The 143,175-nt window shown below is 45.3% G+C and overlaps 6 protein-coding genes across 22 annotated transcripts; 2 read left to right on the plus strand and 4 right to left on the minus strand.

The window, feature by feature from the left end:
- Positions 1 to 7,222: 7,222 nt before the first annotated feature.
- Positions 7,223 to 11,876, minus strand: LOC8036153 (nardilysin). The gene has a single exon (XM_029966404.3). It carries the CDS (start codon positions 11,261 to 11,263, stop codon positions 7,760 to 7,762), a length of 3,504 nt encoding a protein of 1,167 aa, XP_029822264.2. The 5' UTR covers positions 11,264 to 11,876; the 3' UTR covers positions 7,223 to 7,759.
- A 6,019-nt stretch (positions 11,877 to 17,895) lies between these two features.
- On the plus strand, positions 17,896 to 25,450 carry LOC115318160. 9 transcript variants are annotated; one of them, XM_042287351.1, is made up of 6 exons: positions 17,896 to 18,129; positions 19,046 to 19,241; positions 20,324 to 20,537; positions 21,326 to 21,395; positions 21,688 to 21,873; positions 25,318 to 25,450. In XM_042287351.1, the coding sequence occupies exons 2-6, from the start codon at positions 19,196 to 19,198 to the stop codon at positions 25,387 to 25,389; spliced, it is 588 nt and encodes a 195-aa protein (XP_042143285.1). In that variant the 5' UTR covers positions 17,896 to 18,129; positions 19,046 to 19,195; the 3' UTR covers positions 25,390 to 25,450. The 9 variants fall into 9 exon arrangements, 4 of the variants coding, with proteins under 4 accessions (XP_042143285.1, XP_042143284.1, XP_042143287.1 ...); XR_006076851.1 differs by lacking the exons at positions 17,896 to 18,129; positions 21,326 to 21,395 and adding exons at positions 18,140 to 18,582; positions 22,523 to 22,697; XM_042287350.1 differs by lacking the exon at positions 17,896 to 18,129 and adding an exon at positions 18,140 to 18,582.
- A 3,533-nt stretch (positions 25,451 to 28,983) lies between these two features.
- LOC115321922 lies at positions 28,984 to 38,735 on the minus strand. 6 transcript variants are annotated; one of them, XM_042287357.1, is made up of 6 exons: positions 38,519 to 38,735; positions 37,407 to 37,602; positions 36,111 to 36,237; positions 35,253 to 35,322; positions 34,775 to 34,960; positions 28,984 to 29,118 (listed from the first exon to the last, which is right to left on the minus strand). In XM_042287357.1, the coding sequence occupies exons 2-6, from the start codon at positions 37,450 to 37,452 to the stop codon at positions 29,005 to 29,007; spliced, it is 543 nt and encodes a 180-aa protein (XP_042143291.1). In that variant the 5' UTR covers positions 37,453 to 37,602; positions 38,519 to 38,735; the 3' UTR covers positions 28,984 to 29,004. The 6 variants fall into 6 exon arrangements, 4 of the variants coding, with proteins under 4 accessions (XP_042143291.1, XP_042143288.1, XP_042143290.1 ...); XM_042287354.1 differs by having other exon boundaries at positions 36,111 to 36,324; XM_042287356.1 differs by lacking the exon at positions 38,519 to 38,735 and adding an exon at positions 38,213 to 38,508 and having other exon boundaries at positions 36,111 to 36,324.
- A 648-nt stretch (positions 38,736 to 39,383) lies between these two features.
- LOC8036154 (protein IMPACT) lies at positions 39,384 to 53,786 on the plus strand. 3 transcript variants are annotated; one of them, XM_040499770.2, is made up of 11 exons: positions 39,384 to 39,687; positions 42,275 to 42,338; positions 44,762 to 44,884; positions 45,002 to 45,054; positions 45,817 to 45,879; positions 47,423 to 47,553; positions 48,143 to 48,246; positions 48,481 to 48,554; positions 48,638 to 48,731; positions 52,345 to 52,661; positions 52,697 to 53,786. In XM_040499770.2, exons 2-10 carry the CDS (start codon positions 42,297 to 42,299, stop codon positions 52,540 to 52,542), a joined length of 882 nt encoding a protein of 293 aa, XP_040355704.1. In that variant the 5' UTR covers positions 39,384 to 39,687; positions 42,275 to 42,296; the 3' UTR covers positions 52,543 to 52,661; positions 52,697 to 53,786. The 3 variants fall into 3 exon arrangements, with proteins under 3 accessions (XP_040355704.1, XP_040063132.1, XP_040063133.1); XM_040207198.3 differs by having other exon boundaries at positions 39,384 to 39,553; XM_040207199.1 differs by having other exon boundaries at positions 39,560 to 39,716.
- Positions 53,787 to 58,832: 5,046 nt separating this feature from the next.
- LOC8036156 (NAD-dependent protein deacylase sirtuin-5, mitochondrial) lies at positions 58,833 to 84,973 on the minus strand. 2 transcript variants are annotated; one of them, XM_040207203.3, is made up of 9 exons: positions 84,832 to 84,973; positions 84,067 to 84,301; positions 78,415 to 78,513; positions 73,760 to 73,886; positions 73,588 to 73,675; positions 73,092 to 73,145; positions 69,905 to 70,022; positions 69,272 to 69,387; positions 58,833 to 65,888 (listed from the first exon to the last, which is right to left on the minus strand). In XM_040207203.3, the coding sequence occupies exons 2-9, from the start codon at positions 84,298 to 84,300 to the stop codon at positions 65,834 to 65,836; spliced, it is 891 nt and encodes a 296-aa protein (XP_040063137.1). In that variant the 5' UTR covers position 84,301; positions 84,832 to 84,973; the 3' UTR covers positions 58,833 to 65,833. The 2 variants fall into 2 exon arrangements, with proteins under 2 accessions (XP_040063137.1, XP_040063136.1); XM_040207202.3 differs by lacking the exon at positions 84,832 to 84,973 and adding an exon at positions 84,517 to 84,795.
- Positions 84,974 to 95,537: 10,564 nt separating this feature from the next.
- On the minus strand, positions 95,538 to 111,986 carry LOC120837676 (glutamate receptor ionotropic, kainate 5-like). The gene is made up of 8 exons (XM_040207201.1): positions 111,942 to 111,986; positions 111,757 to 111,857; positions 107,493 to 107,583; positions 106,140 to 106,301; positions 100,666 to 100,819; positions 99,585 to 99,802; positions 98,562 to 98,845; positions 95,538 to 95,763 (listed from the first exon to the last, which is right to left on the minus strand). The coding sequence occupies exons 1-8, from the start codon at positions 111,984 to 111,986 to the stop codon at positions 95,538 to 95,540; spliced, it is 1,281 nt and encodes a 426-aa protein (XP_040063135.1).
- Positions 111,987 to 143,175: the final 31,189 nt, after the last annotated feature.

Raw genomic sequence — 143,175 nt, forward strand, 5'->3', positions numbered from 1 at the left:
TTCGCCAAATTTAGTCACGTGAGGAGCAAAGCATCCAGTTCGTGCGGGAAAGCCGGCGCGACGGCCACGCGCCGAGGCTGAATGCGCAACTCTGCTACCGTAGGTAGCTATACAGGAACTCTAACAAGGAATAAGCGCGCGCCCGCGGGGTACACGCTGCCAAAAGCTTTTTTTTTTTCTTTTTTTTTTGCGTTGTGCAAACAATTGTTGCGCTTTTGGCGAGTGCCAGAATTTTTTTTGCAGTGAACACGTTTAGTTTGTTTCAAAACAGCACTCGATTGTTTTTATTAAGACGTAAAGGTACATATACACACAATACAAAAATATTTACACGTATACAGGAGCGTGAATAAATGAACACAAGTCAAACATAAAAAGTGAGAACAAAAAACGACGTAAAGGTATACATATATACACAATAGAAAAATATTTACACGTACACGAGCATGAATTAATTAACAGGTGCCAAACATAAAAACGTGAGAAAAAGAAAAAAAAACGCCAAGCTAAATATGTTCAAAAGTACAAGGATTCAATCTGTAATTTAACATTAATAAAATATATTTCAACAAATGAATAAAGGCACCTACAATCAGGAGTTATAGTGGCAATTGTAAATTAACAAAACGATATCTAGTAAAATATACAAGCACAGAGGAAAAAGAATCTTGACAAGTTGGGGGCAAATAGATAGACTAAATGATGATTGTTAGATGTAAGCAAATACTGTATTTCAAAAGGTCACAGAGACCAAATGCCACAGGTCGAAGTAAACAAAAGTATTTAGGATATAATACAAACATGTTAAAAAAGTCACTGAATTAAAAGCAAAAAAAAAAAAAAAATTATGACAACTTATCTGCCTTTTATGTGGCAGACAACTTCAGGACTCATGGCTGAGAGAGGCCTCTGTTTAGAAAACTGAGATGCCACAGAAGGCAAGGTTGGCAGTACATATTAACAAAAGTATTGAAACACTCATCGCTGCAAAATGGTGAGGAGCAGAGCAGCTGCTCTTGAAGAGTAGGCACCAGTGCTTTCAGTACACCCTTCGAGTGCAGAACTCGTTCAACCTTGCTAAGGAACAGCACTTCAAGACGATCGACAAATGCTGCACAAGTAGCTGCTGGCCTGCAAACATCAATCTAGCTGTGCAGCTGTGGAATCTGGTTTCATAAACATAACCAAATAGCTGTTGTCAGTGAGAGGCTCCTCCAGGCAACGGATTAGTGGGGAGCAGGCAGCGCAGTCAGTTCTTTTTAGGAACCACGCAATTGTGTTTCCTGCCACATAGCAGTGGATGTTAGCCTCGACAACTGTAGTAAATGACGGCCACCTGTGAAAATAAAAAGGAGTGCAGGGCCTACGTGAACCTGCGGAAAAGACGAGGTCTCACATGACGAGATAGTAAGGCGAGGACCGGCGGAGCCCAAGGGCGGGAACGCCCAGAAGAGAAGACACGTCAGGCGGGGTCGAGGTCCCAACACGTACTGATTTATATAAGGTAAACAAACACGGGGATCAAGCGCCATAGAGACGCGACCGTGACAACAAGGGCGCAATGGTGGACAGTGGCGCCATCTAAGTAGTGTATATAGAACTTGCGAAAATTTTAAATACAACAACATCCCGGACTGTCAGAGCCCCAACGCTCAAACTACCATTGTTATCCGAATCAGTCGGCTCATCACTCAGTGGGGCAACAGTGCTAGGAAGAATGGGCACCGGCAAGCTCTTCAACTCCGTCAGGATGGCTGCTCGGCCAGCCTCGCAGTTTGACCGTGTGGAGAGCTTGAAGAGCTTGCCCACCAGAATGTGCTTCAGTCCTGTGACGAATTGAAACGCCTTCGGTGTTTCATTGCAGCCATGCTGTTGCCTCACTGTTGCAAACAAGTTTTCAGTGGGGTCCTGATTAAGCCTTCTTGTCAGGAGCAACTCAGTGTCACAGTTCAGGTGAACATCTGAACATCTTCTTAAAACAAAAGTATGGCAGATACTGTTACCTGCCATCCCTTTATTGAGGGAAGCTGCTTTGGAGCAGTGATGAATTTCCACTGCGAAATCCATGAAAGGCAAGACTTCAAGAACTCATGATGCTCAGATGTTGCCGTTAAAGCATATCTGAGTTTGCGGCTGTCGTCCCGACAAACAACAATGCTGTTCAGGGAGTCGAACAGCTGGTCCATCCTTTTAATGAATTCCGCAGTAAAAAGTTAAAAACGGAGTCAGGAGCACGGATGTTCAGTGCAGCGAAGGTGAAAACAGCAGCTGCAACCGAGTTACTCAGGACTTGAGCTGCCAGTTTTACCTTCACGTTGTCAAACGGCGTCTGGTTAACATGGCGATCAGTGAGTTTCGGAGCCATGGGCGTACCAACCGGGGGGGGGGGGGGGGGGGGGGGGGGGGGCAAGCCCTTGCCCCCCCCCCCCCCCCCCCCCCCCCCCCGAAACAGCCGCCGCTGGGCGCGGCGAACACTGGCCGGCGGCGCTCGAGGGATACCAAGGGCACCGCCCCCCGGCTCGGGGGGAGGGAAGTCTGGTTTGCCGCCCCCCCCCCCCCCCCCCCCCCCCCCACACTCAAAAACAAGTTGGTACGCCACTGTTCGGAGCCGATTTCAATTTCAGACGGTGGGAGCTTGAATGAACTTCATGAATGTATGACCACTTCACAATTTCGCTGCCAATTTTGAGGTTTCCTTTCCTTAATTCCGAGTGCACTTGAGCAAATGTGGTGTGTCAAACATGAAGTCGACGTTCTCATCCCCACCATGAAAAAAGGATGATCAGGTGTCACTCCAAGCTGGGTAGCCATTGTGCGGTTGCTCCCACCCTGGTCACAGATCACAGTCTTAAACAGAGCTCCACCAGACCCCAGGTCCTCAATTATGTTAATAATCTTTTCTGGATCTTCAGGGTTCAGCGTTTTGGATACAAGGATGAATAAAAGGGATTGTATCCACTGTTTCGACACACCAGACAGAACCACAACCACAACCTCAGAACCACAACCTGTGATCTCAGATGATCTCTTCGTTCCATTGTCTGCATAGCCATGAACCAAGTCTCACTTTACGTCGTAGTACAAGTTGTGTTTGAGCGACATCTCGCCAAACAGCATCGTGCACACACGGTCCTTTAAAGGCCAGTCCTTCATGTTGTTCCTGACCGTGTCGAGAACTGAGTATGAGACCTGGTTCGATGGCTATGCCGGATAGCCAGGTCTGAACAGATCTCTTAGATGGCAAACTCAATCATTTGGCCAGGTACTTGTAAGCCTCGGGGCTGTGAAAGTAGAGGTTTAAAGCAAAAGGCTTAAAACTGTCTGGCCACCTTCTCCCAAACTTGCTCAGTAGCTGGAGGTAGAGCTGTACCCGGAAGATCTCAAGGGCTTCTTTTCGTAGGTACTTCGAAGCATTTCTCACCAACTCGGCTCTTGAAAGCTGCTTGAGTCGGTCTTGCCTCTCATTGGCCCTGCAGAGCATTTGCCGAAACAGGGAGTTCGACAAGCGAAGTCGCGTAATTACTCTCTGGGTACGTGGGGTGTACTCCCTGCGCACAGGCTCCGAGATTTCCTTGGAGCTTTGTCTGGGGATTGAAGCCCTATGAGAAATACTTAATTAATAAATGAATCCAAATAATTTTTTAACTTCTATAGTACCTTGCTGAGCAGCAGTGGAGGTTGAGGGCCATGGCGGGGACGATCGTGAACCTGCAAGGTCCCATTTGTTAAATAAATGCAAAATGCTTTGAAAACCTTACTTTTAATTTGTTGACATACCTGAATTAAGCGGACTGGATGTGGCAAGCCCTGGAGCCGAGACTTCTGGATCTGTTAAATGAATAACATCATCAAGCCATGCATTTAGGAACTTGAATTATATTTCTGCAATAAAAGAAGGCATGTTACCCTGCTGAACAGTAGTTGGCATGAATACCCTTGGCGACAACACTTCGGCAAATGACACTGCTCCTTAGGGGCGTTGAAACCACAGTGAAGTCAAAGTTCGCTGTTATTCCGATCGACAGCTGCACGGGAACAACCTTGACTACCACTTAGTCAAATACTGTAAACGACTTAATTTTTGCGGGCTCAAATTTTCGCGAATCGGGACAAAGCTGAAAATTTGAAATTATTCGCGGGTTCTAATTATCGCGAATCGAGTGTAGCTCCCGTAGCGTTCAGATATTGCCCCAATTTTTCGCGGGACGTACTTTTCGCGAATTTTAGGCTATTCGCGAAAATTGGGTCCTCGCAAAAATTTAGTCGTTTACAGTATAGACCCACATTTTTTGTTTTTTCAGCGCAGATTTTTTTTTTTTTTTACTTTCAAAATAAATTTATTTAAAAAAATATATATAATAATAAAAGCGAAGACACTTGAGATTGTTTACGTGCCGGAATGCGAAGGAGTCCCGCGGGTGAAATGTTTTCGAGTGATGTTTCTACACGTATTCAAGTTGTTTCTTCCGGTATTGCGTTCGCTGTGTATGTATTCGGTGCACACGGCGCTCCGGCGGTGACATCCCCCACTGCGCAGGCGCCCGTGACGAAGCATCTCCGTCGCTGTGCTTTTCTTTGTGTTTTATTTCTGAGGCGCGCCCGCTTTGACCTTGAGCGGCGCGTGCTTGATGGCGTATTTTTATGGCCATCTTTCAGGCAGAACGCCGACGCCTTTTCCCGTAATGGAACATATAAAACTTTCGCCTTAAAAAAAAAAAAAAGAAAACAGATTTGGTGCAAAGAGGTGAAGCTCGACACGCGTGCGCAGGTGAGAGGCGGCAAGGACGCATGCGGCAGACGTGATAATTAAGTGAACTCATCAGGAGTACAAGACCCTGGTTCTGTCTTATCACTTCTCACAACTTTTAGCTCCTCACATCGCAGACATCGTCTAGAAATTGAGACGATGTCGGCGATCAATTCGCCAGCGCATCAACCAACCAGCGCAGTTGAGGAGCACTCTCAATACTTCGTTTCATCTTAATTTAAATTGCAGCCTATGTTACGAGCGAACGGGATCAACCAGCGTCAAAGCGCGACATCATGGCATTCGTCCATCTTCCTGTAAGTAGTCATTTATCGACTAAACGGATCAAGTGCAGCGAATGTTCCGTGACTTGCTTTTTTAGCTTGTGTTTTTGGTGGTATGTGTTCGAGCATTCGACTGTACTCTGACCTAAGGTAAAACAAACTATACAGTGAGTAGAGACGCTCTGAAATAGATATTTGTACACTTTTCCTTTCCTCCTGCTTCTCTCAATATTAGAGTCGACCAAGAATACGATTTTTTTTTTTTTGCCTATCTCGGCGCAGGTGTGGCACAATTCTTAGCAAAAATGGCACCTTGGCGCAGCACTTATATTACTGCCATATAGCTGTGGCTTAATTGCCAAAAAAAAAAAAAAAATCACGAACGGTAACTTGTTTTGCTGAGGTGGTTTCTCCGCCACACTCTGGTGCACTGTGGAGAAGCGGAAGATCAAGACGTTCGAACGTGGAGAATCACAGAAATTTCCCGCGGAAGTCTTGCTATTCCAAAATATTCTGATAGGCAAGTTGGTCGCACTTACTGAGTGGCTCTAGGCTGAACTGGTGGAACATTATAAAACATCAATAGTGCAAAGGATGAGGGCGAGTGGAAAAAAAGACTAACAAAAGTCACTTGAGTGTAATGCCGAGGAAAGAACAAGGGTAGGGTATTATGAAAAGAAAGCAAGATAAATTACCCAAGCGCCATGCTGCGAGTGTAGTTACACGCGCCTGGCGTCCATAGCATTAACTGTTAACGCAAAAAGAAAAAAATGGCACTTTGCAAGGCATTTGTCAAGACCTCATTTTGATTATTTACTTCGAATAATTTATACCGACAAATCGCGCGCGCGCATGCAGCGCGTGCGCCTACTTTCCCAGTATTATCCCTGATGCTTGGGTAATTTGGCAAAAGGTATTAAAGAAAGTGCATTAATAAACAATTTCAAAGGAAAACATATAAATTAAATGGTTACAAAGAAAGAAGGAGCCTTGAAAATAATAGTCTGTAAACAAATATAGAAAAATGTGCTTCGGGGAATAGGAAACCAATAAAATATAATAAAAAAAACTTAAGAAATAAGATTTTTTTTTCTTTCGTTAAAGCATTTTTGTTTTTATCAAGTAATTTTTCTGAAGCTCCTTCTTTTTCTATAATCTTCCAATTATCACCCGGAAATCAATTCTAGCCACCTCCTTTCTTTTCTCGTTCAACCTTCGTAACCTTGTCTTTTGTTTACGAGCCAGCACGAGCTTCTTGCATCTTCCTGCCTTCCATAACACAGGCACCTCAAGTATGCACAGCCACAGCGGGAAGGCACTGAGCGCATGCTGTAGGCATTCCTAGCATTTCATCCTACGTGTACTGTTTGCTTTTTAAAAGGATTCTTGCTAACCAAAGGTATTGATGCAAAAATACATCCATTGCCATATATGTTTTCCTAGCGCCGGCCAAGTCAATGTTCCTTTTTTTTTTTTTTTATTATATAATCCAAGGAATTATCCACTCCTATCACTTTTCGGTTCTCTTATTTTTCCTGCTATTTTCTTTCCCGCCGTCATAATAAAACTGTTGCTAATTTGAAGAGCTGCAAGTGTCTGCCTTCTGTCCGCTAAACTGCTTTATATTTGTCCGCCTGGAAATTTTTAAAGCTAATTTCGTACTGCTCACGGGCACTCGGGCGGTTATTTCCCTATCTCATTAGCCTTCCAGCAATGCCTGCTCGATGCTCTGGTTGGAAGTCAAGCGGGCTACAATTGTTGTCATTTTTAAACAAACTTGAGTATTTTATATTAAAGAGAGTCGGAGGCAACATAACTGCTTCAATTGACGTCTGGAGGTGCTTAAATGGGCGAACATGATAGGTAACTGCATAACTTGTCATTTGCAATTGCTTATAAAACCCACAAGAAAATACATCAATCCCAAATGGTTGATGTATTTGCTTGTAGGTTTTATAAGCAAATTAAGCAGCCATTCCAGATGACAAGTTATGCAGGCACTTGTCACCTCCCAGTGACATATTAAACAGTAGATTATCCGCAAATTCGAGCACAGTAAGTTCAGACTTCGATAACTGAGCTTTCTACTAATTTGTAGTCTTGCACACAACACTTAGGTGTGAAATTTCCCAACTATCCAGAAAATTTAGTGCTACTGACAATGATTGTGCACTCTGTAACCACAAAGCACTTCCAAGCTATAAACTTTATTTGACTTATGTGAAAAAATATAAAAAAATTGTCCTATTAAAAAGTACAAATAACCCTATATTTCAAAACACCAATATAGAGCACACATTTAAACTGAGAAAAAGCAAACATACAAGCACTCCTTGGTCGATTGTAATCTGCTACACCATCTGTTTGTGGTTAGAAACATAGTTCAAACTTCCCTGCCGACAAAATCAATGAGTCAGACAATGCCTATAGATCTGAAATGCTACCGTTTCTTTTACAATACAATAGGCACACTTTGTAAGTACAAACAAATCACAGTGTAGGTAGAAACTAAGAAGAAATGTATAAACCCATTAATTAAAGCAAGTTATCACTCACTCAAGAGGCACCTTATTTCATTCATGCTATTCAAATACCAAACAGGAGCAAAAGTAGACCCTGTAGCTTTTCTGAAAAGCAGCACAAACAATTCATTGACAAAGTTCATTGAGAAAAACTAATATAGACCACAGTCAGACATATTTCACTGGTGCAGCTCCAGACAAAGGCACTACGAGTCTACTCTTACAAATGGGTACACGGGTAGTTGTCGCTTGAACAATGTCACATCCCCAATGAATGTTGAATCCTCAATTTTCACGGCAGATTCCAGAAACTGCAGCAAGTATGTGATGTCCTCGCTGCTGCTGTCATCGTTGCCATTTTGCTCAGGAGACTGCTTCGGTTGCTTCCAGGGATGGACATGATGCATCTGCTCAATGCACCGCTCGAAAGAAAGTGCTCGATTGACTGAGCTGTCCTCGACATCCACAGTGGTTGAAGATGACGCTTCCAAGGAGAGTGATCCAAAAGGCTTGGACTCTGCAATTGCAGCTTCACCATAGCCGACAATCTGGATGGAAAGCTTCCGTCGTAGAGGTTCTGTGCGGTGGTCAAGTGGAAGCAGAATCTTGCAAAAATTCTTGAATTCTTCCAGTGACAGGTTCTTGAGAAACTCAATTTCCCGGTGCAGTCGATCAAAGAGATAGTCAAAGGATGCTATCTCCTGCCAGTGTCGGTCCGACTCTTCTTGGAGGTAAAGGTCCGAGCAGTTCTTTTGCTTCACAAGTGATGAAACTTGAGTAGAAAACTCCTCCTGGGTTAACTCGGTCATCTTTTTGGCAAACATACCCAGGAATGCCTCGATCTGCTGGTCCACATAGGTGCAGGTGAATTTCTCAGCCGAACAAGACACACTGACAGTAAATCCGACAATGCCGTTGGTGTTTCTGTTGGAGCAGTTCACGTCGTAGCCCAACTGGGACTTTGTTCGCAGCGTGTCAAAGCATGGCTCCTCCATGAAGTTGATCATGAGCTCAACAAGCACGTGCTGACTCACATCACCTGGCCCCAGCTGGTAGTAGTTGACAATGACAGAATTGGGGTCTTCCAGATTAAACGAGGCTACCCTGCAGTAGTAGTTGCCATGTGGGATTTTCATCACCCTTGCCTCAGGGATCATGCAGGAAGGCAGTGGCTTGCAGTCAAGTTTGTTCACCACGAGCTCTGCCAGAGAAATAGCTTCTGATGAAGTCATGTTGCCATGAACCAGCCCTTCAACAAAGAGGTGGTTTTTGAACAGTTTCACAAAGGACAACAATGATGAGACTGTCACATCCTTGATGATGGTGCGCTTCTCTATGTGGGACCAGTGGCACTGGTGCAAAATAGAAAAACGTGTGTCTGTAGAGAGACGCGATGGCTTCATGAAGTCATTGTAGTACCGCTTGTGTAAGTGCTTCTTGAGGTTGTCAAATAGCTCCTGCTTAACCTCAAAGTTGGCCAAATGATGCAAGATGACATCAAAAAGAACAGGAAGTTTCTCATTGAAACCTATGACACGTATGGTTAGGCCATTTTCATGGACAGAGATGGAGAAGTCAAGGGAAGCACACACAGCTGCATTTGTCTCCTCACTCATGTTTTGAAGCAGGATGTCTCCCAGAAGATCCATGAGAACAGCATTCTCTGGTGACATGTACATGACAGGAGAGATAAGCTGAAAGTAGATACACGCTTTAGGAACATTAAACTTGGTATCCTTTTTGTACCACAACCGGTAGCATCCAGTTTCATGCACTTGGACAGGTAGTTCAGACTGATAATCAGATTCCTCTTTCAGGCTGAAGTCAGTAGCAATGTATTTGTTCGGCTGGGGCACGTCGAAGTAGGGATCCGGCGTCAAGTTAGCCCATGCGGATATCCATTCCTGCGGAATGTCTTGCACACAATATTGTGTTTCTAGGTACGGCTCTTTCAGGGTGCAGATTCCTTGCTTCTGGTACCGGCAAGAGATAATCATGATGTTTGCCTTCTGAGGAACCAGCATATCCAAGCAGCTCTGAATTATTGCTGGGTCATATTCGAAAAGACAGGTCTCGCCAAGAAGGTAATGCTGAGGAGGGTACAGCTGCATGTTTGAACAGAGCCTTTCGACATAGTCCAAGGGGCTCTCTTCTTCGCACCAGCGAAAGTTGTTGTCCGAGACAGTACGAATTTCATCAAAAATGCTCGCGATTGGACCCTTTCGCTGAACCATGGCAAGAAAGCCAAATACAGCAGTCAACACCTCACCGATATGCTTTAGACCGTCCTCTGTGAGAGAAATGGTAACATTAAACAGCGAGCAAGTAGAGTTATGATGGAAACCAGTTCCTTCATTGCCAGCAACCAAGCTGAGAGCCCACGACTTCTCTCGCAAGTATGCCAGGATGCTTCCAGCACCTTCATGGCCCACAACATAAGAAATGTACTCAAGAGGCTTGGTCTTGTACTCGTGGAGTAAGGATGGCAATGCCCAAGTAACTGACAGGTTGTTCACCTTCTTCACTGGCTGCACCTTGTACAGTTTTGTGAACTGTTCCAATGGGAAAGGCTCACGAGGCAGGAAACCTGTCAACTCACTCTTGGCTGTCCTTTTGGGGATAGCAGAGAAGATCTTGCTAACCATCTGCTCCAGATCATCCAAAGAATGCTTTGACTGAACAGCCAGTGTCATAAGCTCAGGGCTGTAGTTTTCTTCAAAGAAACTTCTTAGTGCAGCATGAGCGTCAACATTATCGGTCAGAGGAACCTCCTTCAGAGACTTGGTGTTCCCCCACATAAATTTCCGCATTGGGTGTGCTTCATGAGCAATGCTTCCCAGGAGCTGCTGGTGACGGCAGGAGTCTGATGGTAGCACCAGTTGGAATTCATTGTCGATGGCTTGAAGTTCTCTTTCCATGCTCTCCTCCTTGATAAGCGGTGCAACAAAGAAGTTAGCAAAAATGTCGAGGGCCCGGCCAAGATGTTTTTGATGAACTTCCATCTTGTAGACAGTTTTCTCGCACTCAGTATATGCATTGTCACTTCCGCCATACTTGTTAAGGAAGGCATCGAAGTAGTTTTCTCGTGGGTACTTCTCGCTGCCCATGAACACCATGTGTTCGAGAAAGTGTGCAAGACCTTGCAGATGCTTCGGCTCATGGAAGCTCCCGACTCCAACGCAGAGAGCGGCTGCTGCCATCTTTTCCTTCTTAGTATTGAGGGGCTTGCTTTCCGATTGAGAAGGATGGCCCGATTCCGTGTCGCTGTTACCTTCCATCTCCGAGTCGGGACCACTGGCGTCTTCATCGTCGCTAGCGCTCTCGTCGGAAGAACCTTCGTCGGAAAGTGGCAAGAGAGAATCTGGAGAACATGAACGCCCTGCCGACACGTCCGGCCCATGGCTCTTATTATCATGACTGACGTCTTCGTATTTTCTCTCTGTGATGTAATTCGCAATAGAGGACGCGATGCTGATCTTTGGTGGCAGCGGTAAACAGCTTACCGCGCAGCCATTATCCTTAGGAGCTTCCTCGACCACTGATAGCTGCTCGTGGCTTACTCTTTGAGATGAGTTGGGTGAAGACGAAGAATGGTGGGAGGACGGTGCCCTCACCTTGTGGTCCGAGATTAGAAGAGCCGTGAGACCGTTGGCCAGGGTGATCACCCGGTACGACCTCGTGTCATTCGGTGAGGTGATGATGTTCTCCATAGCTGCGGACTTCTTGCACAGCTGTTCGTTCAAGAGATTCGCTGTGGAGACGTGTCGACCACCTTGACTCTACTTCAGGGACGTCGGCTCCGTGCAAATTAGAGGGCTATCCAGCGCACACGGAGTCCGAGGGGTAGCAAGCCTTGCTACACGGCTGATAGCACGCATGCACAATCAAAAGGGCGTGCGTGGCGACTTGCATCACAAATACCACTGACGTCGCGCGAAAGTTCAGCAAGGGAAGGCATACCAGGCGCACGGCAGGATCCCTTCAGAATTTCTTACTCAGAAGAATCTCCGACATGTTGGCGCCTTTTTTTTTTTTTTTTCGTACAAAGAAGAAACTATTTCCGAACGACGACCGGCTTTCAACCGCGCCAGCCGGTACTGCCGTACTGCTCCCCGGCTATTCCAAGCAAAACCAGCAAAAATGCATTCCACCATTAAACTTTGCTACTCCGCCATAAAGGTAGTGCGCTAATTAATTCGCTATATTTTTTGTAAATGATTGATTACGAAAGGTGTGTTCTAAATTTTCAACGAAGTAGGAAATTTTACCCAAATAAGATCCGAGCTACTCCGGCGGGTCGTGTCACGTGATAACACAGATAGAGCCGATAGAGCGACGCTGGCGACGCTGGAAGCGCTGGAAGTGCTGGAAGTGGGTTGGTTTTCGAACGCAAAGGCCTGGAGTGAGATCGAGTAAATTTTGAAACACGTCCAAGCGTATTTAATTCACAATGTTTATAATGCACCATGATAAAACTGCGACGTTGCTGGAGTCTCTTTAAAAACGTTAATTTCAAGATAAAAAAAAAAATTATGGCCGCCAGCACAGAGCGTTGTAAAAGGAGGAGGAAAACGCGCATTTCGAAACTTGGAAACGGCAGCATCCAGCCATAGAGTTATGCATCCAGCTAGCCAAAGCAGCCACTACCGTGACTACCGTAGAGATCAGATAGAGCACTATATAGCTCCTTCGGAGCAGAGTAGCGCAATCTAGAACGCCGTCTCTCGGCGACTAGCGGCGAACGCCCGGAGGTTCCAACTGCGGTCAGAAATGCATGGAGAACGTGAGAAAATCGTTGTTCCTTCAGTTTTGTGGGGATGTACGGAATGGCAATCATTTTTGACATAATAATGAAACATTTTAGAATAATTTGCGATAAGTTTTGTGCCATGCAAGGACGTAACTTTTTTTAAAAAATTGCCTGAGCGGCATCATGCAGCAGACGACACGGCGACGTCACACCATTCACGTGACCCACTCCGGCCAACCCGAAAAGCCCATCTCCGCTGCGAGCAAACATCGTCTGCTTCAAACGCCATTGCCCTGGAAATTGCCTTCTCAAAATTTGCACACGCATCCGATATTATTCAAACTTTGATAAAGTGTTCAGCGCTTTACTAACTTCACGACAGGCTAGTTTTGAAAAGTGTGAACTCGCCGTTATTTTTTTAATCAGCCGTGTTATGTCGATCTCCATGTATTCTCCCATAGGGCGGGCCCAACGAGGTAGAGGGGCTTAGAGTGATAAACCGGAAGTTCGGAAGTGGCACCCCCCCGGTTGCCGCCATATTTTACGCAAATGTGACCACTCGTCACGTGACCTCCCAAGAGCCGTGACGTCACAGGTAAGATGGCAGCGCCCAGAGCTGGCGGATGCGAGTTTGTTCGGTGCGCGGTAGCCGTGATGTGCAGCTGCTTTCCGACGACTTCGGGCTTCTTCGTGCTCGCTGACGCAGGTATAATGTGAAAATATGAAGGAATGCGACTTTATACCGTTTTTGCGCAAGATCGCTCTGGATCATCTGGATATTAACGCCTGTGAGACAGCATCAGCTCTGCATCGCCGTACCGGTGCTCGGATTGCGGGATGTGTCCGAGGACCGATAGAACTTTGAGTGCTTTTAACATGAAATTTTTGCATTCTCTTAGCTTTGTTTGAACGTTGAAATATCTGAGAATCTACGCGAAATGTATACGTCGCGTTAGGGCCTAAGGGAAGTTGTTTCAGCCCTCCGTCACCGAACAACCATAGCAACTTTTAGCGAGGAAGCTCCTGCGATTTTAACCTTTTGTGCTAATCCACGATTGTACATTCGATCGCTTTTCTTCCTTTTTTTTTTTTGTGTGTGTGTGTGAGTGCGAAGTGCAGCCTTATTTTCAGCTACGAGGATGGCGTTTTATTGAGTATGGGGAAGAATAAATCGTTGCAGGCACCTGCTTCAAAGCTATTCGACTTGCTATAAGAACAACTGTTTTGGTGCATGCATAGATTAACTGCGCATTTTTTCTGTTTTGTAGGATTTATTGCAGCTATACTCTTTTCCATCAAGAGTGCGTTGTATTAGTCGGTCAATTATTTAATTGTTCTAATTACCTGGATAAGATGATTCATATTTGTGTTCATCCCTTGCCTGGAGAGCAGTCTTGTTGAAAAATGTTGACTACCATTCCTTTCGGTCTCTTCAATACATCACCGTAACTTGGAAAAGGCCAACTGCCACAGCCCCCTCGAGCAAATCAGAGACACGGAGCGAAGGTGTGTGATAAATCTGTGCAGACGAGCACTCTGGTGATATGTTGTCATGTGTCTCTCTCCAATGTGTGTACTGACTCACCGAGACCGTAGCCTTTGCCGTCTGCCAAATTCTGATAAAACAAATTACAGTAGCTACTACTGTAATTACCCTAGGCTTTCATACTTTAGGCATTTGTTCGACAAGAATGTTATGTCTGCCATCCCTGTGAATTCGGCTCAGCACCTATTGGACTCGAATGCTGCATTAGTGTTCGACGTGAACTGGGGCCCATTTGTGTGCTTTACGCCGAAAAAAATGGTGACAGTTGTGTTGCTTGATGGGGTTCTGCAAAGGGTCTATTGTGTCATACGTATAGGAAGCGTCCTGCTATATAACAATGCATCAACACATACTATTAAACTATATGCTCAGAGCGGTCTTTGTTTTTCCAATTAACAAGTTACAGCAGTGTGCTTTAATGTTATTATCATGTGTGTAGTTTTAAGTATCCTCTCTGGAATGCCTACAAAGGCCCCTGGAGGGAATAAATTATTAAATAACATTTTCACATCACTGGAGTTGGTTTTCGGATGCACCACATGTTCAGGAAAGGTTGAACGAGTGCAGCCCCATGCTACAAGTCTGCCAGTCTGGTATGTCCCATTAATTAATATTGAAGGGTCAGAGATGCGAGTGTCCTCGTAAGGTCCAGAGCGTGCAGTGAACACAATTCTCGGTGTGTAGACTCTCAAGGCATGAAGGCAAGCGGAAATATGTTTACCTGGTTAGTGTATCAAATATGTTTATTTCCACTTGATTACAAAATTATTGATTCTTAGTAAATGGTTCCATAACGAGTTCTTTCTGCGACAGTCTCGTGTCAGGCGTTCAGTCGTAGTACCTGTGGACCTTGTTGTCGGATGACGCTCCTGGCACGTCGGAGTTCAGTTTGGTCGAGTGGCAACTTTGGCCGACTGATGCTGTCTTGTAATCATACGTCATGTGCACTGAAGCTGCAGGGCTGGCTTCTAATCCGAAAATTTTCCTGGTAGTTTTCGGCATCAATGTAGCAAGTTCGGGCATGTATTGCTTACGTGGCTGTGCCTTTTGCTGTACCGTTGACTTGAAAGCTGGCAACAATTTTTGTTTGCTATCCAAGTCTGGTGATGCTTGCAGTTCACTTTTGAGAGCAACCAACCATTCTATTCCTTCAAGTCACTCAGGGGCATTCTCCCTCAAAGTTGGAAATTGTGTGCTTCGTGGAGTGGACACAGAAAATTGGTGTCAGCAAATTTTTAGGTACTGTCCTTGGACGACAACCGACACCAAATCCACTGTCACTGCATCGCCGCTCACCTGCTTTGTCGTGCTTACCTCTTGTTGAGGTGATGGACATGAGGAGCTTTGGGGTAATCAGGGATTCAGAATCTTCGATTCAGCACCTTCGGCATCAGGGACAAAGGTCGCCGAAGGTAATCCTTAATCTCCCGTGGTCGCTCCTCGAGACGTAATCGAGGGTCGTTTGGCACGAACCCTCGCCAACCAATTCATTGGTACGGGCTGCTTTGGTAGACATGGTAGGCTTAATGCAGTGGTAGCAAAGTGGTTTTCGGTCGCACCCTCGCATCACCTACGTTTTCCTCGGTGTACATTGTTGAGCACAGTCCTACACACAATGTCGGGAATGCTTCAGCGTTAGAGTGTCTCATTGAATTGGCATTGAATACTAAGGGGCAGCCGGTGGCGGTCGTCGTGCCATTGTGGCGTAAGTTGCCCTTGGTTTGTCAGATGCCGCTTCGCTCGCAAAAGTCTCGGTTGAAATACCTGTCAAACTTGTTCCGAAACAATCTCGGCAATCAAAATAAAAGCCGGGCAACTGATGGCAGGAAGTAGCTTCCTGATCTCCTCCCAGACAACGTCGTGGGTGATGTCGTGGATGCCTGGGAGGCTGGCGTCGAAGTAGTAGCTGGACAACTCGAGTGTCGAGACGCCGGGAAGTTGTTCATAGTGGCAGGCTCGGGCATGCAGTGCACATTCCATGTTGGAAGCCTCAGTGATATGAACACTTCGACTGTTGTTGCGCAAAAGATCCTCCACGAGTGCGGTGGCGCTCTCATTGGGGCAGTGTCCTGGACAGAATCAAGAATGCGGCTCTCTTTCGTTGATGTTGGCTGACGGATGCGCGCTTCAGCTTGATCTTGCAAACTTCCCATGACGTTAAGGAAAATCCATGGTTCTCAGACCAGTGCCGGCAGTTTCCTTCACGAGAAGTATAGGTTCTGCAGGAGCTGGTTGTCTGTCCCCCCAATGTGGCGGGCGACACTGTCATGTTGTTCAATCCAGTCCTTGACGTCTTCATACAGCTTGCGTGAAAAAGCGTCGGAGTGCGATTTGCGACGGGCATGCAAACAATGGTGGGAGGGGACACGGTCTGCTGCTACAGGTTTGTCATTGTTGGCTTAGTCAGCTTCGGATTTTCTGACACGAGACCGAATTCCGGTGGTTTTTCCTGGTAGCAGCAACTGGCTCGGATTTCAGGTGCTTCGTGGTGTATTTCCGAGGTTACTCCTTGTGGTACTCAATCGTCTTGCAGTTGTTCTGCCAGGCTTGGGTCAGGACTTTGCCTACGGCTCGATAGGGGTATAAGACGCAGAATAGTCCGCCAGCCGTGTCCCATTATCGGGTAACTCGGCTGAAGAGCCGCCGGGTTCACACAGAGTGAAGGGCTACGGGTAAAGTGCCCAGTACCTCCACCTGAACATACGATTACAGCTGAGCATGACCTGCAGTGTCCCAGAATAGTGAATATTGATAGAAGATAGGACTGGAACAAGGATCCGCGACAGTATAACAAAACTAGCAGAAGAGAATCTATCCTGACCACTGAAGAAGCTGCATTGCTTAAGTGGCATTCTGTCCGAATAAATCCTCTCCTTCGGGGTTTGGCGACTGCCGTGGACAAACTGAACTGAAATGGATGTGGGACCACTTTTCTGGTAATGAGCCACTGCAGACTGTTGCCACAAAGCGGCGTGAGCTGGGTACGTAACAGGCTCGGTGAAATGTCCGGACAGCTTGCAATTCGCGTAACGAGTGTGGATGAAACGTTTGTGTTGACGAAACGTGCGACAGACCAGCGGGATCAATACCAACTGCAACACCTGTGCTCCGTGAAAGTGCACGTCTACGCCGGAACAATTTCGGAAGCAGCACAGCATCACCTAAAGCATGGCACAGGAACTACCAGCTTGAAGGCAGCTCTTCGGTGCGCCGCACACCTGTGCTCCGTGAAAGTGCACTTCTACGCCGGAACAATTTGTAAGCAGCACAGCATCATTCAGCACGGCACGGGAACTACCAGCTTCAAGGCAGCCTTCCGGTGCGCCGCACAACCGAAGTGAGCCCTCGGTCATTTGATCGAAGCTGCACCGCGATTGCACACCGCCAAGCACGACTCAGGCAATTTCCGTCGCTAAACTGCGCATCCAAATATATTGCACACGCTTCACTGCAAACCTCGAAGATTCCGATGGTCAACGAGAGCACAGAAACGTCGCCTTAAATTTTATCCTAGCGGTATCCGAATCAATCCGAGGTTTCAGCAACGTAGGTCAGATTGTCTCTTCCGTGGCAATATCCCGGTCGGTCACCAGCGAAATGCACACCGTTTCTCCGTATTTTCACGTTATACCCACGTCAAACACCACGCTGAACTCTGAACTCGCTTTCGACCGGCCTCATATGACGGCTTCCGCGTCTGAAATCAACTCGCCGAGACGAACGACAACCAACAAAGCATCCGACAAGCTCCGGCCCAGCTGGGGCCAGCCGCTGCATGGGCGCTGCCATCTTTCCTGTGACGTCACGTATTTGGTTTGGTCATGTGACGTGTGGTCAAATTTGCGTACGTTGGCAACGAGCGATTCGGAGGAGAAATAATGGCAGGTCACGTGACCCGACGTCACCGGAAGTGACGTCACAAATATAACGTCACGTGACAAAGAAATTTTGTTTTGCTTGTTTTTGTTTGTTTTGTTTTCTCTGACGTCACGGTTTTTAGCGAGGAAACTTTTTTTTATTTTTACTTTGTTGACGTATTAGTTTTTTTTTATTTTGTTTATTTTCTTGCTTTTTGCAACCGCGGGACCGCGTTTCTGCGCTTCAGATTGCGTTTTTCCGACTCCTTTGTTTGATATCGTGTCGTATCGTCGTATTTATGTAGTTATTAGGAACGGCAAGGCCTACGTTGTTGCGTCCTTTACCCGCTTTACCTGAATATCGTGACCGAATCGAGTGTCGTCGATTTGAATCGTGTCTTGCGAACCATCGTCGAACAAAAGGTGAGTGATTTGCGTTTTCCTGTGATGTGATTTCGATGTGTTCGTTCCACGTGTCCGAGCTGCTTCTTCGTTTCAAATACATTTGGCGCCGGTGCCTATTGTTTGAGCCTGTGCTCACGATGAAAACACGCATCGCAGAAACCTGAAAGCCCGCCAAAAGAGCTCTAAAAACCGCATCCCAGACCTGCCGGCAGACTTCCGAGCTAAGCCTGATTAAACAAAAACGTTTGATCCGGCGGAATAATGTGTTTGATATTACATCCCATGTCAACAAGGAACTGCGCTGTCTGTCTTCGCCCCCAACAGGTTTTATTCTTCCGGGTTTTTCAAATCTTTACCAACCCGCGTCCGATCGTAATACCCCGATCACAACAAATAGTTGATCGTGCTCCGATGGCTCCAAACATCAGCCGGCAAGGAAGTTACGTTTTTCGCTTCTATATTTTGACCCAAGTAAACTCATGTTCTCAAACTATGTCATTCTGTCACCACCTCCAGTTGCACATTCTGGCGCACTTGCAGCCTCGTGCACCCTTGCGAGGTTTCCTGCTATCGTACCCTGGATATCATGGATTTCTCGCCGTACGCGAGTGCTCACGGAGGCGTGCTATACACTCTGTATCATAAGTTGTGTGCAGCAGAGGCGCAGGCCCGAGCACATGACAGTAAAAAGCGCCTTTTTTGCACGAGTACCCGCGCAAAAGGACATTCTGCAGAGCTGTGCCCTCGCACCCGTGCCTTTGCTGCACACAACTTACGAGGCAGTATAATAACCGAGCCGTTTTTGTTTCTTTTGCACATTACTGTGAAAGAAGTGTCATTGCTGTTTTCTTCTCAAAGAAAACTCAGAGACGTTAGACAAAAGCAAACAGATAGGAGACTGCACATTCATATGTTTTTCCCCCTTGTGCTACAGGTGATGGCTGGTCGTGGTTCATCAGCGTTTGTTTTGAAACTGATGGGTACCACAAGGCATGAAGGAGGTGACTTGCAGCAGCAAGGCACTGCAAGCCTTCGCAGCAACTGGCTAGCCAGTGCTGCTCTGTTCTGAACTGCACTGCGTGTCATGCGGAGGTTTTGTGCAAGCTCTCTGGGCGGCGACGCTAGCCACGGTAAGTGCATTCTATGCAGCTTCCTTTTAGGGATATATGTGGCTCGCAGGCCATGTCGTGCCAGCGAAATATGTGCCACCCGAGTGACAGCAGTGCTAGTGGCAAGGCTGCGCTGACAGTAAGTAATCAACACTGCACTGTGTTTTCATTCAATAACTAGTGACAAGGAACCAAATACTCCCGAGAGAGTCTCGGTTGTGCTTTGATAAACTCCAGCTCGCTTATGAACAGGTGGATGGCACAGATGGCTTTTCCTGGTGGACTTGGTGTCCGTGTTAACATTGCAACCAGACTTTCTTTCAGTTTCTGGCGTTTTTTCGTTGCGGGTGACCAGCATTGCAGTAGAAAAAGATGCAAAATAGTATAATGTTTGCATTCGTTACCTAAATTAATGGCAAGAACAACTGACATACATTTCCACCGACTGCATTTCTCGGAGGAATAGCCTGGACTAAAAAGCTCGCTACACTATGTCGTTCCCTCTTCGCCTGTACAACTCTGCGTCTTCCCTCGATCGTCTTATGTGGCTGCTTCTGTGTCTGCCTAGGCACTCGGTTGAAATGGGGAAAGCTGTCTGCGTTGCACATAACCGCCATTAGAGCCAGCGTGGGCGTAGCTGGGGTAGCCCCCACTATGGCTTCTCCAGCTCGACACAAGTAACATTCCTACCGCTGTTGTGTTAGCAGAAAACAGACCTGCTTAAAACGTACAGTGCACATAGCACACAATGGAGAGGTTGCTCGCCAATCATTTTCTTGGAAGTGTGAGTTGAGCCCTTTCGAGGCAGTTTGCTTCCGCACCGTGCACTATAATCCGCCCGAGAAGAGAAAACAAGATGAATAACCAGTAGGATTTCTTTGTTCCAAGGCTTCTTGATGCAGAAAAAGACTAGGGAGCTAGTATTGTTGCTTTTTTGCTACCCCGTGCGAGACTCAAACCCGACATGCAAGGAAGTGGAAAGGCCTCTTCCTTTCTGCTTTCTTGTGCCTTGGGTTTTAGCTGTGTTCAGAATTCACAGCTCGCCTGCATGCCTACTCTTTTGTTCACTGTGTTACTGAAGTTTTCTGTCGTTGCTGTCCCAGATTGGCTTCGTGGATGCACAGAAATACTCAAGGCGCTTGACGTCTGTGGCTCATCTGTATTGTTTTTCCCGGTACCACGGCATGAAGGAGCTGGCCTCCCTCCCTTCCATCAGCTGCGAGATACTACAAGCACTGGGCTACAGCTGCAGCTAGCCCATGGGTACCGTTCTGCGTCCTGTACTGCATCTAGTTCGAAAGGCCATGTGAAAGGCAGGTGTGGTCTTTATGGGCTCTGTCACTATGTGCATTTTCTGCAGCTTTTTCGGGGCAACTTCATATTAAGATTCAATACGGACTCGAGTGAGAGGGGGGCATTCTGAGAAAGCCAGCCTCTTTGTTAAACCATTGGGACTGGTATTATATCTACAGAGTTTATTTACACCTTTTGTTATGTACTTTTTTATTTATTTTTATTTTACTAGTTACTTATACTTCAATCTGACACGACAGCCACCAAAAATGGGGAAAGGACAAAAATGTTGACATATTGGCCTTTTTGTTTTCTGGCAGTTTGTTTGAAGAGCCAATGTTGGGGGCCGTCATTCGTGTTATTTTTCCCACACGCACGTCCAGCCTATGTTTACGTAAAGCCCCAATTGCCCCTTAGCAACAAAAATAATTTATGCGACAGACTAGGCGGCAGCATTGTGGACGAAAACAGGCCAGATTATATCTGCCATGTTTAAAAACTACATTCGGTGACAGGTTATGAATTCAGTGGCAAGAATGCACACCGCCTGCCAATCACTGCTGTCAGTTGTCGTGACGTCACGTCCTGCTAAGAAACTAGTATATATTTTTTTTAAATGGCAGGTTTTGGTTGCTGATGCCTCGTAGCACGTCAGCACTCTAAGCAATTCTTCTGCTCTTGGCCTCTCCGGTTTTACTTTGCAAAGTCATGACGGCGTCTGCTTTTGTTTGCGGTATTTCCCGTGTGTCGACGTGAGAAGGCAGCGATTGTATCGCCAAGGAAGTAGCGATCAATCTGCGCATTTATTCCAGCGGCACAGCGTTTACAAACCGGACTTTGCCCTTCACCGAGGGGAAAGTCTACCGAATGGCCCTACAGTTGGCGAGCATTGTGCAGCCGTGAGCGCGTAACTTGTCCGAATGCTTTCGTCTGTATACAGTGACAAAATGAGTCGCTGAAATGCGAAGTACCATACAGTACCATGCCGTACAGCAAACCATCGATCACTTGCTGCAGCAACTTTGCGTTTTAAGTCGTAATAATAAAGTGATTTTTAGGCTAAAATCATTTTTTCATACTGCTCAATTATTCGGAATTCTGCACGATCCCCATCGGGTCTGCAATATCGGTCGGTGGCTGTATAACCTTTAAACACAATGGTTACACACCACAGGTACCGGGGACCATGACATCAGTGAGCTGGCTTTCACCTTGTCCAAGGCAGCAGCGGAACACTACGGGCGGGACCCTGGATCACTGCACCATGGATGCCGTCCTGTACCCTGCACGGCACTGCGTGTGGCTTAAGTGGCCAAGCAGAGGGTCATTGCATGACTTTTATGAGGCGCCGCTAGCCATTGTAAGTACATTTTGGACACTCATGTCTGGTGATGTACTTTTGTGCTCTACCGCAGAGCACATTTGGTGGCGGGTTCAGTCTTGCCAATTACACCATTTTGAAACGGAACACATTTAGTGGTGGCTCGGTTTAGGTTTCCTGGCTCGGTGATCTTGCAACAGTGTCTAGACTTGGCGTAAACCTTTTTGTACTTCATTGTCAAGGCTAGTGTAATTTCTGCAATGCCGTTGAAGCCACTTCTGCACGCAAACAAGATAAAAGTCGAAGCCACATGCTCGTGCACAGTGTATGACTACATGTATGCATGGGCACTCGTGCCCATGCGTACCCACTCGCAACATGGAGCATGTTTGTTTCGGCCGACACTCCACGCGTTCATTTCGGCGTCGCCACTCCACACGTCTATGCACTCGCTGCACCTTGAGAATCAAGTGTGCACCAGAATGCACTCCCGTCATGCATCACTCGGGAGAGGAACAAGAGCAGACGACTGGGGTTTTTCCGCCATAAGGAACGAGAACCGAAAAAAAGGGGATTTTCTGCTAAGAAACTGCGTCCCACGGGCAGCAAAATCGGACGCGAGCTGGGCTATTTATTCTGTGAAGCAAGCAATCGACAACCTGTGCTTCATTTTCAAGTTTTCTTTCAGCTTGTTGCCACACAGACATTGAAATACATCAATGGGATAAAGTAAGGTTCAGAACCAACATCAGCTACCGTGAGATCTCTCACCATCCTTGCGGGGTTGAAAAATTGGGACTTCAGTTGACAAACCTCGCCCGCCCTCCTGTCCATCATCACCTGACCCCATTCTGCATATGTGGGTATGTGCAAGGGAGCGTGATCATGTGGCTGAAGATACAAGTGTGACCGGCCCAACGAGCACATAGTTTCCACAGCACTGTCGGCTTAGGGGTGCACGGAAGATACTGTATAAACTGGAATATAGGTCGACCCCTTAATTTACAAGTTGCAAGATGCAAAAGAAGTTTTTATGGCAAGAAAACGCAACCTTACCTTGGTGACAAAATTGTCCAAGTATATGAAAGGACGAGAAAACACGGCAGATTTATTTAATTGTTTTGCACTCAATAAAACAGGAAGTATGCGAGTGTTACTACTCAGATTCCTCAGAGCCTTCGTCCGACGACGAGTTCACTAACACAATTTAAAGGGACGATGCCGTCCCTTCGAATTGCGCCCTCGAAAGCTCGGAGGCACGAGCAACCTCAACGCCTTTTATATGGATGCTCTCCGACATCACAGGTATCGATCTGGCGCACAGATCCCGAATAAAGTTTGCCGCCTTTGTTTCCAATTCGGGGTACACTGCAGTCCTTCCACGAAATTAAGTTTTCCTCGCCTTGCTGCACGCCGCCGGTTTTTGTCTCTGGTTTTGCCAGTAGCATATGCTTTTCTCCGATACACTGAACTCTCGCTGCGCTGCAAGATTCCGGTGGATCTCTGCATAGGCGATTGCCTTGTTCTAAAAGGCTACTGTGAACTGTCTTCTACTTCCGCTCATTATTGCTGCGGTAGATGTAACAAACCAAGGAGCACAAGTAAAAGTTAATCGTGACCATCGTGACAAGTGGACGAGTGCTAGGCCATTGCAATATAAAACAAAATGGCGTCTTCAGGCACTGAGTGTTGCGAGATTATTTTTGTTTTTCCGCTAATGACCGTCATATAAGACTAGGGTCGACTTTTTCAGGTCCAATTTCTAGAATAAATTCGACCTATATTCCGGTTTATATGCTAGTTGTGCATAGTACTGTGGAAGCCACAGGCTGGGGAGGGGGGGATTAGCAACTTTTGTCTGAATGTTGAGCGACGAGCATCAAGGGCCAATTTCCTAGGGGGAGAATGGTGACGTGCGAGTACAAAAATGAGGATCCAAGCGCCATGAGCAAGAGGGGAGTTCCTCCTTTTCCTCCTCTTGAACTGCTAGAGGTATACTTATGCCCCTGTACCTTTGGTAACACTGCACAATTTGTAAGTTGAGGAAAGCTAAGAAGGAAGTTGAAGAATCGATTCATGACCCCTTTAACATTTACCTACACTAGTTACCTTGCACCATTATATTTTGTTTGAGAAAGCTCTCATCCTCACCCCTCCCATAAGGGATAAAATCAGAAGTGTATACAACGATCGGAATCTAAAGTGCCACGAAACCTATTGCTGGACATTCTTACGGGTTAGTGATCAATTTTTGTATGAATGAGGCCTTACCAGTGCCTTTGCCTCAATAGTGTGGTAAAAGGGCAATTTTCTTGTTTGTGCGCACAAATTTGTTTTGAAACATAACTTGCTGGACTACCAATGCATGTTTCAAGATCTCTGTTGTGGTGAATGTTTTGCTGCCTGTTATATTCTTCAATAGCCAGTATCGTTTAAGTTCTAGAACTCTATACAGTAAACTCCCACTTGAGCAAACTTCTAGGGACTCAAAGAAATAGTTCCCTTAACTAGGAGTCCACTAAACTGAATATATTCACTGGATTATGGAACAGCATAGGGCACAGCATACATTGAGTCAAAAGGGTGAAATGCAATTTATGGAGTCATGTACATTGATATATACAAAGTGTATTGCAGTTACGCTGCTGCCTTTCTCATTTTGAAAATAGTCAATAATTTTCATTTGCACCGGCGCTCTGAAAGCGCATGAAGTAACAAAGTTGCCCAGAGAGTATCTTTTTTTTTTTTTTGCATATCCTCTGGCGCAGCTAGTTGCTGTGAGGAAGTCATACCGCAACGGCACTGTCCACTGGCTTGAAATATTCAGTGCAGAGCCGTTCCCTGTTGGGATTGAACGCAGTTTCTCTTTCAAGCTTCGACTTTTGCTTCACTAACGTTGACAACGTCGACGGTAGCATCCGATAGTCCTTCGCAACATTCACTTGCCTTTGACCGTTGCCCAGACGCTGAAAGTATTTCAATTTGTCTGAGAGACAACCGCTTCCATTTCGTTATACTTATTACGTAAGTGGGCGCACAAACTGCCGTTGTTACCCAAAACTAAGATGGCCGAAAGGAACCAATAATAAAGAAAAGAAAATATGCACCGCATGGTTCGTTTTTGTCTACCGCACCGCTGCTGCAAAGGCGGCGGCGGCCATCAGCTACGCCAGCACTGCAGAGCACAAAACTTTGTTGAACTGATCACAACAGTAATCCTGGGTCCACCGATCAAGTTCGTTGAACTGAAATATTCGCTATTCCGAAATTCGTTTTTCGTAGAGCAAACATTTTTGCATAGAATGCAAAGGAAAACCACCATAGATTTTTGAAAGTTTGTTATTCTGAAATACTTGTTAAACCGACATTTGCTCAAGTGCGAGTTTATTGCACCCGACTACTGTGCGTTGCCCTACATGTTCGGGTAAGGTACTGTTTCTGTTTACCTAATAGGCACTTTCGTTCTCTGCATATACACCATAGGTTTCAAACCACCCTGAATCGTGGATCAAGCCTTGCAAGATGGAAGTTCTCTTTAGGCCCAGCGCCTCTTGATGGATCAAGTCTTGTACCCCATTCCCTCGTGTCTTTCATATAAGTAAATTGTTGGTATTTCTTTTATGACAGTGCACGTTACCTGCGGACCACGTTTTACAGTCGAAACGCAGTGTACCGAAACTTCTTTTATATAGACCCCTTTCTTTGCAAGCGCCACCAGGCGGTGCTTCAGTTTGTTTGATGTCTCAGCAAACTGGTGATGATGATGATGCCGGTGACGTCATCAGTGATGATGGCGTCATCGCATCGTCATCAGCGATGACGACGATGCGGATGCCGGTGACGTCATTGGGGGGGTCACGTGACCTTGGGGGAGGGGTCATGTGACCTTAGAATGACCTTGGGGGGCCATGTGACCTTGGGGTGACCTTGGTTACGCCGACGCCGCTCAAGCCGGGAACGGGCCCCTAAGAGCTGCGCTCTAAAAGCAGACAAGTTTGAACGATCAGGCGGCCGTGTGAATTTGAAGACTTGCTGAACCCCCGGGTGGTCCGGACAACTTGGCGGTTTTCTCTCGTTCATGTTGGAACACAACTACATCTGTCGAGCACAAAGTGTTGCCAGCATAAGCAATCGTAGTTCGACAGCGTCTGGTTAGCCCTTGTCACGAATACTATCCACGTTTTTGGACGAATGGAGGGGCAGAAACACATGAAAACTGATCTTCAAACCTTTCCAGAGTCTCTTGGTACAGTTCCGTCGCAGCATTTTGACGAGAAGGCAGGTTTTTTGTCTGGTTTCTCCCAAAAGAACGCAGGAATGCATGTCTCGCACCGCGGCTTCTGCCCACCACCCCAGACCGGAAGTGTGCCCGACGCGCCACCACCGTGGCGTGACGTAGGAGAGCTGAGTTCATGTATACCGGTACTACAGTAGACTTTCTCCACAACGATGGAAGAGCATGATTCCTTAGGTGATATGCATGCTTCAATAATGGGGCAAACAAATCAGTGCTGCCCTTAACAATAAAACAAGATATAAAATCTGCACCCAAGAACAGCCTCGCTTTAATTTCTTTATTGCTTTTAACATTTCGGTGTCAACTTCCTTGATTGCTGAAATGTTCCTCAATATTACTGAAAAAAAGATGTGCTTGCATTGATGAAAGTGTGAATGTTGTGAACACATTCCTCAGCAAACAGCAGATCTCCAACAATATCTGGACCTGCTTGGCAATGGTAGCAATGTGTGTACAAATGTTCTTAGATCTAGGTCAGTTCACACACTTGGAAAATGCCCGACACCCTTTTGCGGCACATCCGCTCAATGGCATCTGCTACACTATCAGCTCGTCCTATGGACAGATCCGGTAGAACGTTGGATGCAGATTACCTGCGGTGGAAAGTGGTTTTATTGTGGTTCTTATAGTAAACATAAGGTCTGCACAATACTTAACGCAAAAAGAGCATTAAAAAAATGTGTTTTTGCTGACCGTGGAGGCATTGACGCTGTGGCGCTAAGAACATTATCCACCCTTACCTGCTTGCATGCCGGCAACAGAAAACTGTTTTTGAATGCTGCTTTTCCGTGGAGCTTGTCAACTGATAGATCCAAGAACGTTGGCATGTATGGCCCAAGGGGAGGCATCTATTTTCCAAAGCACCGGTTTAGAAACCCCCATTTTATTGAATCCTTTCAAAAAGACGCCCAGTTTAGAGAAAACGGCAACGAACCTCCTTTCAGCAAATTTATTTTTAAGAAAACAATTCACCGAACTCGACTGCTTGCTCCAGCATTCGCTTGTTCTGTCTTCGCTGACGGTGAAGCTGAGCCAGTCAGCGAGTCGCTCGCTTGGGCGGCCAGCATATTCAGAGTATGATGGACACGTTTTCGTGCATGTCACTACCCTGCTGTTTTCGAAAATAGTACTTTTACGTTCTGTTTGTTTCACAACTTAAATCATGCCTCAGTGAATCATGTGCTAGCCTTTAGGTGCTTCCAGATTTGCTTATCTTAATTCAATCGAAGGGATTCACTAAACTGCGACCCTTTTTCAATAAATGCTGCTGTAAACTGAGCTTCGATAAAATGTGCCAGTCCTCGAAAACACGCTTCTATGATATGGTGTTCGGTCAACTGCCATAGACCCCTGCACGAGTGCAACTGAGCAGCAGTTGTAGGTACAGCACATTCTATTAGCATAAAATAAAGGCACACAGTCAAACAAAGCACCTCAGTGATGCCTAGGAGATCAGCGAACATAGAAATATTTTACACTGAGTACTATTCAGTTTCATATCTCTTAACATTACCGTCCCGCTTCGGCTAGTCCCTAGATTGTTGACAGCTGCCCCGGCGAGGATGCTTTCCGGACATTCGAAAATAAAACATCTCAGCACAGGTGCTATCCACCGTTTAACCACGTGTTCTTTACGAACATAACTCGGCTTCCAAACGATATTATAGAACGCCGTAAGTTAATATTTTCAAAACAGTAAAAGCGTATCTTGCAACTGCGCAGCATAAAAAGAACAGTGCAGGTAGAACGGATCCGTATCACATGAGCGAATTGCATTTTAGCGAACAGCGACATTGGTCACTTCCTACGTATCCGGATTCATACATAACCAGACTGTCGTTAGCAAAATTGTAGGTACTGAAAACAGGGAAATGAACGAGTGTGTGATGGGTTGGTAAGGGAAAGAAACGTGGACAAAAGGCAAACAAGCAATTTAGGAGACAAGACGACCCACCGAGCTAATGCTCTGTACGAATCTAAACCTCAAATACTACTTTCACTACAAATACAAGATACCCACAATATTACGCGATAAATAGCCACCAAAATTAACGTACCAATTGGGCAGTGCTGTTCGTAAATCACGTAAATCGCCGAAATCACAGAACGTTCACGAAAGACGAAACGGAACGGCCATCTTGAAAAAATAAAAACAGTGATGGTGATAGCGATGTGTATTCTGTAAAAACTCTGAGGACAAATGCACTCAATGTTTTTTTTTTTCCTGATTTTTCTTCAGATTTATGTATGGCAATTGCAAAAACTTTGGAAAACTTACTTCCCCTAGCAAGACCTCGTCAAAATAATGGTAAATAATGGTAATAGACGTTTTGAAATACACTTGGCAATGTCCACGTGGAGCGAGTTTTTCTTTTGCATGGGTTGTGGCGATGCAAGAATGCCAACCTCCGATTTAAGGATAGACCTCAAAGCAGCTAAACCTGTGATTAAGGATAGTGGATGGACCTTTAAGCAGCTAGCATCGTTTACCCACCATCTTTCAATCAGAGCTCCGCATTTCGACGTAACCACAAGCAGACGAACCTGCGCTCCACATGAACCTTTTCTCAGTAATTAATTGCAAAAAAAACACAGACTTGGGAACTTCTTGCTAAAAGCCTTTCCTTAAAAGTGTGAATGGTCAAAAGCCAATGCTACGAAAGGCTGAAATACTTCGGACATAGCATGTTAAGGTGGCAAGAAAAATTAAACAGGGATATCCATCTTCTTTCCATCAAACTTTTCGGAGCTTCATCTTTTTAATAATTACCTCCTCACATGTTTCACAGTAATCTGTGGCATGGATTTACCACACTCCTTTTGTGAAGTGTAGCAAGAGGTATACACCGTCATCAGAAAAATATACAATTTATTTATGACAGGGAGCCACGAGAGGGGAAGATGGCAAGACCCGATCCACCAAAAAGGAGAGGGCATAAGAGTGAGGTCTTGCAAGGCTTGGTCCGTGATTCAGGACGGTTTGAAACCTATGATGAATGAAGAGAACAAGGGAGTCCATCAGGTCAACAGCAACAATATCTGACCCAAACATGCAAGGCAATGAACAGCAGGGGCGAATTTGTCAGGCTGGTTGGAGTGGGGGTCGGTGGGAGGGGGGGGGCGGTTTGCAAGATGATATCACGGGCAAAATGTTGCCCAAGTGTGTTTTGTTGACCTAATATTTGTTATGTCACCAAAAACTAATAATTTCTTCCTAAGAAAAGCTGGAGTATGTTGATTTTTCATTAAGAAGTTAACCTCAAGGGGGGGGGGGGGGGGGGGAATGTGACTCCCCCCCACAAAAAAAAATCTGCACATGATGCAGAGCACTTGAGTATACACCAAGAAACTGAGGGAGAGGAGGAGACGAGAGCATGTGGGGACGTCAGAATACAGAGCTCTGGTTGGAATGATTAGAGGGTAGACCTAGCTGCCTTTGTATCCACTGCACTCATCAAAGGCGTTTGAATGTGAAAGCCATACCCTGGACACCAGCGTTCCGCGTTCTAACGTGTTCGAATGAGAGAACAAAACGCTGGATGCCGGCGTTCCATCTTCAAATGTGTTCGACGACTGCAGCAGAGACAGAAGCTATCTTTGTCTCCACTGCACTCGTCGAACGCATTCAAATGCAAAAACCAAAAGCCAGACACCGTCGTTCCGCATGTGCAGAACAGACAAAGGCAGCTAGCTTTAGGTCTACCCACTAATCGTTCCAATCAGAGCTCTGCGTTCTGGTGTCCCCGCACTCTTGTCTCCTCCTCTCCCTCAGTTTTTCGGCACAGAGTTCTGGGAGTTTAACAATGGCTAGCGAAAAATCCAACAGACAGCACCACATCCACAAAAAAATAGCTTTCTTTGGCATTTCCCAAAGGTGTTCTAAATTGCATAGCATTCATAGGATCTCTTCGCACCCTACCCGTCGCCCGGAGTCCACTTCAGGACTCCGGGCAACGTCCACTCGGAGGAGGGACCGTCCCGTGTGATCTGGCTGGTCCCTTGAAAACGGGAAACGTGTAGGGAAGTGTGAGAGTGGGCCAGAAGGGTGGCATACTCTCCCCGACATGATACAGAACGAGCAGGCTCGAAGCCAGGCGACTCCGGCCGGAATGTCTGCAGCTTACACCTTCTCAGGGGAGGGAAACCAGTGGCTCCCGCAAGTCACTCGGTTTTTCTCTAATGATCTTGTCAAGACTTCTTCAATACCCGTATCAAATAAAAGCGGTCATGACCGAAAACGTTACCCGAGAGATGTCCTTTGTAATGGAAGCACCCGACGAAATCGGTGACGAAATGGCGTGTTTTGATGTACGGACCCGAGAGAACGGGTCAAGCGGAGGGCTGAACATGGACGCTGAAGTTCAGGCTCACGAGGTTCAAGAACTGGACGAGTTGATTCAGTCCTACGGTGATGTCTTCGACGATAGGCCAGGTAGAACCACGAGATCCCAAAGAGCGCCGACCCGATTGCGTCGAAAGCGTACAGGGTTCTGTACAGTATCAAGGTGGGGGTACAGGAACAACTGATGGAAATGCTGGAAATGGTGCATCATACGGACATCGACAAGTCCGTGGGCATCCCCGATAGTATGCGTGAAGAAAGACAACAGCATGAGGATCTGTGTCGACTTCAGGAAGCTGAACGCGACAACACAGGATGATGCCTACCCCATGCCTTCACTCCCTGAGATGATTGAGACTGTGGGGAGAGCCAAAATAATCGGCACCCTTGACATGTCCCAAGGCTAGTGGCAAATCGGTTTATCAGAGGAAGCTTTTTTTAAGACAGCATTCCGTACGGACACCGGCTTGTACGAATTTACGGTGATGCCGTTCGGACTGAAAGGAGCACTGGCGACATTCCAAAGGTTGGTGGACGACCGGACCTCCTGAAAGAGCACCGAGACTTCGCTCAGGCATACTTAGATGACATAGCGGTGTTCAGCAACACGTGGCAGGTGTTCAGCAACACCTGCTTCATTTGTGCACCATCCTAAAGAAGTTGCGTCAGGAAGGCCTGGCTCTAAAAAATAAACAAGTGCCAGTTTGGGAGGTGGGAAGTGCACTACCTGGGGCACGTGATTAGGGATGGGCAAGCACAACCTGACCCTGAAAAGATTGAGACCATCCAGGCGATCGAGAGGCCCCACACGAAGACAGAAGTCCGTTCCTTCTTGGACCTAGTTAACTTCTACCGGAATTTCATTGAAAACTTCGTGGAGCTGGCCGCACCGCTGACCGACCTCCCACATAAGGCTGAACCTAAGCAAGTAGTGTGGACGCTGTCATGCGAGAGCGCATTCAGCGCACTGAAGGAGAGAATATGCAGCAGTCCAGTGCTGCGGAGCCCAGACCCGAGTCGACCCTATATACTCCAAGTAGACGCTAGCAACAGGGTGATCGGGGCCATTCTAGCTCAAACTAGCGAGGGCGTCAAGCACCCCGTTGCGTACGCCAGCCGTAAGCTACTTCTTTGTGAGAAGAAGTATGCAACAATTGAGAAGTGTCTGGCAATTGTGTGGGCCATGAAACATTTTCATGTGTATGTTGATGGACAAAATGTCACAGTCCAGTCGGACCACAACGCGCTCCGATGGCTAAACAACAGCAGGCAGAACAATGACCGTCTACAAAGTTGGAGCCTGTTGCTGCAGGCCTACCAGATTAAGATAGACTACAAACAGGGTTGCTTGCATTCGAATGCGGACGCCTTGTCGCGCATCTATGGGCACTATGATCAGAATGTAGTGCCCTGCCAAGGCTTGCGATCTGCTTCTCCACTGAACATGTAGTCGCAAAGATTTTTCTTTTATTTTTACAAACCTAAACATTGAGAATGTGAAAAAAAAAAAAAAAAAAAAAAAGTTTATTGTATTCAGAGCATTTCACTTGTGCGTGTCTGCTTCGGATGCTTAGTTTTATAAAGCAGTATTACAGGAGGAGTTGCACTGTGCAATGAAAACAATGGGCGTTTCGTGAGCAGAGGCTCGCAAATCTTGTTTTTTTATGTTATCATTTCGGTTAAAGGGGCGTGTTGCGTAATTTTGTATCTTTTTGCCTTCATCGGGGGTTCGAGCATCTTTACTACACCTTGCGTGCCCCCTCCTGGGGTCGATGGGCCCCAAGTGGAGGCGCCAACGTGAACATTATAACCTTACACCTGTTTATATAGAACTCCGCATATAACTTCTTTGCCTACAAAGGTACTTTGTATTATTTTAGCTGCCCTTGACGCACATTGTGCCGCATTATGCCGTTGATGGCATGTCCCATCCCGTGTTGTCGACCTTTCGAGGTTGTACGGGGAATCGGCTATTGTAAACATGAGAGGTATATTAAGGACTTGTAAATGCGTTTGTAGGGGTCTATGATTGGAATGTTTACAGAGTCGGCGGCGGAGGGCCGTTTTGTTTTGGATAGCGCCAACTGAACTCATTTATTATTTTGCTTGTCGGGATATGTGTAGCCCTACCACAGGGACGAGAATGCATGTTAGAGGGAGAGAGTGAAAGAGAGAGACGAGGGTAGCTATGTTGGGAGCGGGAGAGTTGAGAAGGGGGAGTTGACTGAGAGACTTGAGAGGAGACACATCGAGAGCGATGCAGCAGGAGTTGAGATAAAAGGCCCATCAAGAGTGATGCGGAAAAAAATCAAGTGGATAAAGTGCAGGGGTGTCACTTAGAGAGTTAGACGGCAGAGGCCATTGAGTTTTGAGAACTAGCGAACTCTAACTATGCTGTAATTTTTGTGTATAACACCTGTATATTAAGCCAAGTTATTCAACCCTAAGTCTATGATCCCGACATCACTAAAACCCTTGACTGGCAATCGGCGACAACGCCGTCAGCACAGACCCGAAGACGAGCGACTTCATGTCACGAGACGAGACGAGATGAATATAAACTTTACAGACCAGATAAAAGTGAGTGACGCATTGGCTAACATTGCGTCTTGGTGTCATGAAAATAACATGAAGATATTAATATTAGCAAAACTCAGTACATGCATATTACAACAAAAAGAACTATCTTAAATTTTAGCTATGAGGTTGCTGGCATAGGATTGACTGAAGTAGACAGTTACAAATATTTGGGAGTGATTTTGTCTTGTGACCTTGGGTGGAAAAGGCATGTACAGTATGTTAAGAAGCGGGCAACTAACAAATTGTGGTACGTGAGGGGAACGCTGGGTAAATCTCCCCCTTCCGTTGAAATTCTTGCTTATAAGACAATTATTAGACCTGTGTTAGAATATGTGTCTGGAGTGTGGAGCCCATGGCAGAGCTCTCTGGTCAGTGAACTCGAAGATATTCAATTGCTAGCAGTGCATATAGTTTTTTCAGATTTCAGACAAACTATGTCTGTGACCGAACGTAAAAGGAGAGCCAATATAAGCCCGCTGTCAAACAGAAGAGAGAGCCAACGTTTGAAGCTGTTCTTTCAGATTTTCAAGAGTAGTATAAAAATTGATAGCGTGATTTACCTAAAAACAAAAAGTTTTTACTCGGACCGCTTGCATCACTCACAGACCATAGCCCCTATTAAAGCTCGAATAAATAGCTATAAACAATCTTTTTTTTTGTGCATACAATTGATTTTTGGAACAGCCTTCCCGGTGATGTTATCGATATTGATTCACTTTCTTCTTTCGGAAGAGCCGTAGATATTATTTTTCAGTGCTAAGATTGCATTTATTGCTGTTATGACATTATTTTTACTGTCTTTATTTTATTAGTTATTACTGCTGTTACATTTACTGCTACTGTTATTACTAGCCTTACATTTGGTTACTGTATTACTGTTGATATTGATTGATTTTCTTCTTTCGATTAAGTCGTAGATATTTTTCAGTGCTAAGATTGCTTTTTGTTTAGAACTGTTGTGTTTATAATTTGCAGGTATGACACTGTATCACCCCACTCCTGCCTTGGCCCAATATTGGGCCGGCAGTATTGATAAATAAATAAATAAAATAAAAAAGTGTGTGGCAACAAACTGAAAGAAAACTTGAAAATGAAGCACAGGTTGTCGATTGCTTGCTTCACAGAATAAATAGCCCAGCTCGCGTCCGATTTTGCTGCCCGTGGGACGCAGTTTCTTAGCAGAAAATCCCCTTTTTTTCGGTTCTCGTTCCTTATGGCGGAAAAACCCCAGTCGTCTGCTCTTGTTCCTCTCCCGAGTGATGCATGACGGGAGTGCATTCTGGTGCACACTTGATTCTCAAGGTGCAGCGAGTGCATAGACGTGTGGAGTGGCGACGCCGAAATGAACGCGTGGAGTGTCGGCCGAAACAAACATGCTCCATGTTGCGAGTGGGTACGCATGGGCACGAGTGCCCATGCATACATGTAGTCATACACTGTGCACGAGCATGTGGCTTCGACTTTTATCTTGTTTGCGTGCAGAAGTGGCTTCAACGGCATTGCAGAAATTACACTAGCCTTGACAATGAAGTACAAAAAGGTTTACGCCAAGTCTAGACACTGTTGCAAGATCACCGAGCCAGGAAACCTAAACCGAGCCACCACTAAATGTGTTCCGTTTCAAAATGGTGTAATTGGCAAGACTGAACCCGCCACCAAATGTGCTCTGCGGTAGAGCACAAAAGTACATCACCAGACATGAGTGTCCAAAATGTACTTACAATGGCTAGCGGCGCCTCATAAAAGTCATGCAATGACCCTCTGCTTGGCCACTTAAGCCACACGCAGTGCCGTGCAGGGTACAGGACGGCATCCATGGTGCAGTGATCCAGGGTCCCGCCCGTAGTGTTCCGCTGCTGCCTTGGACAAGGTGAAAGCCAGCTCACTGATGTCATGGTCCCCGGTACCTGTGGTGTGTAACCATTGTGTTTAAAGGTTATACAGCCACCGACCGATATTGCAGACCCGATGGGGATCGTGCAGAATTCCGAATAATTGAGCAGTATGAAAAAATGATTTTAGCCTAAAAATCACTTTATTATTACGACTTAAAACGCAAAGTTGCTGCAGCAAGTGATCGATGGTTTGCTGTACGGCATGGTACTGTATGGTACTTCGCATTTCAGCGACTCATTTTGTCACTGTATACAGACGAAAGCATTCGGACAAGTTACGCGCTCACGGCTGCACAATGCTCGCCAACTGTAGGGCCAGTCGGTAGACTTTCCCCTCGGTGAAGGGCAAAGTCCGGTTTGTAAACGCTGTGCCGCTGGAATAAATGCGCAGATTGATCGCTACTTCCTTGGCGATACAATCGCTGCCTTCTCACGTCGACACACGGGAAATACCGCAAACAAAAGCAGACGCCGTCATGACTTTGCAAAGTAAAACCGGAGAGGCCAAGAGCAGAAGAATTGCTTAGAGTGCTGACGTGCTACGAGGCATCAGCAACCAAAACCTGCCATTTAAAAAAAATATATACTAGTTTCTTAGCAGGACGTGACGTCACGACAACTGACAGCAGTGATTGGCAGGCGGTGTGCATTCTTGCCACTGAATTCATAACCTGTCACCGAATGTAGTTTTTAAACATGGCAGATATAATCTGGCCTGTTTTCGTCCACAATGCTGCCGCCTAGTCTGTCGCATAAATTATTTTTGTTGCTAAGGGGCAATTGGGGCTTTACGTAAACATAGGCTGGACGTGCGTGTGGGAAAAATAACACGAATGACGGCCCCCAACATTGGCTCTTCAAACAAACTGCCAGAAAACAAAAAGGCCAATATGTCAACATTTTTGTCCTTTCCCCATTTTTGGTGGCTGTCGTGTCAGATTGAAGTATAAGTAACTAGTAAAATAAAAATAAATAAAAAAGTACATAACAAAAGGTGTAAATAAACTCTGTAGATATAATACCAGTCCCAATGGTTTAACAAAGAGGCTGGCTTTCTCAGAATGCCCCCCTCTCACTCGAGTCCGTATTGAATCTTAATATGAAGTTGCCCCGAAAAAGCTGCAGAAAATGCACATAGTGACAGAGCCCATAAAGACCACACCTGCCTTTCACATGGCCTTTCGAACTAGATGCAGTACAGGACGCAGAACGGTACCCATGGGCTAGCTGCAGCTGTAGCCCAGTGCTTGTAGTATCTCGCAGCTGATGGAAGGGAGGGAGGCCAGCTCCTTCATGCCGTGGTACCGGGAAAAACAATACAGATGAGCCACAGACGTCAAGCGCCTTGAGTATTTCTGTGCATCCACGAAGCCAATCTGGGACAGCAACGACAGAAAACTTCAGTAACACAGTGAACAAAAGAGTAGGCATGCAGGCGAGCTGTGAATTCTGAACACAGCTAAAACCCAAGGCACAAGAAAGCAGAAAGGAAGAGGCCTTTCCACTTCCTTGCATGTCGGGTTTGAGTCTCGCACGGGGTAGCAAAAAAGCAACAATACTAGCTCCCTAGTCTTTTTCTGCATCAAGAAGCCTTGGAACAAAGAAATCCTACTGGTTATTCATCTTGTTTTCTCTTCTCGGGCGGATTATAGTGCACGGTGCGGAAGCAAACTGCCTCGAAAGGGCTCAACTCACACTTCCAAGAAAATGATTGGCGAGCAACCTCTCCATTGTGTGCTATGTGCACTGTACGTTTTAAGCAGGTCTGTTTTCTGCTAACACAACAGCGGTAGGAATGTTACTTGTGTCGAGCTGGAGAAGCCATAGTGGGGGCTACCCCAGCTACGCCCACGCTGGCTCTAATGGCGGTTATGTGCAACGCAGACAGCTTTCCCCATTTCAACCGAGTGCCTAGGCAGACACAGAAGCAGCCACATAAGACGATCGAGGGAAGACGCAGAGTTGTACAGGCGAAGAGGGAACGACATAGTGTAGCGAGCTTTTTAGTCCAGGCTATTCCTCCGAGAAATGCAGTCGGTGGAAATGTATGTCAGTTGTTCTTGCCATTAATTTAGGTAACGAATGCAAACATTATACTATTTTGCATCTTTTTCTACTGCAATGCTGGTCACCCGCAACGAAAAAACGCCAGAAACTGAAAGAAAGTCTGGTTGCAATGTTAACACGGACACCAAGTCCACCAGGAAAAGCCATCTGTGCCATCCACCTGTTCATAAGCGAGCTGGAGTTTATCAAAGCACAACCGAGACTCTCTCGGGAGTATTTGGTTCCTTGTCACTAGTTATTGAATGAAAACACAGTGCAGTGTTGATTACTTACTGTCAGCGCAGCCTTGCCACTAGCACTGCTGTCACTCGGGTGGCACATATTTCGCTGGCACGACATGGCCTGCGAGCCACATATATCCCTAAAAGGAAGCTGCATAGAATGCACTTACCGTGGCTAGCGTCGCCGCCCAGAGAGCTTGCACAAAACCTCCGCATGACACGCAGTGCAGTTCAGAACAGAGCAGCACTGGCTAGCCAGTTGCTGCGAAGGCTTGCAGTGCCTTGCTGCTGCAAGTCACCTCCTTCATGCCTTGTGGTACCCATCAGTTTCAAAACAAACGCTGATGAACCACGACCAGCCATCACCTGTAGCACAAGGGGGAAAAACATATGAATGTGCAGTCTCCTATCTGTTTGCTTTTGTCTAACGTCTCTGAGTTTTCTTTGAGAAGAAAACAGCAATGACACTTCTTTCACAGTAATGTGCAAAAGAAACAAAAACGGCTCGGTTATTATACTGCCTCGTAAGTTGTGTGCAGCAAAGGCACGGGTGCGAGGGCACAGCTCTGCAGAATGTCCTTTTGCGCGGGTACTCGTGCAAAAAAGGCGCTTTTTACTGTCATGTGCTCGGGCCTGCGCCTCTGCTGCACACAACTTATGATACAGAGTGTATAGCACGCCTCCGTGAGCACTCGCGTACGGCGAGAAATCCATGATATCCAGGGTACGATAGCAGGAAACCTCGCAAGGGTGCACGAGGCTGCAAGTGCGCCAGAATGTGCAACTGGAGGTGGTGACAGAATGACATAGTTTGAGAACATGAGTTTACTTGGGTCAAAATATAGAAGCGAAAAACGTAACTTCCTTGCCGGCTGATGTTTGGAGCCATCGGAGCACGATCAACTATTTGTTGTGATCGGGGTATTACGATCGGACGCGGGTTGGTAAAGATTTGAAAAACCCGGAAGAATAAAACCTGTTGGGGGCGAAGACAGACAGCGCAGTTCCTTGTTGACATGGGATGTAATATCAAACACATTATTCCGCCGGATCAAACGTTTTTGTTTAATCAGGCTTAGCTCGGAAGTCTGCCGGCAGGTCTGGGATGCGGTTTTTAGAGCTCTTTTGGCGGGCTTTCAGGTTTCTGCGATGCGTGTTTTCATCGTGAGCACAGGCTCAAACAATAGGCACCGGCGCCAAATGTATTTGAAACGAAGAAGCAGCTCGGACACGTGGAACGAACACATCGAAATCACATCACAGGAAAACGCAAATCACTCACCTTTTGTTCGACGATGGTTCGCAAGACACGATTCAAATCGACGACACTCGATTCGGTCACGATATTCAGGTAAAGGACGCAACAACGTAGGCCTTGCCGTTCCTAATAACTACATAAATACGACGATACGACACGATATCAAACAAAGGAGTCGGAAAAACGCAATCTGAAGCGCAGAAACGCGGTCCCGCGGTTGCAAAAAGCAAGAAAATAAACAAAATAAAAAAAAACTAATACGTCAACAAAGTAAAAATAAAAAAAAGTTTCCTCGCTAAAAACCGTGACGTCAGAGAAAACAAAACAAACAAAAACAAGCAAAACAAATTTTTTTTGTCACGTGACGTTATATTTGTGACGTCACTTCCGGTCTTGTCGGGTCACGTGACCTGCCATTATTCCTCCTCCGAATCGCTCGTCAATGGCAGCCTCCTTATGGGGGTCACTTTCGAGTGCAGACCGGAACCCCGGTTTATCGCTCTAAGCCCCTCTACCTCGTTGGGCGGGCCGCCTCTTGGAACCCTGAGTACCACGTGACTCGCGCCGAGCTGCTCTGTCGGCCATGTTGTCGGCAAAACACGGGGTTCAAAGGGTTCAAAGGATTGCGCTACTCTGCTCCGTAGGAGCTATATAGTGCTCTAAGATCAGACAGTTAAAAGAAAAGTAGAAAAAAACCTTCGTAACACGATGAAGATGGTAATACTACACTGTTACAGTGCGGTGAAGCTAGACAAAGCAAATTTACTGCTACGGTGCTGTTGGTAACTGCTGTCATAGAGATCAGTGGTAACTGCATTTAAGATTGTCGTTTCCTCTCGCTTCTAGCTCTAGCTAGTGCCACTAAATAAGCTACGCTCTAGCTCTAGCTTATTTTTACGACTTTTGCGGCTTTCTGGATTTGCGTTGGGCTTGACCAAGGGCTTGACCACTGATCTCTACATGGGCTTGAGTTTGACACGTTCGACGCGTTGTCGACGCGGGACTGGCGGGACGACGGCGAGCGGGAGCAGCGAGAGTGGCAAGCGCAAAAGTTTCACTGTGAGTGTGGCCGATCATGGGTGATTGATAGTGATGACACGTGGCACCACAGGGGATGTGATCTCAGTGGAAGAACAGGTGGACGCTAGTGAAAGTAGCTCAGTCGTTTTCTGCTGCCACAAGGTTATTTCCAGGTACGCGATTGACATCTGTGACAAACGTAGTGCGTACGCACAAGCTGGAATGTATTAGATCTGCAAGTCGTACCACCAGCCGCACTGGCCGCACCCCGTACCATGAAGTGTCAAAAAGACAGAGCGAGCGAGCGAGCATGGGCACGCATTCATATACCGAAACCATTATGTTGGAACTCATGCGTCCGATTCCGAAACCATGAACGTGCGATTCACGAGTGCTCACGGATCACTTTATAAACCTGTCGTCACTTTCTAAAATGATTTCTTGTGGATCTTGTTGATGTTTTTGTCTGCTTTAATTTTGGGAATTCTGTCCCTTTCAATGCAATGACCATTCCAATTTTCTAAGTCTCTTCTAAGAGTTCCCCCCCCCCCCCCTCCCCCTCCCCCCAAGAAAAAAAACGTTTCATTCTTATCAGAAAAATAAACTACGCATCGCCGAGCACTCATCCTGCGCCGAAAGGTAAAGCTAAAGGTCCAAATCAGGTGCCAAAGTTTCAGCACGAACCAATATTTTATTCAAAAGTTGTTAGAGATTTTCTGAAAATTTCATTGGGAAAATGGGCCCATTTTCGCACGTTTTCGGTTTCTGGCGCCATAGAGCTCCGGCGGTCACAATTTTCCCATTGCTATTTTCAGAAAATCGCATAGCTCTTCAATAAAATATCAATTCGTACTGAAAATTTGGCATCTGGTTCAGGCGTATGTTGGCAAGTCCGGCTTCAGGGAGGTGCCATCTTGCTTGCTGGGGTGCGCTTGGTCGCGTCCTAATCCGATTACGAAGCCTTGCTAAGGTGTCATGATCGGATTATGGCCGGGCCCAAGTGCACCCCACTGGGCAAGATGGCGGCGCCCTGAGACCGGACTTGCAAACGTGTATACACAAACTCTACTCTGTTACATCACGGTGTGGTGGTGGCGCGTCGAGCACACTTCGATCCGGGGTTGTGGGTGGAAGTCGCCATGCGAGACGTGCATTTGTGCGTTGTTTTGAAAGAAACCAGACAAAAACCTGCCTTCTCGTCAAAACCGTAATTGGGACTGTACCAGAAGAGTCGAGAAAAGTTTGAAGATAATTTTTTATATGCTCGGTTCGTCCGAGAATGTGGATATGTGCCGTGAAAAGGGAAAACCAGACGCCGTCGGACCACGAATGCTTGGGCAGGAAGCACTTCGGTTTATATTCACGGATATTTGTGGTTATCAGATTTAGGTACTTTTGTTCCAACATGAATGCGGGAAAACTGTCAAGTTGTACGGACCATCTGCGGTCTACGTTCGGTGCGTCTTCAAGTTCAAACGGCCACCTGGTTGTTCAAAGTGCCGTCTGCTTTTTCAAATGTTTCTGCTTGTCGTCTGCTCTTTCAGACAACACCGGCCTGTAGATCAAACATTGGCCAGGTAATTGCGGTAATAAGTAAGTGAAGGTTGGTTGGGGTAAGCAGGCTCAGTGTAAACAGTTGATAGAAGGAGATGTTGATCATTCTTACCAGTGGCCATCATCGACTTGTTATTCCTAATTCACTTAGTCTGATCCTGCTTGTAATTTTCAGTATCGACGTCGACCATCTCAGCTACGGCTCACGCTTTTGTAGCCCGAGCGACGTCGCGACTGAAAACTGAGAGCGGAATCTCGTCATGCGAATCTGGCTTTAGCGTCCATTCTGCGGCGTCCATGCGGAATGAATCACTGCATGTCACATTATTCACGCGAAGTTTTGCGGTGTAACGAGCCTCGGTAATTTCGTCGAAGCCACTCAAGTAGTCAGACATTGCCAAGACGACATAGAATCAACAATTCCATTGTGATAAAGAGCACGGGGACTCCTACCGACGCCGACAACATCGCATTTCAATGGTTTGTTTATGGGCGACGGCGAGCTTCTTGCCCACATTTCATTGCGCATGCACGGCGCCGGTGGTATCAACTAGAGGCACTCCGGTTTGTTTGTAAACATGAGTTATTACGAGAGTTTGGCCAATAGGCGGAGCAAAGGCCGCCGCCTGTGCCAAATATTCCCCTTGCGGTTGAAGCATAAACTAAAAGTGCAAAACGGCGTCGACGAATCAGCAGACCGCGACGTCACAGTATTAGAAACAACATTTAAAGCGTGAAATAGAAGCGTTCGATCTTGGCATTTCGGTGACAATGGCGTCAATAGCAAATCATCAGCAATGATCGCAACTATGCAGTGGTTTGAAGCGCACATTCATTTATTCTCCCGTTGAATTTGGACATGACGAAAACCTTGCATGCGCCAAGTTTTCAATCACTAAGAGTTATATTTTTTTTATTCTAGCGACGTTAAAACTCTTTAAATTAGTCGAGTCATATTTTTAGAGCTCATGACCACTGCTAAGGGCTTTTTCGCGGCCTGTGATTGGCCGTGAGATACTCGTCTATTCAAACCAATGAATGGCGAGACTCTGCCAATATATGGCTCTGTCTGGTTCAGACCTCTAGCGCCACCTTTGGGTGGAAAATGGGCGTTCGGCGATGCACAATTTATTTTTGCGACGAAAAAACCTCCTAAAGTTTCTGTATATTGTTTGATTATTGCTGAATGATATTTTCCTTTTTCAGTTTTTAGTATAAAGCAATTAGCATGGAAGCTGCAGTCTTGGCTAATGGCAACATAGCATCCCAGGTATGTTCTCTCGCTTTTCTGTTTTCCTTGTATGTACAGGGTGCAGCAACAAGGACAAACAGATTTGTCACGCCTTGCAAAATTCAAATTACAAACGTGCATAGCTGTAATCGTACAAGCAAACTTGCTCTAAGAAAAAATTTTATGTACTTTTTTTTTTTTTTTTTTTTAAGAGCTCAAGTCACAACTTTTGCTATCGTGGAACATTCGAAATAAACCGAAATTGGAGGCCGTTGTATTTGCTATGCCCTCTACACGTAACATGTTTGCAAGTACGGCCTCAGGCTGCCGCCATCTTGCTTGCTTGGGGTACACTTGGGCGCGGCCGTAATCCGAGTACAATGCCTTGCTAAGTCGCACGATTGCGTCGTACAACACAGCGCCTCCCCATTGGCTTATCGTAAGAGTCGCCATGGCAACAGCTCGACGAAGGCAGTCTTAAAGGACAACTCCGGTCGAAAACAAAACCAAAATAAATGAGTGGTATCGCTTTAGTGGCACGAAATATGATCACAGCCGAAATACTATGTCAGAGTGAAGCTACTTACTCCACTAAAACTGATTTTGAAGATGTGACCAGCTGCTCTTTAGCAGGCGGCAAGTGAATTAGCTTTCAGTTGAGGAACACTGGTGCAGCACCCATGTGACGTCGCGTCGCGGTGGAGCTGCAGTTGATTGGTTGTATGACGTACCCTAGCACCACAATGACGTCACGCTGCGGCCATATGGCTGATGATTAGTGTCCATCCATCAGTTAAAAAATGTTGCCTGGAGTTTCCCTTTAACCCCTTGCCTACTCATTTTTTTTCTTTAAAGATCGTACAGAAAGCTTGATTTAAATCAAGCAATTTGCATCAAAATAAAGAAATACGTTTCCTTGGCTTTCAGGCGTAGTCTCGTGCTCTATACCAGGACTTCTGGTCGTCTCCTCTTCTTCAGTAGTTCTTCACAGTATGATAGAAATCGAGAGATTAGCAGAAAACTCACATAGGACATCGTTTTGCTGAAAATTGGGGTCTCCACTATGGACCTCTTGGACCAGTTCATTTTGACTGTATGTTTTTTCACTTGCGTCATAATGATGCACAAGGCAAAGTATGCCTTTATCTCATCCGGAGTGGTGTCAAACCATTGCTCCTCATAGCATTTCTTGGGACGATCCTCGTCGCCCATCTCTTGTTCGGCGTAGCGATTTGTCTCAGCAGAGACAGACGCCCAAAAATCATGACTTGCAAACACGGAAAAGGTCGACAAGGCGCTTGTCTTCTCACCAAGACTGCGTTGAACCCTTGCTGACACACCTGGGGTTTCTACAAAGGTGAACTGAGCAGGCTGGTTGTCCCTCTTCTCCCAGTTCCACTGACGTCCAGACGCCGAAGTCGATGAAATGCTTCCAGGATTCGCATTGTTTTCAACACTTTTCTCACTGTTCGTTGAACTCTCATCGGATTCCGGGTAATCGGAAAGGCAGCAGGATTCGTCGTCAGAAATACTGGCGCATTCATCACTTTCAAAAAGAAGTCTTTGTATATCTTCGTCGGCCAAAGCAGACCTCCGCACCGAAGACATGTTTTTGGCGCACTTGCTTACAATAGCGCGCTTATTTTTTGTCAATGGAGCACCCTCTCTCTGTCAAAAGGCAAAGCAAACAAGAAAAGAACCCAAGGTAAACAAAAGCAACAGGGGTAGTGCTGCCATCTGCCGCAGAGCTCACAAAACAAGCTCTGAAACCGTAACACAAGTCACACTCGTGGTCGGGTTTTATGGTCCGTAAATGGCGGCACGAGTGACACTCGTTATTAGTAGGCAAGGGGTTAACGCAGTCAAACATAGTCAAACGCAACTGTGTGAAGAAGCCTTAAGGCGTTGCAATTGGATTATGGCCGTGCTGAAGCGCACCCCAAGCGAACAAGATGGCGGTGCCCGGAGGTCGTACTTGCAAACGTGTGTATCAGCCCGTTTGTTGCCCGCACACCAGTTTATAAGCTCACTCTCGGGTGGCTTGCTGAACGGGCTGAACTCAAAAATACCAAGAACCGATAGTAGAGGCTGGCGATGAGCAAGATTAATACTTTAATTGACAGCGACGAACATCCAGTCTAGGACACGAGATATGAATGGCCTCCATTTTTGCTCTACTTTTAATATTTTACCACCTCCAACTTGAGCTCTAAAAAAATACATAAAGCTTCTTATGAAACTATGTTTGCGTGCCCAATTTCAGGTAAGTTCATGGACTCGGCATGCCAAACGCGTTTGTCCTTATGGCCGCACCCTGTAGATGTTGTTGTTCTTTACCAAGAGGTGTGACCGTAACAGGCCCTCCCAGGCATATATTTTTTTTTATTGAACCTGCTTCCATTTTAAATATTATTTTTAACTGGACTGAACATAAAACCAAGGAGAAGCGCTGGGTGTTTCAGGCTGACGAGATTGAAGCACTCTCGGCAATCTACCAGGATGAATGGAAAGTGGAAGATGCTGCTGATTGTGTCTACAGGATCACACTCTGCAATGAAAACAACAACCACAAGCTTGATTTCAAGGCAAGTTTTCTGAACAGGAACTTGCACCCATTTAATTACAGGCAACAAATTACTGCTTGAATATGGTGTCTTCAAGTTTAAGATGTATTTCCCTGACATATCTGCACAATTTTGTAGGTCAGGCTTCCACCGGAATATCCATCTGATGCACCTCCAATCTACGAAATTAGGTAAATGAGGTCTTAAGGATCACTTGGGATCTGGCAGCTGTGAGGAGTCCATATCATTGTTGTAATTGTTCTAGCAAACAGTAGTTGCTCCATTGAAAAATTGTGATTAAATACATTTTAAAAGCTGAATGGGTTCTTCTGATCTTTGGGAAAACGACCAATTGACAGGCTAAACTCAGGGGCGGATTTAGGGGGGGGGTCCGGATGTCCTGATCCCCCTCTTGATTTCTGCATGCGTGAAATTTAGGGCGTGAACCGAGGGAGAGGGGGAGGGGGTTCCTTAACATATGGTACGCTCACCAACACCTGACCCCCCCTCAGGAAATTCCTGCATCCGCCCCTGGCTAAACTACTATTACTAGTAAAATAGAGCAGTGGATGCTGACATCACCTGCAAGGGATATCCTCCTTGAGGCACAAAAAGCTATGTGTTTACTTTGCTGGAGCAACTTCAGGAAGTGCTCACTTTGCACATACATGATGTAGTAGTTTGGCTCCAACGTTTTGACTGGAACAGAAAGAACGAAAAATCAGAGTGTGTATAACAAGCTGAAAATTTTTACTCTGAGTTTTCAGTTTTACCTTTTGACATTCCAAACTGCAGCTTTGTGTATGTTAATACTGATAATAAAATCTCTGGAAATGCTCTATCTATTGTTGGTAGTGACAGAAACTTCCAACTTTAAATTATTTTCTCTTCTTTATTTATCTTGACTGAAATGCTTTGCTTTAATACTGTCGTTCATCTGTTACCCTCTTCAGTGCACCATGGATGAGCCATGAAGATAAGACAAGACTCTCGAATACCTTGGAAGATCATTATTGGTATGTGAAAAACAGGGTTCGGGTGGTACATATGCTGTGCCTCATATCGGGTGTGAGGTTCTCGTGAGAAAAGAAATATCTAACATGAACACCTGTGGAGCTTTACAGTACAGGGTATGTTTGGGGCATACTTTTCTCACCAACCAATGTGTGTGAGATATGTGATGTCGACACCTCTTCTCAAACTGAACTAGAGATTTAACTGCAAGCCTCTGGCTCTTGAGCTCATAAAAAATAAGAAAAAATAATAGGGAAGTGAGAAAACAATCATTTTGGCTTTCTCCCTCTGTCTTAATAAATAAATTAAACAGCCAGCAACCAGGAAGTTGATCATGTTAAACATTACCCGAGACTGTGGTAAAGGATGGGAAACTTAGTAGAAGGAAAAAGAGTTGATTTTTTGGACATTCCTTTCTTTTCCTTCTAAGCTTTCCATCTTTTACCACAGTCTCTGATAATTTTAAGTGAGATGAACTTCCACCAGCTCTCCTGCACACTCACTGGATTTTTGTTTTAACTAGGAAGTGTCACCAGAAACCAGTGATGCCAATAATTCAGCCTGCAGCAAAAATTGGAGTGGACAGATTATTTGCATTACCATTACCAGCAGTGGCATAGCTGGGGAGCTTTAGGGGATCAAAGCTTCCACCCCCTACAATTTTTTTTTTTATATATAAATTATAATTTAATTTTAGCATGCCTAGCAGTGGTGTTTGGGCCGAGTCACCAGGTTGCGTTGCCGTTCAGGACGAGCCCCCCCCCCCCCCCCCCCTCCCCTCTCCTCTCCTCTCCTCTCCCTCCCCTTTGAAATAAAATCGCCACTGATTATCAGAGTTGAAACCCAAAGTCAAATCATAGCAGCTCCCTTGTTGAAAGCAGGCGATCGCTTGTAGTATAAAAATTAAATGGCGCACAATTTTCCGGTGCTAGTTGCCAGTACAAGACTGGTAGTTTTACTAATAAAACACATTGAATGGGCACAAAACCAGTCGAAAGGCTGTTTATTGGGTTATTTCGGCTTTGCAAAAGCCCTTTGCAGACCGCCGACTCCAACTGTTGGCTGTTGCACCAATGAGATACATGTTCACTCGGGGAGAACTTTCTGTGGCAGTGCAGTTAAAGGTATGAGAATGCTTGCCCTCGCCCAGATTGAGCCCCAATTAAAGCTACGCGTGCGCTCTCCTCCTCTCCTCAGAAGTGCCACAGAAGGTTGTCCCTGGGCGTAGTTTGCAGACGGCCATGGTAGGTAGAGAAAAAATATTTTTAATTTCTTTACTTTTTGTTTAAGTGAGGGTCATTGATATACAAAATGCACCACCTACAGAATACCCCAGTGGTAAATAGCAGTCTGATCCCAAGAAACCGATTTATGCAGGCCCTTCAAAGGGCCAACATGGATTCACCCAGACCAACTGAAAGAACTGTGTAGAAACAAGAATAGGATTGTTCTTGTTTTTTTGATACATGTTTTCCACTTCTGCATTTCTGCTCCAAGTAAACCTACTTGCCCATTGATGGTAACTGTACAGTGCTTTGCTTGCAGTGATCACTTGGGGGAAAATATACTCTTTGACTGGGTCGAAATTGCGCGCAAAGCCCTGCTCGAAGGAACACTGGAAACCCGGGCTGGTGATGTGCTTGTGGACCCAGTCGCACTGCTGGAAATCAACTCTGGTATGAACTTTCATACAATATGTTTGGCCAAGTTCAAAACTCATTTTGATCAAGTGAGCATAGTGAATGAAGTGGGGAGGTACCACATTTGATGCTGGCCTGCTATGGAAAGTGAAGGTTAGTGGTTGAACAAAGCTGTGGCCATAGTGGCATAATAGACTGAAGTACAACAATAAAATTGAAATGGGACCTTATTCCTTACTTTGCAGTGAAGTGAAAGTTTGCTAACGATAGATTAACAAATGCTGCACTTTTAGAAGAGCGAAGTTAGTGCTTATGTAAAGTGCAAGAAAATTAGATTTTGAGGCTTATTGTGCTCATGTTGGAAGCTGCAAGAGTGAATATAGCTATCAGCTCTGTGACTCGTTGCATCATACCTTGCTCGTTCATTACAATTGCATTGTTCATTCGTTCACCGAGTCTTCGTATCGGACAAACCCTGCGAGGCTAGGAAACACCAATAACCCCTTGCAAGTCAAAACCTGGCTCTCACTATATTTCAATGGGGGTGTAAGGACAGCATATGTGCTTTTACTCAAGAATATTTGAGTATTCAAACTCTTGTGTCAATGTCCCTTTTAAATTGCAGAGGTCGACAGCACAGATGAGCCAGAAATCTTTCACGGTGATACTTTGGAGGACCGTAGAAGCGTTTTCCAAGCTCATCTAGCTGAGGTTCACAACCTCAGACAGGTTGGTGAATTCAGCTTCTTATAAAATGATGTGCAAGTAGATTAAATGCAATATTAGTCTTATCCCCTACAACTGAAAAGAAAAAAAATAAAGAACAAGTAGACTTTGACAATGTTAAAACCACCAATTTTATGTAATAAACAAACAATGCATTATCATCTTGGCTTTGATCAGGAAAGTAATTGTGAAATATTTCATGGGTGCGACTATACCTTTGTGAACTATTAAATATAGGTGGAACAAGTCCTGAACAGGTTGAAGACAAATCGCAAGATTGCAGAAGCTACACACAACATTTGGGCTTATCGGTATGCCTTACATAGTATTTCCTAGATTTAGTGCTGCATGTGTGGCTTTGGTCATTTCACTTCGGTTGCACATTCTCTTATAGGATTTTGCAGACAGAGCCACGAAGTGTGCTTCAAAAGGACTCTGCAGATGATGGAGAAACATATGCAGGAACCCGGCTTCTTCATTTGTTGGATGCAAGTATAAGTGTGAATTTATGCAATTGGGGAAAAAAAAGAACACTAGCCGGATTCTACCTAGTTAGTGTCCCAAAAGGAGATATTTTAAAGGCATAATGTATAGTCTCCTGCAATACGAAAGACCCACTTGAAACGTGTGGCGGTGACGGCGGCAAGTGGGGCTGTGACGTTTTTTTTTTTTTTTTTTTTTGTTGGCGTGTTGTTTGTTTTAAAGCAAAAAGTGGTTTCTTTTTTTTTTTTTTTTTCGTGGGTTTTCTTGCTTGCCTGCAAGAAAAAAACCTGGCGATCTCGTGTCATTTCTTTCCTTCCTTTATGTATCTGGGTTCCCTCCTAGGCCTATTGTTTCGGTTCTGCCTCCGTGTTCAGGACGAACCGACTTAGAATTTGAGTCACCTTGAAAACTTTTTTTTTTTTTTTTTTTACATTGTGGACGACCTTGGGGGGGAGAATGGTATAAAGGCGTTACGAAATAAATTTTGTTAGCCGAGTCTGAGACGCTTGTCTGTCACCTTCTGCCCGTCCTAAAATATCCGCAAGTTTCTTTCACAGTCTCGGGGTTTAAACATCACGATTAATACGCAGCAGCTCGCCTGCAAGTTGACCATTTTTAACTAATAGTCGCGACTATTTTTCTTTTTTTTTAGTTTTGGGCATATTATGTTGGAACAGGCACTGCTAAATAATCATATTTAGAAAAGAAATGCCTTGAAGAGTGCATTTGTTTGTTATGAAAAACAATTGCAGAGCTAGTAGATGTGGGTGCAACTGTGACATGACGAACTGCTCCCCACCACGAATCCAAAACTAAAAACTCGTAAGCACGCTTCAGCTGAGCTCCGAGCAAGTCCTCCCCTTGAGGTAGAATGGAATTGTCCAGAGCGCACGCAGCGCCCCTGTCAGCCACTGTCTCGGCTACACGCCCCGAATGGGTCTTTCATATCGCAGGAGACTACATGTCCAGATCAGCGATCTTAGTGCCTCAAGATCGCAGTGCGAACTGTTCCAACAGGGCACGTATTAATCGCATTTTCCAGGTCATCGATAAGGTTCCGTTTTCGGTGTCAACGTGTTCGTAAAATTCGCAGGGTGTTTTTCAGTTTATTTTTAATTGAAAATTTGACATTTATCACTACCATTAAAATTCTGGTGCAATGAAATTCACATTTATTGGAGCTAAATTTAGTTATACAGATCATGTGATGTTAACTTGGACACCTCCGTTCCCCCCCAAAAGTCTTCCATAATGCGAGTCGTCCATTACAACGAGACAGAAAATGCATGTATTCATGCAGCTCATCCCCGAAAATTGCGTCTACAGTGCAATCCACTTATAACAAGAATGAGAAAACCCAAAAATTCAATTGTTATAACTGATTATCGTTGTATCAGGGCTAGAAAGTAAGCGTTTCTAGTCTAGAAACTCTAGAAAGGGATCGTTATAAGCAGTACATCATTATCTGTGGTACCGTTATAAGTGGATTGCACTGCATGTATAGCGGGGTATCCATGTTGGCAAGACTCGACCGTATTCTCAGTACATTTTCCGAAACAGAGACTGACCACTCTGCTCAATATCATCATCAGTGCTTAAAACATATTACTATGGTGCCTGGAATGTGCAACTGGTGAGTTTATCGTCCTATACCGCCTGTGTCCTGCCCGAAGTGGCAACGAATTGCGTCGGAGAAGCCGGCATCTGATGCTGTCTGATGTCGCATTCCTGGCGGTTGGTTGTGAATGTTCTGGCGAATAAGGCGAGCAGATGCTAGGGTCGCCGTTGTCGTGGTACGTCAACTTGTGTGTGCTTTTGCTTCTGTCGACTGCCGGCGACTCTGCAGCTGTGTCACCACCAGGATCGCGGCAGGAAACAGTACAAGAGTTTTATGATGTCGTCTGGTGGGAATCGAGGGACCACTTCCAAGCACCATAATACTACTAACGGCAGCTTCTTGGTACCTCCAGTAGACCTGCTGGCTGATAAAAAAACTGAAGTGAAGAGTTGAAGGCAAGCGCTCGTGCAGATAACACGAGGTTCAGAAATTTAATGCGATGCAGATATCGGATAAAAGCGCTGCGTCCACTGCATCTGCTCTGTGTGCCAATCAGTGTTTCGGCTCACATCTGGGTCAGTCGCTGTCTATACTGAAATGAATGGAGCAAGAACTGAATGGCGAAGAAAATATTCTCCTTCCGTTGACATACAAATACAACTCTGCCCGAATAAATGAGCAACGCACACAGAACTTTGTTGCAGCAATTGGTATGGCAAGAGTTGGGCTGCTATTTTAGCCATTAGATGGCGCTGAATTTCTGAAAGTGTGTACATATCCTCTAGAATTCTGATTAAAAAGATATAGTACCCACACACACAAGCACCAAAAGGAAAAGAAAAGCATTTTAATTGTGGGCAGCAATATTTACAACACATAGCACTATACACCGTCGTTGCCATTAACACTGTTTGAAGTAGACTAGAGATTGTAATAAAATCGTGCATACTTTACAAGGTTTTAGTCGCTCATAAGCCTCCAGTCGACATTTGCACTGGAGACTGGGAGAGCTACTTGCCTCATCCTGCAATGCGAGAGCATTGGCAAGTGCCAACTGGACAGTGCACCTTCCATTCGTAACTTCCACCGTTAAAAAAACACTACCCTCTTATTCCTTTACATAGTCGGGAACCTAAACAATGGGTTCTACAATGCACATGGTCAGATTAGCTCCCTTCGTACCCAGAAAAGGCAAATATGATAAACCTCCCTTTGTCAGACATCCAATCATTGAAAGAAGGCTGGACAGTGGACTGGCTTCTCATGATTGCTGACCCGGCACTTTACTGAGACTGATGCGATTTTCCTTTCGTCATTGTAACTTCCATCATAGAAGTGTTTCAGATAAATTTAAATTGAAGATTTTACTATAGTCGGTTACAAGTCAAGAAGGTAGCGGCAAATGCCCCTCAAAGGGAATCATATATCCCTCCGCCAGCTTCGCATCCAATAGCGTCCCATTGTTTCCGTGACGTCGCGGCCAACGCGCGAGGAGGGTCTTGCCTTTCTGTACATATTTGCTTTATCTTTCGACTTTGACTTAGCATTGTGGAAGCCACGAGAGGGAGATTAGAGTTTTGCCCCTCCGATGGAAACAAATACGACTTTCGGGGATTAGCTTCCCCCTCCGATGGATACAAAGGCTGCTTTCAGGGGCTCGGTTCCCTCTCCGATGAATACAAAGGTCGCTTTCTTAAAAAGTGTGATCGGAGACAAGTTGGTAATCCATTGAAGCGGAACAAGTAGCGTTTCCAGTCAACTCTTCTTTCGACTGCGGAGAGATTTGAAACGGGCGCATCACGCTTGTGGGAGGAGCTTCTCCTACCTTCTTGACTTGTAACCGACTATAGCAAGCATTTTCTAGATTTTATCGGTTTCGTCTGAGAAGGTGAGAACGTGCCAGTTATGATCCAGTACAGAAAATGTAGATACTTAAACTAGTGCTCAATTTTCATCGTGGTACTTGTGAAGGGTTTTTGTTCCAGAGCGAGCCCAAAACCAGTGTAACAAGTCCAGTCCAACATATGGGGAATTGTGTATGCTTTGCAATTTTCTTGCAGATTCTGGATGCCACCAACGTCTACGTTGTGGTAACGCGGTGGTATGGAGGAACACACTTGGGGCCTGACCGGTACAAACACATAAACAAAGTTGCCAGGGACCTTCTCGAGTGCCATGGTTACATCAAGAAGCAAGGATCAGCTGCGAATACGAAGGGCAAAAGCAAGAAACGAAACAGCCCTGCAAAGAGGAATTGAGAGGTTTTGTTTTAGCATCTAAATGGATCTCCAACAAGTTCTTTACTAGTGCAAGGTTTTACACAACTGCTCTTGCATTCAATTTGCAATTGGACGGTGTGCATTATAAATGTGGGCAGGCTAAATGCACGGTGTGCATTATAAATGTGGGCAGGCTAAATGCTTGCATTAAACTGTTGATTGACAATCATTGCACATCACCGTTGTGGTGAGCTGGTGTCGTGGAAACGTTTCAGCTGTATTTGCTGAGCATCTGACTGTGATATATGCTGTACCCCCAAAGATTTCATTATGTGCCTTCGAAGACTACTATTTCTGTAAAAGAGAAGGGAAACAAGTGTTCAAGGAATACAGAAAAGACGCAAATGTACAGAGCGGTCCACAAACGAAATACGGACACATGGCCGGCGCTCCGCACAGCGCCAGCTGCCGGCACTTGCAGAGGCTTAGCGCAAATGCAATGACCACCATAGGTGGCACTTGCCACATGTCCACAACTACTGCATCGCAGCGTGCACCAGCAGATGACGTGCGGCACATACCACCTTTGGTGCTATCTGCCTCTGCGCTGAGCCTCTGAGAGCGCTTGCAGCCGGCGCTGTGTGGAGCACCGGCCGCGCATTCCGGTGTTCCCCTGAAGAGTGGACTGCTCTGTACATGGCAAGAATTAGTGAATTGCCTCACCCTCTTTTCAGAAGAGTTTTGTATATTTTCAAAAATGAAAGTGTATGCTTGCCTGGAGAAGACATAAAAATAGGCCAGTGTCTTCAGAAAAATACATACTGTGTCACTTGGTGAATGTTTTCAGAATGGGGGCTACATTTGAGAACACTTACTGTGGCAATGAAGCCAAAGTTACTGGTGCCTGTGCACTCGTGGAGCTTGAGCGCCCATCAAAGCTGTGCACACATACTCTTCACTTTTGGAATGCCACTGTGTCCCCGAGTATAGCAGTGCTATGCATTCATAAGTATCACCCTTGGCATTCAAGACACTACCCAGCGTATTAGTAACAGGGCACTGCAATTTCACATGGCCAAAAGCCGTAAGCCTACTCTAAAATGCTGTGGAGGCACCCACTGTTAACATTTCGTGAACTTCAGAATTCTGCAAATTATTCGCCAAGCACCCACCCCCTCCAAAGCGCCGGCATCAGCCAAAAATATGCACCCTGTTGTGGAGGTCACAAGACCGCCTGTGGCGATATCATGTGAAAATAAATGTGCTATCTCCAATTCCAATCACCTCGCCTTCAAAGCTCTTTATTGGCCGCCATCTTGGTTTTTACCAATTTGACTGGAGAAGTGCCCATGGCTAGATTAACTCAGTTTTCAGTTTCTGCGCTTTCTCAGTATTTTACGGTAAGTAAAACAACTTGCATGGTTCCAGATATGCTGGTTGCCCCTTCCATCGAATTTCTAAGCAACCTTAATTTAGAGTCTTCAGGCAGTGTAAACATCACTGTAAGTATAGACTGAATGAAGTATAGGATCACCATAATGGCTTTTGTGAAAGCTTCAATTCTTTACGAGAAGTGACAAAGTTCCATCCTTGGAAGACATGACAAAGTTCTATCTTCTATCTATACTTGGTATACAATGCTGTCAGAGCTATTGGTGCGAGCAAATGGCTTCATCCATGGTTTCATTTGTGCGAGAATGCATGCAAATGATCCGAGAGATCAAACCCCATGCACGTGCCAGCGACTTTGACAGCGTCAAACACCAAGTATAAAATGGATTATAGAGTAGTCTCGCAGAGCTGTATACATGATGCAAGACTTTGTACTATCAAGTACAAATGTATTCAGTGTTGGCTGCTCTACTTAAAGAACAGAGGAAGTACATTTGCAGAGCATTTAAGTGTTGTCCGAACCGATTAAAATGTTGAAAATTTGCACCTGCACCACAAGCTCTTTCAGTTACCCCCGTTGGCCGTCGGAGAGCGCAGCCATAGCAATTCCCAGCTATTCGCGACTCTAGCAAACTACAGGGGGCGTGCTGGTCAGTAGAGCCCTGCGCGGATTAGAGCACTATATAGCTCCTTCAGAGCAGAGTAGCGCAATCGAGAATGCCATCTCTCGGCGAGTAGCGGCGAACGCCCGAGGGTTCTAACTCCGGGCACAAATGCATAGAGAACGTGAGAAAATCTCCGTTTCTTGAATATTTCGGGGATGTACGGAATGACAATAGTTTTTGACATAATAAAGGAACAGTTAACAATAATTTGCGCTAAGTTTTGTGCCATGCAATAACGTAATTTGTTTAAAAAATGCTTGAGCGGCATCATACAGCAGACGACGCGGCGACGTCACACCGTTCACGTGACCCGCTCCGGCCAATCCCCATGAAGTCCATCTCCGCTGCGCAAAACAATCGTCTGCTTCAAACGCCATTGCCTTGGAAATTGCCTTCTCACAATTTTCACATGCATCCAATATTATTAAAACTTTGAGAAAGTGTTTAGTGCTTTACCAACTTTACGACAGACTAGTTTCGAAAAGTGTGAACTCGGCGTTTATTTTTTAATCAGCCGGGTTGAGTCGATCTCCATGTATTCTCCCATAGAGCGGGCTGCCTCCTGGAACCCTGAGTACCACGTGACTCGCGCCGAGCTGCTCTGTCGGCCATGTTGTCGGCGAAACACGCGGATCAAAGGATTGCGCTACTCTGCTCCGTAGGAGCTATATAGTGCTCAAGCGCGGATAACAGTTTGAGTATCCGATCCACATCCGCAGACTTCGTATCCGCATCCGCAAACTTTTTACATTATTGTATCCGTATCCGATCCGCATACTTTGTATCCGTATCCGAACCGCAAAATGTGGAACCATGTCAATGTTCTTGCTAACCACCAGAGGTTACTATTACATTTAGACTAGAAAAATCAGCGGAAATCACGCCGACCGCGTTTTTCCCCGCCACACGCGGAATCGGAAACTTTCACCCATGGCCCCTTCCTTAACTCTCCCCTGAAGTCTGAACACCTTAAAAAAAAGATCAAAAAAAAAAAAAAAAAAGAAAGTTTGGAAAGAGAGGAGAAGCAGTGGTAGGAAGGCAAAATCCTTTCTGTGATGTGTGATGTTACCGAGCGTATGCGGCCGTCTCGAGTCTCGCGGTGTTTAGTTTCGGCCAGCGGGCAGATGCGCCGCTAAGTCAGAGTTCAAGGTCTGATCGGATTGACTGACGTGTTGTTCGTGAAAGATTGTGGCCTGCAGGCGCCGAAATATATCAAGAAAACTTTTTTTTTTTTTTTGCTTGGGGTGGCTACGGAGGTTGCGCGCGGCAGCCGCTGGCATTGCTGGCGCCCTGGCGTCGTAACCGGACAAATATGAACTACCAAATTTTCTTGGCTAGAACTCTAAGCATACAAAAAAGAAACGGGCAATTTAAGGGCTGCCTATGTGCGTGCACTGCTGATTCCGAAACTTTGCAAACCGTGGCGCCACTGGGTCGCGCTCGCTGTCGAAGCACTTCTTTTGTTTTTGGTATCATGACCACACCACCCTCTGCGGAGAAGGTGAGGTTTCTTCTACTTTCTTGCGACTTGTTCGTTTGAGGTTATCTTTGCCCGAGAAAGTTTTCCGCTCTTTCCCTGCCAAAGAACTAGCTTTCTCGGGACGATTGGTGCCCTGCATTCTTTAGTCTTACTTTTTCTATAGATAGCATTTTTGACGAGATGAAATGCACAAACTGAAGCGATCTTCAGTAAGAATCAGATCTTTCTTAGGATCCCTATCGTTTCTTCGAAACGCGTTTTGTGGAAATACGTTTCGTGGACAACTTTTCACGGACATACATTTCATAGACACATGGTTCGTAGACGCTGTACGTTTTGTGGGCACATGCCCCTGCGACGTTTTGTCGACAACATATCTCTTCACTAAGCCGCTAAAAGCTAGCGTGCGATTCACTAAGGCGTGCTTAACCAAACCATGCTCCCCTCCCCCCTGTAATCCAGGCGAGACGCAAAAAGTTTGTTACGAAAATAGCAGGGTTGTGTGCGACGAAACGTCTCAGGTTTTTCGATGAAACGAACACTGGAAGCCTTGCGATTAAACGTCGCATGTCGACGAAACGATCTGCAGATGAAACGTCAGTCGACAGACTGAATGCCACTGCGCAAAAATTTAGATTCGGATCCGCATCCGCAGCCCCTGACATCCGATCTGCAATCCGCCAAAATTCGTTTAATTTTTATCCGCATCCGCCAGTTTACTGTGAATATCTGCGGATATGCAGGGCTCTACTGGTCAGGCAAAATGGTGGACGAAAGGAGGTCCTTCTCATCGTTCAGCATGCGGACCACCATGCACTGCAGCGTAGAATTGGCGTTACACATGAAGGCAAAGTGATTTTTCAACGAAAAACCTTCTAGTAATTGCGTAGGAATGACGCGGCACAGAAGCAAGCAGCGATAGCCAGACAACAGAATTAAAACGACCTCTCTAGAGCTTCTCGGCGTTGATTTCGCTGGGGTCGCCATAGCGGCAGCCTTCATTGTAGTGCTAACGATAGTACTGGGTGATTCAAGGAGCGGCCAGGCTCTTTAAATCAACCACAAAATTCGGTTTCTTAACCTATCGCGCTATGACTTTGTGCAGCGTTGTCCAGAGATGGTGCATTTTTTTTGTAAAATTTTAAAGAGCAAACTTACCTGAGGAAAAAGTAAAGAAAGAAAAAGGCCCCTATGGAAAAAGGCTTAGCGCCTATGGAAACGCAGCTGCGCTGCGTTTCCATAGGAGCTAAGCTTTTTTTCTTTTTTTACTTTTTCCTCAGTTAAGTTTAATCTTTGCAAATTTTACAAAAAAAAAAAAAGCGCCATCCGTGGGCAACGCTGCACAATATCGTAGTGCAAAAGGTTAAGAAACCGAAATTTGCGGTTGATTTAAAGAGCCTGGCCGCTCCTTGAATTACCTAGTACAATTGAACAGTGGGCATCCATCAATCCATCCAGCCAATGCGAATCTTTCATAATTTTCACTATCGGTGCACTCAGGAACAATAGTGCCGCGTGTCGCGGTTTTACCGCACCGGTCATCGGTCACTTGTGCTAATCTTTTTCTGTTGCAACTGCACAAATCCAGGTACTTAAAAAAAAAGTTTTTTTTTGGGGGGGGGGGGGGGGGGGGGGGGGAGAGTTCAGTGACCCTAGGAGTGATTCAAACGTGCTTTTAATTAGGGTCAACGTGCTGAAAAGGAAGCATGTTCGAGAATTGCTCCTAACTCAAAATGTGGCTTGCAACGTAAATATTGCTTTTAATAAACTTTTTTTTTCTTTCTTCAAAGGGGAAGGTACTTTATTTTGTGACAGACATGTCTTATCTAGGCACTTGAGAAAAGGTTTTTGCGAGTTCACTGTCCCTTTAAGAGACTGATAGATTCAATAACAACCGTTTGACGAGACGACCACCATCTGCTAAGATACCAGTCAGTGGAATGGCACTTCTAGGGCAATCTGGATTGCAAAATCCCAATCTATTACACTATCCTTGAAGAGAACCGAGCTACATGAAAGGGAACACTTTCTTATTCAGGATGGGCCCTAATCGTTTTATTAGGGCCCCATTGGGCCCCAATAAAAAGTGAACAACGGAGCATTTGGCTTTTGATACGTGCTGTGCCACCCGGAGAATGTCACCCAGGAGCCCTACAGGTGGCACAACATGTGTCAAAAGCCATGCACTTCGCAAAGACTGAAATAATTCATATACATGTTTTCAGGTGGGAGACACAACGCAAAGCACTCCGCAGAAGGGTCGTGTCAGAGCACAAAGCCAGGCTTGCAATCCCACCATTTCATACTAAAGAAGAGGAAAATTCATGCCAAGCAGTCTTGTCCATGTTACTCGGAAAAAGTAATAGATTAGAATTACAGTTACTTTTGGTTAAAAAGTATTCAATTAGATTACTTTACTCTAGAAGTAATTGGCCGTCAGTTGAAAAATTAACCATTACTTTTCCGATTACTTCAGATATCCAAAACCACAGATTTTTCTGCCTGTTTGGAAACTGGTCCATTATTGGATGAGGACCACCGAATTATAAACAACTTGTCAATCCACCAATTTCGGTAAACCATCCTCTGGTCGGAGACTTGGTTCGAGGATTCCTTGGTAAAACTCTTGCGATTACTTCCTAATTAATGTATTTACACAATTACAAATTTACTAAAAAAGTACTCAATCACGAGTAATTTGATTACTTGTAATGAGTACCGTACAAGTCTGATGCCAAGTGCCATTAACCATGCCATGCAAAAAAAAAAAAAATGTTTAATCAGACGGTCGCTAAGACAAGATATCCAGAGATTTATTATATAAAGCGATGACAGCCACACACCATTTTTTTAGTATCAACAGGACTAGTGTAACATTACACAAATGAAAAAGTAAGAAACATTTGTCGTCACTTTCTAACACGAAATACGGGTAGCGAGAATAGAAATATTGTCGATTTTATGCTCCCTCAATTTTTTGTTCCAGAGCACCAGGAGCATCGTGACCAACTACAGGCAACATCCATAACTGAGGTTTAACGAAAGCACAACAGATTTACAGAATTTTTAACAATTCCACGACACAAGAACAGTAATTGCACGATTCTGTTAGCAGAAGTGCATCTTGCATCAGAGAATCATGTTGAATCAAAGAAGTTGTTCAATACCTAGGAAAAGGATACTGGTATGAAGGGTTTATTAAAAGTGGCCCGATGAAAAGAAAACAAAAAAAGCTGTCACACTCCTCATATTTATGATTACAGCAAGAGCAAGACAGCTGCCTATTTGCCATACACGTCTAATCACAGCTGTGCATCTGGTCTCCACAGAAAAACCATGGAATATGTATGCTAGTTGCCATGTCCTGTTACATTTCACATATGGAAGTGTCAGTTGATTTCTAAGTAAATTAGAAAACATCACCGACACTTCCATATGTGAAATTTAACATAAAAAAAGTATACAGTATATATGAATACTATAGTTGTCACAAAGATTGCCAGGTGGACAAGTTAAACTGTTTCAATGCAGCTCAAAGAGACACAAAGAGTTAGTTATAATAGGAAGTTTCTCATTCAAAATATACCTGGTAAGACAAACATTCCTAGTAACAGGCAGATTTCTAAAGAATCTAATCGCAGGCACATATTGGAAAAAAAGGTGCTAGTGAGACAACCACCAGATCCATTTGCTCTGCACTTTATACTGCTATTAGGACCACAATATTACCCATCAATGGTAAATCTGGCAGGATTTATACGAGACGGCCACATAATAAACTTGTGGAGTAAACAGCATCACTCAAGGTTTGGCTGTGCACTTCAAACTCCATTCTCGCCTGAAAATTAATTTGACCCAAGCTTTCTAAGCATAGTGACTTGAGCCATGTTCTAGACTAGTGCTATAGTCCGTTGCAACTCAAGAAGGTAGGGCGAGGGAAGGAAGGCTGGAGAGAAGGAAGCAGACGGACCACTAGACAGAGGAGGTGGTTTTCCCCTCTATCCTCCAGCATTCCGTCTGCTTCCTCCTCCTCGGCCTTCCTTTCCCTCACCCTTCCTTCTCGAGTTGGAACGGTCTATAGTGCTCAGTATTTTCGATTTTTATTTGCCAGAAATTATGGGTATAATTGATTGCACCTTATCTCAAGAGATTACTTCCATATATCCCTGCATGCAACACTGTGTGCACTGCATTTTGGGAACCAGTTGGCCACGGAGCGGAGCAGCAGGTTTTCAGTTACTATCAATGCATCAAAGAAGAAATTGTTGCAAAGCTGTACATAAAGTGTGCAACATATGGCTGCAACCACACAAAGCATTTCTGTTTTTGCATGGGCGCATCGTAGACGTCCAGAGCACATCGTGTTTGGGCTCCGAATGAGCTTGAATGCCAGATCTCTACGTTTTGATGTCAGTAGGGCTGACATCAATATTTTGTGAGTAGGAAGATACTACTGGGAAACAAACAGAGAGGTATAATGCAGCAAACAGCCTTCAAAGATGGTCAGGTTTGGTAAAAGCTAAGGCAAAAGTGAATTCCTAAGCAAGTAATCCACTGACCTTTTTTCACCATAACAGAAATCCCCAAATCCAATTTGGTAATGTTTTAGTGAAGCCCCAACACTACACTATATTTTTGGTGGCCACTAGCTCACACGTAGCGGCTACAAAAAAATTACAACTGGGGATGCTGGAATGCAATACTATGCAAATTATAGAACTGCACGAAGTAGAGACTGGGACAACACATTTCCCTCCACTGACCTGTTCCCAAGAATAGTACATGCCAAAAAATTTATATCAAGTAAGAATATAAGAACAAAGCAATATTGTTGCACTTCTTGGAAATTTGGTGACATTATTTAACCACCTAGTCTTCCATTCAAATGGAGTACAATTGGATAAACCTTTGGTGATGATATATTTAAAAAAAGCCACACCTCGTTTGTCTGGCACTCCAACTACATAAAATTAAAAATAGAAAAAGGGTTCTATCTCTATTTTTATACCTTCTATACATACAAAATATGTCTAAAATTAAGTATTATTTGGCACCTTTCAAAAAGACCTGCTAAATGCCAAATAAGTGAGGTAGCAGCTTTACTTAGTTATACTGGGTGTTCCAGCAAAGACTGACAAATATTCCTAAAATTAGTGTACTTGAGATAAAAAGATAATTTTCTCTGGACCGCATTACTCGTGATGGAACATGTCAGAAAATGCGCGATACTTACTCATTCGTTTGCTAATTAATTAAAAACGACTAATTTACTTTTTTTATTTAGCACAGCTCTGTGGTCAGTGCCAATGGCACGATTGTAGCTGCTGACCTGCCAATGACACATCACTTGTTAGCACAGAGAAAAAGTAATTAACCCAAATGCTGTGGCACACGAAAAATTTGACAATTTTTTTTTATCACGAAACCAAAACCCAGCGCACGAGTGCAAAAAGTCACGTGCCAAGAATATGTCAGCCGGTGACTCGTGTAACGTTTTCGAGACTGCGACTTGAGAGCCGAACCATGTGTGCTATCTAGCCGCGGCATGCATTTATTTTGCCCAGCTACTCGGCGTTCGCCCCACAAAATACACTGTCATCATGAGCTGCGCGGCCCCAATTTTGAAAACTTTGCTCGGCCCGTGTTATTTGGCAACGTCCCATTGTTTGAAAGTGCTGTTTTTATCAGTCTACGTGCAGAACATAGATATCGCAGACCTCGGCTCAGTGGAATGGCAGTGCAAAGTTCACACCAGTTTTCTGTAGCTGTAAAGGTGGACATTGTGATCACGTATGTGAATGCGCAAAAGACCTTGATCTGGCTTCAAAGCTGTATGCAGCTGAGCATCCCGATCGTTGTGTGCCTGCACGTGCTACATTCAAAGTGCCGTTTAATCACTTCCACTCTACCGGTTTAGTCCAGGTCCAGGAAAGGAGGCCACCCACATGCGGTGGTGAGGACTTTGGTATTTCAGTCTTAGGGTACGTCAGTCAAAAGCCACAAGCAAGCATCAGGGAAATCGCCAAGGCGTCCGGAGAGAGCATGTCTTCGGTTTGGAGGTCGCTTTCCAGGCACAATTCTTACATCAAGAATCGACTGCAAACGACTTTCAGAAACGGTTAGATTTCTGGAACTGATGCCTCCTCATATAATGTGACAAGGACCCGAATTTTCTCAATAACATTCTTCGGACAGATGAGGCCCAGTTTTGCCGAAACTCCAATGTGAATTTGCACAATGCGCACTACTGGTGTGACACTAACCCACATTGGCTAGGTCAGCACACGCACCAAATCAAATGGGCAGCCAACGTATGGTGCGGGATTTTCAACAGTCGTATTATTGGCCCCTATTTTATTGACGGAAATCTCACTGGAAGCAAATACATCAACTCCGTTTTAAAAGGTGTGGTGACAGACTTCGCGTTGGAACTTCCACTGAATACTTTCAAGATGATGTGGCTTCAGCACGACGAAGCTCCGCCGCACTTCTCCTCACCAGAACGCCAGTTCTTAATTAACCATTTTCCCAACCAGTTGATCGGGCGCAGTGGAAGCACGGCCTGGCCTCCAAGGTCCCCAGATTTGTCACCCCTAGACTTCTTCCTTTTGGGGCTATGTCACTAACCAGGGAAAAAAAAATTCTGTAAAAAAAGTTGATTCTGAAAAATGCCATATTTACATCCGTCAACATCTAGAGAGTACTCCCAGAAAGTTTCATTTGTTTACACTGCATAGTTATTTTTTTATAAATTCTTTTCAGTCCACCGATGCTAAAGAAAAGGTTGAGGCTCGAGCACTTTGAAGGCGTTTTTCTCCGTTCCACTTTTGGCATAAATTTCACTATCGTTTCAGTATGAAACTATCGAGAGACTTAATTTTTGTGGCTTATATATCGAAATTTTATGGATACGGTTACTATGAGCTTAGATGTTGCATTTTCATGTTCCTTTATTATGAAAAATTGTAATTTCCAAAACTTGGAAAATGTGGAAAAAAAGTTTACTTTTTCATAATTTGTTTTTTACCTGAAAAATTTATATTTTTAAATTTATTATTATAGTAGCTGGCAACAGGTATTCCAGTATGCATTCCACAAGAAAATATTTGTGGTTATGAACACCATTTATCAACGATAGATTCATAGAGCAGATTCCATACTTTACTTCGTTCTGGGGGTATAGAACCTCATAAAATTGGTTCACAGGGCTGAAACTTTGCATGCCCTCCTTCTATATGACTACCAACACCACCTGCACATATCACAACGATTGAGTGACGGTTCAAAAGTTGACATTCCCAGGTAGTGTCCTTCCTTAAAAGTGAAGCTTTCTCCTCTGAACCCACTAGCCTCGACGATTTAAACCAATGTAAAAAAAAAAATGCTTTGGGACATCCCCTTCTACTTTTAGTGAACGCAATGAAGGAGCACTTCTTTCTATCTATTGTAATGGACGAAGAGCACTTGGAACACAATGTAACAAAACCGGTTCGTTTCTAATGATATTTATTTCGGTCACGTGGAATTAAAAAATTGCCACAGTGAGGTGGCCATGTTCAAATATTTACTAAACGTATGATATTTGATAAAAACACAAAGAACATTCCAAAGCTATGAAATAAATTATTCTTAAACATGAAACATGATTTTTTACAAGACAAATCAATATTATCATCTTCCATTAGGTTGGAGTATCCTATGTGAACTCGGACAAAAAAGAAGCCATCAACAGAAGCAAAACTGTTTTTGAGGAAAGTTCTACACTAAGTTTTATGTTTAACATCAAACCACTATAATATCCAAGAAATTAGAAAATACAGGAAAATAACACCACTAATCATGCGTGCAAGCAAAAAGAACAATGCTACAATAATGCGGTGAATGTGAACATGAATGTTCAAAATGGCGTAATTGTTGTATTGAACCATGGTTAAAAGCAATTATTGTTTCCTTCAAATAATAATTAACGTGGTACAAAAAAAAAACGTTTTTGAGACACAAAATTCAGGCCCTTGCCATGCAGAGTTCTCGAAATCGGGACCGCGCAGCCGATGATGACGGCATATTTTGTTGGGGCGAAATCAAATGCATGCAGCGGCTAGATAACACAAGACAGTTTGGCTCTCGAGTCGTAGTCCCAAAGACGTCACGACGCGTCGCCCACTGACGTATTCTTGGCACAAGTCTTTTTGCGCTCCTCATGTGCTGGGTTTCATATTCGAGATGAAACAATTACCAGATTTTCGAGTGCCACGGCACTTAGGATAATTACTTTTTCTTCGTGCTAACAAGTGATACGTCATTGGCAGGTCGTCAGCTACAATCGTGCCATTGGCACTGACCACAACGCTGCACTAATTAAAAAATTAATTAGCATTTTTTAATTAGCAAACCAATTAGTAAGTATCGCAAATTTTCTGACATCCTCCACTACGAGTAATGCAGTCCCAAGAAAATAATCTTTTTACCTTAATTACACTAATTTTAGAAATTGTTGTCAATCTTTGCTGAAACACCCAATATATACTACTGGGCAGTAGGATGAAGTGCAAATGGTAGAGAGAAAACTAGTCTTACAAAACCTACACATTTGACTCTCTGCAATTCAAAGTCGCTTTATTCAAATATCGGTTAGTTCTAAGCATGTGTGCGATCCTGGGAATCATAAATACAAGTCTACGGGAATAAACATGCGGCATGTGCTCCAAAAGCATAAGAGCATAAAAAAAGCCTTACAATTATTCTGACCAAGTTTAAATTACAACCATGCACAACACACTTACTTTAATCCACCGTTTGCGTGGTTGAGAGAAGAGCGAACAAGTGCGGCCAAGCGACCAAGCTAGCTAAGCCAAGCCAAGCATGGCAGCGGGTACGACGGAAATCACAGAAGCAATTAATAGCGTGGCCGCATGGTGCACGCAGCCAACAAAGCTGGGCTCGAGGATTTACCCAGCCCTCGGAGACGTTTCGTCCATCAAGTATACTGATGTCAACAAACATGTTGTGGTCTGTAGTCCACTTTCGGACCGTGAAATCGCACAACTGGTTGGGGCTAGGAACCCTCGAGTCACTTTTGATGCCACTGACACAGAACTGCATTGGGCACCACAGATAACTTTTTCATTTGTGAAGAACAGAGGCACCCCAGAAAGGTTTAAAATTTGCAGAGCATGGTTACTGCGGTGCATCTCCATCAGCAGAGGCAAGAAAAAAATCAACACCTTCTAAAAAAATACAAATTTTTTTTTTTTTTTTTAATTTGAAGCATTTTGTTGTTTCAATAAGCTTTGAATTATTGAGAGGTGACTGTGCCACATAGCCATAACAATAACAAACTACTTGTGACAGAGGTGGCCCAACTGCATAGTCATTAACAACTTGCTCAATTAAAAGTCTAAATTTGTGATCAATGTATAAAACCATTGGCTCACAGAACTTGTGCAGTGCAGCAATAAATAGACAACTGCTGAAGAAAAAATATGGCTGCCATAAATGCGTAGACAAGAAAATCCATCTGCTTACGATCAAAAGGTACACTGTAGGGTGAGTGTCCCAGTCATCCCAAAGGAGCATGTTGTAAAACTTAACTGTCCGATTTCATGCTGGTCCCGTGTAGAATTGCCTTACAAAAATAGAAAACATAATATAAAGCAAAGAGACAACTACAGAACACACACCTACAGGCCTCTACTTGTTTCCATGGACGATTCTACTAACATGAACAAGCTCCAGCACTATGGGGTCCTCTTGCATACCGTCAAACAAGCATCCAGGATTCTGCATTCTGACTTCAGGGGGCTAGAGCTTCAGGCAGCGTTGTACCACAGGGACCATCGAAGTGAAACCTAAGATTTGGAGAACACAATTAGAGAAAAGTAAAACAAATTACATGTTTGCTATTTATTTAAAGAGACCCAGCAGCCATTTTTTAACTTTTTCAAGTTTGCGAGAAGGAGCTTTCGTAACAAAGCAGCAGAGTAGACGGGAGCTATTTTAATGGGTCGAAAGTGGTAAGCTTGCCTGAGGTAGATATTGTTACGGGTGAAAATTTCAGTATGCAATTACCGTTCAAACTTCGTTGCGAGCATTGCTTTTTCTATTTATTTTTTTTGCACATTTGAAAATTTTTAGCCAGTCTTTCTGTTTTAGCTATCTTATATTGGCTTTTTTTTTTCTTTTTTTGACAACATCCCAGACCATACTTTCTCTGATGCTTCCATATTCTCATCCGATAATATATTTAGTTCAATTTTTCTACGCACCACTTTCTTTAGTCCACGGTGCAAGAAGGTTTCTTGCACCGTGCTTTAGTCGCAGCATATTTGGTGTAACACCAACTGTGTTTTGCTGCTTTTGTGTATTGGTTAGTTACATTAGAATGCATAAGGTGCACCTTTCTGTGGGCCTACGGACAATTTAGGGGCACCCCCCAAAAGTTAAATAAATAAATAACCACATTAAATGTATAAATAGAAAAAACAGACATCTTCATGACATCTTTTGCATGCATTCGAATAGCCAATGATGGGAGCACAGAAACCTGCCAATTAGTTTTAGGCTAGCAACATAGCAACCATCTAAAAGTAGCTCCATGCAAAAAAAAAAAAAAAAAAAAAAAAGCCATGAATGAGAATGGCTGCAAAGTCAAAAGGTAATGTTTTCGTTATATATTTGTTTCCCCCCCAATTGTTTTAGATGTGCTCTTTCTTTTCTACCTCGTCACCAGCTATGTACGACATCAGATTTCCTGCTTGTTAAGAGGATAATGCAGCTCCCCAGGCGCTATGTATTTCCAATGGCAACTTTTTGGTCAGACTGCTCAGCAACCACCAGACAGATTGACTTCGGGATGGTTTTATTAAAAAGAGAATACATAAACAATTTGAAGCATGGTCACACATTTCCCCGTTTTGAGGCTAAAGAATTTCTACGGGAGCTTGAATTCCTTCAAACTGCCCACTTTTTCAACCTGCCATTTGTGAGCACTTCTGAAGAAAACGGAAGCACTAATGCATTTTCTGATGCAGTGTTGCAGAAGGTAATTTCTTTCTTAACATATTTACAACAAGATCTTAGTTTCATGTATTTCATTAGGGAAATAGGAGGATCAAGTTTGCACTACGGTGAAAGACTGAAAACTGCCTTCCCCGATGGATTTTAGCATCTATCCCGTGGCTTCATCTGTGAGCGGATGCTTATGTTGTAAGCCAGCCGATTCGGTGGAAGTTCGTTACGTGCCACCAGTCAGGTTTAAAGTGATTGGCCTTTTCTGGCCAGAGGTAAAGCTGAACGTCTACAAAAGCTGGAGAGTTGCGAGAGAAAGAGTATGATTTTTGATATGGACTTGAGCGCTTTACCGCGTGTCAATGATGTCCTAATCCCAAACTTTGTACAAGTACTTAAATGTGCATAGTTTGTAAAACAAAATTCTGCCAAATAAACAATCAATAACATCACCATCTGGAAGCTCTCTAATTTGTCCCCGTCCCCCACTTCATTGTTGACACCACGAAAAGAAGCATGTCTTTTGTCACACTCGGTGGATTTCAAGTGCATGAAGAGTTCAACTAAAAATATTTGAAATGTCTATTAAGAAAATATTTTGAATATTCACAAAAAATTGAGAAGAGCTGTGTTGTGCAATTGAATGTGATGTTTATGTTTTGAAAGTCACTTTTGTCTATCGGTTTGAGTGTGCCCGTTTTTGTGTACACCTGTACGCATATGCATGCTTTTGTACATGCATGTACATATGCGCATGTTTCGTATATGTGCGTACAAAGGTAAAGGTTCGGCAGCTCTCTGCCTGATCAAGAAACGACATAAACGGCAATTAAGAACTCTAATCATAAATTTAATAAACAGAATCCCAGCGTTTCGGCTACACAATAGACTTCGACAACAGCACCGGGCTGGTTTCGGAGAAGAGTTGGAAAAAATATCTCTTCGGGAGTCGTGGTTCATCCGAGCAAAAGGGAAATGAACAGTTCTTTTTCAACTTTGTGTCGGGACTGCGAGACGTCACCAAAGTTCCGTACATCTGTGTGTGTATATAAACGAGGTGGGTCCTTACCAGGACTCAAGCGTAAAACAACCTGGTTTTGATACATCGGTTCATGGATAGAGTTCAATTGCCGTCAATGTGTGTATGATTCAAGTTGCCCCGATATGTAGCATTAGGACTGTTTTGTCAAGCTGGAAAAATTTAACTTATGTGAGGCGTGGTAGCAACGATCATCACATGCAGACGACACCACTTTGCGCAAAAACCGGCAAACAATAAAATAAAGCTTGCATGAAGCGCTTCAGCGTCCTAGGAGCTGGGAGAAATAATTGCAAAAATTCAGCGTTCAAAACATTTTGCTGCATTATTTCTCAACTGAATAAAGAATGCAAACGCAGGCAAATCACAAATACAATTAAACCGCAATACCGAATAAAAATAATATTCTCTTTTGCCGACGGAGTGGGGAGAGGGAGCACGGAGCACGGAGCACCCTCTCACCGCTCCCTCCACAAAAGAGATTTTTTTTTTTTCCGGGCGGTCGATTCGGTTGCCTGGAAAAGAAAAAAAGCCAGCGTGCTCTGCAAGCTGGCTTTCCCCCAATGCGGCCGCTCGCGTTGGGGAAAAGCCAGCTTGCAGAGGAAAATGGCAGTCTTGGCAGTTCGATCTATTGGTAGCGGCTGCTATTTTTGTTCGATGTAACCATAGTTTTTGCTATATACCAGGGGTGGCCAGGCTGCCTGGCCTAAGAGCCGCAAAACAAAACCACGGAGCTTCTAAGAGCCGCGGGGGGCAACTTAGCTTTTGTTCAGAGTCTGACTGTGCGTATGGGGGCACAAGGCTGTACGACTTTACATATGGGAGTAGAAGGCTGCCAAATTGCAAGCTCAGTGTGCTTTATTCTGAAATCCTTTCTTCTTTTTTTTTCCTGGGGAAACGTGGAAAGGGGCGAAGGGGGGGGGGGGGGGTGCCCTTACGAGGGATCCGTTTGCCGCACCTGGACCAGCAAAAAGCCGCATGCGGCTCGCGAGCCGCGGTTTGGCCACCCCTGCTATATATTATCACTGTAACACTACTGTGAACAAAAATTGTTCGATATAAGGGATAATTCTATGTAAACGGGTTCGATATAGTCGGGTTTGACTCTACATGTTGAGGTTCACGAGCCTGCTCGACGGCCAGACTCCAACCTGCGAAGTTCCTAAACAAGCAAAGCAGACCTACCCGAAATTCTCTGTGCCAGACGTAGCTTCCAGATTGAACTCCGCCACAGGAACACCACGAGCCGCAACTTCTGGTGCAAACATTGCTGCTGGGTACACGACCGACGACGTTCCAATCTGACAGGGTCAAATCAAGGCCGCTTCAAACTACCGCCCACTAACCATACGGTGCCTGGAGCGCGTCTCCGACTGCTGCGTTGACCGTGCCCCCTAATGGGGTCCCTCGATTTCTGCCCCATGGTGTCGTAAAAGTGTCACGCTGCAGCCTGCCCTGATCCTGGCGGTGGCACAGCAGCCAAACTGGCTGCAGCAAACGCCTGTTCCACTGTCAGACAGCTAATGGGAACCAAAGCAGACACGAGTTGGGACGTGGCAACGACGGTGACCCTCGCGTCTGCTTGCCTTTTTCACCACCACTTCCAATGAGCAATCACTGGGACCGTGACATCCAACAGTGTGGAATGCCGGCTCCTGCGACGCAATTTGTTGCCACTTTGGGACCGCTTTTGAGGCGTGGGTGCGATAGGACGGTAAACGTGCCAGTCGAATACATGTTCCTCCAAGCACCGTACTAAAGGCATAACGGTCTTCCTGTACAATACAATGCAAGTCTAGTTGCAGCACTAAGACTCACCACGAGACACAGGTCGCATCGTTTCAGTTCTTCGTCAGCCTTGGTGAGCACATCTGGCTCAAGAGATTCTCCAAACCAGACCACGTGAGGCCTGAGCAATCCTGCACATTTCTTGCACCTATGCACATTGTGAAAAGAAAGGAAACAATGAGAGGTTTGAATGGCTAAGTAAATATTGTACATGGTGTAACAAATTGTATTTTCATTTGTAACATGGAGGTTTTTTTTATTTATTTATTTATTTATTTACCCTAAAAACCCTTTCAGGCATTACATTACATTACAAAAAGATGACGTTGGCGCAACATATAATAACAGAAGAAACACTGACCTACTGAAGGGACACTGACACCCCCCAAGATTTTGTTTGAAATTTTTTTGCCAGGCGATTTAACATGGTTTCGGAAGAGTACCGAATCAATATTTTGCTACAGAGTCTCAGATATTTTTATTATAGAAAAACATGCAACTGACGGAAACCGAAACATGAGCATGAAGTTAATGGCCGCGACATGTGGACTAGGGAGGAGGGAGAAATGTTGAGGAGGAGAGAGTTGCCGGAAGTCACGTGGCTACACCCGACATTTTTTTTTATTTTTTCCTTTGATTGCGCAAAGCAGACGAAAAACGCACAGACGTCAAGCACGAAGTGCTTGACGTTTGCACATTTAGGAAGCCTTTACCAATTCGTGTTCGTAAGACGAGCAATATCTTCAGTCAGGAGAAGGGGCAACAACTCGGCGACGTCTTTGTGTGAATCGGCTTGGTAGTCAGGTGTGTTATACGGAATAAATCCAAATTGTTTTGATCAATAAATGATTTCTCTTTCGAAGCTAGACAGATTCACCGGTGCCGCGAACGACAGTTCTGAAGTAGGGGCCCCACGTCCGTCATCCGCTGCCATTGCTTAGTCTGCTTCACCCAGTCAGCGACTCCTGTGATATGATGCCATGTTTAGAATTACGCAGTGCGTGTACTTCTAATACTCTCTGCAACATTTTTTTTTTTTTTTCAATTAATATGTTTGCAGTTTTTTAAAAGCCACAAAAAATGGGTTTCATATATTTTTTTTTTCGTTTCAACATTTAATGTTAAATTTAATATTTAACAATAATACATTTCTATAATCGATGACCACAATGACGATTTAATATAATCAATGATGTGCCGTTCAGACACACATGTTTGGTATGTGTGTCTGAACGGCACGTGACCACAAAGAAGAGAGTGAGTGCGACTCAAACCGGCCAGTGCTCCATCAGCAGTTTTCTGGCAAAAATAAAACGAATTTCGAGCCACAAATTGTTTTCTAGGTAGTTGGGTTCTTATATGTCATGTACATATTGTGGGAACCACGTGTTCCCCGTCTCTCCCTATCCGAGCCTAGCACACGCAGGCCGTGAGGACCATTATGGCAACGGCATCCCGAATACGGAGCAAGGCCACATTCCTCGAAGAGGGCGGTGTCTCCCTCGCCCTTTTGGGTGAATGTGCCTCTGGCGCACCCTTCGAAATGATTGTGAACGCGGCCCTTCTGTGGGACAAGCCACACCACCTACCCCAGGCGTGTCCATTTTTTGCAGGCTCGATAAGCCGGCCGCGAACGGCGGCCCAGTCTCTCGTAGGGAAGGCTCTAGCCTCACAGCCTCTTTCTTTTTAAGCTTCCCCCTTCCCACGAATGTGCCTAATACGGCAGCGTGGGCTCCAGGTGAATCTGTCTAATACGACAGCGCCAACATTTTTCCATTTTTTTCTTTTATTAGTTTGGCCGACGAGCAAAGTGTGGAGGCACAGAAGCCAATAAAACACGTCAATCAACTGACCCACAGACATCCTGTGTTTCTACATGGTACCCCCCTCAAAGGCAATACCCCCAATATAAAAACCTTGGTGAGCATAAATACCCTGCCAGTGTCCCTTTAATAATTAATATGAGCATAACCTTGATGTACTATCGGGCATGAATAAAACACAAAAAACAGAGTGCATGACCTTTGATACATACTGCACAAGACTTGTACATAATCCATTACATTAATGAAATCATTTCTAATCCCCTACATTTATCAGTATTTTGTAACGGTATAATTACACATTTTCTGAAGTGCAAAGTAATATCCTTACTTATAAAAGTAACCGCCCCATTGTAAATCGTTACATTTTTATTCATGACAAAGAAGCGGAAAATTTGAAATCGGTGTCATGTGCACTAACTCATGCTGTGCGCGCTATTTTGTTTGCTTCATGTGCTGTGTCGGTGTCGCATGTTGGTGTGGTTGCTCTTGTGTGAAAGTCTAACTTCGCTCAAGCACCGATCTGGTGAATCATCGTCACTCAATGATGGAGAGTCCCGGCACCGCTGGCACCTCGACGGGAAAAACAAAGGCAATCTCCTCGAAACAAAAGCATGCTATCCTCGATGAAGTACACATAAACATAAAGAATGCCATCCATCGCTGGCGTCCTTCGTGGCGGCCGTACGTAGCTCGCAGGAACTTTTCTCGATCGAAGCTTCTCGCAGTTGGCAAGAGGCAGCTCCGATCTAGTAGAGAGCACGTGCTGGGAAGCCTCAACCGATTTCTGCAGGCACGATAAACATGTGCCCAAGACGGCTCGTGCTATCTTTTTTTGAATGTTAATAATAATAATAATAATAGTCTTTACTAATCAAAATCAACAGCACAAAATGTCAGGTCTGCCAAAGCGGGTTGGGGTTTGTGTAAATCATCGCCACTCAAAGATGGAGTCCAGATATAACGAAAAAGTGGATATAGCAAAGTGATTACCGATTTCCATTGACTTCGTTATAACTGGTCTCGACAGTAGTTTGCAAAGTCGTAAGAAGTATGTTCACCAAGTAATGTAGCATGGAATGAAGGCCACACGCTCTGCCATTTGCATTTCATTCGTGCCAGATAGTAGCTCTCAAATACGCACACCACCACACTGAAGAGAAGCAAAACAATAAGGGCATTCACTATGAGTGCAGAGTTGCATATTTATGGCACCAGCCTACTATACTGAGTGTTCCAGTAATATGGATATGATACCAAAGGCATACACTGTCAAATGAAAGACACAGATAACATTGGCTGTGAAAACCATGCAAACCGATTTGCCATGCGTGCCAAGAGGCTCTGATTCAGCAAGACAGCAATATGGAACAATTACAAAAACTTTTACCCACCTGGGAAGTTCTCCGACAGGTACAGCAGCATCAGGAGTGTTTGGGTCAGGTGCACTGCAATAGAGGCGAAGATTTCTATCGGGACAAATAAAAAATGCCTCTTTGCAGTGCTCAGCACTGGTGTAAGGTTCACATCATTTACATTACTTTTATTTTCTAATCCAAGATTTATACTCATCAACTAGAAACCCATCCATGTCATGATACTAAAAGAAACTTGTCGAAGAGAGACAATATCATTCAACATGCTCGCGATCTAAATAAAAAATAATGAACACACTAAAAAATTAATCTAAGTTTCATATGACTTGCTCTCCTTTACAGAGTTCACCAGGGTTTGGAGTAGTATATGCCATTACCATATATTATGTTATCCTAAATGGTGGCTTCCAGGGGGCAAGTCAAGGCTATAGTGTCTCCCAATTTCTTTTAAAATCTGTCCTCCCGAGACACTGTATAGGCTTCATGAAAATATCACAAATAGCACCATTCTTACCCTCTACCACCTAGAGAAGGAGTAATCGGGTTGTCTTTGTTGATTGCGACGTGGCCACACTTTGTACACCTTGTTTTGAAGAGAGTACCTTGGTAACCAGGAGCAAGAGAAGCCAGACGTTAATGCCTTGAAGGTAATATGCACAACACAAGTTTTCTTCAAAGCTCCATACCATGCAGTTCCAGTAGATTCTGAGTTCCTGCAGCTCGATGCAATTCGTCAATGTTTTGGGTGATCACAACGAGTGTGCGTCCTTCTTTCTCAAACCGCTTCTCTGCACTTGCAAGAGCAATGTGGGCCTAAGGTATGTTTCAAGCAAACAAAAAAAGAAAATCGTGGAACATGTTACATCAGTGCAAGGTATACATGAATGCAGGCCTAAGAGGATGAAATATGGTACTATACTGAATTTAATAATAGCCCACCAATTACTTTAACACCACTGTCCAAATATTCCATACCAAAGGCTACTATGATGCACACAATAATCCTGCATTTTTTTTGTACACAGTTAAAACAACTTAGTTATATTATCTCGCTCCCGGGCCTCTCTGAATTAATCAAGAATTAAGTGCTCGACATCACTAGTGCAGTTCGGTGCTTAGTTTCCGTTTGAAGCCATGTACAAGAGTAATATTTCTCACCTCGCAGCATCCACTACAAATTTTTTCATAAAAATATCTAGGCACGGCTAGGCCGTACCGAGGTCAAGCGCCAATTCCCAAACACATTATGGTTACAATTTTTTTTTTTTTTTTTTAACTAGAAGTTAAATGAAACTTTTAGTTAATTATATAATTAACCTATTTTGCCTTGCTTTTAGTGGCCGCCACAGTTATCAACTTCTTCCCAGGGCTGAAAGAATGCCAACACAAGTTCCCTTCTTTTCAAATTCTGAAATGACTAAAACAAAATACACCCAGGATATGTGCACCGCCATTGGAAATTTACTTGGATGTGGCTTTTAATTTCAAATAAATCATCTTAAAGGGCCTCAGACATATGCAGAACTTCATGTTTTTACTGTACATGTTTAAAAGTTTAAATTTTAAGCAGTGCAAACTATCTACAAATGCGGACAATTCATGGCCTTGTAGGTGATGTCATCACATCCTGCTAATGGTCATTCCTACTTGTACTAGCCAAGAAAAGCAAGTGGAAAACTCGCATGACCCCAAATGGTTAAAGGTGACACAGTTCTCTCGATCGACAGCTGCACGGGAACTACTATGACTACTGTATTTATTCAAATATACCGGGTGTTTCAGCAAAGACTGATGATATTCCTAAACTCAGTGTATTCCAGGTAAAAAGATCATTTTCTCGGGACCGCATTACTCGTGATGACGAACGTCAGAAAATGTGCGATACCTAATTAGTTAACTAATTGATAAAAAATTACCAACTTTTTGATTAGTGAAAATAGACATATGGGCCTAATAAGAAACTTGCTGAGTGTCATTGAAAACCACTAAATCAGCAATTTTCAGAGAGACTGAGCGCGGGAGAAGCATAGTAGCGTGCCAAAGTTACCATTCATGGGGCAGGCACAAGGCTAACGGTTGCGATAAGGCACCTGCGCGATTTTTCCGTATCTTATTAGAGCCCCAGCCTTGTACCTGAGCCATGAGTGGCAACTTTAGCGCACTACTATGCTTCTCACGCGCTTGAAGCCCTTCTAAATAATAACTGATTTAGTGGTTTGCAATGATGCTCAGCAAGTTCTAATTGGAACCACATGTTACTAATTAAAAGGTTAATTAGTCATTTGTTAATTAGTCATTTCACTAATTAAAAGGCTAATTAGTCATTTCTAATTAATTATTTGGTAAGTATCACATTTTCTGACGTCCACCATCACGAGTAACGCAGTCCTGAAAAAAATTGTCTTTTTACCTTGAATACACTAATTTTAGGAATTTTTGTCAGTCTTTGCTAAACACCCGGTATATAGACCCTTGCTTTCTTCTCTCTCTTTCTCTGCTGTTTTTTTGTTTTGTTTTTTAATTAGAGATTAACTTACAACTAGGACAAAGAAGTTTGACCTGTAATAATCTCGAGCACAATTTGCATGCCTATCACGCAAAGCCAGGCGCTCCCCCAAGTCAACCACTGCTCCTAGCACTACGGTGCAAAGCGGTGAAGCTCGACGTGCACACGCTGGTGACAGGCAGTGAAGGTTGACGTGAGCGGCGCACGTGCCACGCCACTCTGCAGCCATAAAATGAAGACAAGCCACAAAATGGCAGACATGATAATCAAGTGATTTAATCAGGAGTACAAGACCCTAGTTCTGTTTTATCACAGTAGCCGCAATCGGAAATACTACTATTTTGCAAAGTTTTCTGGGGACTCTTGGTTCCTCACATCGACGACATCGTCTGGAAATTTAGACGATGTCGGCGATCAACCGGCCAGAGCGGTTGATGCCCAGTATCAACGGCCCTGGCCGGATGATTTGTAGCATTAAAGCGCGACACCATGGCATTCGTCATCTCCTTGTACATATTCTTTCATTGGACAAACCAATCAAGTCCAGCGTTTGTCCCGCGACTTGCGCTTTTAGTATGTGTGTTTTTTGGTTATATGTGTTGGATAGTGCTCCGATCTAAGACGAAACAAACTATACGGTGAGTGGAGATGCTGTGAAATTCATATTTGTACAATTTTTCCTTCTTTGTACTTCTCTGAACATTAGGGTCGACCAACAAGGTGGAGGGGTTTAGAGCGATAAACTGGTAGCTGAAAGTGACCCTCGATTGGCTCCGCCATTTTGCACATTTTTGACTAGACATGTGACCTTATAGTTTTACGTCTAGATTTGAACAAAGTACCGCGCACAAATAATTGCATATTGATCTTTAATGACAGTACCGCCGAGATAAGTTTGGTTTCGTTTGTCCAAGTCCAAAATGTGCATTTACGACAAAAACTCGGACGGCTTCACAATGCCTCCGCTAGATGCCGTCTGCCGTGGCGCTGTATTTTGGGTTTTATCGGAGCTAGACGCTGATCTCCGGGGCTAAAGGCTTATTCACACGATGCATCTTTTCAAAATGCCACAGTTTAGCGAAACTGAGATTTTGCGAAATCGGCCTATTCACACGTGGAGTTTGACGCACGAAACCTGCGATGTATTGACTCGCGAGAATTTCGCTAAACCTTGTCACGTGCACCGGGAATATCAAGCGTTTCACATCAAAATGATATAAAGTATGCACAGTGTGAAGAGACAGTCTGCTTTATTAATAGCACTCCATAAACTTTGTCAGAGTCGGCTCACAGGGCCTGCCAAACCCGGGAAAAACCGCGAACATCAAAGAACTGATCTCGAAGCATTTTGGACATTTGTGCATCGCTCAAAGAAAGCTAGCCCCCAGTCATCATTTTTCATGTGCGGTGCTTGCACTCATCGCGACTGTTGATGAATCTGCACCCCGTCACCAACCCATACTGCTCACACATATCGCCCGTACGCACCGCTTCTCCACTTGTCGCTCGCCACCATGTTTGCTTTTCTCTTTTCGGTTTGGCTCGGATACGAAATCAGCCAAAAATCACTTTTCCACAAGCTTGCCACGCCTCAAAGGTCAGACGTCATAGCGAAGTTGAGCGGCCATTGGCAGCGTCCACGTTTCTCCTTCAGGTGATTGACAGGCCTCGGTGAGGTTTCAGCAAAATATTGCTCCAGAAGCGAAGAGTATGCGCCACTTTTTTAGGAGGCACACCACTTTTTCGGCTTTCGGCTGCGTTTACACGGGGAATTTGTTTCTCGACACAAGATTCGCCTAAAAGATGCATCGTGTGAATAGACCTTCACAGTAATGAAAAAATAGTTTATAATGTTTTTTACAGCAATCTGAATACAAATCTCGGCTCAGTTTTGCATAAAAGCTTCAAGATTTGATACAGTCATGTGTCTAATGGTCAAAATTGTATAACATGGAGGCAGCCAGGCGGGGGTCACTTTTGCCTGGTGAAGGGGATACCAGTTTATCGATCCAAGCTCCTCTACCTCGTTGGTGGGGTCAACATTTTTTTTTTTTTTTTTTTTTTGCTTTAAGCTCATTTTGGTGCAGGTGTGGCACAATTCTTAGCAAAAAATGGCATTTGGCAGAAGATGCTGCAGACTTTCGTTCATGGCGTAATTTGGCGCAAATGGCACAGCAACTACATCACTGCAAATTCGATGGTGGCGAATGCTCGCCAGCAAGGCCACCACAATGGCTGCTGATGTGGCATCAATGAAAGCCATGTATACAAGCATGTGTTTTTTCAGGATTGTTCATCAAGAGAAATGCGATGGTTTTTTGTGAATGAAAGATTATGGTAATGATGAAACAAGCTTCTTTGTGTGCTAATGAGTAGACACTATTCAAGGTGTGCTGCGTACGAGAACTTATTATATGTAGACAAAGCGCTATGTGTCGGCTATGTACTAAGCGTAAACTATATAAGAAAAAACATTTTTTTTCCTTGGAAAATAAAGTATTTAACATGTGGAAGGAAGAAAGGGAAAAGTTATGTATACAAAAATTTGGTTTATACCATAGGATATACCTACTGCCTTCAAGTATTTCTCAAATTTAGGGCAAAAAAATTGGGTCTATGTTTTGGCCACAAAAACGAGGAGCAATCGGGAGATATTTCAGTACAACAGCCGATTGGTGCCTTCAATGTGCAGAGTTTTCCCCATTGTCAGTTCGGACTTAAAAGGGAAAACTAATGATATAACCCCACAGGCCAAATCAAAGAAACGACGACTCACTTCACACACAGAGAAAGAGAGAGAATAAACTATGATCTTTGAATAGTTTGAACACTTACTGCATTTGGTTTCTTATGTAGTACAAGGTCTCGTCGATAGTGATAGAACTCCCAGACCAGCGAGGGATTGGCTAGAAATGCAGATGGTGTCGCCAGGTCCTTACAGGTTTGGAGAAGAAGGCAACAGTGTGTCAGTCAACACTTAGAAACAGGAGGCTAGAAGTACTGCACAACTGCCTAGATTGAAGGTGCTTTTCAGCTCAGCCTTCCGGCAAGCCTTCCTCAAATTTGTTTGTCTCTGAATTGCAGTGGAGGCCCGATGAAAGCTATCAGATCGACTCGGTCAATCGCAAGAAGTACACAGGCAAGCTCGATAGAAAACATCATAATCGAAACCCTGATGCAAACAAGAAACAACAAAATGTTTCTTATTTTATTTTGCACGTCTGAGGGTTTAGGCTATGTCGGTCAACAAATTGCTTCTCCCCTTCCGTCTGATTAGATGCCAGAGAACAGCTCATATCGGTAATGGCCAGTGGCGTACCAACTTGTTTTTGAGTGGGGGGGCAAACCCGACCCTCTTCCCCCCCCCCCCCCCCTTAATCGAAAATTCGGCGCAACTTTTGTCGAAGTTTTCTAAAGATGTGGCAATGATTAGGCAAAATTACAACGTTACCAGACTTAACATTGATATTTTGTTTTTTCTCACGAAAAAAATTTTGCTTCTTCTTCTTAAAATAAATACAACTTGTAGTGCCTATTGAAACAGTTATGATTAAATAAGGTGATATTCTACAAGATAATTGTATCGATGTCGCTTTTGTGTGTTTACTGGCAATTTTAGTGTTTGCTTGCAGAAAGTGGAGTGACAACGAGGTTGGGTAGTAGCCGGAGCAGTCACGAATCACACTACGAGAGTTTTGATTTTGAGGCTTCATCAGCGCACGCCTGCAAGTGTGTTTACATTGTTAAAATAAAGACAATCACTGCGTTCTTACTTTCTCTGGGAGTCACCGTTTCGTGCGCGAAAACGGATGCAACGGTTGTTTAGCCTTCACCAGAAGAGATAACAATACTGTAAATATGCATGTTTTTCGATTTGAGTCACTTGACGTCAGCTTTGCATGAAAGTGCGCGTTCCATATTCGCAACGTGCCGTTTTTAACCTTTAAAATTCCGGTTTCTGGTGTTAGGACACACGGGGACGTTTAGGAAGATGGGGAGAGTTAGGAATGTCGGATGTGCAACGTCGAGCATGATAGTTCTGTGTTTAACGAATACTTTTCATCAGTGTTTACTAACGAGTGCTTGGACTTCGTCCCCACTCTCCCTGAAGAGCTTTACGAGCGCATGCATCCTATTAACGTTAACTCCGCTGGTATTAAAACATTGATTGATAAACTAAAACTTACTTCGTCCGCTGGAACCCTAAAATTTAAAAGAAACACCCGTGTTATTTCTAGTGAGTATTTGAAACTCATCTTCATTCAGTCCTCATCTCAAAGCTGCCTTCCATCTGACCAAAAGGTGGGAAGGGTAATTCCCAGTCTTTAAACAGGGCAGCCGCTCTTCCGCATCTAATTATCGCCCTAATTCATTGACTTCAATTTCTTGCAAACTACTTGAGCATATCCTCTACTCCAATATCATGAGGCACCTATCATCCCATTTCTTTTCTTTAAACAGCAGCACGGTTTTCAAAAGGTACTTTCCTGCGAAACGCAACTCTGCGACTTCATCCATGACTTGCACACTAACCTTGAATGTCACGTCCAGACTGACGCAGTTTTTTTTTTTTTTTTTTTTCCAAAGCATTCGGCCGTGTCCTCCATCAACGCCTTCTTTCTAAGCTATCATCTTTTTGCCTCGACCAATAACCGTTTGCATGGATTCGTGACTTTCTTTTTTCCCGTGTACAGGTCACGTCCATGATGATCATGAATCTTCCTTAATAAATGTATCTCCTGGTGTTCCCCTGGGGTTCGTACTTGGGCCCTTACTCTTTTTAATATTTATTAATGACATTCCATTGGGATTTCTTCAAAAAAACGCTTTTTCGCCGACGACTGCGTCATCCATAACAAAGTAACTTGTGTGCAAAATAATAACCAGCTTCAGGAAGATCTAGATAAAATTAACAATTGGTGCAAAGAGTGGATTATGTCACCAAACAAGTAGAAACGCAAACTAATCCACTTCACCAAGAAAAAAACCACTCTGTCATTTAATTACTTCTTGGACTCCGATCTGATTGAGACCGCTACTGTGTATAAATACCTTGGTGTAAGACTAACGTCTGACCTTCCCTGGAATAACCACATTGAAGTCATTACCGCCGATTCATCTGGAACTCTTGGACTAAGCAGACGTAACTTAAAAAATCGCTCCACCCTTTGTCCCTAAGCTAACCTTTAACACGTACGTCAGACCAAAAATAGAATATGCTTCAACCATCTGGAATATCCATCGACTGTACCTCATCAATACGCTGTAGAGGCAGTTCAGAACAGAGCTGCTCGCTTCATTTCATCCACTTATGACTTTTCTTTCAGTGTCTCGGTGCTAAAAACTGAACTAACCATGTCCTCTTTGCAGCTTCGCAGGAAAGTCTCTCAGCTGTGCCTTATTCACAAAATCTACTACCACATTCCCGACCTCAAAACCACTTTGTTATTACCCCTCGACCGAACATCTTCTCGCCTCAACAACGTCTGCACCATCAAACACACTTCTGGCTCTACGAACGCTTTCAATTGGTCATTCCTTTCTCAAGCCATCAGCCACTGGAACAGTCCCCCATCCTCCATTGTCACCATCTTAGACCCTGCTGATTTCTCCTCTGCAGTAAAACTACACCTTTCTTGGCCCATGTGATGGTGTGCGGGGCTAGGCAGATCAGTGAAAACACTTACGCAGAGCGCTTGCCAGGCCAGACTTGTACGTAGTTCAACTACTTTACTCAAGTTACTGTAGTTTAACTACTTTTCTGGGTAGTTTAGTAACTTTTAATTACATTTCTATTCTAGTAATCAGTAGTTTACTTTAACTACTTTTCCGAGTGACTTCCACTCAAATTACAAATTACTTTCTAATTTTAGTGGTTGTTTTGCCTATCAACAGAGAACAGAGGTCGGAAGGTCAGCTGATATTTGCAGAGGGGGAAGCATGCGGAGTAGAAAAGGGGGGGATGGGAAGGAAGAAACTGATTTAGATAGTCCAAAAAACCCCAAAATTTTAACGAGCCCCCCAACTGCAACAACACTGCTACGAGGCGCGGGGAGCGAACAGACACGACGCAAGAGAGGTCGAGTAACTGTGGGATTAGCTTCGAATAGTGGCGTTTCTTTGTATTCCGAAGCTCAAGGAGACTTGACGCATTTGAAGAGAGGGCTTGTCCCCGCTTCTCTCCAATGTAGGAATTCTTGCCCACTACAGGAGGTGCACACACTGCTCCTTTTACGGTGCAGGCGATAGAACCCCTAACAACGACGCTCACGCCGGATGGGCTGCTCGTGTATCACTCGAAGCGCGTTAACCCACCCCCGCGCCTGCGTTCACGCCGCTTCGCGGTGACGGTGTGCGGCTGCTAATTACAAATCTCCACCCTTTGTCCCTAAGCTAACCTTTAACACGTACGTCAGACCAAAAATAGAATATGCTTCAACCATCTGGAATATCCATCGACTGTACCTCATCAATACGCTGTAGAGGCAGTTCAGAACAGAGCTGCTCGCTTCATTTCATCCACTTATGACTTTTCTTTCAGTGTCTCGGCGCTAAAAACTGAACTAACCATGTCCTCTTTGCAGCTTCGCAGGAAAGTCTCTCAGCTGTGCCTTATTCACAAAATCTACTACCACATTCCCGACCTCAAAACCACTTTGTTATTACCCCTCGACCGAACATCTTCTCGCCTCAACAACGTCTGCACCATCAAACACACTTCTGGCTCTACGAACGCTTTCAATTGGTCATTCCTTTCTCAAACCATCAGCCACTGGAACAGTCCCCCATCCTCCATTGTCACCATCTTAGACCCTGCTGATTTCTCCTCTGCAGTAAAACTACACCTTTCTTGGCCCATGTGATGGTGTGCGGGGCTAGGCAGATCAGTGAAAACACTTACGCAGAGCGCTTGCCAGGCCAGACTTGTACGTAGTTCAACTACTTTACTCAAGTTACTGTAGTTTAACTACTTTTCTGGGTAGTTTAGTAACTTTTAATTACATTTCTATTCTAGTAATCAGTAGTTTACTTTAACTACTTTTCCGAGTGACTTCCACTCAAATTACAAATTACTTTCTAATTTTAGTGGTTGTTTTGCCTATCAACAGAGAACAGAGGTCGGAAGGTCAGCTGATATTTGCAGAGGGGGAAGCATGCGGAGTAGAAAAGGGGGGGATGGGAAGGAAGAAACTGATTTAGATAGTCCAAAAAACCCCAAAATTTTAACGAGCCCCCCCACTGCAACAACACTGCTACGAGGCGCGGGGAGCGAACAGACACGACGCAAGAGAGGTCGAGTAACTGTGGGATTAGCTTCGAATAGTGGCGTTTCTTTGTATTCCGAAGCTCAAGGAGACTTGACGCATTTGAAGAGAGGGCTTGTCCCCGCTTCTCTCCAATGTAGGAATTCTTGCCCACTACAGGAGGTGCACACACTGCTCCTTTTACGGTGCAGGCGATAGAACCCCTAACAACGACGCTCACGCCGGATGGGCTGCTCGTGTATCACTCGAAGCGCGTTAACCCACCCCCGCGCCTGCGTTCACGCCGCTTCGCGGTGACGGTGTGCGGCTGCTAATTACAAATCTATTAACCCACCTAGCCCGCCCGCCCCCCCCCCCCCCCCCCCCCCCCCCCCCCCCCGTACACGCCCTTTGCGGCGTCCGGTCGGCAACCCAAGCCCCGCTGCCCCCCATGCACTTCCGTAAATAGAGTCGATACGATTTAGTTTAGCGATGTTTCGTCAACAACATTCGTTTTTTTTAGTGTTAATGGTAAAAAAGAAATGTAAATATCGCCAAATGCCTCGACAAAACAAAATGTTCGAGAAAAAAAAAATAAAAAGAAGTAAGCCGGCCCACACCATAAATAGAACCCGGGTCTGACACGTATGAGGCAGACATCTCACCCCTAAGTTACGCTACCTCTTCGGAAACTCGCATTGCATCCGCTGCCTATGTTGACGGCGGCAGCGCCTATCTCCAAGCAAGCAAGCAAAACTTTATTTTGTGTAAGGGCCTACGTCCTGGTCTGGACGGCCCGTCCGGCCCATGTCTCGCGGATGGATTCCGTAAGGTTACTGTGTAGCCTTGTTCGTGGAGCAAGGCTTTACGAACCAGCCAATCCGGCGTGCGTGAGCACCGTTGCTAGGGTTTGTATCGCCTGCGCGTTAAAAATATGCCCGTGCGGGTCGGGGGGCAGTGCCCTTGGTATTCCTTGGGCGCCGCCGGCCTGTGTCTGCTCTGCCCAGTGGCGGCCGTTTCTGGGGGGGGGGGGGGGCAAAACGCATGCCTTGCCCCCCCACTCTGAGAACTGGGGGGGCAAGTGCCCCCCTTGCCCCCCCGGTTGGTACGCCCATGGTAATGGCCAAGGTCAACCTATTGTCAACTGGGCATTTGAACTCAATAAATTGTTAGAATTTTTAGGGAGCTGGGAGAGAAAAATTATTTCGTTGTTTTAAAACGCGAAAATAAGCATTCAATACACCTGAGCGCTGTACTTTCTCCAGAGGCCTCCAGCGCCGCGGAAAGTAGGAACACCGCTTTCGGCGCTGATACCAGCTCCGGTCAAAGCCACGACGTGTTGCGCCGACTTGAAGACTTCCCGAAACGCTGCCATGTCGGAGCTGGGTTGCTTGCGGGTCTTGACCATCGTGCTGGGTCGAGACATCGAAGGAATCGTGCAGGTTAGAGCTCTCCTGAACATCGCATGAGACGCCATCCTGCCGAGAAAGAATACAAGCGGGGGTGGAGAAGTTTCATCGTTTCACTTTCGTAGTAACACAGATCTTGAAACGGGTCGGCTAAATTGCACTCTTTAGTAGCGCGATAATAAACTTCAAAGGTCCGAAGTACTGCGCATCATCCGACATCACTTCCAGCGAACAGCTGTAAAGAGGCGGAACTTTGTTTACAGTGTTGAAGTAGCGCGGCTCACCTGCGCAGAACATAAAGGCGAAAACTTTCACAGAACAGAGACGTATAAAAGTTCAGCTGAGAGTTTGTTAGGTTTTAAGCCTAACGGTTAGAGAAAATAAACAGATTCTTGTCAGCTGATACGCCAGCTGCGAATGTGCGCTAAGGGAAGGAGGGCCGACGTAAGTTGCTGTGCACACCCTCCGCAGAAACGACAGTACGTGAACTCGAACTTCCGTAGATATTACAGAACGAAAGCTGCTTGGGTAAGCATAGAGTTGGCGTCGAAGCTAAGCATATTAGAATAGATAAGAGCAAACATGCCAAGAAGTCTTACCAAAGATATGCGGCGACATCCGACGAATAACAAAACGTTTGAAATAGAACGCTGATCGTTCCAGAGATGGCAGCACCAGCAGAATCCTTGCGCTCACGTAGTTGCGTTAAGGCGTCTTTTGTGTGATACCAGACGCGAACGCACTGTCGTGGGCATCAGTTGTGGCATTTCTCTGTCGCGTTTTACACTATTTCTACTTACCTGCGATAGCATGAGAAGTTTCATATTGTATTAAAATTCACAAACGTTAAAACAAAAGGATGTATCTAGCGCCATCTCCATTCGAATCACTCAAGTGCTGTACAAGCGCTTGGAGCAACTCGTTGCAGTATGTATTCATTACGTAAGATGGCGCCACGAACTACACCAATTTTTTTTTTCTCCCAGTTATTTGACTGAAATAAAAAGAAAAACGACGAGGCGGCGTTTCAAAGCAGCGAACACCGGCAGGAGGCAGTAAACGGTGAAGCACAGGATATCGTTATGCAGTCATTTCATTTTAAGGTGCAATCAGTTGATAGAACAGTATCCTGAACCTTCGCGTTCAAATGTTTGGAATTATGCGGAAGAAACACCGTTTAAAAATATGAGCCTGGTGGCTTATAAAAATTTAGTGTAAAAAAACTTCCTGCTATCGGAAGTGGGTAAATTTGCAGTCAAACGTTAGTCAAAGCTATGGGCACAAGAAGGTAAGGCGAGGGAAAGGAAGGTTGGAGAGGAGGAAATGAAAGCAACACTGGCGAGGAGAGGCGGAAACCCCCTCCCCTTGCCAATGTTGCGTCAACAGGTTGTGTACAACGTTGTGTCCGATTCCTCCTCTCCCACCCCCTTTCCCTCGCCCTACCTTCAGCGCCGGCCGATTAAAGCCGTGCACGCACATCCTTCACCAACACGACCACAATAGGTCATATCACCTTCAAATAAATCGCTCACATCATCTTAGCGAGTTGCAACACAGTGATTTAGATTTGTTCAATAGGAAAATGAGGGGCAGAACTCTTCTCTATCATAATTTACAACGAAGAAACGTTGAGCTAGAGTGCCTTCGTCATTCACACGCGCTTTTTAATTGAGTGGTGACATCTCAGCAATTTTTCCTCCGCCTTTATTTATTTATTTTTTTTTTAGTGCATTTTGGTGTGACTCCGCTCGAGCGCTTAGCGTTGGCTAATGCTTACGGCGAATTCAGGTGGTCATTTCCCGGCAAAATATTTTGCAATATCTTTGGCAAGGGCGTTCGCGGGGTCCGAAGGCTGGCGAGTGCAGGCTGTTCGGGGTGGAGCTTTTGAGGCGCGAGCCGGCAGTGTTCCGGCGCGATTTTAGCCCGAGCTCGAAGAGTTCCGGCAGCTTGTCTGCCAGACTGTATACGGTATCGTCATATCCGAATCGAGAAAGGGAACCAAAGGAAACAAAGCTCGCCGAAAGCGGCAAAGAGCGGGTTCGAGTCGCAACCGAAGCCATCCTGATAGACAGACGCCCTTTTTTTCCTTCGAGACAAGATAGCAAAAACAACGAAGATAAAGACAATTAATGTTTTAAAGGAAGTCAGAACATGTAGAAGAATTTGTGCAGCCTGCGCAAGGTCCGTTTGCTCTGGGACACGGGCTGCATTACAATCCATACATATATATATATATATATATATTTTTTTTACAGCGGTGTAGTATCACGTTATTAAATCGCTGTAAAAAAAAAAGTGAATTGGGATGAAGTTTGACAATTTAACACGATTACAATACAATTTCAAGGGAGGTGGGCGCATAAAAAAACTGAGGATAAAACAAAAATCTATTAACAATAAAACATAATATTATCGACACCGGCAAGGCCTCCTTGGGATCCTAGTGAAAGGGCAACGGTTCTTCGGAAACATAAACTAAATATATTGAAATTTGACGCGTGTGCGGGCAACACCACACCGACTTATTATTGTGCCCTTCCATTCATTTTATAATTTAAGATCCTGTAAGCTGTGCGAACTGTAATAAGGTTAATATTTCGAAAACTATTTTGAAGCCGCTTGTGTTTACACCTATCTCAGAAAGTCGGAATTTATATTGTTGATGCGTACAGCGCGCTCATTGTACCATAGATCAACCGAAGAAGCAGTTAACAAAGCTCACGCGTGACCCAGGCAAATAAAAACGCCAGCCGCCGGCGCTTTGTTATGGAGTGGAGAGGGTCACGCGGTGCGCCGCTGGCGCGTTTTCGGTCGCCGGTGCACCGGCAAGGGCGCGCCGGCGATTGACCATCCGAATTCGCCATTAGTGCAACAAAGGATATGTCTTCACCCTGAGACAGACAGACATGTAGGCACCCTACATTGAGCGATGAGTTACGTCTGTTTCCTAGCAAAGCGTTTTCTGGTATAAAGGTATTAAATAATTCATCTCGAGCACGCGCGCAGTCAAAGCGCGGCCTTCCGCCGTGCTTTTGCGCGCGCGCGCTCGAGGTGCACGGGACGCTAAAGCATTGTCGAAGGCGGGAAGCTGGCGGGGGAAGCGGGACCACTGTAGCTCCTCCCTGGCGTTCTCACGTTCCGCGTTCGGCAACAGACGTCACAGTTTCGTAAATTGCCGGTTTCAATCACCTTCATGCAACGCCAGGAAGAACAACGCTGTACTTATGACACCCTTGTTCGCATATCAACTACACGTTGAACGATCAATTTTGGACGACCCCACGATCTAAATCAGGGGTCTCCAAACTTTTTCGTCAGGGAGCCGGATCGGGGACCTGTCGCTGTCTCGAAAGCCGAAAAGGAAATAAGTATAAATAAATAAATAAATAAATAAATAAATAAATAAATAAATAAATAAAAAACTAAATAAATAATTCTAAGTAAGCAATTATTAAACACAAAATTGAAAGATATATTAAAAATTAAAAAAAAAGAAATAAAGAATGAAAGGTGGATGAAGACATGTACTTTATTTTTAAATATAGTATTAAGCTAAAAACTATGGCATTACACAATAATGGGGACCCCAAAAAACTCACCAGGCATAAATGATAGCGCATACGACCTTTGGCATAATCCAGCGGGGTAGGAAACTAATGAGAAGAATAGAACTGATGCTGGACAATATATAAAATGTTCTTCCCAAAAAATTACCGTAAAAAAAAAAAAGTTGCCACAAAAATAAACTATGAATCACCGAACGCTCATTCTCGTGCCAAATGTAGTCCTATTGGTCCGAACCAGATGCCAAAGTTTCAGAACTAACCCTTATCTTATTCAAAACTTATAACCGATTTTTTAAAAATTTCTATGCGAAAATGACGGCCGATGGACTTCTTAAAGTGTGTGAAGCTCAATGGCGCCTGTTCCCGAAAACGGACGAAAACGAGCACCATTTTCGCATCGAAATTTTGAGAAAATCACCTAAAACTTTTGATTGAGATAGCGGTTAATTCTGAAACTTTGGCATCTGGCATCTGCCACATTTGGGCGGAGTATGAGCGTTCAGTGATGCGTAATTTATTTTTTGGTAAAAAAAAACAAAACAAAAAAAAACAGTAATTTTTTTTTTTTTGGGGGGGGGGGGGGGGGATTTTGTACAATAGAAACGACACACGATGCCGAACACAATATATACATGGAAATACACAGGACTTTTAACGTACAAACTTACTCAGATATGAAACAGCGACTAAGAATGATGATACTGGTAAGGACAATGTTTAGTAAATAATATGACGAGAGGACACTGCTTACCATAAACAGTTTTCTCACTTTTTTTTTTTTTCAGGGCTAAGTAATATTGGGATTCAAATGTATCGCGATATTGTTTTAAAGATTCTTTCCAATATATGTATATCTGTATCTAGATACTTTTAAAGTGTATTTGTATTTCAGTAGTGAGATACATGCGCGATATATCTCTTGTATTGCGATACTCTGCCAGACTTGGGTACATCGTTACATTTGTTTTTCATAAATTAACTTTCAGTTTTTTATGATAACCACCTGAACACCACCTTTTACGTGCAAGGGGTTGCAGAATTTGTAATATTCACACGCCGCACAACTCCAACTAAAGGGGTGAGTTTTCTGGTATATATCATAATCACCAAAATTAAAAAAAAGGCCAAAACAAAACAAAGGTGATTCAAAGGACGGTCACTTGCAAGAATAGCAGGATAAGCTCCTCTCAGAACCCTCTTTTGCCGAGAAGATGTGCCTGAAATTGAGACACACCTTCACGGCAAAACAGGCTTCAATTTTTGCAGATGCCTCTCCTCAAGCATGGCAAGTTGTCGTTGGTCTCCAGTACCTATGTAGGTCACACTCACTGCAAAAGACAATGATTTTTTTTAACGGCATTGGGGATGGCAGTTGTGAATAAATGAAACGTTTGAGGGAAGGGGAGGTGCATAAACTGACTTAAACGTGATGAATACAAGCCATGTCATTTGCATTCGCCGCGCACCCTCCGCACCTGGAAACCCATGATCTAAATTAATATGAAACTTGGCTAAAAGAAAACGGAAGTTCCAAATATTGAGATGTTGTCAGCTCCCCCCCCCCCCCCTTTTTTTTTTCACGACTGAGGTTTCGCCACCTGAATGTGATAAGAGGAGTACTGTCAATTAACAGAGAATGCAATATGATTGTAAAGTTAGAGAAATATGCAGTGCAACGTACTCATTTTCTTTTTGTTTATTTTTCGTTCGAGCATACAGTAACTTGTAACGCTGCGAAAGACCGATTTCTTCTATCGTTCATTTTGCCGTTTTCTTGCAATGGTGCACCGTATGCACCAGGTTTTAATGATGCATATCTACGATTCATTTTACTTTTCTTGCTCGCGAGTGGACTACCCAAGTCGGTGGCTAACACAAATGGGTAGTACTTCAATTACAGCAATTGAATTTATTTGTTTATTGAATGCACTGTAATTTTACTACATTTCCGAGTAATTCGTAATTATACTTAATCACTTTAGATTAAAATAATTGTAGCCTCCATTTAGTTTCTTTTTAGCATCAGTAATTTCAAATTTTGAATTACAATTAAAATCTATTGTTTTCATGATTATGTCACGCTGGGACTTGGTCCTACAGGGTCGCTGACGGACACAAATATACTGCTGAGCGTCTGCCTCATTGCTTCCCTGCCAGCTCAAGGTGCTTTGGAAGCATGCGACTGCGCCAGGTTGCTGACCGTGGATGCACAGCTGAGCAAACTGTTAAAGCCATATGGTACCCGCTGAAGGGCACGCAAGATGCCCCACATAAGGCAACAGTGCCTCCCGCTGTCAGGATGGAGGGAAAGACGTTGTGTGTGTCGTCCTCTTTTTTTGTGTCTTTTCTTCCTTCTTCCGATGTCTCAGCACTCAAAATTTACTCGATCTCACTCCAGTTAAAAGAGATGCTGATCTGGAATTTGGATTGCGCAAAATAAGTCCGCAGAAGCGTTGAACGGGGCGCACGAACTCCAAAACATCCCTAGTGCATACATCGATATCTCAAACAGAGAGAGAGAGAGAGAGAGCATGCATTTATTTAAAGGTTCACTCGTCTATGGTTGGTGTCCCTGAGGCAAGAGGGAAAATGTTTGTGGGGATTGATAGGAAAGGGTAAGTGACTATGTATAAATCTAGATCAAGTGATGGACCCCAGAGTCCCTGATGTAGCTGATCAGCGAGTCGAGGATTTCTTTTCTGGAAAAGAAGGGCGCGATCAAGCGAGGAATGTGACGTCACGATTCCCTTCAGACAGTTGAGAATGAGGAGAAGCGACCTTGCTTCTCTCCTCCTCGCTTCGGTTCTCCTGCGCGAGGGGACAAAGCGAATCGCGACGTTCCATGCCTCGTCGGCCTCGTGGGCCATGTTCAATGGCGCTCTTCTTTTCCAAAAATAGGGCCATCCGTTTCAGATACCGCTGTATCAGTGATTTTTTGGGGTTTTGCAGCGTTCCGCCTATGTGGAGGGAAAGTCGTCTGCTTCTTGCGCAGGAGTTGCGGTGACGTCAGAACGACGGCGAGCTCTGATTGGCTTTGATTGAAAGGATTGTGGGTAGTCCTCAATCTAGAGGCCGAAACATTTATTAAAAAAAAAAAAAAAAAAAGAAGAAAAACAACAAAAAACGAGTTGGAGGTGAGTTTTGGCGTACTTTTATCTCGTGAATCTGAATGTCACGTTCGTTTTCCCCGAATATGTAACTAAAGGCGAGAAAACACGAAAAACCTGTGACGTCATACTAGGATCTTTGGGCCGCGAAGCGCGTGTCGCTCGTGTGGGCAGCGCGTGCAATTACAAGCTTGCCAGGTATCACTTTCCGCACTCTGATCTTTGTGAAAATATCAAGAGTGCGCGTGCTTAGCTTTGACAGGCACAACGTTGACAGGCACTGAAGATGACGTCACGCACCTAATATAACGTCACGCACCGGGAAGGGTTGTTTTCGATTTCGAACTAACCGGAAGCGACGTCAGGTGCAAGAAGCCTATCACTCCAGCCTTGTTTTATGAGCTCCAAATTTTGGTTCAGCATCTCTTTAAGAGTTTTGTACCTTGGCGTTCGAAAACCTACCGCGTCCTACATTGCTCTACCTGTGTTGTCACGTGACACGACCCGCCGGAGTAACTCGGATCTACTTGGATAAGAACACATCCGTGATGTGTACTCTGCATTTACCCCGTCAGTGATGACGTCACAACATGGCGCTCTTCTTAGAACAAACCGTTAGAAATTATCTGATAAAAAAGTAAATAATTTTTTATTGTGTCTTCTTCATTCTGCATTGTGTCTTCTTCATATCTACTCATAAATACTTTTTTTACCGTCGCAGTACCATAAAGCGACGACGAAAGCCCGTGATAAAGTTTCACAACCGGTTTTGCCTTGCTAGCAGACGACACGATGGCTTCGCGGGTTCTGTGGTTCTTCTGATGGAGTACCCGACTGCGTTGAATGAAGTTGGTGCCGATCGACAAAACTCTTCTATTGTCGGGGTCAACTTTCTGTGGGATTTCGGAAGCGAAGAAGCTCTGATCGACGCTCGAGGTGCGCGAGGGCGCGAACGACTGCCCGTGGAGCTCGCTTCCGCAATTTTTGAGAAGGTGAAAACACTGCGAAGCCGAATCATGTACTACGACGACGACGTGAAATGTCTCAAAGTGAACGTGCAGGTCAGCACACGTTTTAAGGATTTCTGACACTACAGTTGCTTCAGTGCATATTTTTGTGGTCAAACGAACTCTTCGTAAGATATATATATATATATATATATATATATATATATATATATATATATATATATATATATATATATATATATATATATATATATATATATATAAATAATTCTTACCCTTATCCAGTTCCTTCGCTATTTGGGGTCTTACTTAAAACTGAAGAATCGGCAGGATATTTCCTCAGTGCGATGATTACAAGCAGGCACGAAGCATACACCATATTGCAAGCCTGAAAAACGAAGTTTTGGGTCTCTAACCGCTCATGTTAGAGTAAAAATAATTGCTCCTTCATTACAATGCACGTCAACTGCAAAATCAAAAGGATGGCCCGATGATGCTTAGATATAATGTTCCAAACGGATGCTTTTCTGGCTGTGTTTTTAGCAGATCTCCATGCGTGTGACGATTTTCGTCAGACAGAATCCCATATCTCACGTAAATACATTCGTTTTTATAATCCTGGTGAGGTTTCTTAGGCCTGCCATGCTCCCAAATAAATACAAAATCAAAATCGTACCATTGTGCATACGCGATTCAAACTGTTGCACACGGCGTACTTCAATCATTCCGTGAGCGTTCGTCATGCGTTCGTCGCATGCAGCAGGCAGCTCAAGACGTCTCAAGGACCGGAAGTTGTCGTCGCAAAAATTGCAGAAACAGCCGATTCTCGGCAAACTTCTGCCGTGGTAAGTTTGAAATCTAGGCTTCCTGTATCTTTTTTTTTAGACGTTTAAATTCTACGTCCTATTTCTGACTGACCGTTCTTTCGGAGCGAAATCCAGTCCCATGTATTCGTCCATAACAACGCCCCTAGCAACGGTTTGTTTAGAGCAGTGACGTCAGAATTACGGGGTGAATATCTTAACACGACTCATGTTGGCCACTTTCATGATAATTAATAGTTTGATGATTTCGTCGACTACCAACACTGATAGATAACATTTTCTTTGAACTGTCACGATAAATAGAGCACTGAGAACCTTGGCAGTGTCACAAATTAAGAAAACGACTTGCTGGTATCGTACTCATAGATAAGCTAGATTCCTTATCATACCATTAATAAAGGAGGGGAGACAAAGGCGCAAAATATGACGAATGTAAAAATGCCGTACAATGAATCAGCAATGTTCAGGCAATGAATGGACAAATATAAATTTCATTTAGTGCGGCAAAATACTGCCCCATCAGTTTCATTAAAGTCGGAAGCTTGTCCAGGCAAGGTACTTGAAAAGTAATTGTATTACTTTCTAAAAGTAATGCATGATTGTAATTAATTACCTTTTATGCGCTAGCAAATCTTATTGTAGTTAACCAATTTCAGTGAAATGTATCTCTAATTAAATTTCATTTCCAAAGTCAGTTACCCAAGTGCGTTGGTTAACAGTCACCTTGGCTGTAATGCTAGTAATTACGATCTCGTAATTCTCGACTGTACAGATGTGCGCTCAGGCTTTTATCGTTCATTCGGCGCCTAGCTATGCTTCTCTGGGATATTTTTTAATGCGATGCTTAAATGAACTGCTTTAAAACCAAGGCTACATTTGATTGAGTAAAAAATGAAGTTAGTCATCCTGCACAAATCTAGTCTCACATTTCAAAGCTGTGTAAATGTAGGTGTTTGCAGTGTAGCATATTATATGGCCCGCGATCACCCTAGATGTGCAATAATTTCACACAAGCGAATAATGCATGACATCCATTGCGCAAAAAAAAAAAGGCTTTTGTTGCAGTTTAAGAAATCTTCCTATAACAAAAGACGTACCCTCACGAATAACGAACACTCAAAAACATGCTTTTGTTATAAAGGGAAACTGAAGTGATATGGTATTTGAGTGAAAAAAAAAAAAAAATCGTAACACTAGAAGTCAAACAAAAAGGAAAAAAAAGAAAAAAAAAAAGGCCTCCAGAGTTACAAATAGAAACATTATTTTATACCCGTAGTAAGCGACAAATCGCTTTCGAAATAATGCTGAAGTTCCCCCTTCTCTTCCCGACGCGGTCAGTGCGAGGAGGAAACCCCAGAGGGAGCGTGCTGTCATCTCCAGAGATCTCGGTATCCCCGCGCCTTCCGCAAGCCTTTCCCGAGGCTACAACAACGTTCTGCTCTCAGGGTGGTGGTATGGGCTAGAAGGGGAGGTGTGGCGGAGGCCATTTAGATCATTGCAAATTTTGTTCTAAATAAAACAACGCCAGACACACACACACACACACGCACGCACGCACGCACGCACGCACGCACGCACGCACACACGCACGCACGCACGCACGCACACGCACGCACGCACGCACGCACGCACGCACGCACACGCACGCACGCACACACGCACGCACGCACGCACACACGCACGCACACACACACACACACACACGCACGCACGCACACACGCGCGCGTGCGCGCGCGCACGCACACGCACACGCAGGCACGCACACACACACACAAATACATACAGGGTGTTAAGAGTGAAAAAATTTCCTACAATTAGTGCATTCCAGGTAAAAAGATAATTTTATCGGCACCGCATTACTCGGGGTGGCGGACGTCAGAAAATGCACGATTCTTACTAATTAGTTCGATAATTAATTGAAAATGACTATTTAACTTTTTAATGAGTGAAAATAGACATAATTAAGATTCCTGTTAGAAACTTGCTCAGCGTCATCGAAAACCACTAAATCAATAATTTTCAGACACACTTTGAGCGCGTGAGAAGCGTAGTGAAGTGCACTAAAGTTACCTCTCGTGGAGCAGGTACAAGGATAGCGATTGCGGTAAGGAGCCCGCGCCATTTTCCCGTCTCTTATGAGAGTCCCCGCCTAGTACCTGCTCCGTTGTAATTTTAGGAATTTTCGTCCCTCTTAGGTGAAACACCCTGTATATAAGGGCTAGTGTTCCCATTTACGGCAGAACGAAACCTCTATGCAGTGGGATAAAATGCTCATGATATGCCCCTCCTTGTTAGAATTCTCTTCTTACATGGTGGTCGCACTACTTCCAGCACACCGATTATGCTGCTCTAGCCAGTGCAATCATTGCACCTCAGCGGGGCATTTGGCGTGACGCTGGTGGCGCTCTATCGCACACAACGCCCAGCATGAGCGCGTAGCAAACAAGCGTAATTGCCTGCCACGCGGATGCCGCAGCACATGTCTGCCAATCTTTGATGTCTGCACGCTTTAGCAGATGGGACACCACGCTGCACGCACGTGCAGCGTGCGCATGAGGTAACTTTGACAGGCTTGCAGTTGCGAGTGTTTGCCGACAGGAGCGGCGAACGCTGGGCAGCCGAAAGGAAGTCCTGGAGTTGACGTCACGTCCCGGGGTTGTTCTCATTTGTTTCTCTTCTAGCGTTTAGTAATATTTTGGAGGCAATATGTTGCTATTCGAATTCACGAGATTAGACAAAAAAAAAATAGCATTATTCTTTAATTTAATATTATTATTATTATTATTATTATTTTGTTTTACAAAACCTCTTCAGCTTCCCTTGAAATTGCGCCAGCCCTCTAGCGACTGTCAAAGCGTCCTATCGCAATTTCTAGGCAGAACACTACAATTGCGAGTGCGCTCATGATGAGATACAAGAAAAACACAGTCGTTAAATCCTGAAAGCGCATGGTGCCGAACACGTAGGAACTCTCCTTGTGGCTCCCGACGAAGCAGGTCGCTTGAGGTGGGTCCAGCTCGTAGGAGTGCATCACTGGCACTCCACTTTCCAGCCACCACGTGATCCTACGACAAGGTTAGAGCTTGCGAATCCATTCTTCGAAATAAAATCGCAAAAGGACACTATGCAGTGTTTTGTTTTTTTAATAAAAAAAAAAAAAAAACGGAATTTGCGTTAGGTATTTTTTTTTTAAAGTTCAGGTGCCAAGTTGGTGGCTATGGCGGCCAGTAAAAAAAAGACTCGAAATTGGGTAATTAGTTAGCTAATAAACTAAAATGTTTCAGTTCACTTTTAAAATGTTTATTGTGAGGAGCGTAATGCCCTTGGAAAACTGGCGAAGAATGCCCTCCTTGTACATGGCTTCAAAATGAAACTAAGCGAGCAAAGAGCGCCAGTCATGCGCCAGTCTCAACCCTTCGCAGCTTCCGGAAGCGAAGCCGGCCGCGATAGCGCCGCCCCTTGCCCACTAAAGCGCCGTTCACACTCTTGCGACCGAGTAAGACCGAGAGAGACCAGACCGGTTTTTAAGCATCTTGCGACTTCTTAGGACCAGCTCCGCTGCAGCGGAGCTGGTCCTAAGAGATCGCAAGAGGCTTAAAAACCGGTCTCGTCTCTCTCAGTCGTACTCGGTTGCAAGAGTGCGAACGGGCCTTAAGAGCGAACTCTATTGGGCCCCACTGCCACTGAGTCAGGTTTCCCTAGGGTGCCTACATGTTTCCGCAGCGGAGCGGCGGAAACATGTAGGCACCCTAGGTTTCCCGCACTGCAGTCAAAATACGTCACAATCCGCTTGCGGACGGCGCCTCCACAGGTCAGCGTCTACCATCGCGCCGTCTGTGTAATGACGTGAGAACTGAACGGGGACGATTGACGCGTCGCGAGGATCGCGGGGATCATGCTGTCTGCGCACGTCTCATGACAGGGATTCAAAACAATTGTTTCCTTTCGGAAGCTTATGGAACGATTGCGCTGGAATCGCTGTCTCGAGATGCCGAATAGTAGACAGTCGTTTTGTTTCTTCGCAATCACTGTCGCTTTCAAGCAAGCCAATTTCGGGCAACGAGAAATGCATATTCTTCCGATGACAACACGCGAAACCAGTGCCGTATTTGCCGCATATTTAGACGGGGATACACTCTTTCATTAAAGATTTCTCGCCTAATCGCTGTTAATCGAGCTGGAGCCTGGAGGGAGTGTCGAATCCGGTCGGGGAACGTATCCCCCACGAACTCGCGACAGCAATGTCGCGGAGATGGAACAACCCATACCATACCTCAACATATTTCTATCGTGAAGACGATCTAGCAGATATATCAAAACCGTAACCATTTTACCCATTGGGCGCCGCCATATTGAGCTGTAAGCAGGGTGTAAGATACGCAGGTGGGGAAACGAGAGCCAAATGAGCGACCGGATTGTGTCCCCCTCGGTTTTCTCTTTTTCTATGGCGCCATCTATATGGAGCACCGCGAACTCTCATTCCGGGTGGGCGAACGCTGGCGACCGGTTTTATTTATTTATTTATTTATTTATTCGAATACCTACATCGCCCAGATCTGGGCATTATTGTAGGGGGGTAAGGCAATACAAAACAATAGCAAACGATACATATAGAGATACACAAGAACTATTGTGATGCAGAAATAGTGGATATGACAGGAGAAAAATACAACATACAACACTTTGTACAATATATGAAAACAAAGTATAGTGAATGGCACTATTAGAAGGGCAAAGTGAAAAATTATTCCAACAGCAAGTTTTTTAGGGCAGTAGGAAAGGATGAAGGAGCCGCAGAGATAACCTCAGTTGGTAAATTGTTCCATTCGTGTATTGTTCGTGGAAAAAACGAGTGCTTAAAAACGTTAATTCTGCATCTATATTCTCGTACTTTTAAGTGATGATCTGTACGCGGCGACACATAACTGGGCTCCTTAATATAACGTTCTTTCTCGATGCCGGTCCTACCGTTCCCCGGTAAACTGACGGAGAAGGTTTCTCGTGGATTTTCAATGGAAGGCTGTCGTGCTCTCGGTTTATTTTGCGCACTCTCCCATAAAGTTCCATGCAAATTCGATTCCAATTTTTTTTCTTCTAGCCGCAGCGCCATCTGTCGCAAATCGGGGTACCCGCAAGCAGACGAGTACACAATCCGGTCACGGCGCTGCGGTAGGTTTCTATGGGCCGTTTCCCCACCTGTCTATCTTACACCCTGGCTGTAAGCAAGCCTGTCAATATTTTCGGTGAGCAGCCGTGCACCACTCATGGGCCGAGCCCACATGTGCCGCTCGGCTGCCCATGCAGGTGGTGTGCGCCTCAATGGAAGATGCGATAGCTATCCGGTGCGCACGGAGTGCGCACTCGTGGACTCCGTGGAACACGCTATGAGTTTCGGATTGAAACTGTACAAGGGGTGAATTTCTCGCCCCGTAACGCTTACTACTAATCGTTTATTCAAAAGTTTACGGCACGACTAGACCATGCATTATACCCTAACCATAAACGCTTAAAAAAGCAACTACAACCATGTAGTTAATTAGCTAACTAACTAACCAATTTGGCGTCTTTTCTAGTGCCCCAAATTTAGCCCTGGGGCTAAACAAAATCCAGACACAATTTCCTTTAAAAAAGAAAGAAACTGCATGGGAAGGCGGAGATCGTGTTCGCTACACTGGAATAATACTAGATAATAGTTAAAAGCAAGAAACAGCGATGCATTAGACGTTTCAGCTCCAAAATCCCCCTATTTTGATATCCAAGAATAAACATGTACTCTTCAAAAGTGGTCCTCCTACCCTGCTAATGGCTGAATTAGCTTTTCCGGTCTCTACGCCATGTAAATTGGTGACGACAGTATACTAACCTTTTGTTAATTTCCACCATGACGTCCTTGGGAAAGTCCTTGTGGGTGACCCAGACACAGTTCCACAGGTACAGGTAGTCTTTTCCGATGTAGAATTGCCCTTCCAATGTGGGGCACATATGCGACAGATGCAGTTTTGGCGAGAACTTATCCAGGAGCAAAACCGCCTTCTCTTGCATGATAAGACTGATGTCGTCGGGATTGTACAGCTTCAGGATGTCTCGCCCGCCATGGTTGTGAGTAATCATATCCCGAAGCTTGATGTACGATTCTGTCTGTGAACTCTGCAGAGGTAAGTTGTGCCGGTTCTATCAGTTTGTTAGAGCACCGGAAACGTGAAACGTATACGTTATAAAAACAAAACGAGGAATACGTGATTTGTTTAATTTTTTTTAGATAAAATTAGCATTTTGACATGTGAGTGTCCACCTCTTTTTGATGTAGAATTGTTTGCAACCCGAGTTTTTTTTTTTTTTTTTTTTTTTTAGAAAGGGGCGGGGGTAAAAATATTTATGCATTTATTTATATATTTTTATTTTATATTAAGATACTGCCAGACCTGAGGCTAAATCAGGTTAGTTGGAATTTTAAAAGTACAAGCACACTTAAATATTAAAAAAAATGTTACCAAGAAAACAACAGACATCTTCACTATTTACAGCATCCCTTGTTAAAGCGACGAGGCAGAATAAATTTGTTATGTTTCGTTCTAGTTGCGTAATCCAAGTTTGTATGTGTAAGATATTTCTGAATATCAATAAAGTAATAGTCATGTAGAAAAAAAAAATCCAATCGAGTAAAATTGTTTTGGTACTCAGTGGGTGCCGATGTGACGTCAGTGCAAGGCATGTATTGCGCGATGCACGCTGCAGTCCAGGTTGTAACAGTCGCATTGCATTGACCAAATTTCTCCTCTACGCGTACGAAGACACGAGTTCGTCTACTTGAATTGGCAGACAAACTGATCGCTGTAAGGTCACGTGGTGCGAAATATTCGACTGCCAGACATTCGAAGTGACTGACCTCTAACAACGCGAAGAACTGCGTCCCTGTGGCGATCAATGGCTTCACATAAGGTCTTTGTATGAGGTCTTCGATGTTATCTATCCTCGGACTGGAGGTTTTCACCGTGAGTGTAGCCACAATCAGGCTGGTGAAGTACGTCGTCAGGATTAGAGTGCTGAGGAGCCAAGCGCTCGCGAGGAACTTGATGCCATGAGCAGAAATGAAGGCCCGCGATCCTGAAGGCAATATGCAGGAGGCATGGATTACGCTCTCAAAGTCTGCACTAAAAGCTAAGGTGTCGCATGCTCATTCCATAGTTTGGAGATTCTTAAGCTCGTTAGTTACAATTAGGGAAATGTTCACTTGGCTACGCTTTCCCACTTTGGACCGAACAAATGACCAACACATTTTGAGTTTCCCGATATTTACTTTCCTCAAATAAATCGCTTGTATCCATTAACGTTCTTTCTTTATTTTTATTTATTTTGGTTTCGCACGAAAGGGGAGCGAAGCATTAACGTAAAACAGCTTGTGAACTGTAGTTTATTTTATCTTTATAAAAGGATCGCTTCATTTTTAGAGCGCAGCTCTTAGGCGCCCGTTTCCGGCTTGAGCGGCGTCGCCGTCGGCGTCGGCGTAACCGCGCGGTGCATTATGGGTAAATTTCCCCGCTAAATTTAGCGGAAAATTTCCCCACTAAATTTAGCGGAAAATTTCCCCCTCGAAATTTAGCGTAAAAATTTCCCTGCCAAATTTAGCAAAAAATTTCCCCGCTAAATTTAGTGGAAAAGATTTCCCGGCTAAATTTAGCGGAAAATTTTCTCCGGCAAATTTAGTGGAAAAATTTCCTCGCTACATTTAGCGGGGAAATTTTTCCGCTAAATCTATCGGGAAAAATTTTGCCGCTAAATTTAGCGGGGAAACTTTTTGCTAAATTTAGCGGTAAAAAAATTTAGCAGGAGAGGAGGAGGGGTATACTCTCCCCTGAAGAGCTGCACTCTAATTCGGCGTTACAGGGTGTTGTAAACGTGTTTCATTTTTAATTTAGTAATTACGTTTTTCCAACCGTCGTCAATATCTTAAGAAAATAAGACTGTACCTTGTTTCAAGAGGGCCGAGACGTAAGTCCACAGGTGATCTAGAACTTTCCAGCCGAAGTTTCCATCTGGGTTACTACTTCTCTCGTAGAAAATTTTCATTGCCCGAGAAAGCACTGCCACAGTCACGATAGACACGAAAAGCATGATCCACGTCTGGACAGGTCAAAGAGAAAAGGATGGTGATGCTTCGTCTCTAAGCCGAAAGTATATCATTTATCACACACGAAGTAGAGGCAGTGTATTGACCGTAATGCGCGATCTTCTGTATCTGTACTACTCAAACTGCCGGGGACTGGAACTGGATGGGATTACGAATGATATACGTAAACGATGTTCATTTTGCGACGAAACGTTTTGCTGTAACCAGAGGACCCCCACAAGAGGTTGTGAAAAATTAATCACTGTTGGTGATTAATTTTTCCAGTCCCCGGCATCATCTGAAAGAAAAGTGGAGCTCTGTTTTAGTTTAATTAGTCGGAAAATAAATTAATGAGAGATACACAGAATATGCTTCAATAGGAAAGTTAGGGAGCACGACAAGGAACGTCACTTATTCATTCAAACCACAGAATCCCATAAAGAAAAATCGGGTCAATGCGAACCACAACGTTTCCCTCTCCAGTCGAGTCACGGGCTAATTAAAGGGGCCATGAAATAAATTTTGGGTTCGGATGAAGGATTTTAGATTGGGATTTTATTAATCGCGTGTCGGGGGGGGGGGGGGGGGGGGTTAGTGGTTCGAAAGAAAAAGGATAGAAAGTCGAATCCTGCCTTTTGGTTCGAAAATTTTAGAATATAGGGGAATATTTCGTCCCTCCTTTCCTTCGAAAGCTCTCCGCCTTTTCACAGTGATATATGCGCGGCGCCTAAAGCACGTTAGCCTACCCCAGCTCCCGCATTGGACATGATCGCTCCGTAACCTTGACGTTTGCGCTCATAAACAATCAATCCGTCGACGAATATTTGATTCGCGTCCGTGGCCAATGAGTGCCGTGACGGCACTTCTCATCACTTGCGGATGACAATGGTCTATGACTCCATAGTGTGCTTAAAAGGCAATTCCGGTCGAAAACAAAAGCAAAATAAATGACTGGCATCGCTTTGGTGACACGAAATATGATCACAGCCGAAATATTACCTCAAACAAAGGGAAGCCGCGTACTCCACTAAAACCGATTTTAAGGATGCGACCAGCTGCTCTTTAGCGGGTGGCAAGAAGGTTAGCTTTCAGTCAAGCAACACTGGCCGACACGTACCGCAGCAACCCCGTGACGTCACGTCGCGGTGGAGCCGCGGTTGATTCCGCACGTTGTGCCACCTACTGCAGCACCACGTTGGCGTCACGTCGCGGCCGTACAGCTGATTATCAGTGTTGCCATCCCTCTAGCAAATAGTTTCGGTTTTGCCGTAGACGCCCGAAACCAGATTTTGAGCCGTGATATTTATAAAACTACACACAATATGGAGAACAAAAAAAAATCTTGTAATTCAAGGACACTAACTGAGCTGAAAACAGTCGAAATCCCAAATTCGAAAATATTGACCTCAGTTGCCCTTTAAAAATCACGGTGGAAGCTTGGAATCATCGCACCGGTGCCCAAACACGTCATAACCACGTGGTTTCTCATTTCGCTTTTGAGTTGAGGAAAGCTAAGGAGGAAGAAGTTGAAAAATCATTTCATTGCCCCTTTAATGGACTGGGTTTATGTCATCGTTTCGCAAATGTTTCCTGATTACCAGACATAAGCTATACATGAAAGCATGGGAAGCGATGCGACGCTCTTTTCGGCTGCCGCATAAGTCAAATACGGCTAAGGTCCCTGAACACAGCACGATGCATTTCACGTTATTTTTTACACCCACATTTACGAAACTAATGTAGCAGTGTAGCTTCACCTGATCGTCTACTACTTGCATCCTGACAGGTACCTTTAGAAAAAAACAAAAAAAAACATTGTTATACTAGAACAGGAGTCTCGAAACCCCGGCCCGCGGGCCAGACATGACCTGCGGAGGCGTTCCAGCGGCTCGTGGATGGCCGTGGTCTTTCTAGTGACGCCCGGCCCGCGGCCCGCAGCTACCAACGCGAAAAAATAAGCGCTCGTAAAAAAATCGGAAGCGCGATACGCACCAAAAGCGCAAACGAAGATGTCAGAGAGAATGAGAGAGAACTAGTGTTGTGCGAATATTCGAATGTTCAAATAGTAGTTCCGAATAATACGCTATTTGATATTCGCTTCCAGATGAACTCTGATGTTCGTACTTTTCGAAGTGTTTACCGCGGCAGGTTAGCCCTGTTGAGGGCGCTTCTAACCGAGCACCGGTACACTGTGGAGAAGCAACACCCGTGGAGCTCACTTCCGCGGATGTTGCTTCTCCGCAGTGCATCGGTGCTCGGTAGTGCGTTCAACGGGGCTAATCCGCCACGATTAACACTTCGAAAAATGGAAATAATGTAGTCAAGTTCTCAAAAGGAAAGGCCACTTTCAAAGCGGGATAGTGGCAGTGTTGGCTGTAACGGGTTACTTTTTGCAGTAACCTAGTAACGTACTCGTTACAGTTTCAATGCAGTAACGGCTAAAGTACTTACGTTACTTATCTCGAGTAACGGGTAACCTTGTTATGTGGCTCGTTACATCTTGTTCCCCAGACTTAAATAAAAGTACTTATTTTTTTGTGCGTGTTTTTGTATTTCGTTTTACCTTAACCCCAGACGCAGCCGACGCTACGAGATGATGGGACCGATCGGAAAGCGTCAAAAGGGCACCATCGTGGTGTTCTTCATGTTTCTGTTCGTGTTCTATCATCGCTGAGTCAATAAAAAAATATAAAGAAAGTCCAGTGACTTGCGCTTTTGACGCTGCTTGATTGGTCCCATTAGTTCGTTGCTTCGGCTGCGTCTGGACAGGCTGAAACAAAGTATAGGCGCCAAGTCATTAATTATCGCACTCCTTCCACGTACCTTCAAAATTCTGCCCGTCTTTTCCACATGCAAAAAGTCCCACTTTAGCAAAAATCCCAACGCCCGCACTCTTTGTCCAAGCGTCAAAAAAAGCTCTCCTAAAAAAAACAAACAAACGCTGTTACCATCATTTTATAAAGAAAAAGTAACGCAAAAGTAAGTGCGTTATTTTTGATCGGTAGCGGTAACCCGTTTATTTTATTTTAAGGTAACGTAATGCGTTCCTTTATTTTGCAAGTAACGAGTAACGTAATATATATTTCAATACTTTTTTTTTTGATAACGCCTACAACACTGCATTACGCACGCGCGCGCGTGGTGCGTGTAGAAAAGAAGTGAAATCTTTGTTAACTGCAGTAATACCCGAGTTCGACGGCCACATTAAAGGACTTCAGAATGAACTCCTTTAAAGAAAGAAATAATCGGCGAATCAGCTCGCGATCTTGCGCTTATTAACGTGCCCGTCTGAGAGAGGCATTACATTTTCAAAATTAAACTGTGGCTTTTTATGCGAGAGTATAGTAATGCAGAGATGTCCTAACAATATACATTCATCATTCATAATAGACTTTTTTATTTTTACTTCAGTTTTAGATTAAATAAAGGACATTTACATATAGCAAAAAGATTCATAAATCCCCTCAATCAGGTATAGCTGGGCATCTCTATAGGTTTAATGTTATGTCAAATGCATCGTTTACTTGCCATTCCCATGTAGGCCATGGACTTTCTGAGGTAACAGTCTATAAATATAGCGATGGCTAGAAAAGCTTGGAGAAACTATTCTATATTACATTCGAAAATACTCGACCAAAAACCACTATTTGCTTCGAATTCGATTCGAACTCAAAATCCACTATTTGCACATGTCTAGAAAACTGAATAAAAAAGCCGGTTTTCTCGCCATATTATTTATTGTACATTGTTATCACCAGAATTACTAGTTGTAGTTCCCCGCTTCATGTCTGCGTAACTACGAAAATATTCCTTTGCGTTCTCATGTATATCTTGCATAGTGATCTGACCTAATCTACCAGTCTCATTAGTCTTCTGCCCTGTGTGGATATGCCAAAGTTCCAGACATGTACATACGTAACACTTTACAAGTAGCGAGTTAGTTCTACCTAGTTACTATTTTTGGTAACGAGTAACGTATTTAGTTACTTTTCTAGAAAATGAACGATTAACGTAGTTAGTTACTTTTAAAGCCAAGTAACGAGTAACGGTATCTCGTGTGCAACACCGATTAAACTTCCTTTTAACTATAATGCAATTTTGTTTTTTGTTCTAGCCTGAGTACGCGTCTATTGCGACAGAGGCAGATGGGCAACCCGAAAAACAACTAAACAGTATGGCAGTACAGCAACGTTTATCGCTGAACACGTCAGTCGAACACTTCGACTGACGTGTCCAGCGATAAACGTTGCTGTACCGAACTCTACAGCTGGGAATGTCCTTCACCCAGCGAGCACAATCAGGTTCGTTGGTTGAATTCTGAACCGGGTACAGACCGAATGTAAACCCGGAGGTTGCAAACACGGGAAGTCATATAAACCGTTACCCGCTGTCCTCAATGAAGGCGCAGTGCACGAAGATTCACCAGCTCTTCCTGAAGCGCAACACTGCCGTTCCTTCGAGCGCGTCGGTAGAACAACTCTTCATCGTCACCGGAGATGTGTTTTCAAGGAAGCGGGGAAACATAACTGATAAAAGCTTCGAGAGGCAGCTACCGCTTAAGGGCAACGACAATTAAAAATAAAACAATAAACCATGAAACAAAAACAGTGTGTATTTCGTCGTCAAAGTAACGTGAACAGTAACTCGTTACTTTTGAGGTAACTTACGCGTTCCTTTTGAAAATCGATAACGAGTAACGTATTTAGTTACTTTTTGTGAGCGAGTAACGAGGAACGGTATTTAGTTACTTTTTTGGGTAACGTGTACATGTCTGCAAAATTCCTATGCGCTTTGATTGATGTCTTGTGAGTTCTCGGGTTCACAATTTGCTGTCATAAATAGTAAAATATAGCACTTTTAAAAAAAAGTATGTATGTATTTGCCCACCTCACATTTCTTTTTTTAAGTTTTGGTCTAGTCTAAATGTTTGAATTGAAATGCTTATCTAGGCTCATTTCATTAGTATTTTCTCGTTTATATTGTCATATCCAATTTCCGGCCTTCGAGACTGGAACAGGTCCCCAATCCGGCCCCCGTGCCAAAGCGTTTGGAGACCCCTAGGCTAAAGGAATCATGTATTTGTCAATAGTTCCTGAATACTTAGCAACTTGCTCCGCGTTTGATTCCGGAGCAGTGTAATGACCCACCAAACCCCGTCGTAAATGGAAAATTCTTTCGTTTCCTCGCTTCTTTCTCACGTATAGTACGTATACCCCCCGTCGCCTCGATTGTGACATTAAAAAAAAAAAAAAAAGCCGGGCCATTGTTTCGGCGTGTAGCACTGAATAATTTCGGAAAAAAAAAATGAGTGCCTCCGTAGGCCTCGATACTTACGGCCATATCGAAGGCACTGAGTATTCCCATATTGTTGGCCGCCGACAGTTGTTTGATGCCGCTGGTGATACCAAGTTCAGAGTAGCCGAAAATTGATGTCGTCCAGAAATGAGTTTTTAGGGATTCGTCCATTGTGAAGGGGCCCAAACCGAGATCAGCTTTCTGACGGAGACAGGAGAAACCTTATTCGGGGCGTATATTTCATATGAACTCGTAGAAAGTACTCGCGGTCTTTCGCCGGTTTCGCAGGCCTAGTATACCCGCGAGTGAGCCAAATCCGACGGGGTTTATGAGTGGTATTAATAAAGCAGAGCGTCGTTTCGTACTGGCCTGCGCGTATTTTGTATTATCTTGATGCGAAACGCTTGATGTTCCCGGTGCAGACGACAATTAAAGGTTTGGCGAAATTTTCGTGAGTCAATACGTCACCGATTTCGCACGTCAAACTCGACGTGTGAACAGGCCGACTGCGCAAAATCTTGGTTTCCCTAAACCGTTACGCTTTGAAAAGATGCACGTTAAGGAACACAGCACTGACCGGGCAGCTTTTGGCTTTCCCCATATGCGGCCTGCCATAATTCAAAAAAGAAAAAAAAAAAAAAAAGGATGGGCGATAACGGACGGTGGTTTTTGTTCGTACAGAACTTCAAGAGTCGCAAGTGGACGTGTCCTCAGTCTCTAAAAGCACCGCTGAACTCAGGCAGCTGTTACATGCAGATGAGGAAACGTGGATTTCACGATCACCTTGCATAGTATATACGGTCCACGAAACTGCAATTTGTAGGCTAAGAACCTTGCCGAGATCCACAAGAAAAGCACTTGTCATATCGCAGGTTTTTGTTGACACATAGCGCCCACAACGAAAACCAATGCAGTCTTCTGCGTTGGCCACAAAGGCTGGTCAAGGCCCGCTTCAGTGGCTCAACATCTGTTGGACAATAGGCCAGCAATATAACGGCTCTAACCTGGCGCGCGCTGAATGCGTCACTGGATGGCGCTTTCGAGGGAAGTCTTGTAGCCAGGCGAGCATTGGTAAGCGTGTTCCCCAGCCACGCAGTCATCACCGCGGCATGTCGCTTTGCAAGCGACATGCCGGCACATTGTTCCGCTTGTGACAAATCATGATTTTGTAAAAATATGTTTGATTTCTGCTGTATTGATTTCTGCTGTTCATTGTAAAAATTGTTGCAACCGAAAAAGCCAGAGGCGTTTTCTGGCGTACACTTACATCGTAATCCTTCCACATACTTTCGTTCCATAACATCACTTGTGGAGTTGATAGAGAATATATTAAATGTTTCTACAGAATTATTCACTAGTTACTTCACAGAACAAAAAAATTTAGAGTCTCACCTTTTCATGAACGGTTTTGAGCATGCCCGTGTAGCTACCGTCTTCTAGTATGGCACCCCACATCTCATCTTCCGGCACAACCACGTCGTAGCTGCAAACCAAAAAAGATTAGCATGAAGGCTACAAGCGTCTTTGTGAATTAATCCTGCAGGCCTTTTTTTTTTTTTTAAGTTTATATCAAAACGTTATTTTCTTTTCTCATCGTGCTTCGAAACATAGTCGAAGCAAATGATTTCAAATTTCAATCACCGGTAGGCGGCTATGTTGTAATGAATATTATACTGCTCCAGCTGCTCCGGAGTATATATGTGTCAAAAAACATGGCCCCGGAAAACAATTGCCCCGGAAATAATGGTGCCAAATAGCACTTAGAAGAAAAAAAACAGGTCCCAAGATGTTAGAAAAAAAAAAAAAATACCATGTGCAACCCATTTTAAAATGGGAGATAATAACCTAGCAAATTTCCCCAACATAGTAATCGCATTCTAGTTTAGAGTGTAATCATTTTTTTATGAAAAGAAACAAGGAGATGCACTTCAACAAATGTGAAAATTCGCTGCACATTCAGAAACGTTAAAATCGAATGGTATGGTCGACAGCTCACAGGAAGTCCTCTTAAGACGGCGCTGCATTTCAATGAGCGTCGACTTGCTCCTCTTCTTGGGGGGAGCGCCGATTCGGTCCATGGACCATCTTTGTGGTTACTGTCGATTTCCCTGAGCGTAAGGCGTTGATGGCCTTCGACACTGCTGGATGGCTCATGGATGTGACCGGCAATGCTTCCGGGGACATTTTCTCCGGAACCCGGAGTGCAGGGCGCAAGTGAGGGCAGTTTTTTCACCTCTACCGTCGTGCTGCTCGCGACCGCATTAGGGAATGCTAACCACGTAAGCTATGCACCAGAAAATGTTACGCATGTACATTGCGCGCAGGGCTGGACAGTATCGCGATACAAATGTATCGCGATAGTATCTTAGAGATGCTTTCCAGCATCTGTATCTTTGTATCGAGATACATATGAAAAGTTTATTGTATCTCAGTAGTGAAATACATCTACGATGTGTCGATTGTATCGCGATACTTTGCCAGGTTTAGGAATCTCGCTACATTGGTTCCTCAAACTTGTTTGTCGTGTTTTTGCGATAAACCGAAAGCCACATTTTTAGTGCGAGTAGTCCTAGAATCTGGGTCTAGGAGAACACAATACAAGCCCGGTCGTCACATGCCAACTGGTCATAGGTGAACTCGTTCGATGGGCCAACTTCGCACAGGGCAACTCTTACGAGGAATTCTCGTGCCGGAATAATTCTCGTCACGCGGAGGACTCATATTAGGACTTATTTTTTACAAAAAACAAAAAACCTTCTCCCGCAAAAAAAAAAAAAAAGGTTTTGTAATAGGATTAGTTATTATCTGAAAGAGTAAGTTACTATTCACAATTTGAGTTGCAAGCGAGATAATTATGACGTACATTCTCGGAAATATTACATAGATTTGAAATAAAGCAGATAATAAATACATATACTCGTGATCATAGCGGTCTTTAGAACTGGCATGCCAAATCCTGAAGGCATGTATAAGCTAGTAAATACGGGATTTTTTGTTTGTTATTTATGCAGATTTTACAAATGCCTCCGACAGACAACTGGACGTTTCTTGCAACAGTCTGAAGTGGGCTGATTGTGGAAACGATGTTAAATACCAAGAAACATCCGGCATCGATTTTAATTACCAAAAAACACCCGGAACCAAGTAGAATTTGATGCGGAAGATCAATCTATTCTCTTAATTAAAAAAAAAAGCTGAACAAGAAAAAACAATACCTGAAGAAACAAGTGGAAAAACGACAAGTAGACGAAGTGCACACTTTCCCTCTCCAGCCTAAAAAAAAATAAAAAATAAGAAACATATTTTACCGTTTTTTTTTTTTTAATGCTTTGATGTATCTTGGTAGAGTGGTCTGTTTGGTCCCCGAGATAAGTATGTGTGCCCCTCACTACCATACACTAACGGTTTCGTGAAACTTTATTGATTGCCTTGCAATAGTTCGTATCCCTGCGTGCACAATGAATTCCAGATCTGCATTTTCTGCTAGCTGTGTACGAAATCTCTCTTTGTACAATGAAGCGACAAATTTGGTACGATAGCATCAAAATCTTATCAAATACGAGCGTCCTGAGCGTATTTCTGAGTTGGGTTCAAATTCTTTTTGTTACTTAAAACATGCTAGGACTAATTCCGGGCGTTGCAGTTCTTTTGTGTAAAGCAAGGCTGGCGCTGCTCCTTCTTAAACACAGACGGCTTTGCAACCAGTCTTCCGGTGACGAACGACCACCTGTGCCGAGTGTTCCTATGACGAAATGACCCAGATCCTGAAGGCCGCTGTGACCAGTTGTCCTGTGACAAGTTTTCCGGTGACGATCGAGTGGGCCGGTTCCCCCAGAATTTTGAATATGAGCTAGCCGCACAACCCTTTGTATACACGAACTCATCTCTGTTACGTCACGGCGCGGTGGTGGAGCGTCGGGCGCACTTCCGGTCTGTGGCTGTGGGCAAAGTCGCCATGTGAGACGTGTATTCCTGCGTTGTTTTGAAAGGAACCAGAGAAAAACCGGCCTTCTCGTCAAATGCCGCGACTGGGACTACCAAAAGAGTCGAGAAAAGTTTGAAGGTCAGTTTTCAAGTACTCGGTTCGTCCGAGAACGTGGATATGTGCCGTGAAAAGAGAAAACCAGACGCCGTCGGACCACGATTGCTTGGGCGGGAAGCAATTTCGGTTGAATTCACGGATACTTGTAGTCAACACATTTATTTCTTTTGTTCCAACATGAACGCCGGAAAACCGTTAAATTGTACGGACCACCTGCGGACTACATTCAGTGCGTCTTCAAGTTCGAACACCCGCCTGATCGTTCGAACTGTCGTCTGCTGTTCCAAACGTTTCTGCTTGTCGTCTGCTCTTTTAAACGATACCGGCCCGTAGGCAAAATGTTGGCCCGGTATTTGCGATAAGATGTAAGTGCAGGCCTTAAAAGACTTAAGTTTTAAAGGTTGGTAAGCAGGCTCGATGTAAACAGTATATACAAGATGTTGATCATTGTTACAACTGGCCATCACCGACTTGTTATGCCTGATGCACTTGGTGCGATTCTGCTTGCAATTTTTAGTATCCAAGTCGATCATCTCAGCTACGGTTCATGCTTTTGCAGTCCGAGCGCCGTCGCGACTGAAAATTGCGAGCGAAATATCATCGTGCGAATCAGGCTTTAACGTACATTCTGCGGCGTCCACGCGGAATGAACCGCCACATGTCACATTATTCGCGCGAAGTTTTGCGGTGTAACGAGCCTCGGTAATTTCGATGAGGCCGCTCAAGTAGTCAGACATTGACAGGAAGACGTAGAACCAACGATTCGAACGCGAAAAAGGGCAGGGGGACTCATACCGACGCCGACAACATCGCATTTCGATGGTTTGATTACGGGCGACGGCGAGCTTTCTTGCCCACACCCCCATCGCGCATGCGCGGCGCCGGTGGCGTCCACTAGGGGCGCTCCGGTTTGTTTGTAAACATGAGTTGGTGTATACAGAGGGGAAGCCTGGTTGCCTGGGTATAACGCAGATGAAATCCCTGAAACTGAAATAAAGAAACAAGTGGTGGTTCAAAGAAAATTCACTTATCCCCAAGAGTAGCAGTATAAGCTCATCCCGATGATAAACACTTAAGACAACAGTTTGAGATGCACCCTCACGGCAAAATCAGCTGGTTCATTTCGAGAAGACGCCCTTTGTGAAGTATGATATTTTTAGCGGCATTTAGGATGGTAGATGTGAATAGATGAAGGGTTTGAAGTAAGGGTCAGGCATAAAGTAATGCAAAGAGAGGAATGCAATCACTGCCAGTTACATTTGCCACTAACCGCAACCTCCACACCTACCACCGTCCAGGAAAAAAAAAAAGAATTTCTGTATGTTTCTTTTTCTGGATTCCGGGATATTTTTTTTTGCCATATTTGCAGACATATCTCAGGACTATCCCGTGACATAAAAGACAAAGGTTTCTCAGTAGCTGTAGCCTTAAAATACAGGTGTCTCAATATTTTTATTCCCGAAAACTTTTTGAAGTATTTCTGCCCAGCCATGCATAACATTCCTGTGCACCAAATGGCATTCGGCCTAGTGACTATTGCCATGCTTGTTACTCGGAAGCATTGCGTAATCGAAAAACGACATACACAAAAAGCACAGAAAAAACGAGTCTTACGAGATGTTCAATGCTGCGCTGACGTTGTCGAAGATTGAACCAGTGAGGCCCAGTAGCTGCATCTTCCCATTCCTCTCGTGCAGAATGACATATGGAGTGAACTGCAGAGCCAAAGAAAATACACAACTACGGTTGATCCAAAGGCATCCGTACCCGGATCCTGGTCCCTAGCTGGCATTACTTACCGGCAAAGCAGTCACCTTCAGGGAAACGTTGCTGAACTTCCCCATTTCTCCTATAGTAACTGAATATATATATATATATATATATTGTAATATGGCTTGCTCGAGTGGAAGCAACAGAACGGAGTTGTGTCATTCACTCCGCTCAAGAAGCAGTAACTGGATGTGGCCAATTTTTTTTTTGAAAATACGGTACTCTGTGCTAGCTGCGGTATTCTTCAGACCCGAGCAAAGTCAAGTGTCGTTTGACCGAATATGCGCACCAGTTGCCAGTCGAGAATAAACTTTTCCCGGTCGAGCCTTCTTCTTGAAGTGAAACGATGAGGGATTATTTTGTTTTATACCCGAACCAACCGAGATCTTGTCATGACCTTTGTGGACCCGGTGTGTACACATCTCGAAAAAGACTGGCGCACACAGAGAGGAACACACGCATCGACATGGCAGTGCGGTGAGTGAATGGGCGACTGAAAAGTACATGCACTTTGAATATGTATTTTTATTTATTTTGTGTCACTCGTTTGTTTGTTTGCTTGCTTGCTTAGGAAACAGGAAGTTTGTAGCGCACCCCACCTCGGTTCCAAAATAGGGAACTATTACCATTCATGCGTTTAAAGATGGCCACTCAAGATCACAAATTCGACTGATCGTTGCCTATGCGCTTCGATACTTTGCTAAACGTGTGGAGCAGTAAAGGTCACAGCGATCAACGAGCACAAATCGATGTCAACCAATGGGCTGGCACAACAAATAATGCATATTCAGCGTGCAGATTTCGAACGACGATAATTTGCCCAAGTTTGGACAGCAATGGCAATCCGAATTTGGTCAATTATCTTCACACGGGTGCCATGTTCAGAACATTTTCAAACACACACACACACACACACACACACACACACACACACACACACACACACACACACACACACACACACACACACACACACACACACACACACACACACACACACACACACACACACACACACACACACACACACACACACACACACACACACATGCACACACACAAGAAGAAAAATAAGGTCACATAAAGGAAAAGGCAAGCCCGAGGGGCCTCGCAGAGGAGCCGGAGGAGAGGTCCGGGCGTCCCCTCGCCCCAGGTGCGACACCAGGCAGCAGCCGAGTTTTTGCTGGGGCGAAAAACGACGCTTGTCGGCGACGTCGATTAATAACGCGGCTTGCGCTTGTCTCCGAGCCAAGCCTCCGGCGCTGATACGCGAGCGCTGCTCGGTTCCCAGGCTATAGAGCCGGGCCGCTTTCCAAAATACACGCTGCTGTTTATTCTGCAGCCCCGGCATTTTTATTCTTCGACGTGCGCTACTAGACCCCGCGCCGCGCTTGCTCTTTGCGGAACCTCGAGGCGATATGCTTCTCCTCTATAATTAGTCACGGGGCGCCTGCGATCGACGAGAGGCAGGCCGTGCACACAGGCGCTGCGCGATAGACTTGGGTGCCACTGCCGCTGCAGAGTTGGGATCGAGCGCGCCGAGTCCGTCTTGAAAATTAATAAACTCGCGGGGAAAAATTTACTTTCTAAATGAAAACAAGGATCAGAAGCGCCGGTGCGGGATAATGAGAGCGAGGGGCGCTCTTACGTAAACTCGGAGGTTGCGACAGTTTGGGGCGACGCCGCCGACAGCGCTGCATGGGTCCCGCAAGCGGTCGGAGAGTCGGGAGAAAACTAACAGCGAACAACTTGAAAATATACATTATCAACGGCGCTAAGTAGGGAGCGATGTTCATCGATGGCGTGTACAAGTTGGCAACACTTTGCACATGTACTCCAAAAACGGTTTCGAGCAAGATTTCCGGGGGCACCTACAAAAAAGATATACGCTTATAGCGTGCGCTTCGCGACAGGCGCGCGGAGCACGAATGAAGTCGAGACATAAAATAATTCAAAGGTCAGTCACAAAGACCAGGTAATGATTGGTGTGTATAGAGGAGAAACCGGAACGGGGTGCTTGACTTAGAAAAAAATGTACCCAGCTTTCTCGCTTGTAGTTTATGAAAAGAAAATTCACCATGCCTAATATCATGTCTCGTATAAAAAAAAAAAAAAAAAAAAAAAAGAACGTGACGAAGGATTTTTTGTTTCAATTTTAGGAAGCAATATTTGAATCGTCTGTAGGTACAGAGTACTGAAATGTGCCAGTCCGGTGGAAACTGTAGCGGACTTCTCGTCGCTCATCCGCAGCATTCGTGCGTGTCCTGTTCACCTCTTCTCTCTCGTGAAGTGGCGAGCTCTGCGGAGAGCGACCTTTCGACATATCCACTTTGGAAAGAGTCGAACATGCCGTTCCCGAAAGAATAAATTAGAGGGTGCAAAAGCGCCCAACTAGATGCTGGAAATGCGTCCACAGGTATACCCTGCAATGAAGCGATTTGGTCCGCCATGTGTGACGGCTTATTACCGTGGCGTTCCTCCCCAGTGATTTTAGTTTTATACAGCAGTAGAAACAAGGAAGAACTGGGGAAGAACCACAAGCACATACGGGATGACATCACACTTTTAGGCCTATTCACACTTAAAGGAGCACAGTGTGACAGCGTTTGAATTCGCTGCTGAGACTTATATCGAAATGTATAACGACCTCGGCTTCCCTAGACTCGCGTGCTTCGCGTGAACCATGGCACGCATCGAACCGCCGATGTCCCTACGACTCGCAGTCATATCCTCGACGTATATTAATCGAATGTAGACAAACGTGTACCATAAGAATGAGCTTTTACCTTACAAGTCGTCAGTGACTCCCGCAACTTAATATACGTTCTGGTCTCATGATCGCGTCATGTGTGTGTGTACTCAAGAAAATTGTGCTTACACTCAACGAGAGGTAGAAAGTACCCCCGCTGCATCACTTAGGGGCAAGAATTCGAGACCATTAATATTGTATAGGCGTGGCGCATGTCTATACGAGTCTGCGATATAGATACAAACATAGGTGGCATCGCCGCAGGTGACACGACACAGACTGTCGATCATGCCGGACGATGGCGACGGCCTCGTCCGCTTGTGTCGCGAGCCTGCGACATGGCCCGGAGGATTAATTATGACAACTCCCGACGCGGTTGCATGTTTATAAGTGGCCATGGCGAATTTCAGAAACCGCTTGCAGCGGCTTCGACGTACGCCAATCGAACTTTACCAGTTTAGGTCCCAGTCTAGGAACCTTGGACCCAAACCCGATGAGTCTCGTTTCCGGCTACGACTACAGAGAGCTTCAGAACAGGAGGTCCCAAAGCCCTCTCAGTCCCCCTAGCAACTTGGGACGTTGCACCGCGGACTGCAGATGTTCGGCGCATGATCTGTGCGCCGTTCCAGGCAGCTCGGGGGCACAAAGCGTTGGGACCCTAAACCTCTCTAATATAGGTAATTTCATTAGACATTGTGGGGAAAAAAAAAAAAGAGAAAATGAAACTCTGTTAAATGTGCGACGAATGTCCCGTCCAATTACTTGTAGCGAAGGCAGTGCAAGACCGGGTTAGCACGGCCCGTGGCGCACGCGACACTTGCAGCCCCCAGGATTGACCCCCCGCCTTTTTGTTTTGTTTCTGTGCGTGTGTTCGGAGAGCAGCGCGAGGTTCCACCATTGGTCATTCAGACGTCCGGCAGCGAAGCGGCGATGCGTCACTGTCAGATGGGTTCATTTTGTGGCGGTCTCCGAAGAAAGGCTTTCCATCCATTTGCGCTCGGCCGGGACCCGAACTCGGCGAGGGGCTCAGCCGAGGAGCGTGCGTGCCGCGGGAGGAATCCCCCCTCGGCCACGCCAGGGCGTCTGCGCCATCCGCCTCATTTATAGTCACGCCGAAATGGATGGTCAATCTCGCGCTGCAGTGTCCCGAGGCCCCTCGTACAACTTTATACAGGCGCGCGCGGCCCAGCAATGGATCGTTCGCTGGGGCCACAGTGACAGAGGTTGTCCCTCCTTGACTCCGGCGTTAATCGATCAATGCGTCTTTATTGGCTGCCCATAATGTATGCGGCATGAGACAGCTTTAAACTTTCATGATTCGGCTCTCCTTCTCCGAGCATGGCGTCTCGGTTGCGCTTTTCTTTGGCCGGCGTTGAACTGGTTTGGCTCGGCCCATTGCGGGTTACGTGTGGTCCACAATTGGCGCAGCCCCCCGAAGACTCTGTCTTGCGCACCTATGGGGGTTAGCGCAAACAGGACGTGAAGGGGCCCACTCGTGGCGGGTGATAAATGGCGTGAAATGGAGATGTTAAATTGTAATCGTCGGTGCTGCGATTGGGCCGTGTACAGCTATAGGATGAGTAACACTGAGGTACAAATTGCTCGGGGCTTACATGGACCCGCGGTATTTGGAACGCGGCTTTTGTGCTCGGCACTCGATGTGTCTTTTGCGATGCTAATTCCGAAACCAACGGACGCATCGCACGAGGCAAGCACCAAGTCAGGCTGGCCCGTGGCTTCGTTTACCTTTTGGAGTTGAGAAGGACGTCTTGTACGAGGCTCAAAGACCCTTAAAGAGCGTTCTTGCTCTTCGCAGAACGAGACGAGAGCATCGCAGGCGGACCGAGCGTTGTACTTACTTCAATTTGGTGTTCATTCTTTGATTCGGTTACAGTACGCGCTCGTAGCGGTTCCATTTATTTACGGCTAATGAGAAAAAGGAATTAATTACGTAATTCGGTTGGTTAATTCTTACGAGCTAAGTTCTCCCGATTTGATCCGATTTATATAGCTAGTCCACCAACGGCCTGAACGAGAAATTGAGTAACCACATTCACGTATGACCATACATACATTATATATATATTGTGATCTCTGTAAATTAAATGCATAGTTTAGCTTGCTCATTATTAATGGTTTCCAGTCTCATATCGGTGTTTGTTCTCGGGTCGAAGTTTTCCTTTCAACATACTCCACTGCCGTTCAGCTCTGTATGGTTGCATCCGTAAGTGGCCATCGTAGTAAGTCGAACTTGTACGCAAGGGCGAGGGGCTGAGCGTTTCATGTTTCGTTGGAACCGTCGTAAATACAATATCTGACCGATAAAGTGAAAAAAAAAATAGTGAGACAGATGCATACGACATTTGACCCTCCCAGCTCACGGATCATTTGAAGCCCATTGAGGAGAAGATAAAACAGAATGATCGGTTTCAGTACTTCTTCTACCACCTGCTAACGTAGTTCTGTGTTTGCCTACGCACAACCTTTGGCACGTCGAGGGGGATCGGTGGCCGACTGTGTGGCACGCACCGCAGCTCGGAGCACGTGTTGCGAAAGCTCGCGCCGCAGAACCCAGGGGTCCTGGGTTCGATCCCCTGCCTGTTTCGATCTGGATGAGCATCGCACCGGCGTTCCGTCGTGTATCACTACTGTGTGGCGCACGTTAAAGACACCAGGCTAGCAGTCGTACTGCACTGGCTCAATTGTTCATCTTTATTGAGTAACCATGTCGTCATACTCTGGCGCAGACTAAACTCCTGCTGTATGAACAACTAACGACTATTTGTTTTAACACAAGACGTACCCTATAGCACTATGTGTGTAATGGTAGGCAACACGAACGCTATTATAAATTTAAGCAAAGTGACATATTCGAAAATGCAAGCACTGCATTTGGTCGTGACGGGGTGTCGTCAATTAAGATTGGAAAATCGAAACTGAAACTTTTCCCAAATGGGGTCCCCAGATGCTTCGCGCGGCAATACTCCGCTGGGATCGCTTTGATTTTGCGAGAGGTCTATTGACCTCGTAAATGTGGCATTACTGCTCCAAACAAATCTTTGCTAGGGACGTTGTTATGGACGAATACATGGGACAGGATTTCGCTCAGAAAGAACCTTTGCTCAAACATCGGCCGTGGAATTTGAACGACTAAAATAATAGATCTAGGAAGCATAGATTTCACACTAACCACGACGAAAGTTTGCCGAGAATCGGCTGTTTCTGAAATATTAGCGACGGCAACTTCCTGTCCTCGAGACGTCTCGAGACACCTGCTGCAGTCGATGAACGCATGATGAACGCATACGTAATTATTGGAGTACGCTTCTTGTATTTAATGGGAACATGTCAAAGAAAACTCATAATGTTTAGATATAAAAAAAAAAAAACGAATATTGTATTCGCGTGCGACATGGGATACTCTGTGACAAAATCATCACACACATGGAGATCTGCTAAAAATACCGCGAGAGGAGCATCTTTCTAGAACACGATGTCAGCGTCAGGCACTGATCTCTATTGTAGTAGGCTGCATCGCGGATTGGGAGCCCGCCGGTGTAGCCACCGGCGGCCATTGCTTGACACCATGGCAATACACGCAAGTCTATGGGAGAAACGCACAAAAGTAAGAATATTGAAGCATGTACGCTGTGGTCGGAGGTGAGCATTTTATGGTGTGCTGCGATCCTTATGTCGGGTGTTTGGAGATCGAATCGGTATTTGTCAAACGCTCGAACGCCGATTAAAAAAATCAAACGTACCGGAGCACCTATACGGCTGAGCTGGCAAGCTTGCTCTCATAGTAGAGTAAACAAAGGAATTTGCCGTCAATGAGACCGTCCTCGGGGAAGCCCAGAAGTTGATGAATGACAAAGAAGTTTTATCTCGACAGCGGCTTTCCGGGACTGAGCGAATTCCGCGTAGCAAAGCCTTCGAGCTTGTCGTCTGCTAAACCCAACTAAAGGAAACCGTTACCGACTCTGCGATAACTCTATAGGTAACTGTCGCCTCATTGAGCTGCACTACAGCGGATTCACTCTCGACCACAAAATATTTATTTATAACAACTGCGAGGGCTTTCAGTTTTAATGGTTATAAGCAAGCTATATAACGGGCTTATCGAAAAGCTTCCAAAAAGTTTCAATGCCGACAATACCTTAGAAACGGGGGAAACGGCACTTTTTCTCGTTCTTCCCATAGAGTCCCGTGCATTGGCTGGTGTCAATCAATGGCTGCCGGTGGCGACACTCGGCCCCAGCTGCCGAGGCCGCGGTGCGCTATCCAGCCTACTACAATAGAGATCAGTGGCGCCAGGCCCTCTTTTTAATTTTGCAGTTGACGTCCATTGTAATGAAGGAGCAATTTGTTTTTACTCTAACATGAACCGCTCGAAACCGCAAATTGTGTTTTTCAGGCTCGCAATATGGGGTGTGTGCTTCATACCTGCTTGTAATCATCGCATTGTGAGAAAAAAATCCTGCCGATTCTTCCGTTTTCAGTAATGCCCCAAATAGCAAAAGAGCTGGATAATAACATCGGGTAAGTTGAATATCTGTTCCGTACAGTTCGTTTGATCACACAAATGTGCACCGAAGAACTGTGCTTTCAGAAATCCTTGAAACGTGTGCTGGCCTGCACTTCGACGTTGAAGCACTTCGTCGTACGTGATTTGGCTTCCACAGTGGTTTTCACCTTCTCAAATATTGCGGAAGCGAGCTCCACGGGAAGGCATTCGCGCACTCGCGCACCTCGAGCGTCGATCAGAGCTGTGTACAGGCACTCTTTGCTTCCTAAATCCCACAGAAAGCTGACCCCGAGAACAGAAGTTTCGTCGGTGGTCACCAACTTCAATCAATGTAGTCGGGTACTTCTTCAGGAAGAAGCACTGAACCCGCGAAGTCATCGTGTCGTCTACTTGCAAGGCGAAACCGGTTGTGAAACTTTATTACGGACTTTTATCTTCGCTTTATGGTACTGAAACGATAGAAAAAGACTTCATGCTTAGATATTGAGAAGACATAAATAGGCTTACAAAAATTATTTACTTTTTCATCAGACATTTTCTTACGTAACGTCGAGCCCCCGTGTATTTCCCCATAACAACGGCCCAAGCAACAGTTTCTTTGGAGCACAGCGCCATGTTCTCACGTCATCATTTACGGGGTCAACTTCAGCTGCTGTAATTGAGCAGCGAAAATTACCGCAAATTTTTGTGTATCGCCCAAACCGGACATCGCCGAGCCGTTCGCGTCACAACGGTGAACCGTGGAAGTACCTGTTTAATATAGTTATCAACAACACAACGCCTTGTAAAAAATTAAAAAAAAAGCGCATTGTTTACTCGTTGCTACGTTGTACCGAACCGCGAGCCGTTTGAACGACCACTCCAGCGCGAGTGTGCCGACAAGCGCAGGGAACGAGCCCCCGTTGCTCGCAAGATCCATTACATGGCCGTACATTTTCCAAAGCCTCCCGTCGGCACCGGCCCAACCCCGCGGAAGGGAAGAGCCGAACACTGCATCACCGCAACCCTGACAGCCGGCCCGAGCACTCGACAATCAATACAAATGGAAGGGGATAGCGCACAATGGCAAACGCGTGGAAACGCTGGCAAGCAAAAGAGCCTCGGCCCGGCGAATCCCTTACCGGACACCGCACATTAATTGAAATTCTCTCGAGTCACGCGAGACTCGGCGAGGTGTGTTCCCTTCCGACCGAAATGACTCCGGCGTCCTGCGCGCGTAGGAGCGCGCGCTGGAGGCCCCCGCAGAAAACGGCCCTCGTGCGCGCCACAGGTTGAAGGAACCGCTGCCGCCCGCAGGCCCATCCGTCTGCTGGGCTCGGGGATCATTTTAATATAGCTGGGCGTGAGCCCCTAAGAGGATTACAGCGCGTTCTTGGGGAGCAGGCAGCGGCGAGTGCCATACGCGGCGGGGACTGGCGGGCATTTTAATTAGGCTCACAGCGAGAGGGCTTCATCGTTCTCGTCGCCTGGGTCCGCCGCCGCCCTGTTGCCGTCCCTTCCCACCGCTGCCCTCTCCCCGACGGTTTTCCGTGCCGCGTTTGACTTCTTCTTTCTTGTTCTGCAGCGCGGATTTCTGTTGGCGAGACTCTGCCCGTCTCGGCGGTGTCCCGCGGAGAAGGGGATGATATACAGTATATGTCGAATGTATTCTGCCAGACACTGCCACCAATGCTGTGGCGGCGTGTTTTTTTCTTTTTTTTTCTTCTTTTATGATTGCTTTGTTTTGGATCACCCCATCTCGCGAGCTTTCTTCTTATTTGCGAAGTCTTTTACCTCGGTTGTCTCGTCGCGTTTCTCATCGGGCTGTGGACGTGTTCGTCCTCCCTTCGACTTAGGTGCCGGAGCGCGTTAGTTCGTTCGATACGGGCATTAGGGGAACTGTGGATGGGCATTACGGACCTTTACGCCATTATGCGGTGTTGCGAGCGGCTCTCTCCCGCCTCGCGGTCAGAAGAGGGCCTAGCGTCTGACATCGCAGTCTTAATGCACTCATCATTTCATATTGATGATCCATTACAATGATTGGTCACTGTCTTTGTGTTCGTAACTCTCTATATTTCAATTTTAAGAGAACCGTGAAGTGCTCTTTTGCGCAATCTGGTACACAAGATGTATATATTTTCAAAATTGTCAGATGACCGAAAAGGTATATGGCCAGCAACTTGACCCGTAGAAGAGCACCCCCCCCCCCCCTCTCTCTTTCTTTCTTCTTTTCTTTTTATTTCGAAACGTCGAAGCAAGAAGCAATAAAAGAAAAAAAAAAAAAAGAAGAAAGTTTTATATCCTCCCGACAATTTAAATCTTACAGCAAATACTTTACGAATACATCCTACTCCGCTCATTTGCATTAGACGGCGCGCCTACTGCGCCAATTTTTCCCCTGGCGGTCTGAATGTCTCACCGCGCCGGAAAAAAAAAAAAAAATAATCTTCTTGCTCTAAAAATGTTTAGGGAACAAGCTGCAACAGATATTCAACAAACACTTGCAGCGACCGAATGGCCTCCGGCACGCCTTTCGCCCACCGGCGCGAATGCCTGATAATCGCGACTTCTATGGCAATGGTGGCGCTTTCCACCACCCCCAATTCAATGCGGAAAAACTGAAGGTGTCATCCAGACATTCAAACTGCGCCAAACCTGCCCGCGCCAATGCACTGTATTATCAAGGAATAGGATGCATCCCCCCTATAAAGTATTTGCCTAAAGGCAGGACGTAGCCACGATTTTGTTTCGGGGGGGGGGGGGGGGGGGGGGGGCGCACTCATGACAAAATGCTGTATGAGGGGGAGGGGGGAGGGGAGGACCCATGCAAAGTGAAAGATTTCGGGGGGGAGGGGTGCCGGGCCCCATGGGCCTCCGCCCTGGCTCCTTGCCTGCCTAAAGGCCGATTTAGAAACGAGGGAAAACAATTATGTGAACACGCTGATCCTTGCAAGTTCGCCTTTTTTTACAGACATTTTAGTGCCACAAAAAGAAACACCCTGTATATAAGTCGTAAGGAATATGTCTGTGGCGACTCCTGACAATTTTCTTATCGCTCCACAGCCAATCAGATTGTGGCATCAGCCGATAAGAACGCTGAAGCACCAACCCAGGAGTCGAACCGGTCATTATTCCGGTTCGGGTTCGGGTTCAGTAGCTCTGCATTCTGTTCCGGTTCAGTGATGAATTCAAAATGACGGTTCAGTTACCGGTTCCATGAAGCGCGAACCGGTAAGAACCGAATTTACTTTTTTTTTATTTTATCACGAACACCGTTCTACGCAAATTAAGTGGTCATACAGGCAATCAGAAACAGTATCAAAGTGCAATACTCACATGTGAAGTCAATCAGCCGGCACGCAATATGACACCGTGACAGTAGCACGCACCGTACTCGCAAACTACCCGCCCCGCATGCCCGAACGCCTTACTCGAACGACTGAGTTCAAGAGGAAAAAGACAGGGAAGGGCGGTCTTTAAGATGATTAAAACAAAAAAAGGAGATGAAAGAAAACTGGCGACATGCTGCTTTTGAAAACCGCGCAAAAAGAAAGATTCTTCAAGCAGCGTCCAGGTCTCTGGGCTTCTCTGGGCGATTGGCGTCCCGGTGACCCGCGCCACAGTGTCGGTCGCGCTTGTCGCGGCTTCGCCTCTTGGCGCCACCAGATTTTGCCATCGCTGCACAAACACGCTGACAGCCGTCTACTTTTGTTTTTATTTTGATGTTTATGTTTGTTTTTTCTTTAAGCGCGAGACACATGGACGGCAGAATCGTCCGATCCGACGTCCGATCCGACAGTCCGAACGCCGCTCCGAATCGCCGCACGCGACAGTTTGAGACACACGCTTCCGACCTTGCATGCGACACGACGATCCGTTCGGCTCCGCCCAGGAGATCCAAGCGCTCCAGCGGAGGTCCGTGTTCACAGATCTCTGGTCCCAGACTGACGGTTTAGCTCACACGAGCGAAGTTGGAAGCACGTTCTCGTTAGCGCGTGCATTCTTTGCCGGGGCCATCTTTCTCGAATGGGTCAGCGGGATCCACGCGTCCGGCTTCCCGTCGCCCGTCCCGTTTTCTATTCCTCCCGACAGACCCAGTACGTCATCATGACGTTCGCGCTAGCTGGGCTGTCATTGGCTGGACGCATCCGACAATCCGTCCGCCGTGCGAAACTATCTGGCGCGTTGGACGCATGTCAGATCGCCGATCCGACGTCTGAAACGACCAAATTTTTCGGATCAGGCAGTCGTACTGCCGGATCGGACGTTGGATCGGATGGTTTTTTCGCGCATGTGTCTCGCGCTTTATTGTGTAATATTGCTGAACAGCAAGAAAATAAAAAAAAAGACATGGCGCACGCACACACACACAAACAGATATAAAAAGAATAGCTCTTTAGCCTACACTGTTTCAACTTACGATGTTGCACGATAGACCACTACGAGCCACCCGCGCCAATCCAAAGCTCGTAGCTTGTCACATGACTTCGTGCTCTCCGCTTCGCACGCACCACCCACCCGGAAGGACGCGTGACACCACCCGAGCTATCGATTGGCTCCGGTGGTCCGTAGCGTCCTTTGAGGTCGCTCCGAGAAAAGGGCGATTCACACACTTGCCTGAGCCCAACCAAGTGCGGCTGCAACAGCTTGCGACGTTAACCCTTTTATGGGTTGCTATGTTGACGGGGTTTTAAGCCGTTTACAACCGCCCCCTTGCCATAGCGATCTTAAAAAAAAAAAAAAAAAAAAAGATTAATGTCGCAAGCCTGTGCAGCCGCATTCGGTCAAACTCACCTAAGTTTGTGAGCCAGTCTTACAGGGCGATTCACACACACTTGCGTTGAGTCCGACCAAGTGCGAGAGTAGCCATAGCAACCCTCTCACTCGGTGAGACTCAACGTAAGTGTGTGAATCGCATTTTAGGGTGGTTCACACACTTGCGTGAGTCCGACCGAGTGCGGCCTGCGACGTTAACCTTTTCACGGGTTGCTATGGCAACGGGGTTTTAAGCCGCTTTCAAAGCGGCTAAAAACCGTGTTGCCTTAGCAACCCGCAAAAGGATTAAAGGGCGATTCAGACACTTGCGTTGAGTCCGACCGAGTGCGAGGGTTGCTATGGCAACAGCTGCGTTGGCTCCAACAAAACCGATTTCTACAAGTCTTAGGTAGTATCGCGATACTTGTACCGCGATACTGTAACTCGTACCTTTTTTTTTTTTGGTAACTTTTAACTGCAACTTGATACATTTTTTAAGCAACTGTGACGATAACTTAAATACTTTTTTTTTCAAAAAGTATCTTAAAACTATCTGCAAAGATACAAATACTTTTTGCGAAAAAAAAAAAAAAAAAGTCCCTATTTTGTGAACACTACAGCGGGTTCGACCATGTGCGGAGGTTCGGACCCACGTTAGACGCGACAAAATAAAACAAGCGCTCACAACTTTTTTCGTCAGAGCAAAGTCCCGGAGCAGAGGGGAGACGTTTTTCTACTTCTGTTTTTCCTTTTTCATGGCGCGGAAAGACGAATTTAGCATTCGCTTTCTTTAAACTTTATTTATTTATTTTTTTTTTTTTTTGTGCGTGGCTCTCTTGTCCGGACTTCACCCTTCCGGTTCACCGAACACTCCCGCCTCTTCGGCCAAGCAGCAGAGCCACCTCCCGGAAACACGCGACGCGTAGACACCTTGGTGAACTGTAACGCCGAACGAGAGCCTTTGTCGTCGGTGCCGCAGCAGTCGCGGCGATAGCTTTTTTTTTGCGAAAACGAGTCACAACCGGCATGACACTGTCTGACCGGGACCACAGATGTTTCAACTGGTCGACTTGCTTTTTCCCAGAGGCTGTGATCCCGTTATCCAAGGTCGAATCTTTGGATCTGCGTTGCCTATAAGACATTAAAAAGAAAGCGGAACACATTCCGAGACGACTTCGTGTTGTTTTTGTTCACTCCTTTCTTTACCTTGTTTGCTACAACGGTCTTTTCAAATTTATTCAGTTCCAGATGGTTTCGCCTTCTCCTCCCCCCTCTATTATTGCTATTATTGTAATGGACCCGTCTGTTCATCGGTATTTGTTGGATGGAAATTAACCGTTATCACTCAAACGAGAGGTTGTCATGAGTGACAAACGGCAGGTGTTACCGTGGGACGGCAACGAACTGCACTTTGACCTTGTCGAATATATAGTGGCGATGACTTGACTGGCTCGCTGTAAACACTGCAAAAAAGTATACGCAGCCCGGAGGTCCTCTTGCTCCAAACTTCGCAGGCCCCTCGAGGTGAGTTTGGACTTTCATTTCTGGAGAGTATACCGCATTGAAGACTGAACGATAGAAGGCTGAAACCTGACAGCGTTCTCCAGCCTCAATGACTTTCTCACCATTAGGAAAGTTTTTTTTTTTTTTTACGCCTGAATACTGCACTGCCGTCTAGCGCACCCGTTGAGTGTCTCTTTAGCTAGGAAAGGGATGTGCATCAAAAGGGAAAAGTTAAGTGATGATAACTTTGAAAAGAAGTTGCTGCTGCGTTATGTGAACTAAATAATTTATTTTTTAGTTCATCTTGTATCGAAGCAGCAAACGCTTTGATTCAACAAAGTCGGGCAACAACGGCTACATTATATACCCCAAAAATTAAAATCAGAATTTTCTCAGAGTTCCAAATAAATATAAAACGCAGTGATTTTCTGTTGTCATCAAAGTCTTCATAATTAAATTAAAGAAACGAAGTAGTAACTAAGTTAGTATGACCAAGTATCTGTAACTGTAACGTGTTACCTTTATTTTTAAGTAGCAGTAACTGTAACTTAAATATTTCTGACAAGCTATCTGTAACTGTAACTAATTACTTTTTAGAAATAACTTACCAAAGACTGGTTTTTACACCGTTTTGTTGGAGCCAACGCAGCAGTTGCCATAGCAAACCTCGAACTCGGTCGGACTTAACGCTAGTGTGTGAATCGCCCTTAACGTCGCAATCCGTTGCAGTCGCACTCTGTCGGACTCCACGCAAGTTTGTAAATCGACATTTGAGGTGAAACAAAATATAGAGATGTACTCCACCTCGCCGACTCCCAGTCGTGCTGCACATAGACGTAAAATAGTTGTCAGTTTCGTTATTAATGCGAAAACATTAACTGTCCCATGGAACGAACCGACGTCATCAGCTCTGAAACCACGCGAAACGTTGGCCAAACGGCACCTAAAATCCCTTTTCCCAATGGAGCGAATGAAGCCGATTTCTGATGAATTATGCTCCCATTGGCTGGCGCATGTTATCAAGAAACGAGGCTACCATTGGCTCTCGTGCGGCGTAGGAAAAAAAAAAAAAAAACATTAGTGAAGCTCTTTCCATGGCAGAGCAGCGCACCCAGTGGCCCGGCCGCCGGTAAGAGCGATGCGGCGGTGCGGACGTGGCGGCAGAGCCCGCTCGGGCAAGCTCCGGATAGGGTGCACGGCCGAGCTCAGCACGGCGCGGCAACTTCACAAGAGCGGGCGGTCGGCCGTCAGCCGGGAAAACGTGGCCGTCCACCCCACTACGCCGCAGACGAACTAAGGAAGCGGAAGAACGACGTTCATGCTTTCGCATTCACAACTCATAAGAAGTGCTTAGGTGTTCTCGGACTTTTATTGAGCTGTCACCACGTCGCCGTCATTTGTTTCGTCAAAACTGCCCCGCTGACACCCCGTTGTGATTATTTAATTGACTTTCGCGCCACCACCCGCAAGAAGGCGCGGCTCACATTTTATTACGCCGAACCGTTTTCCAGTGAACCGGTAACCGCGCCTGGTCCGGGTTCAATATTAAACGAGTCTTGAAACGATGTTTTTTTTTTTTTTACTTTTGCTTATAGCTACCTAGAATCACTCCCTAACGTTAATAACTGAATAAACTTGCCGTAGTTTCAGAAATTTGAGAAACATACGCATCGTTCATCCCTTCAACGCGGAGCCAGGCCAAGCGGCCACGTGGCCTGGCTAAAGCCCCTCTATCCTGGGAAAAGTGGCGCCATTTATTGCTGTGGAAATGCTCGAGACACGTGCCGCGCGCCACTTCTGGGAAGAACATGGCGTCTGAAATCGAGCTCAGTGTTGCGCTGTGCCGCCATGATCTTCCCCATGGCTGCACATTGCACGTGTCTCGTGCATCGACGCACCTTGGGCTACTTTTGAAACATGAAGAGGCTTTAGGTCTGGTGCCCATCTTACGCCGGCAACGTTCATCATAGCCACGCGCTGGGGTTGACAAAGAAGAAAACGTGTGCTGGGGGGGAACTCCAGGCATTGTTAGAGTTCGGCTATTCTCATCACCGCACGGGTTGGACCCGAGCCACTGCCGGAGTGTCCGCCGAGCCGAAGTCGAGTGCACACGCAGCTCTCGTGTCCAATCCATGAGCCGCGCTCAATTGTCGTCAGGCGGTTGGTTTCGATCCCACAAAATTACGTCACCAAGCTTTCCGAAGGCGAGACTGAAAAAAATTAGTCTCCTTATATCGTCGCAATTTTCACCGCGACAAAGCAGCTCGTGAACCAGTGGCGGTCTGTTTGGACCAGACTAGGACTAGTACGCCTCTGCCAAGTCATGAACATTCCAACCCGATATCGTTTCGCGACCCCTTTAAGGTGCAACCCCACCATGCATGCCGTTTTGCTTCATTTTTTGACGGTTTATAACTTTCTGTCCATGTTTTCTACAGTCATAAAGTTAATTTTAAATGAAATAACTCTTTTAACTATACTTTAATGTATCTACGTTTATTCTTAGTTTTAGTTTTGTTCTTCAACTTTTAGTAGGACAAAGTGTCTGATACTGAACATTATTTTCCTTAACTTATAAGTTATAACGTCCCAATGTCCACGATAATTTACGTGACCGGTTTGTTGGATGTAGTGAATGAAAAAAAAAAAAAAGAAAAGAAGCTATGAATTGTACTGAGAATGTACATTTTTAAATAAGCAATAAAGTTAAAAATAGTGTTATTTCTTCGTGCTATAAAAACGGAATCACGTCAACTAACGAGAATAACGAAACATTAAATTACGAATGATCTTTTGATATTACATTTACCGGAAACTGCATATCGATAGATTGCAGAACGTGAGGTTCAGTATTTAACCACAAACGTTTCCCATTAAGTTACCGCAAGTTTCAGTTTTCTAATATAAAATACAGATGGCGACACGTGTCCAAGAATAGCTTTATTTGTATTTGTAGTCATGTGCCACTTGGAACGCCACGTGAGAGACAGAAATGTCACCAGACGTGTGGGTGTCAGTTGCCTGGATGCCCGCATGTGAGCGAGCCAGAGATGTAAAAACAAGCGCGAGGCTGCGAGTGGACCACAGCTGCTTTTGCGCGCGTTTCACTGTGCATCGGTATGACCAAATGAAATTGAGTATTAGTAGATCGTGTATTCAGGCCACGCTAATCGTAGCGGGAGCTCGCGCTCCCACTTCGATGCATGCTCTGAAGTGCACACTCGTAGCGGTAGCGGGCCTTTGATAACGATCTACTAAAACCCCTTATAGACCTTTACTGCGTACTCTCGTCCCCAGCCACCTAATAGGCGTATCCGGTATGGGCGACGAAAAAATAATCCAACGTTTCAACCTGAAAATAGTAAAAAAATAATGGGGAGGCAAAACGAGAAAGTGTGACGGTTACGCTTATATTCTAAATGCCTTCTATTGGCGTGGCAAAGGCAAAATGATGTTTTCGCCCATACTGGAAGTGACGTCAATTCAAGATGGCGACGCACTTGCAGGAAAGGCCTATTGACGCAGTGAAAGGGATTTCGGCGGTTACGGTTCCTCCATGTTTGCAATTTTTTTTTTTAAAATCAATTGCAGAAATTATTTTTGCAATCACACTTAGTCTTGTCGGTGCGGGTATATTTTGTTTCATAGCCATCTCAGTGACTTTTAACCGGAAATAATATTTAAAAAAAAAGAAAAAAAAATATTGGTGGCTCTGAGGGAAAGCACCGGCCCGGGTCCTCATTGGCGGGTTTTAATCCAGTTCGAGGTGCTCGCAATCTGACGGAGGCTATTACTGAAAAGGCGCCGTGTAATCGAGATTTCGGTTGCAAGACAAAAGATCTTCATTTGGTGAAGAAATGAACACGGTGTTGTTTTTCTGAAGGTGTGCCAGATGCTTTTCGCTGGTTTGACCCTCTGAATGTTGACTTCGCGCCAAGATTGCACGACCATGCAGTTCGTTTCTTTCTTTCTTTTTTTTTTCTTTTTTTTTTTTTTGGGGGGGGGGGGGGTGTTGTGAGATCGTCGGATAAAACAAGTGCAGTGAATACGCCGTGACATTGTGCCTTTATTGTGTGTGTGTGTTCGCGTTTTTTTTTTGTTTTTTTTTTTGTCGTCATATTTTTTATTGCGTTCTTACTAGTGAAGAAAGAGGGCATAGTTTTTGAACTTCAAAAATATTGCATATGCCAAAAAGTGACACTTTAATGCAGTTTGACCATTATCTTTTTTATGTTTCTGATCGTCGAATACCTCGATACTCATAGCGACGCTAATTGTTCACCTTGATATCGAAATAAATTAAGGCCGGAATTTTCTGGAAAGTTTTTGATTTTGTTTTACTGTTATGTTTTTATTGCGAACATTTTTTTCTTTCTGTGTTGTTACCAAACAAATTAATCATCTGTACTCTATATCGCAATTATGCGACCTTCTTTAGTTTCATGGCCGCCTCGAAGACAACGAAGCAAAGCGCTGGCCTACAGATCCCCAGTTAGTTCTACCTATCCCCAGACGTTCAGTGATTATACCTAATAATTAAACGTGTGATCTCACCCTTGTGGCAGCTACGATCAAGAGTGGTAGAAACTGGTAACATTCGTTTGCAGTACTGTAGGCTAGCTCCTGGTTAGTTTAGTTGGTGGAGCGCTTCGCAAGTCTTGGAGAGGTCCGAGGTCGGTTCCTGGACCTGGTGGATATTTTCAACGGCGACAAGTCGCCTAGAAGGCGAAAAGTGTGCTCCATTTCAGATATAAGTAAATTTACTGATGCGTAAGTCTATTCCACCTTGGGAATTTCTCCAAAATTATTTTATGTACTTCTTATCAGAATTGTGTGCTGTGTTAACAAAGGTAGGGAGCGTTACGTGGTTTCGCTTAATGCATAATAGGCTCTGGTGAATCACTTTCTAAAATCGTGCACTCATGCCGGTACTTTGCAGAAAGGTGCGAAATATATTGAATTAAAAAGCATATAAACCAAATTTATTTGATTTAAGTGGGATTTTCTGATCAGAGTGTCGAACCGAAATGTTTATCGGTTCGGTTCGGGTTCGGGTTCACGGCTTACGGTTCAGTTCCGGTTGTTCAGGGGAACAAACAATAACGGTTCGAACCGGTTCGAACAGGTTTGAACCGGTAAATTGAGTATATATTTATCGCGTTGTTTTGGCAATAGGCACGATTTCAATCATGAAACGAGGAACTTTATAGCATTTTATCATTCGTACAATCCACTTTTATTTTCAGGTACCAAAAATAAGAAATTGCATTATTTAATTTCAATTTAACGCTAAAAGAAAAGCTAGATTAATATACAAAACATCGTGTTTATTCGACTCAACGTCTATTGTTTACCTGAGCCCCATACATTTTACTTGAATCGAAAGGTTGTCAGTCTGGCAGGTCGCCTAAAATACCCGTGATTGGTACAACTTTGCGCCGCAGTATGAAAACTGGAATCCTGAATCCAAGTTGTTCTCTTGAACTTAGGAAATAAATACAGTGCATAATATCATGGAATGGGCACCTCCTCGCAATGTATATTGTGAAATGTTGCTTACGAAATACGTTTCACAATATATATGATGATGACCAGCGGCGTAGACTTTCCATTTTCCCGGGGGGGGGGGGGGGGGGGGCCGGGGGGGGGGGGGGGGGGAGACGATTGTGAAGGCTAGTGATGAACGAAAATCACAGAAGATATCAAAGTGGTGGCAGGCGGCCGAGTACTTCTATTGCCTTTTCGATGTATAGAGGCGGAGCCGTTAGGTTAAAAAGCGATAACCTCAAGGTTTGCATTGATTTTTGTTCCTCTGTCCCATTTTATGATGTCTTTACGTGATCACTAGTTTTCACGTGGCCGGTTTTTAACCTAATACAGGGATGGGCAAAATACGTGCAAATATGTATCGAAATACAAATACAAAATACTTCGTCAAAAATGTATTTAATTACAAATTTAATTACATTTCCAAAAAAGCATTTAAGTACAAGATACAAATACAAGCAAATGTATTTGGTCTCCTCCAAATTCTTTTCCAAATACTTTCCTCAAAATTTGCGTCAGCGACTTCAGGGCACCTGCAACGGGTTTCTGGGTACCTCATTTCAAGTTTGCATTGCACACTCGGGAGTTAGTGTGCGAGGCTCTAGTAACGTAATAAAAATATAATCACAAAAAATGTAATCAGCTTGGACGTAATAGGTGAAAACAGTACAGAGCTTCGAGCAGCGTTTTTTGTCGATTACATTTTGGTATAGACCAACAAGAACCGAGACGACCAAGACGCGCAGCACTAGCTAGAGAATTTTTTATTGTTGTAACTCACACCAGTTACGAAAATCTGGACGACCCGGCGTTTAAAATGTTCCAGGCAAAAATATGGATGGAAATCAGGCAGGAAAGCATCACAAGTTGTCACAGGCACTTATTTAGCCAGTCTTCCTGTGAACGTCGATTTCGTCACTTTTCTTGCCCTGGAGTAGCACCGTAATCACAAAGTCACTAAACGCTTGTGCTTGATTGAGAGACAGTGCATTCGGTGCAGAACGTAGTCTTCTTCCTGCTCTGGACAGTGACAATAAATTTGAGGGATGTATTTTCGCCCACAAAATTGTATTTAATTACAATTGTATTTGAAATACCCACGTTTTGGTATTTAAATACACATGTCACATACATTACCGAATTTGTAATTAAATACAAATGCAAAATACACAAAGTATTTTAAATACGTATTTCAAATACTTGTAGTTGAAATATTGCCCATCCCTGACCTAATAACTCCGTCTGTGAACATGAGACTCCAGAGATACTCAGCCGGCACGTGCACTTCGTTGAAACCGAAACTAAGTGGAGACCAAGTTGGTAAAGTAGTTCTTTACAAATATTAATAGACCGATCCCACCAACCGCTTGGCGCATACGTGACGCCACCATAGTTGTAGTTCTCAAGGGGCAGCGGCAGTGCACGAAATGGCTCGTGATCGACACGTGGAAGCCCACAGCGGCGTTGTCCCTCGATCGTGCTGATAGACTACAGTTCCCGAAATGCATTGCGACAGCGGCGGCGTAGCGAAACTTCTGTACATTCCATGTACAGAAGGAGTGGTGTATTCAATTCCCCTGTAATGTCACAAGCAGTATATAGGGCAAACCGGCAGATATCTCAACGACAGATTGCGTGAACACCAATACACCATCCACGAAGTAATTTCCGGACACCTGGGGATCTATTGCAGAGACTGCGGTTGCTCGGCGGTCATGACCAACTGCACCGTCATCAGCAGGAGTGGCAACCAGCTATCAAGGGAAATTATTGAAGCCGTCAAGATAGCTAGGTTAGAACAAGCCTGTGTCAGCACCCCCTCTCTAGCGTTATCACGGAAAGAAATGGACGGTCTTGCGACAAGATGAAAGGAACGACGTTTTTTTTTTTATTTGAAGCGTAGTATTTCTTATTAATATTTTTATTTTTATTCTTCATCATAATTTACACTTAAATTCTCACCGTATATTTTTTTCTCTAATGTCTCGTTTCGCAGTGAGAAGAGGATTATAGAAAGAAGAAATACAAACCTGAGTCGCTAGTCAGCCCTGTGTGTGTGTGTGTGTGTGCGTGCGTGCGCGCGTGCGCGCGCGTGTGTGTGTGTGTGTGCGTGCGTGCGTGCGCGCGTGCGCGCGCGCGCGCGCGCGTGTGTGTGTGTGTGTGTGTGTGTGTGTGTGTGTGTGTGTGTGTGTGTGTGTGTGTGTGTGTGTGTGTGTGTGTGTGTGTGTGTGTGTGTGTGTGTTTGTGCAAATCTTGTGTGCCGTTGTTCGCGCTACAGAACCCAGGGATCCTGGGTTCAATCCCCACCCCTGCCCGTTTCGATCTCGTTGAGCATCGTACCGGCGTGCGGTCGTGTACCACTACTGCGTGGTGCACGTTAAAGACCCCAAGGTAGCGGTTGTACAGCACTGGCTAAATTGCTCATCTACAGCTGAGACACCAGACGCTCACTGAGGCAGACCAACTTCCGGCTGCATAAACATAAAACACAACAGTTTTTGCTTTTGTGCGCCGACCGTCACCGGCATCGACGTCACCGGCATCGACGGAACCTTTGGGTCGGTCGCCATTTTAGAGAGCAGCGCCGGGCCGCAGGGCTCCCGAGCGTAGCGCGCATGCCCAGGAGCTTCGCTTCCGCAAAACCCGATTGGTTGAATGTAAGCGGTCGTAAGAATTCTGAACAAAAGTTCAGCCAAGCCCAACTCTTTGAATTACGTTAAAACTCACGTCGCTTCGCTGGTTGCCATGGTCACAGGTGGTCGTAAGTTGTCGTAAGAGTTCGTATCGTAACTTAACGTAAGAAATGGCACAGTGTGAACGGGTTAAGGCTCATTTTTCCTTGTTTTCAATTCTCGCGGACAAAATAAAAATCGCAGTGGCCAAAGATGAGACACCTGACTGTACATCTATAACGTCATCACGTTTTTTGCTTTTTTTTTTAATTTATAAAGAGCCACACACATGCACGACAAAACGGCCGACCCGTCATACGAATTTTATACCACGTTGGAATATATGTGTCAATGGGTTCGAGGTCCCCGGGGTGATAAATGCGCACCGCCAATCTAATTTTTTCGACGCGTCGGTTCTATTGTGGCGCATGGGCCTCGCCATTAGATCGGGACGATTTTCACGTTTTATTCTGACCACATTTGCTGGAGACGCGAGCTCATAGCGTGGGAAACTGCTCCATATGCACGAGAACCGGTGCAGCCGGGTCGTGTTCCACAGGAAGCTCGCGTATCGAGAAACAAGTGCACGGCCAGGATTGTCAGTTTCAGAAGAAAGAAAAATACCACACACTAGCAAAGGCGCCACCACAAACGATTTATAGCTTTCCTGCACAGGTCTGGAAATATAAGGACCTTATCTGGAAAGCGATCTCATCGCCATCTGTTAGTTCAGAATCACACTAACCAAGCGTGGGGTTTCACCTTAAATTGCGAACGCTCCTCGTGCTCTGAGTTGGAACTTCTCTTCAGCCTCGGCTCTCTATCCACCAGCGTTACACCAGCGTGTCTTGCAGCGCCTGCACGACGAGCGCGACTCTCGCACGCGGCGTCGCCAAAACGCGCGCGTTTGTCGCTTTGCGGCGCGGATACTCTCGTCGCGAGCTTAAGCGCGTTTTCCGCTTGGGGGCGGGACGGGGGGTCCACTGGCGATGACGTCACGCACGGGCCTCGTCTTCTACGTGGTTGGTCGACGTTGCAGCGCACTCAAAAAATTGTCACTGAAGCTTTCACTCACACAAGGAACAAAACACTCTCACAGCGCTCACTAACCGTGATTAACTTATGCTTCTACTTCAAGTTGAGGAAATTTGCCTAAGCGTTAGAAGGGAATTTTTCGCCTTTTATTTTTTGTCTTTTTTCATTTGAAAATCGTCTCAAATTGAAGTAGAAGCAGAAGTTAATCACGCAATGCAAAGTTGTTAGTGAGCGCTGTTTGAGAGTTTTGTTCCTTCTGTGTGTGAAAGCTTGAGTGACAGTTTTTTTAATGCGCTGCAACGTCGACCAGCATGATCAACCAACTCGCCCAATCTAAAGTTCTACGTGGTATTGGCGAAGGTAAGTTGGCGGGCTTGCATCGGCACCTGCTTGACCGCACGAGCAGAGACGTGGCAGAAGCCATGAGCGAAGAAAGAAGAAGACTCCCCATAGGGCTTCCGACCGCTTACGAGGTGACACATGGCCACCAATCCTTTGAACGATTTGACTGTGGGGGTCTTCGTTGTCGCAGTACTCGCGGCGGCCGCACTTCTCGTATGGCTCCTCAAGCGAATGCGCCAGCAGCGTCCATCCTACAAACACGGCGCCGCCGTGGCCCCCAGCGCGCCCCCCAACCTGGTCGCACAGGAAGCCGCGTCGCCTGAGCAGCCCACGGAGCTGCAGATCTCACCGCCGCCCTTGCACGTCAGACGCCGGAGTTGGAGAACTTATTTTGCTCACCCCCGAACATATCATCATTACCTCATAGCCAACGAGACTTCATCATTAGTGTGATTTGCCGAAGAACCAATCACGAGGCGTGAGAATGACACAAAATATTTATTTTCTGAGTGACATCTATTACAAAGGAAACCTAATTACACATTTCTAACATTCTTTTCCCCTGCTGAAACCTTGGGTGCCCTCCATCGTGGCCCCTTCTGCCCAGATGACATCTGCCATGTGGGCCAGTCGTGGTAGCATATACCCTTAGGTTGAAGACCTCAAATGAAGACATACACTCTAAGAAATGCCTGCGCGTCTACTTACCCACAGAACACTCAAACAGCCAATCTCTGCGATCAAGGGAATCAGCTCAGCGAATGCCCATACCTTAGGTTGAAGCCTAAAAATGACGCCTGCGCTGTGGCATTACGCAATGCAAAGCGTCATGCTTGCATTGCGTAATGCCACAGCACAGACTTAATTTTGAAGTCTAAACGGATGCTGCGCCTCATCATTCGCTGAGCTGATTTCTTAGCTCGCAGAAATTGGCTCTGAGTTTTTTTCTGGGTAAGATAGACGCGCAGGCATTTCTTAAGGCCCGTTCACACTCTTGCGACTGACTTCGACCGAGATAGACCAGACCGGTTTTTAATCCTCTTGCGACTTCTTAGGACCAGGCGCGCTGCTGCGGAGCTGGTCCTAAGAAGTCGCAAAAGGATTAAAAACCGGTCTTGTCTCTCTCAGTCGTACTCGGTTGCAAGAGTGTGAACGGGCCTTTAGAGTGTACGTTACGACAACGACGACATGCGAGACGCACGACTTAGAAAACTGCGAAAGCTACGTCCACAGCGAGCCGATTAGAGCTTAGGTGCGAGACACGTGACAACGTATCGTCGGAGTGCGCCCCTCCTGGACAACTGTGTCTGATTGGCTCACGACGTGAAGGGGGGGGGGGGGGGGGAGGGGGTATTCCACGGAACGCCATATTGTTGGACGTTGTCCACGGCGGATGCTCAGAACTGGCTCCCATTTTTTGCCTTCCTGGAACAACGACTCTGATTGTGTTCCTCGCAGGGAGGGAACCCTATCAGGGCAACACCGCCTAGAAGACAAGGCCGTAAAGCTGACAGTTTTGCGTCACCATGCGAAGGCCAAGGCTGAACACAGATTGGAAACAAGTGCTGCGTCAAGCGTTTGGTTTCGAGTCAAGTTTGAGCCTAGCGTTGACGCAATCGTCGTGTTCAATCTGTGACCAGCGTTGGCCTACGTTGATGGTGACATCTCTATCAGCACTCCGGCTTTGTTATCTAGGAGGTGTTGATCCGCAGCTCAAGATCGTCTCCTTCTTGCACAGGCCGAGTTCCGATAATGTCCGAACGCCGAGCTCGTACTGGCTGATTGAGCAAAAATGTGGGTGCTCAAGGCATCTACCACTGAAGTCTACCCAGCATCCACTATCCCTCCAATTAAAGCCAATCAGAGCTCGGCGTTGCTCTGACGTCACCGCCACTCCTGAGCAAGAAGCGGACGATTTGATCTCCGCATAGGTATACCCTAGCGCTCGCCGACCCTGAACGCCGATCGAAGTTATGCAGAAGCGCAGTTCGTTTCTTCTGAAATGCCAGAAGCAGTCGTCCTCGAGCATCGTTCTGAGCGTGCGCTCCAAACATCGCCCAACAAAATGGCGTTCATTCTCGACCGTTTTCAGTTCGCCGTGTCACAAAGCAGAACTTGTTATTCGCGGAGATCAGTAAGGAACCCATCAACGACACTTGCAAGCTGTGTATTCAATGCCCTTAAGCTGACACCTCTCGAGACATTGACGAAGGAAGCTAATAACTTAAAACATGCGATCTGCATCCGTTTGTGTTTCTGTATTTTTGTTTGTATCTAATTGGGCCTCGCCTTCTCGTCTTTATGCGGGGAAAAACTGAAGGAGAGGAGGAAATGAGAGCGGCGGGATCGTCAGAACACCGAGCTTCGGTTGGAATGATTAGCGGGCAGACGCAACACCAACTGCCTTTGTCACTCGGAGATCGGTGGCCGAGTGTGGTCTAGCGCACACCAGCTCCGGGAGCACGTGGAGCGTGCGGTCGTGCATCACTACTGCGTGGTGCACGTTAAAGACCCCAGGCTAGCGTTTGTACTTCACTGGCTAAATTTCTCCTCTACAGCTGGAAGACTCGTCGCCCGTTGAGGTAGACCAACATCTAGACTGTATAAACATACACACAACCCAATTTTTTGTCTCTATTGTTGGAAGACGCTCGAACGCCGATAGTCGGCGTCTGGCGCTCGACGTTATATTTACCGGTTTCAGTCCCTGGTTTTGACGTCCCCGCGCTCTGTCGTCTCCTCCTCTGCCTTTTCCCAAAAAGAGAAATGGAAGGATTTTTAAATCGAAAGACAGGTTGCAGTTTAGTAGGCTTGTGCTACTGCTACCTTACGTACAGTTGGACTCCTTTTGACTCGGATAGATTGAAAGCACTTATGGTGAAACCGAGCTTGCCTTCTGCATATGCGCAGTGCCAACCACTTTTCACGTGATCACACGCTTGTTTATCAATATTTATTTGGTTTATGGTTTGCAATGTGATACAGCTCGGATTAGAGAAAAACCTACACTACTGGCCACGTGTGCCACAATAAACACAGAATGCTCACATGTGGCCGCTCGTGTGAGTAAAAGTTGTTGTCTGTTAAAACATAGCCTCCTCTATACTGACAAAGCCTGGCAGATCGCCACGAGACACGGCCGCCAAAATTGAAAAGGTAGAGCTGCAGACAAGAGTCTAAACAAGACTCATGTCACGGGCGCCCCGCTGCGGCGAGACGCCGAAACACACTTGTACCGAGCGATGGAATGTCCGCTCGTGCTTCTCGCGTTCCTCCGGCTACCGCCTCTTTTCTCGTCGGGTTTGAAAACAATGTTTTGGGTTCTCGCCGCTGCAAAAGCTGTGCGCTGAATACCAGACTCCCCGAGAAATTCTCTGTGCTACCAGATCCTCGCGCTCCAAGTCTGCAACCGGGCACTCTATGGTTCCGTCATCGAACTGTCAGGCTTTGTGAGTATAGAGGAGTATAGAGTATAGGGTCTAGAGGTTAAGAACAATTTTGATGGTGTAATATCGCGTGGCGAAAGTTCGCTGTCAGCGTGCGGTTTGTGGCAAGCCCTTGACTACGGTAGAAGAAATACATTTAGGTGATGACTCTCTGTCGCACGCGGCGACCACATTATGTTCGGCGCACCGAGCGCGCTTCGCTCGCACGGATTGATGGCGCCCAAGTATAGATGGGCTTGTGAAGGCTTGTATAGAGGGCTTGTAGAGGAAATTATGCATTCTTTACTCGGTCCCTGTGTACTGTGTGGAGAATTGATGGATCTATGTTGGCGCGTTAACACTGATTGCCTTTTCCCCCGTGCGGTTGCTGTTTTTTAAACAATAACATTCCGATGATGACTCAACGGGACAAAAATACTCGTATAAATGCAAAACTTCCCAACACAATCTACCGGGCTTTCAATAATTCTAGTAATTTAAAATAATTCCGCTGAACATCTGGGTCGTGCTGGCATGTTTGGTCCGACAGCATGTTTGGTAACAGCTTCGTAAATTGTTTACACACATTGCGTGGCTTCATAGGAGGTCGGAGAAGTTTTTCCACCCTGCTCCTGACTTCTTATTGAAAAAATCGTTCAGCCTTTCCACTCTCGTGAAGAAGGAAGACCAGCGGAGCTGTACTCGATACACTGTGTGCTTCTTCGTCGTCGTCTGTTTTTCGCGCTGCTGCCTACGATGAATTCCCACTAACGCGCCTAACTATCCATTCTTCTATTATAGCTGGAAAGGTTGCCGTCATCTACGAGCGACGGCGGAAACCATGCTGGTTGTGTGCTTGCCGCAGTCGCTTATAGATGGCAGTAGCTGTCCAGGTAGGTTTGTGTCGACATACACGGACACGATCCTGGGGAACCGAGCCCTTAACAGCTCCGCTGTAAAAAAAAAAAAAAGAAAAAAAAAAACATTGTTGAAGCGTTACCACACACGATTGATTTGCGTTCATGCACAGGTCTGGAAGGTGATCCCATCCCCATCTGTTGGTTCAGAATCAAACTAACCAAGGGTGGGGCTTCCCCTAAAATGCTCGATTTCGGTTGCGGCGTTGTTCTGGTTCAGTCAAAAATAACGGTTTCGCTCCGGTTTTAAGTTCGGGTTCGGATTCGGTTCGACATCCTGGACCATTCGCGAAGCAAGATAGCGCGAACATGACGAGCTACGCCCCTTTGTGGAGATGTCGATGACTCAAGCATCGTATAGGTTCTGGTATGCTTATTTGACACAACACTGTTTTCACTGAGGCTATTTGAGGAGAACAACATGCGCACACTTCTTTCGTACGCGTGGTCAATCGATTGTTTTTTTTTTATCTATATGCTGATTAAAAATATTGAAGAAATCACAAGAGACCGCCTTATTGTTTATAGCGAAAACAAAAAAGCGTAATCCAGCTACTCCTTTTTGCGGTCGTATATATGTTTCAATATTTTAAATTACCATTTTCATTCTGAATATTCATAGTTTCATAGATGCCATAACCACCTAATAGAAAGAGAGAGAAAAAAAGGAGGGGGAGGGGAGAAGGAGGGTAGTTAGCTTGATCTTGAGTGACACACGAAACAAAACGCTTTTCTTCGCGCAGGAATGATGCAATGCTGCGCACATGTGTCTGCTACAAAAACAGCATAAAAAAAAAAAGCGGACTGTCGGCGTTTACATTTTAAAGACTGGTTCACACACTTTCGACTGCTTACGACTGAATGCCTTAGAACCTCTTGGGGTCTGTTACGACGATAGAATAGGCTGGCGCCATCTGTCGGTTAGACGTGGGACACTTGGCTTTTCCGCATATTTTTTTTTCGCATCATTATTTTTATTTTGCTCGAAAAGTTTTTAACAACGTTATAAACGACGATTTCTTATAGATAGTACGTACATTTGATATCGAAAATACCGCAAAAAACTTCGCTCTAGTGAAATGAACGTTTACGCGGTCACCTCATAGATGGCGCCAGCGTGCCAGTGTGTTATCTCGTCGTTACAGGTAACCAGGGGGGCTATGCATGACGGCAATACGAAGCGACCCGGGACATAGCCGCCCGCTCAATCGCATCAGGTGGCGATGTTCCGGTACCTTCGTCTCGCCGTCTTGCATATATATATATATATATATATATATATATATATATATATATATATATATATATATATATATATATATATATATATATATATTGGGTAACTAGTTCAGCCGTGTCTATGATGCGCCGAACCAATGTTAAGAAGACACTCATTAAATAAAGCGAAATAGCGTCTTAGAATCCTAAGCTATAGAACCACGCAACGTTGCAAAGAGAAACAAAAATACTCTAGCAGTGTGTGCACATTTGTAAATGAGTCTTTATTTTTTGAACGAGGGAGCACATCAATCCATACTTAAACTGAAACTGCAATGCCCCAAAACAGAAAAAAAATAGGTTCGCAATTTTGTTTGGTTACGAACACTGCCACGTGTTATTGGCACTGAGTTTCACACCATTTTTTTTCGCGCAGATAATATCTCTCTTCCTTCTGCTTCATGCACCGAATCTGAGCACCGTCTAATTCCAAATCAACTCCGCAATAAACAGAAGAAAAATGAAAGCCGTTTACAACTCCCTGTAACGCCGAATTAGAGCGCAGCTCTTGAGGAGGAGGAGGGAAGGGTACTGGGGGGGGGGGGGTCAAGTGACCTCGGGGGCGGGGGGTCACGTGACCTTGGGGGTCACGTGACCTTGTGGGAGTCACGTGACCTTGGGGCGTCACGTGACGTCGGGGGGTCACGTGACGATACCGATGACGTCATCAGTAGCGTCACTGATGACGCCATCAGTGATGATGATGACGATGCGGATGCCGGTGACGTCATTAGTGACGTCACTGATGACGTCATCAGTGACGATGACGATGCGGATGCCGGTGACGTCATCAGTGACGTCACTGATGACGTCATCAGTGGCTATGACGTCAACGGGGGGTCACGTGACCTCGGGGGGTATCCCCAGGTCACGTGACCCCAGGGGCGGTCACTTGACCTGGGTAACCATCGTGACCCTCGTGAGGGTAACCCTAGTAACCCTTGTGAGGGCAACTCTCGTGACCCTCGTGAGGGTAACTCTCATGACCCTCGTGAGGGTAACTCTCGTGACCCTCGTGAGGGTAACTCTCATAACCCTCGTGACCCTCACGAGGGTTACTTACCCTCGTAACCCTCACGAGGGTTATGAGAGTTACCCTCACGAGGGTAACCTAACCCTCGTAACCCTTTTGAGGGTTACGAGGGTTAGTAACCCTCGTGAAGGTTACCCTCACGAGGGTTACTAACCCTCGTAACCCTCAAAAGGGTTACCTTCACGAGGGTTACCCTCACGAGGGTTACTAACCCTCGTAACCCTCGTGAGGGTTACAAGGGTAAGTAACCCTCGTGAGGGTAACCCTTGTGAAGGTAACCCTTCTGAGGGTAAAAACCCTCGTAACCCTCGTTAGGGTTACGAGGGTAAGTAACCCTCGTAACCCTCACGAGGGTTACGAGGGTTGCGGTTACGCCGACGCCGACGCCGACGCCGACGCCGACGCCGACGGCGACGCCGACGCCGACGGCGACGCCGCTCAAGCCGGGAACGGGCCCCTAAGAGCTGCGCTCTAAAAAGCAGCGAGTCCAGCAGGGGAAGGTACACTTGCGTCATACCGGCGCACATGCATATGCACGAGCTTAGAATTCAATTTCTAAGTTGTTCGGCTGATTGGTATGCAGGGCGTCAGTGGCGAGAACTGGGAAAACAACGGGACCCTCGGATGAGGCGAGCGTGCGGTCCCGAAGGAGCCGCAGAGCAGGAGCGGCAAGGGAGCTCGCGCACGCAGCCGCGCGGGAAGGGGCAAGTCCTGCTCACAAAAGCGCCAAAGGTCAAACAACAGCCGGGAAGAAAGTACGGCCAGATTTGCACAAGAGCACGGCGGCTAACAGATCGCGCAAACACCGTGTTGTGGAGACGGAGCCCCCGCGCGGGGACGGGCGACGCCCGCACTTCATTCGGAATTCAGGCGACTCCGATGACAAGAAAAAGGGAGATTTAATTAAAACACGGGTTGTCCCTCGAGCTAGAAATAAAAAATAAAAAAAAGCAGAAACAGCCCGCACTTGAACCTCGAGGTGTCCGAATCGGAATCTATACTTGAGGCAACTTTTCTTGGCAATGAAGCCAAAACTATGGGTACCCCGTTCGCTCTTGCACACTGAGCGCCGATCACAGCTGAACTCGCACGGTCGTCAACTTCTTAGGAAATGCCAGAAAAAATTGTCACCGAGTATGGACTTAGAGCCACTAAAAGAGCTGCGCTTAGGATATCGGCACTCTGTTCCCCGACATTGCTGTGGGAGCCGCCATTTTGGTGCTTGAGCAGAGCAGACGCAACTGCCGCCATGATTCAAAAGTGCGACTTCCTCAGCATTAGTTTCGGTGTTAGGATGCTCACGTAATATTGCTTGGCCCTGTCGCGAACTGTTTAAACATTTCTGGAGAGCGGAAAAGCGTTTTATGTGACTTCAGATAAAGCTTCAGATAACTGGCAACCATGATTTTAAGACACAATATGGCCGAGTGTCGTTAATCTGAAAGCTTATAAGTAGGCTGTGTACTTTCCGGTTTTAACCGAAAAACACCGATAAACATC

Source organism: Ixodes scapularis, unplaced genomic scaffold, assembly GCF_016920785.2.
Source record: "Ixodes scapularis isolate PalLabHiFi unplaced genomic scaffold, ASM1692078v2 PGA_scaffold9__187_contigs__length_104089568, whole genome shotgun sequence".
Lineage (NCBI taxonomy): Eukaryota > Metazoa > Arthropoda > Arachnida > Ixodida > Ixodidae > Ixodes > Ixodes scapularis.

Coding starts and splice junctions, on each gene's coding strand:
- LOC8036153 (XM_029966404.3), bottom strand. CDS start 11,263: ATGGAGAACATCATCACCTCACCGAATGACACGAGGTCGTACCGGGTG.
- LOC120837676 (XM_040207201.1), bottom strand. CDS start 111,986: ATGGGGAAGTTCAGCAACGTTTCCCTGAAGGTGACTGCTTTGCCG. Junction 111,858..111,941: donor TGAAGGTGACTGCTTTGCCG/GTAAGTAATGCC, acceptor TTGGCTCTGCAG/TTCACTCCATATGTCATTCT. Junction 100,820..106,139: donor TCAGTGCCTTCGATATGGCC/GTAAGTATCGAG, acceptor TGACCTGTCCAG/ACGTGGATCATGCTTTTCGT.
- LOC8036156 (XM_040207203.3), bottom strand. CDS start 84,300: ATGGCGTCTCATGCGATGTTCAGGAGAGCTCTAACCTGCACGATTCCT. Junction 70,023..73,091: donor CCTGTCGGAGAACTTCCCAG/GTGGGTAAAAGT, acceptor CAATGTGCATAG/GTGCAAGAAATGTGCAGGAT. Junction 69,388..69,904: donor GATGCGACCTGTGTCTCGTG/GTGAGTCTTAGT, acceptor TGACCCTGTCAG/ATTGGAACGTCGTCGGTCGT.
- LOC8036154 (XM_040499770.2), top strand. CDS start 42,297: ATGGAAGCTGCAGTCTTGGCTAATGGCAACATAGCATCCCAG. Junction 44,885..45,001: donor ACCACAAGCTTGATTTCAAG/GCAAGTTTTCTG, acceptor ACAATTTTGTAG/GTCAGGCTTCCACCGGAATA. Junction 45,880..47,422: donor ACCTTGGAAGATCATTATTG/GTATGTGAAAAA, acceptor CTTTGCTTGCAG/TGATCACTTGGGGGAAAATA.
- LOC115321922 (XM_042287354.1), bottom strand. CDS start 37,452: ATGCGGAGGTTTTGTGCAAGCTCTCTGGGCGGCGACGCTAGCCACG. Junction 35,323..36,110: donor AAAGGCCATGTGAAAGGCAG/GTGTGGTCTTTA, acceptor CATTTATTCCAG/CGGCACAGCGTTTACAAACC. Junction 29,119..34,774: donor ATGAGGCGCCGCTAGCCATT/GTAAGTACATTT, acceptor CATTCATCATAG/GTTTCAAACCGTCCTGAATC.
- LOC115318160 (XM_042287351.1), top strand. CDS start 19,196: ATGCGGAGGTTTTGTGCAAGCTCTCTGGGCGGCGACGCTAGCCACG. Junction 19,242..20,323: donor GGGCGGCGACGCTAGCCACG/GTAAGTGCATTC, acceptor TTGCTGTCCCAG/ATTGGCTTCGTGGATGCACA. Junction 21,396..21,687: donor ACCGAATGGCCCTACAGTTG/GCGAGCATTGTG, acceptor TACACACCACAG/GTACCGGGGACCATGACATC.